At 43.5% G+C, this 107,585-nt stretch overlaps 2 protein-coding genes across 6 annotated transcripts; one reads left to right on the top strand and one right to left on the bottom strand.

Annotated features, from left to right (window-relative positions):
• Positions 1–41,787: 41,787 nt before the first annotated feature.
• On the top strand, positions 41,788–82,413 carry FAM20A (FAM20A golgi associated secretory pathway pseudokinase). Of its 2 annotated transcripts, none has more exons than XM_088802339.1 (11): positions 41,788–42,852; positions 71,975–72,159; positions 72,891–72,941; positions 74,377–74,455; positions 76,534–76,626; positions 77,189–77,304; positions 77,856–78,036; positions 79,070–79,179; positions 79,901–79,982; positions 80,481–80,540; positions 81,659–81,710. In XM_088802339.1, the coding sequence occupies exons 1-11, from the start codon at positions 42,449–42,451 to the stop codon at positions 81,693–81,695; spliced, it is 1,398 nt and encodes a 465-aa protein (XP_088658465.1). In that variant the 5' UTR covers positions 41,788–42,448; the 3' UTR covers positions 81,696–81,710. The 2 variants fall into 2 exon arrangements, with proteins under 2 accessions (XP_088658465.1, XP_019588406.3); XM_019732847.3 differs by lacking the exon at positions 81,659–81,710 and adding an exon at positions 81,778–82,413 and having other exon boundaries at positions 41,790–42,852.
• Positions 82,414–88,264: 5,851 nt separating this feature from the next.
• PRKAR1A (protein kinase cAMP-dependent type I regulatory subunit alpha) lies at positions 88,265–104,524 on the bottom strand. 4 transcript variants are annotated; one of them, XM_019732850.2, is made up of 11 exons: positions 103,924–104,524; positions 100,933–101,115; positions 95,621–95,791; positions 94,750–94,841; positions 94,484–94,545; positions 93,417–93,463; positions 92,570–92,728; positions 91,257–91,317; positions 90,040–90,161; positions 89,000–89,081; positions 88,265–88,652 (listed from the first exon to the last, which is right to left on the bottom strand). In XM_019732850.2, the coding sequence occupies exons 2-11, from the start codon at positions 101,107–101,109 to the stop codon at positions 88,480–88,482; spliced, it is 1,146 nt and encodes a 381-aa protein (XP_019588409.1). In that variant the 5' UTR covers positions 101,110–101,115; positions 103,924–104,524; the 3' UTR covers positions 88,265–88,479. The 4 variants fall into 4 exon arrangements, with proteins under 4 accessions (XP_019588409.1, XP_019588412.1, XP_019588410.1 ...); XM_019732853.2 differs by having other exon boundaries at positions 104,232–104,511; XM_019732851.2 differs by having other exon boundaries at positions 104,332–104,501.
• Positions 104,525–107,585: the final 3,061 nt, after the last annotated feature.

The following is a 107,585-nucleotide window of genomic DNA, read 5'->3' as shown; positions in this document are numbered from 1 at the left end:
TTTGTTTTTTGTGGGATTTCTTTTTTATCTTGTAGATTTTATTTTCTATACACTTTATTATTATTATTATTATTATTATTATTAGTTTCAGGTTTTTTTAATCAAAACCATACCACCCTTATCTCCTTCCCTTCTGGGCTGGCTAGTCTCTTTATTTCTTACCTTCCTCCCACCCCGCCCCAAAGTTGCAAACAGCATATACTCAGATGCTAAGTAACAGATCAGTATGTTGTGTTGGCTGAATAGGAAATAGAGCAGTTTGCCTGGGAGTGAAGGGAGGTCAGTGCGACATTGGTTTGGTCACATTTAAAAACAAAAGTAGGGAAAGATGAGTGGAGGGAATAGTCTTCTTTCATTTATCCACCTCCTGTGCTTACCACTATCCTGTCCAGAGGTTAAAATACACAGTTAAATATTTGGTTCGTCCAGACGATCCAAACAAAATCTCCTCTTGTGAGTCGTTGGCTGCTGCCTTTTGGTCCCCAAGATGCTGACCTCGCATCTAAAACCAAAGGAAGTGCTGGAGGGAAGACAATGACAAGGCAGGACTTGAACATTAACTACTGTTTCCTTAGGCCGGATGGGTCTGTCCTTAATCCTACTAATTGGTAGGTCACTGCTCTTATGGACGCCCTGGCATTTGGGCTTGGTCTGGTCTTGATTTAAGAGAAGAAAATAAGTCACAGATCCTTATGGGTAAAGATAATTGCAATGGGACATGTTTTTCCTAGCCAAAGTCTTTTCCTCATTGCCACTGGATTCAAGAGGACTCCATCTCACCAGTATCTGCCACAGTTGTCTCCCCAGAGTCGGCATCTGGGTCCTTGCCCCCTTAGCAATTAATGTTGCTGTTAACTAATGTTTGAATTTCTCTTCTTCCACTTTCCACTAGGCATTTCCTGAGGCTTCAAAGAAAAGTTTCCTTTACAGAAATAAATTTAAATTGTCCAGATAAAGGATTTTGTCTTTGTCTATCTGAAGTCTAATTTTTCAATTCATAAGTCAATGAATGAAGTGGTCTCTCATTTGTACATGTACTTGTTTTGTGAATTGGCCCAAGGGTCGTGCATAACTCTTGAGTTCTTTTGGGAGATAATGATAGTTGCTTAAAAAGTTTAGAGTGGGAAAGGTTTAGCTATTCTCTCATAACTTTCCTGCCACATTATGAGGAAAGAAAATCTCAGAGCAAATTCTTCCTATCACATGGACATTTATTCAACAAACATTTATTGGCAAGTAGACACAAAACAGTTCATGCAATCAGTTCTGAAGACTCAAATGAAGTCCCAGTTCTCTATCGTTTGGAAATTATGAATACCACCTTTATTAGAAAGGTGTTAAGGCTGGCCCAGTGGCTCAGGTGGTTGGAGCGCCTTGCTCCTGATGCCAAAGGACACCGGTTCGATTCCCACATGAGCCAGTGAGCTGTGCCCTCTACAGCTAGGATTGTGAACAACAGCTCTCCCTGGAGCTGGGCTGCCGTGTGTTGCCGTTGGGCTATTGTGTATCTCCGTGAGCGGCCGGCGGCCAGCGTGAGTGGCCAGCAGTGAGCTGCTGTGTGTGCTGCTGTGAGCAGACGACTGTCGACTAGCGACCGACTGCTTCAGCCGGGGGAGCGCAAGGCTCATAATAACAGCGTGGGCCAGGGAGCTGTGTCCTACACAACTAGACTGAGAAATAACTGCTTGAACTGGAGTGGGGGTGGGGAGGGGAGAAAGAAAGGCAGGAGGAGGGGGAGAAGAAAGGTTTTAGTCAAGACAGACACAATGTTCCAGAAGGAGGATTCAGTTACTCTCAGATTCAGGCAACCAGATATATTCCAAAGTCAGAGGCTGAACACAAGATTATTCACTGACCCAGCCTCAGACGCCCACTCTAAGAATACGGGCTACACCCTGCAAGATTTTCATACCCTGGTCATGAAAGTTAAGGGGTGTCTCCAAAACATTTGAGCCAACACACAAACCTGAATACTTTCCTTTCTTCAGTGAGAGCTCTTTTCTAACACTCATCGTGCTAGATAACAAGACGTTATTTTCACCAAGGAAAGTAATTCTAATAGCACCATATTATCTAGAAATTTCTGCTGTTTTCAACTACCCAGCCTGTAGGCATTTGTTACAGAAGACAGGAAACTAATACGACACTGAAAAGGAAACATTCAGATGGATCTGGAGCTCGGAGGACTAGGATATGAACTGCAAGTGAACCACAAATGGATGGTAGCTAAAGAGAAAGGATGAGGTCGCCTGGGAAAGGGTATGGAGCGTGAGAAAGACAGTACTGGACAGAGCGAGAAGGAAGACCAATATTCCTGGGCAGAGAAAGAGTGGCCTGCAAAAAGACGGGAGTTTGGAAAAGCAAAGAGAGATGAATGAATGTCCTGAACCTTGTCACAGTAGCTCCAGGAAGAGATCTATTTCCAGAAGCTTGCAAGGAAGAAGTGAGAAATTTGTTGAGGATTGGGGCAGCTAGATGGTTAGAGCACGAGCTTTTAATAACAGGGTTGCCAGTTCCATTCCCACATGGGCCAGTGAGCTGCACCCTCCACAACTAGATTGAAGACAACGAGCTGCCACTGAGCTTCGGGAGGGGCGGCCGATGGCTCAGTTGGTTAGAGCGCGAGCTCTCAACAACAAGGTTGCTGGTTCAATTCCTCCACGGGATGGTGGCCTGCGCCTCCTGCAACTAGTGAGATTGAAAACGGCGACTGGACTTGGAGCGGAGCTGCGCCCTCCACAACTAGATTGAAGGACAATGACTTGGAGCTGATGGGCCCTGGAGAAACACACTGTTCCCCAATATCCCCCAATTTAAAAAATTAAAATTTAAAAAAAAGAAATTTGATGAGGATGAATGTAAGGAACGTGATGAAATATAGGGAAGCTCAAGAAACCGAATGAAGCTCATGAAAACAAATGAACAGAGTAAGATCAGGAGGCCCTGGGTGCAATGGGAGGAGAGCAACAGACTGAGGGTTCAGGATGCAGAGCTGTGCGGTGGTAAGTATGGCAGGAGTGACAGTGAGAAGTAGGAGACAGGGCTGACAGTGAGACATCATCGTAGCGCTCTCCTGGGATGTATGGAATCCCACCACGCCGTATATCCACAATACAGTCACGAAGAGCAAATCAAAGCCAGTCCGGAGCATCCATATTAGGCTTTTTCTTTCTTTCTTTTTTCCCAATGCAGGCCTGAAACTCAAGGGAGGTGAATGATGCCCTAGAATTATAACTATTTATGGACTTGCCTGGAGGGGCCCCTAACGCTGATATCCCTTCACTTCCTTTGAAAATGGAATTCCTTTGAGTTGGCAGGATTTAATTCACTGGAGTCATTTGTATTAAGAAGCCCACACGGACCTGGGAGTATAGCTTTATTCTATTACAGCCTGTAAAATGCTAATAAATGCAGATCTGACAGTCTCCTAGCTACTTTAGAGAAAAATAGAAAAGAAAAATTCCGCCACAAACAATCCCCATTGAATTTTGATGGTGATCCTAAGGCTTTCCCTCCGGTACCCAAAGGTAATTACACTCCATTGGGGCGAAGAAATCTTGTTTTCTAATTACAGAACAGATGTTTTATAGAAGCAATTACCCCTATGCCACCAGGAAAAAAAATAATAATCTAAAAAACTGATCTTTGATTTACGAAACAGCTGTGTGATTCTGCCAGCAACACACACTTATTAGGAAAGAAAAAAAAAAAGAGTCCTCATTTATATAGACCAAATGCATTTCAGAGCAGCTTTTCCTGATTTCCCAGAATTCTGAGATTCCAGGAATTAAGAGCAAGTGCCTGTCGCCGCTGGTTCTGCAGAAGCAGATATGGGCAGAGGGCAGGGATGGGGAGGGAAGGGACAACACACTTGATCTTGGCAGAAGGGGAATTTCATGAATACACCTCCCACAATGTCTGGGTACACCTTCCATAATGTCTGCCCCGTAAAAGTACTGATAACTTTCGGCAGGATGGTTCTAATCAGTCACTCACTTAATTTTCCACCTCGCTGAGCACTGACAGTCTCAGGCATAGTATCACTGACTGCCCTGCTCAAAAAACTTTCAGTCATTCCCTTGTTGCCGAATAAACTAAGCGTCACTGCTTCACCCCAGAATTGGAGACCTTTCATAGGTGCCCCTAAAACCCTCTTGCATCCTCAGTTCCCTCTCTTCTGTGCTCCCACCAAGTTAGACCACGTCACCATTTCACTAGCATTCTAGCTTTCCTGCCTCTCTTCCTTCCCACCTCCCGTGGACCTTCGCAGCTAGAGCGAGTCCCATTTTACATAAGGAATGTGTTTCTTCAACTCATGTATCTTGGGACCAATTATCCTGTAACAACATATAGAAAGCCTGGAGGGTGTGTTCTCTGAACACATAAAGCTAGAAGCAATTTTGTTCTTACAGATGTGTAACGACCGGTTTTTCCATTTTCCCCATGATTGGGTCCAATGACAGAATTTTTGTGAACCTATGTTGTTCCCACTGTAAAGTGCTGTCTGTTTTGTTATTTTTCAGCGTTAGCACTCATGTTTTGCAGACAGCAATCTTCTAAATTACCATTACCGCATAGCGTACCACTGCTTAGTCTCCTTCAGAGCATTTTACCATATCTAACTTCGTTCCGAAGTTATTGATTGTTTTCAGGCACATTTTTCTGTATCAGGCTTAGCACCAGCAAATAATCACAGTTTAGATAATATCATTGCATAACATATAAATATTTTAAATTGTTAATAATGTGAAAGTTAAAATAATAGTTTAATAATGGCCACAATGGTTCATAGAATTTCCAATACCCACAATCAACAGAATGGTTTTTGGAATAATGACATGGAATCATGAGTATTTTGTTTTACCAGCAAAGAGGCATCGATATTTGTTAATAATTTAAACACAGTCTACTATTGTCTCAGCCCACCGGAAATTAATTTTATAAGGAATCGTGTTTGTGGTTGGGGGAATAAGAATAATTCCAAATGTTGTACAGTCAGTGAGATTTGAACATCTCTAGACATCATATCTTCAAATTTTAGGTAGGACGTGGGGCTTTCCAGGAAATAAATGAGGGGGTGTGATAAAAAGCAATGCATAGGTGGGAGAGGGTTGTATAAGTCAGTGTCACCTAGAGAAGCACGACGAATAGCAGAGATATATTAGGAGATTCATGGCAAGGAATTGGCTTACAGGATTGTAGGGACTGGCAAAGCAAGTACAAAATTCATAGGGCAACCAGTCAGGGAGGGCAGACTGGCGCTCTGGGCTGGGAATTGAAGCTGCTGCTCACAGCTCGGATTTCTTTCTTTTTCTTTTTTTTTTTTTTTTTTTTTACTCTTTGAAAATAATTTTTCATTTTCCAATTACAGTTAACATACAATACATACAATATCATATTATGTCAGGTGTACAACATAGTAGTTAGACATTTATATAACTTACGAAGTCACCACTCTGATAAGTCTAGTGCCCATCTGACACCATACAGAGTTGTCACAATATTGTTGACTATATTCCCTATGCTGTACTTTACATCCCCGTGACTATTTTGTAACTACCAATTTGTACTTCTGAATCCCTTCCTCTTTCCCACCTATCCTTCCACCCCCTCCCCTCTGGCAAGCATCAAAATGTTCTCTGTATCTATGTGTTTGTTTCTGTTTTGTTTGTTCATTTATTTTGTTCTTTAGAATCCACATATAAGTGAAATCATGTGGCATTTGTCTTTGTCTGCCTGACTTACTCCACTCAACACAATACCCTCTAGGTCCATCCATGTTGTTGCAGATGGCAAGATTTCCTTCTTTTTTATGTGTCTATGTACCACCTCATCTTTAGCCAATCATCCATTGATGGACACTCAGGTTGCCTCCATGTTTTGACTATTGTAAGTAATGCTGCAGTAAACATATAGATGCACACCTCCCTTCAGAGGAGTGTTTTGAGTTTCTTTGGATAAATACTCGACAGGTAGGATTCCTTTTCATGAAAGTCTCAGCTCTGCTTTTAAGCCCTTTCAACTGATTGAATCAGGCACACCCAGATTATTTAGCATAATCTCCCTGCCTTTAATTCAACTGATTATGAGCTTTAATCACATTTACAAAATACTTTCACAGCAATAGCCCAGCTTAGAGACTGCTTGCAGTAGAGACTAGTCTAGCTAAACTAACACATCAAAAAGACCAGCAGAGTGTTCTGGATGAGATGGCCCCAAAAGACTGACATTTCAGTGAAAACTAGAAGAGAGAGAGAAGACAGGCAGAAGGAGAAACAAGTACACACGCCCTAAGTACACACGCCCTATTGGAACCATCTCAGACTGCTTAAATTACTACAGGGAGGCCAATAGGCCTAGTAGGAGGAAGAAAGAGCAAAACTACATGGGGATTATCAAACTGTGTGGGCCTCTGAGGTCATAGAAAAATGTGTGGATTTTATTCTAATTAAAATAGGCAATCACTAAGAGGTTTAAGCAGCAGAGAAACAAATCTACGTAATTTTTAAAAAGACAGCCGGTTGCTATGAAGCAAGACCAGTTAGAAGGGGAGCCGGGTGAGAGTGGGTTGTGGAATGAGGGGATGCTGGTGGTGGAAATGGAGAAATAGGTTTGGGAAATATTTTGGAGGTATACCAAGGCAGACTTTGCTGCTTAACTCCAGGCGTACGTACCTCGGAGACATGGCGTTTCCGGTCCAGGCCACCGCAATAAAGCGAGTCACATTTTTTTTGGTTTCCCAGTGCCCCTGAAAGTTATGTTTCCTTTATACTGTAGTCTATTAAGTGAGGAATTGCATTGTGTCTACAAAAACAATATACATACGTACCTTAATTAAAAAACACTTTATTGCTAAAAAAAAAAAAAAAGAAACGATACCATCATCTGAGCCTTCAGCGAGTCATAATCTGTTGGGCGCCAAGAGGCTGGCTCACAATACCATTGTTGCCACAAACCTTCAATCTGTGAAAAATGCAATAGTGGTGTAGCACCATAAAGTGGCGTGCAATAAAATGAGGCATGCTTGCATCCATATTCATTCTCCCTGGTCACTGATCAACAGAGTCTTAGTTTTGTGGGAGGTAGACATACGAGGTCTGACAATTAAGTTCAAGAACTTGTTGCAACGACATTGCTAACCATTTTTTATATCAGAGGGATTATTCATTATGAATTTGTACCAACTGAACAAACAGTTCACCAAGTTTACTACTTGGAAGTGCTGAAAAGGCTGCATGAAAGTTAGACGACCTGAAATTTCCGCCAACAATTCATGGCTCTTGAATCACGACAATGCACCAGCTCACACGGCACTGTCTGTGAGGGAGTTTTTAGCCAGTAAACAAATAACTGTATTGGAACACCCTCCCTACTCACCTGATATGGCCCGCAAAGACTTCTTTCTTTACCCGAAGATAAAGGAAATATTGAAAGGAAGACATTTTGATGGCATTCAGGACATCAAGGGTAACACGATGACAGCGCTGGTGGCCATTCCAGAAAAATTGCTTTGAAGGGTGGACTAGGCACTGGCGTCAATGCATAGCTTCCCAAGGGGGAATATTTTGAAGGTGACCATAAATGATATTCAGCAATGAGGTATGTAGCACTTTTTCTAAGATGAGTTTGTGAACTGAATTGTCAGACCAGTATGCCCAATTGTAATGCTCTTTATCCCCAGCTGTCCTGCTTCTGGAGTTGACCACTGATGTGTGAGACAAAGTTGCTGGGCAGGATTCCAGGAGAGCTCTTTTGAAGGACAAGCTGGACTGGCTTTATTATTATCCTTTTGCCCTTCACCTTCTTCCTGCCTAACCTAAGTATGCAGTTTCAGGTACAGCAGCCATCTCTCAACCAGGAAGACAGAAGCTAGACACTTATGTGTGTGCATTTGTGTGTCTACCTATCCTAAGACAGGGTCCTCAGATGTATATACACTAGCATTGAGAAATGGAATCCATTATAAATGAACTAATTTGTTGAGTCTGGACTTGAGTTACCAGGAGTAAAAGTTCTAGAAATGTCTTGACAAACAGAACACACATTTGTCTTTTTTTTTTTTTTAGCAGGACCCAATTAGGCCTTGATGTAGAGATGGCAGGTTCAACTATTATGATTCCATCCATCCTGTTCATAATTCCTTTTGTGCATTTGCATCTCTAAGGAACCAGATCAGAATAAACAAACTCCTGGCATCTTCTCAAATTTTGGTGTCTGGCAGCTCTCTCTTAATAATTTCCAGAAGAGATGGTGGAAAAAGAAGCGAGTGTTCGTTCTGGGTCAGCTTCCACGGCAACTGACTGACGTTAGCTTTGAAATCTTTCTTCTGATAATATCTTTAGAAGAAAGAGAGAGAAGTGTGGGTGTGATGCATAATCCCCATTTATTTTGAAAGGATGCAAAAGCCTCAACAGATAATCTTGTGCTTTTGGATCTTCCTTCCTTCCTTTTTTGGGCTTTGCTAGTTAGTTTTGTTAGGAAGATACCTCCAGCTTGTTTCACTGAAGGTAATGTCACAGTGGCCTTTGGACTAATAGGACTTAACAGTTTATTTGTAGCATCTCTTGTTATGAAACTAGAAATAGCAACGCTGGAGAAGCATTTGCTGCACCGATGTTCTGTTCTCTCGGTTCTGGTTGCCCTGATTTTCATCTTCCTTACACATGAGAGACTAGCCTGCCGGAAGAGCAAAGGCCTACTTTTTACAAAGTGCATATTCTAGGGCTAACCCTCAAACAAACAAAGCAGAAACTTTCGGGGTGGGACCTAGGAATTTATATGTGATTTTGAGTACCTAGGATTCCTTCCCACCGTTCAGAGTCCAGGATTTTGTGATGTCTTCTGGAAGCAAACAGGAACAAGGCATAAACAGTTATCCAAAGGCCATGTCTGTTGAAATCAGCCAAGTTCAGAGCTCCCTATAAAACCTAATAGTGTTGGGAAATATGCAAGAGAAAAGCTACCAGACTTGCCACCATTTGTTGGGAAAATCCAGTCTATTCACATGGTAAAATGTTTCAGGAGTAACACAGAGCAACATGCAGCAGAAGCAAGAAAATCAGCCATAAATGCTGACAGGATGAGTGGTAGAAGAATAATCAGTGTTTTTTTGCAAGAAAATCAGTTTGATTTCTATATTGGGAAACTGCACATCTGCCTAAGTAATGTTGATTTGGTGACAATTATAGATTAGAATTAATTATTTTCAGCTCAGAAACAGAAGAATGAATATGTAGGCATATAGTATATGATGTACGCTCAAAGTGGAGGGAGAAAAATTATTTAATAATTGTGCTGAGGCTTTCCATTTTCAAAGAGGGGTTAAATCCCTTCTCATGCTATATATAATACAAAAACAAATTCCAGGTAGAATAAATATCTAAAGATAAAACACAAAACTACAAAAGCTGTAGAAAACAAACAAAAAAAAGTATAGTTTTAAGGCTAAGAAAGCCTTCCTACGCTGAGAAGGTATAAATGAAAAGATCTGACAGATTTGACAACACAAAAAATGGAAGATCTGCACTACAAAAGACACCATCAACAAAGTTCAAAACAAACCAATAACAGCCTGAAAAGAAAATATTTCCAGCAAGTATAATAGATTTAAAAAATAATGTACAGAATGTAGAATTACTGCAAATCAATAAGAAATGGGCAAACTACTCAACAGAAAACAAACAAACAAAACCAGGTAAAGGGTAAGAACAAACTCCAGGAAAAGAAACACAAATCATGAGCAAACACAAAAACATGCTAACCTTCATGTAAACTCAAAAGAGATAAAAATTATTCCAGCAAGTATTTAACAAACATTGATAATACCCACCGTTAGCAAGAAGGCAAGATCAAAGACACTCTCATACACTGCTGATATAATCGTAAACCCATAAATATTAATCAATCAATCACCTAATTGCGCCCGTATACCTGGAATCAGAAATTCCATTTCTAAGAATCTATCTTCCAAAATGCCACTGCCAGTACTACGAAGACGTGTGTGGGAAAACAAGTTCACTTCAGATTGTTCGTAATGGCAAAAAAATTAGGAACACCTTAAAGGAGAATTCTTTGGTCAAAGGTAGGAACCTTTTTAAGTTTCCTTTCTCTCTGGCCTATTTCAAAACTCTCTGTACATTCTCTACATAGAGCTCAGGACAAAAGGGATTCAACGACCCTGTAAATATTCATTCAACAGTATTACAGCTCTAAGGCTGCTCTGTAAGCTGCCCGAGGGCAGAGCCCATGCCCAGACTGTGCCTGAGAGTCATTGTGGAATGAACAATGCTTCCCAGCCTTGATCAAACACCAAGTTCTGCTGAAATAAATAGCTTCAGCTATTCAGGACAGTGCGAGATTCCAAAAGTGCCCTGCCTTGTTGAATGAACACATTAAGCTAGGAATTAGATGACTTCAGTTAAACTGCAACCATACATAACTCACGTCACCTTGAGTCATTTAACCTCACTGATCTCCAATTAACACATTTGCAAAATGAAGGGAATAATGTCTGCCCTTCTAAAGGACACTCTGAGGATTAATGAAATAAACCTAGGCAGTCGAGCTTTAGCTCCGTGCAGACCTGGAGTATTATCAAGAATGAGTATTTCCTGCAATAAAATGAAAATGGAAAGATCCTCATGGCAGCTAATTGCTTCCTTCAGGAAACAGTCCCTTCAGATTCTTAGAGACACATCATTTTATCCTCTCCCTGGCATAGACATATCCACGGAGCCAAGAGTAAGCAAAATGGGTAACTCATTCTGAGTTTTCAAGAAACAGCCCTCTGCTTCAGGAAAGGAAACAAATGCTTGTTGTTTTCAGCCTCACACACTGGGGTTTTCACATGAAGTTAATCGTCACATCACCTCCTGAGGACGTGAGACTGCATCACATCCAAATGCCAGTGCCAGTGCTACGAAGACGTGTGTGGGAAAAGAGGTTCACTTCGGAATTGTTCGTATTGGCAACAAAAATTAGGACCACCTTAAAGGAGAATTCTTTGGTCAAAGGTAGGAAACCTTTTAAGTTCCCTTTCTCTCTGGGCTATTTCAAAATTCCCTGTACATTCTCTACATAGAGCTTAGGTTCAAAGGAAGTAAACGACCTTATAAGTATTCATTCAACAGTATTACAGCTCTACCGCTGCGCTGTAAGCTGCCAAGGGCAGAGCCCACGGGTACTTTTCAGAGTGTAGGCCCAGCATCCCGTGGCCCTGCCATTGTGCCCCTCGGAAAGCCATTGCGTGTGCTGTGACCTCATCCCCTGGTCACAGATGATTGATCTAAAAAGGGGCAGCTTGCCTGAGCTGCGCTAATCGGAGTGTCTCTTCTAGGAACTTGGAAAAGTCCAGTCTGTCTAGTGACTGAAGCTGTAAATTTGAACCCTGCATAGGCATAACAACCTTCCTCTGTACAGTCATTAAAGTGGGATTTTTGCATTCCTGCAAACTTCTATTCTGTCCCAACAGGATAGAATTTATCAGTAGAGGTAAGACTAAAATCAAAACCTGTTACCTGTTTCTGGCTTAGGTCTCTCTCTCTCTTTGTCTCTGTCTCTCCTCTCTCTCTCTGTCTCTCTCTCTCCTTCCATCCCTCCCTTCCTCTCTCTGGTCAATCTTTTGTAATCATGCACATAAACAAAGGGGTAGATAAAGTCACAAAACATTAGGATGTGTCGCGAACAATTTCCCCCCACTGCTGTGCAAATTTAAAAACAAAACAAAACAACAACAACAACAAAAACACCAATATCGGCTTTCTCATCCACCACCCCTCCCCCTCTCCACCAGTTGTTGAAATGTTCTAAGCCAACTAAACAGCCTGCGGCTGGACAAAGCAGCATACAGAAGCAGACAAATCACTTCTTAAGCCAGTAGCTCACTTGGATGCTGTGGAGAATGTGGTGTGGCTTTTTCTATGCACTTGAGGCAGACTTTTTGTAGCCACTAACACACACAGCAGAAGCTAAGCTGTGTGATCTTTGGCACTTCCGTTCGATCGATATGAGAACCAATTTTACAAAAGCCCTGTGTCACCAATATGGAAAGTCCCCAAACAAGTATTTGAAAATTATGACTTTCACAGCCAAGTTTACACAGATATCCTCCCTACCGAACCGCACCCACCCTCCCCCATAAGTAGCTGAAGCCAGGTTGGAGGGTGGGGTGGGAGAAGAATGAAGAAATTGGAAAGAGAAAAGTAGAAAAGAAAGAAGAAATCATTGTTCCTGCGTTTCTGACAGCTTTCCTCCTCCTGGTCCCTTTCCTTCTTAAGTTACAGGAGGCACTCCAGCAGCCTTAAAATAAATTCTTCAGTGTTTTGCTGAAGTTGGCTTGAGTGAGGTTCTGATATTTGTAACAAAAGAAGTCTAAATCACACTGAAAGACCTTACTAGTCCCCTTTTTTCAGTGAGGAAACCGAGGGGCAATGAAGCTCAGTAACTTGCCCAAGGTCAAATGGTTCTCCTCTCAGGTTTATTTGTCTCTAAAGCCCAAGTTCTTTTCGCGGAGCTGATGAGGACAGGACGTGTCAGAGCCGATGGCAACGTGAATTATCAGGGTACACTGTCTTGTTGATTTCCTCCTTGGTTCTCAGTAAGCAGTTATCTAATGAGAGAATCTCATTCATTCGATGCTCCTAGACTCCCTTATGATTCAGTTGTCTTCCCCGTTTTTCTGGTGAGAACTAGAACCTTGTCCTAGATACAGCCCTGAAATCTCTAGATCACGGACGACAGGTCAATAAGAGAGGAATTTGGGAACGAGAGTTTTTGGTACATCTCCTCCTCTCAGACTCATGGCCGGAAAGGGTGCCTGTTGTTCACCCCTGTATTATTTGATTGCGCACTTAAAGATTAAAAAGACGTGGTGAATTTAAGTTCTCCCAGCCTGCCAAAGATCAACACACGCAATCTTTCCCCCCACTTTGTCTCACACACAAGCCATTTCTGAAATGGGGGAAGTGGGCCCTGCCATTTAACAGAATTGACATATGTGAATTTTCTTTATTTTAGTAAAAAAATAGAGGAATGAAAGTATATATCATCCCAAATCCTACCATCCTAGCACTATCAGTATTAGAAATCTGGTACTTTTTTCCATCCTCTTTGTTATGCATCTGTTCCATATAGAGTTGTTTGGAAGGTATCTAATTTTGCATTTACTTTTTTTACTTAACCTCATATCATAAGCATTTTCCCTGTTGCTGCATGTTCTTTACAATTCTAAATGTAAGGATAGGTGAATTTTAAGGGTGTGGCATAATTATGGCGGGCATTTGCAAGGGGTTTTTTTTGCTACCCTGCATTTAACCTTCTTCTCTCCAAAGGTCAACGGGCTTATTGTTAGGAGCTGAGCCAAATATTTCCTCTTCCCACTTCCCGGAAGCCAAGATATGGGAACAGTCTATGGCTTCAGCCATACAATGCGTTAAGCCTTGTGAGAGAAATGTAAAGAATTAGTGAGGATCTATCGTGTACGCGTTCTGACAGGGCTGTCATCTCAGGGAGAGGCATACATAGCTTAAAGCCAGCAGAGGTAATACAGGCTTTCTATTCTGGACTAGGGTTTATACATAGTTCAACCATTTGGAACCTCATAAGCACCTTTCCTTAACTACTGACATCCGTCTAAACTTTGCTCAACTTTAACAACAGCAGTGATCATTGGGAAGCAAACTTATTTTCTGTGAAAATTTACTCTAGAATTCCACTAGAAAGCAAGTTCCACGTGAGCAGTGTGTTTTTGGTTTTGGTTTGCTTTGTTTTAACCACGATTCCTCCTGGCATATTTCTATAGCCTCTTTCTCCCATGGTTTATATTTCTTAATATTTTTCTTATTGAATTTTGCTTTGTTAAGTCAGTTTTATATAGGCATAATTACATAAAACAATACACATTTCAATATACAGTTTCGTAAGTTTTGAAAAACATAAACACCTGTGTAGCCACCACTACAGCTAAGATATAGAACATTTTCTTCATTCCACCAAGTTCTGCCCCTCTACCCCCAGCCCCAGGCAACCACTGAACTGCTTTCTGGAACTATGGACTAGTTTCGTTTTCTCTGCTATAGAATGTCATACAAACAGACTCATATGCTATTCACTCTGCCTTCTTTCACGCATCATAACATTTCTGAAATACAGCCATGTTATTGCATGTACCAGTAGCTTTTTATTGCTGAAGAATGATTCCATTGAATAGATATGTCACAATTTGTCCATTCACTGTTTGACGGACATGTGGGTTGTTTCCACGTTTTGTTTTGTTTTGTTGTCGTTATTGTAAATAAAACTGCACAGCAAAGGTGGAAGATGAGGGGAACATGTAACAGGTGAAGGAGAGTCTGCAGATGGGAAGACGGGCTTCATGGGGATATCCCAAGAGGATTAGCTGTGTGACACAATAGCAACCAATCCAAGTAGGAACCGAGAGGTTGGTAGATGTTTGTCATTCTTAAGCTTAGGCTCCTGGGTAAAAAGGATCCCAGAAAATTGGAGAAGAGGCCCAGAAATCATGTTAAGGGCCGCAGACCAAGTTTCTTCTCATTTTTGAATGCTCCAATGGTAAAACTCAGTTTAAAGCACTGCACATTTTACCGGTCCCTGCTCATAGGCTTGTGAAAACCTGTCTAGAGCTTTGCAACTTGTGAATATCCAGCCTCAATTCATGTAAATGAGCTGTGCGTTCAGGGTGAAAACATCCTTCCCTTTGCCATCTCCAAACCACATGTCTGGCTTTTAGGCTATGAGTCCAGTTGTGATTGGGCAGGTATAGCCTATCTAATCCTCCCAAAACAAGCATTTAGGAATATTTTACAAGAAGCTGTGCCTCGAGTCTTGTCTATTAAAACCAGGGTCTTAAGTTTGCTAAATCAACAGGCTCAAAATAAAGTATGTTAGACCCAAAATTTCTATGGTGAAGGGAATGGCAGCAAACCTACATCAGAGATGTTACCTGCTTTCAGGCCTTACGTGTAGTTAAAAAAAGGTCTTTGTCCCTCTTGGGTTTTTTCCATCTCCATAAACAAGAACCAAACAAAGAATCTCCTTGAAGATAACTAAAAGGAGGAAATTTTCAGAAAACCAACCCCATTTGTGTGATTATTTTTATAAATTAACATTTACTCTGTGCTTGCCAGGGGCCAGGCAGTGCTTGTACCACAGTCTTAGCGTGCATTGTAGTATCTCATTCAAGCATTTACACAATCCTACCATACACTCCTATTATGTCTGTTTGAAAAATTGGTAGGGTTGAGTAGCTTGTCCAAGGTCAACACTATCGGAAATGCCAGAGCCAGGAATCCAATGTAGGCTTTCTCACTCCAAAGCGGATGTTTTCACCACCACCCTCCAGGACACAATGAAATGAACTTAACACCACTATGATCTCAATAATCGAATTACTTACCATCAGTTTATCTCATCTCACTAAAAACTTACACAGGATGGGCCATCACTCCCAGACACATTTTCAAAACCATGACTCAACGAGATTCTCAGGTGTGCTCTGTTCCCCTCCTTCCTTCTCCAGATCCCCCCTGCCCCCACCTCCCCTGACTCCACAGTTCTTTGGCAGAGAACAGGTAAACCTGAATAATGAACAACACATATGAGGAATAGCTTCTAGGAGAATGATAGTATCATTAAAATGTGTACCGGGTGAGAAAGAGTCTAAGCACACACGGATCTACACAAATTACATCTGGCAATTCGTCTGGGCGTTAGATTTTTGTGGAAGGTGATCAATTTCAATTATTAACCTATGTTCTCTCCTTTGTAGGCCCTTCCTTCATTTTTAACAGCAAGGTTATTTTATGCTTATTGGTTCAGGGAATGACGTAAAGAAGGAAGCAAAAGGGGAAAAAAACAATATTTTCCTGGCTCTCATGTTTTAAAAGCCTAGGATGTTAGGAGCCTGGAAAGGACTCTCAGCTTAGACAAAATATTTCTTGGAAAACGTCTTGAATTAGAGGAAGGCCATGTAGGAACCATACAAACAGGAACAAGGAAGTCTCTATGGTAACATGCTTGGGCCAATGAGGGAGGATCAAACTGGGTGGCAGACGTCCCACCCAATGCCCTCATAACCAGATTACAGTAGAGAGTCCCCCACAATTTACATATTATCCTAGAGCAGGAAGAAACTCCAAATTAACTGATTAAATTTTTACCACCCTGATGAAATGGGCCTTGAAACGGAAGGGAGACTGAATTTCAAAAATATAAGTAGTTTTTCTTATACACTCAGACTTCTGGGATAAGATTCACACCTATGACAATTTATACAATTGAATGCAAACCCGGAGAGCCTTGCTGGCAGACTCCTGTCTCAAAGAGAATCTTGACAGAGGATTGAAAGGCGGAGGTTACAGGCCACTGGTTTGGGAGATTTCTGGATAGCAAAAGGGACAGGCCATGCTTTGCTGCCAAGTTCATATAAAAGGACAACGTGGCTTTTTATAGACATCCCAGAGCAGGGCCGTCAAACAATTTCGAAACACTTCTTTTTAGGGAAAGGGCCAAAATGTTACATAAAGTGAAAAAACAGTTTGCAGCCCAAGGCCCAAGACTAATACTGAACCCTCTCCAAATGTATTAGGAACCCTGTTGCCCCGAAAAGGGGGCGGGGGTGCTACGGCTTTGTGCTGTGGCCTTGATACCATTGTTTGCTTTTCTCTTTGAGAGGAGCTGGGAATGGTCCCTTTTTAGCCAATGGATAAACAAAGGGAGAAATCTGTAGACATACGGGCTGAATCGGCTTCCCTCCAAGTGCCTAGCATGCACATGAAATAGATGGATGTCCTGGGGGCAGCCCAAGTGACAAAAGAGCAAGAGAGGTGACTCCTACCATGAGAGAAGGGTCCTGGTCTTTCTATTCCAAGTGCCATCCAAGGAGCCACATCATCTGGGGGCTTGTTAGACATGCTGGACCTAGGGCTCCCCCTAACGTGGGGTCCAGAAGATTTTTAGGGCAGTAAGAATACTCTGTATGATGTTATACTGATGGGTATATGCCATGATGCATGGGTCCAAACCCACAGAATGTACAACATCAAGAGTGAACCCTAAGGTGAACCACAGATTTGGGGTGATTGTGACATGTCCATGTAGGTTCATCAGTTGTAACACAGGTTCCATGCCAGTGAGTGAAGTTGCTAATAGGGGAGTCTAGGCCTGTGTGGAGGCAAGAGGTTATGGGGAATCTCTGTACCTTCTCCCCAATTTTGTTTTAAACCTAAAACTGCTCGAAGAAATATAAAATCTTTTTTTAAAGAAATGAGGTTCTCCAACTGCTCCAGCAGGGAGGATTCCTTGGATGGGAGGTGTGTAAAATCAGACGATGAGCATGGAGAGTACAGGCCCTGGAGTGAAAGTGCCTGAGCTCAAATCCGGCCCTCTGTAGTTCCTAGCTCTGGAACCTTAAGCAAAGTGCTCTCTGGGCCTCAGTTTCCTGATCCGTAAAATGGGGACAGTGATGACAATAATGGAATTTAGTTCCCAAGATGGTTATAAGGATTTGATGACATGACACATATAAAACATTTGGAAGAGTGCCAGACACAGTGAGCCCACCATAAATGTTAGCTTTCAGTAATTTTAAGAGCAAGCGTTTTGTGTTTTGCATACCTAACAAAGATGCTGAAACAACCTTGGAGATTCCTTCCGTGTTCTTTCCTTTCGGTTGCAGAAGACCGTGGATGATTTTAACTGACAGGTCCATGCTAAGAGGACGGTAGCCAAATCTAGGAGGGAATGGTGTAAATCATTTTCTCAAACTTTATTCATTCCAGAAATATCTTCACTTTTTTTTTAACCACTTCCATATCTAACTCATGTTTTATTTTTACTTAAATCAATTTACAAAGAATTTGTTTTTTTAAAGTCACATCCTAAGCAATAAATAACATCTATGAAATCAGTAGTTTGATGAGCTAGTTGTGTGTTTTTGTTTGTTTGTTTGTTTGTTTGTTTTTCCTAATCCACATTAAAGTGAAACCCTAACTATGGAAAGAAAAACATTCACACACACATAATATGCTACTTGGAAGTCCTGTAAGTCTCTTCGTTCCTACATTAGCATTTTATTAGCTCTCAGCTGCAGTTCTAAATGTTTTGACATTAAATCCCTTCACCCAAGTGATTCGAGCAAAACCTTTTTGGCTTTCAACTCATCCAGTTCAGCTGGGGACCAGAGTCGTCTAGTGATTTGCCCAAGATAACACAGCCTGTGCAGGACAGAAAGTTTAGATCACAGCTTTTCTGAAATACAGATGCAAGTCTGCCTCCCTGTTTGGTGACTTTTGTCTTGTTTCTGTCATTATTTACAGCCCCCCTTCCTTTCACATCAATATGATTGCTGGGTTCGTACTACAGAGCTAGAAGTAATTATTTCGAAACGTTACGGCTTTCATTTTGCAGTTTACCAACCTCAGAGGGGCCCAATATCTTTCAGAGTTATCAAGGTTTTTCTCACATAACCAAGGCGGCGGCCGATTTTCCTCCCCTCCTACTTGTCACAAAGCGTATTTCAAAGGATGAGCCTCCTGGGCCACATTCCATTTTCCTTAAACATGTGAAGCGACTACAAAAGGAATGCATGAGCAAGCTCCCATGAGAGACAGCCTCCAGCCCAATTATTTCTTACCCATGTTTTTCCTCTGTGAATTATCTAGCAATATTTTAGCGATTCTTAACAACATTAATTAATGCATGAGGAAGGAGAACAAATTAGCAGCAGTGTCTGTCTGCTCTGCTTTATGGCCAGAATGATAATGTTCTTGAACATTGTGGTATCAACATTCAGGTCAATTCAGTAAATATTTTTTAAGGATTCCGGACAAGTCACAAGTGCTAAATGCCGCAAGAGTTACAAGACTTAGATCCGGCATCTTACAGCCCTCACACAAGACGGATGTGTCTTTTCCATCGGGTCAGCCAAAGGAAAAGTTTTTAATTTGTGTTTATCTAAGTCATGCATTCTCAGTGGGGGCAATATTGCCCCTGAGGGGACAAAAAAGTGGTTCTTGAAAGTGAAAATATCTTAGATACTTCCACGCTCAATTCTACCCAACCAAATCTTATTCTAGAGGATTTAATTTTTCTCACCAGAGAGAAATGTATTAATTAATTTAAGTAATTTAATTAATTTAAGTAATTAATGTAATTTAATAATTTAGGTTAATTTTTTTCTTAGTGTGGGGGGGAAACAAGGTTGAGAAACAATGATCTAAATGAAATTATATTTCAGATGTGCTTCCCCTTTGGCCTAGCATCTGTGCTTCTAGTATCTCTCCTAGAGAAAGAGGCCCCAAAGGAGGTATGCATACAAAGTTGACCCAGATCTGTGCTTCTAGTATCTCTTCTAAAGAGGCCCCAAAGGAGGTATGCAGACAAAGTTGCTGACTGTGTCATCTTTTAAAATAGCAGAGCAACCTCAAGGTCCATCAATTGGAAATGGTTAAATAAACTGTGAGACTTCTGTAGTATGAGATACTATGTGTCAGTTAAAAGGAATGGGGTGAGTCTAGATGCAGAAAGAGAAACTGACATGGAGAAGCGTCCATATCCTATCACTGGATGGAGAAGGCTACCTGCAGAATACATATGCATGATCATATTTACATTAAAACAAACACCCACTTTACGTTTACAAAAAAAATACCATGTTTTCGTATGCACGTGTTACATGCGCAAATGCAAAAGAAAATGAAAGGAAGGATACACACCAAAGTGATAAATCCAGGTTACCTCTGGAGAGAGGAATGGAACGGTAGAGAGCTGGTTGAAGAGGTACATGGCTTTTTATTTATCTTTCTATGTGCTTTGTTTTTGCACGTCTCACAAAAATGAGTTGTGAATAACTTGTCTAAGAACAATAAATAAACGAATATTTATAAAAAATAAACCCTGCCTCAACTACCTGACTACTCCCTTGAAGAAAAGATTAGTCATTTCATTTCTAATAAAACTGGAAATCAAAAAGCCTGTGTGCGCCACTTGTATTAAAGTTTTATCTTTTTTATCAAATTATAGAAAAGTGACATACAGGAATGCCAATTCTTTGGAAAAAAAAAATAACCTACTAACATTTGAAGTAATAGAAGACATCAAAAAGTAAAGAGAGATCAATTTTACTACGTAAAAATGAACAGTGGGCAATATTTCTAGAGGGTGATTTGGCAATATGTATTAAAATGTAAATGAGCCTACCTTTTAATCAGCGGTCACAATTCTAGGAATTACACAAGAATATTTATTGCTGCATGCTTTACAATAGAGAAAAATTAGAAACCACTTAAAAGTACATGAATAGAGGATTAGATAAGCAAAATGTGGCAGATTCATACAAAGGAACACTTCACATGCATTCCCAGTGATGGTCTATTTATTGCCATGGAAAGAGATCCACAGGATGTTATTGTATTAAAAAGCAGGTCATAGAAAAACACAAAGATCTTATTTACACAAATATTTACAACCACTCTGGCTGTTGGCAAGAGGACTCAGTTCCTCAATCATACCCTCTGCTACCCTCTGCTTGAGTGGCCCCATGACATAGCAGTTGGTTTCCCCCAGAGTGAGGGGTCTGAGAGAATAAGATGGATGCAGCAAAGTTGCACCTAGCCTCAGGCGCCAACCCTACCAATCCTGCAACATCTAATGGCTGCATACGTCGGCCCTGTTTCGTGTGGAAGGAGATTGCATATGGCATGAAAATCAGGAGGCAGCAATCACTAGGGAACCTCTCGAAGGCTGGCTACCAAGGGTATATATATTTTTAAGTTCTGTAAATCTTACTGAGGCAAAAATGGGACATAAATAAAATAACAATGGCGCTGTTACTTTAGAGTTATTGTTTTTTAAATCCAATCTAAAATACCAACAACTGAAGGGCATACTGTTGTTTTCTGTACCTCTTAAAAATAAATAAAATGCTGCCAATAAAATTGTGACATGATGCCTTCTTATCACTTTGAATTTTTGTTTACTTACTGAAAGAGCAGCTTTAGACTTACATTTAGTGATAGTTTATCATACATCGCTTGTGTGTCCTCATGAGAAAGAAAATAAAAGAGAAATAAAACATTCAGAGTCTGAATGTCTTCAATCATTTTTCAAATCAGAGCCATCAATGTCCATGTTTTTTCCACACAAAAGCATCCTTCAAGCTAAAGACATTCTGCTCTGAGGTTTTTCTTTTCATACTAGAACCTATCCTGCAAGTTTTTAAAAATTTAGTTCTTTATTTTCAATTACAGTTGACATTCAATATTATTTTGTATTCGTTTCAGAGGTACAGCATAGTGGTTAGACATTTATATAATTTATGCAGTGATTCCCCCCGAATAGTCTAGTACCCATCTGACACCGTACATAGTTATTACCATATTATTGACTCTATTCCCTATGCTGTACTTTATATCCCCCTGACTATTTTGTAACTACCAATTTGTACTTCTTAATCCCTGCTTTCTTCATCTGCTACAATGAATCACAACACTTTGTTGCTTTGAAATTTCTTTCATCTAGTCTGTGGAATTTCACAGTTTCTACTGCCTTCAATTGCACTGCTTAACATGCGATTAAAAAATAAAATCCTCTTACATGTATTGCAGGAAAAATAAACAAATAACACAGCTTTATCTCCTCATGAATATCTTCCTTCAGTTCCATGAAACAATCATTGTTCTGTGAGAAAAAACAACATGGAATTGTGGTCATTTCTCCAATGATGAATATTTACTTCACAGATATCAAGTTTATATCCCACCTATATGGCAGGAATTGCAAGACGCATACCTAACTTCAGAGATGCTAAAATATACAAAATATGCATCATACAATTACCGCAATGTAGTGTCCTATTTGAACTTCCCGACAGCCTTTGAAACACCACTTACTGTTTTTACAGCTGAGGATGCTGAAATTTAATTAGATATAACAGCTTGCCCAAAGTCACACCATCAGAAAGACAGAATTGATATTCAACTCTAGGGTCCTCTGACTCTCACCATGGCCCACAACCTCTGCACTGTACTATACACGTCAATATAGCCATCCCCACCACCAGCGGCGTCCCCAACATTGTCATTACCCTCACTCTTGTCGTCCTTATAAAGATCATGGTCATGTTTCTCCGTGTCATCATTGCCATTATCACCACCACCACCATCATCATCATCATCAGGCTGGTATTTATAGAGCTTGACTTACTATGGCCTAACTCTGTGCTAAGGGCTCATTCAGTTTGCTTCGTAACTACCCTGTAGGTAGGCTTTAGCATTACCTTATTCTACACACATTGACAGGGAGGCTCAACAAAACTAAGTAACCTGTTCAAAGATATTCAATTGAGGCTTGAGTTCAAACCAGGCCACCTGACTATAGAAACTACACGGTGACCTGACACCAGAGTCAGCATGGTACTCAGTAAACTGGAAGCACTCACTACTTGTGCCTGTCCCACTGCCTGGGACGCAGAAAACAAACAGTTATTAATAACAGCAATAATAGCAGTTACTATGTGCCAGGCATTAAGCTAAACACTTCATATTTATTTTTCTTAATCCTCATATGAGCCTAATGAGGCAGGCACTATTTTTATCCCCATTTTACAGGTGAGGAAATTGAGAATTGGGGAAACTAAGAACATGCCCAAGGTTATACAACCAGTTAATGACTCAGCAATAATTCAAGTTGACGAAGTTGGATTGAAAAGCCCATGTTCTTAAGTACTACACAATATTGCCTCCTACAAGGAGTATTATGAGTGAATTTGTTTGTTTTCAGTGACTCACCCCATAAACATTTCCTGAGCACATACTATATACTGCATGTTGTGCAGGAAAGAATAAGACAAAGACGAACCTTGCTCTCATGGGAATTACAATCTGGATGAAACATCAGTAAAAATGAGAACTGTGAAGACCACTTAGACAGATGGTGATGGAACGCTCACATTTACCTCCTACCCTTCCCAAAACTCTACTAAGAAGATAATAAGATTGTGATGAAAACTAATGCTCTCATGTGTCAAACACTGATCTGAGCATTTTAGATTTAGTATAACATTTAAATCTTATAACAACTGTTTTATAGATGGAAGGGAGGGAGGAAAGGAGGAAGGGAAACAGAGAATGCAGGATATTTTTAAATGTTAAATAACATCTTTGGAGAGATATAAGAAGATAATGTATCCACAAAACAAGAATTTATTAATTAGAGAGCAAAGAGGAGTTCTTAAATAAAAAAAGAGAGAGCACCAAAATAAAAATTTCCATGGATGAAATTGAAGATAAAGTTCATCCTAGTTTCTTTCCCGGAAAGAAAACAAATAGAGATAAGGAGATGGAAAATATTGGGTGGAGGGGAGAGAGACATGAGGGAAAGAGTCGGTCCAAATGGTCTAGCAGCCAAACAATAAGGACAAGAGGTCTACTTCCAGACAGAAGACAGAGGGCAGAAAAAAATATACGCGTATGTTCAAGAGTGAAAGGAGATTCCTGTTTGAAAGAGCATACCAGGAGCTCAGCACCAGAAGTAAAAAAGAGCTACTTCAAGTCACAGCATCACAGAATTTTACAAATCAGGGGTTAAGAGCCACCAACAACACCTCCCCCAAAGCACGAGGTAAATCACATTTTGAGGTTGAGACACTGAACTTACAAATCCTCACACCTTCAAAGTCCTTGATTTTCTGCCACAGCTATTTTGCCAATTCCTGACCCTGAATAAAGTCAACCATCCATTTCCTCTGTTCCTGCTCCCAGACTGCCAAATATCGCTGAAGGAAATTCTAAAACCACGCCAACTGGTTCTGCTGCATCCAGGATTCCCAGCCTCAGCTGGGCTCGCTCTGTGGCTCCTGCCCAGTGAACAACCTTTCTCACCCCCCACGGCAGCAGGAAGATAATTGTCTACATATGTATATTTATATATATACTTGTGGGGGCAGAGCCCCAGAAAGCAGTTTCCAGGCTCTCGGCCTCACATAGACAGGTGCTGGCTCAGGTAGTAAATGGCCATCAACTGTGATTGCATGGCCATCAGCTGTGGCTAGTTGGCCATCAGCTGTAACCAGTGAGCCATTGGCCACTAATATAACTGCTGTGGCTACGCTAGCAGAAAGAGGAGAGAGAATGGGGGCTAGCAAGAAGATGGCGGCTGGGCTGGCAAGTGTGGATGGCGGTTTGCAGACAGTGTGGATCCAGCCTCCAGTGAGAGTATAGTGCCGCCAGAGAGAATATAGTGGTATGACTCCCCTACCTATGGCTCCGTGGGTATTCCTTTTTGGCCTCACCTATCCTGCATTCTTGTGTGGGGAGCGGGACGAGAGACCCCGCAGGACGCCCTCCACGACAATACTGATACATTTATACAGGTATATATAGATATAGTATATGTGATATAGATAGATAGATAGATAGATAGATAGATAGATAGATAGATAGATAGATAGATATATGTATATACATTATATATATAATCAGATAGTGATAAGTGCTCTAAAATGAAATAAGTTGTTCAAACTCACCACATATCCTTCCTGAATAAGACTTCCCCACAACGTGTTGCCCTGTTTCTAAGGTTGTTACAGGCACCCTGTTGCCTGGGCAGTTCCTTCTCATTGTTAATGTCTTGATTCAAATCTCCTTTCATCCCAGAGGCCTTCCTTGACCTCCCAACACCCAAGTATTGAGGTGCCCAAGGGAACCATGGGGACCTCACAGCGGGCACCCTGGGCTCTTTTTCAGTTTCAAGGGAAATGCAAAGATAGTTGACATCTGTTGGACATGGTGAGAATTCCTAGTTCAAGGCATTTTTTTGCAGTTTCAACATTAGGTCACTACACTCCTTTGGATGACACCAAATCTGAGCAAAGTTGGGGTTGGGGTATTAGAAGTGATAACAAAGGCAATTGCCACCATGTGAAAATCAGTGTGGAAAAGGCCATGAGGTGACCATGTTCTATCTGGTTCCAAGGTTTGAGAAGTTGTACCGTGCTCAATAGGCACACGCATTGTAGCAAGGAATCGTTTATAAGAACCAAATTACAATTCCTATTTATATGTATAAATAGAATTAGTAGGACATGAATACTAGGACATAATGGTTAGGACATGAATACCTATTAAGTGTTATGGATCTGACCACATCATGCACAGAATGCTTAGGTGTTTCTTTTGGTTGGTCTAGGGTACTGAGAATGAATTTCTAAGCCACCAAGGGCTCTGTGAACCCAGAAAGGTTGGGAATCTCTGTCCTTGACTCTTACATCCACTATCCTTTGCCTTTGTAGTGCTTTTTACCTCCCTTCATATAGCATTCATTATACTTCATTGCAATTACTTGAGTAGGAAAGTATTTTGACCTGCCTGCTGCTAGGATAGACAACACACACACACACACACACACACACACACTCACACACACAAACACAAACACACACACACACACCATTTGTCTCCTTTCAAATGCATGAGAGCTTTCTTCATGTGTAGTAGGCTTTTTAACAAGAAAATCGGGGAGGGGGGGTGAAATAAACGAAGTGAGGAACAAAGCAGGAAGGTAAACGAAACAATGTGTGTGCCCGGCTCACCTCCCTGGGTCTCTGGGAGCTCCGTGTAGAGTGAAGACACTAGAGGCAGAAACCAGGAAAGCTGGTGCAAAACTCCAGACAGAAGAAGGGATCCTTTGTAAGTGCAGGAGACGAAGTGGAACACAAATCATGGACAAAGACCTGTCCAGAGGTGTCCTCTTGCATGTGACATTGAGGTTTTTCATGAGCACAGGTTTTCTTCAGGCAATGGGAATAGAACAGATAAATGGGAGCTGGCGTAGGAGAGTATAAGCAGAACAGATGCACTTGTGACAACTGCAGGAGATCAGCTGGCTTCTGGGCCCATTCGTTTGGAGATTTCCCTACAGCTCTGGGAAATAGTTTGGATGAGGGTTGAGGGCCTGCCATTCACAGGTGAGAAGAGTTTGGATCAACTGTAATCTGGATGATATAAGGACAAGAGCTGGCATCTTTACTGCTGTGTGTCCAGTACCTAAGACAGGGATCACCACATAGTAAATGCTCATTTATTTGCTTTTGTCTATATGTGTTTCTTTGTTTATTTCTAACTCCTTGCTGGAAAAGTAGACTCTTTCCAACTTATCGCACTCAACATATCCAAAACGAAACTCACTATCTTCTCTCCATTTATTCCTCCTTTGTCTTGGAAGGTTCTTGAACTACCCCATGTTCTTTGATGCCCCATATCTAATCCTCCAGTTTCTTTCTCCGACATTTATCCTAAATACTACCTCCTACACTGAGCCTCTCCTCCGTTCTAGCCCATCCTACGCACTGCCTCCTAAGATGCAGTTGTTTGCTACTCTGCTCAGAAAATTTCCATGGCTTCTTATTTCCTGTTGAATACAGACCAAATTCCCTAATAAAGCTTGTGAAGGCCTCTACCTTCTGGCCCCTTTCCACTTTCATTTCTTCCATTTCCCTCCCCTACACTGCATACCAGCTGCCCTACCTTGCATCTCTGTATTTCTATCCATGTGTTAGGCTATTTCTTCTCTCTCATGCTAGATGTTAACTTCCTTGAACCCTGGGACCTGCCTTATTTATCTTTACATCTCCCTGTGCTTATTACAGTGTGCCTTGTTTGGGGGGGAATCCTTAATACACAGCCCAGGGGAAGGACATTCGTTGGCGTGATACTCAGGACACTCTCTTCACTGTCAATGACATTACCCCAGGGAAGGAGAAGATGACTTACCTGGTTCATGAGTTTGGCAAAAGGATCTGAATTTGCTCAACTCCCCACCCTACATTTTCTTTTTAAGGAAACAGCCACCTGTAGTTAACCTGTATTCTCATCGAACGCTCATTTCTCCTTGGCCACTCAGAAAGTTTATCGGGCAGGATCTTTCCAGCAAAGAAGGCCTCTGGTTTGAGGGAGGGCTACAAATTAGATCCTGTAAAGTACAAATAAGCTTGTTGGCCAGATTAACCCATGCCCTTCGGTATAGTGCTTTATGAGTAAGAAAGGTGATCATTTTTATCCCCATCTGTCTGATTCTTCCATCTATTTTTTTCAACTCCTGTTAATTACGGTAGATAGGGGTGGGGGGGTGTTGTATTTTAGGTGATCTCAAAACCTGGTGTCTAGTACAGATGATGTGTTCCCTATATATGTCCTTGATTTAATTGACTCAAGTTCCATCCTTGAGATTTATTTTCAGCTTTCTCATGCTGAGTAAGATTGAGCAAACAAAGCCTGACTTTATAAATAGTATAACAGTAATGTGGCATCTTTCAACTGAGGAAATTGAAACATTTGGGGTTTGAGAAACATCATTTGTTATTTCACAAACAGCAGGAGGCTGGGAAAGCCAAAAATGGATTTTCCATGTTAACTTTCTCTTCATCTGTAAATCCTTCCCTTCTCATGCAAATTTATAGGTTTCTGGCTTCTTTTCCTTTTGGTCATCAAATTTAATTTCCCAGGAGGATTCTTTTTAAGTTTGTAGTCTAAACTTGTAAAATGTTCGCAATTCTTTTTATTTTTATTTTTTGTATATATATATATATATATATATATATATATATATATATATATATAAATTTTATTGGGGAATACTGGGGAACAGTGTTTCTCCAGGGCCCATCAGCTCCAAGTCGTTGTCCTTCAATCTAGTTGTGGAGGGCGCAGCTCAGCTCCAAGTCCAGTTGCTGTTTTTTATCTTTAGTTGCAGGGGGCACAGCCCCCAATCCCATGTGGAATTGAACTAGCAACCTTGTTGCTCGCACTCTAACCAGCCATCCAGCCACCCAAATGTTCCCAATTCTTGATGGCCCAGATCTTTTCCTTTCTCTTTAATCAATCACTTCTATCCTATTCCTTCCCTCTGATTCTACTTTCTACTTTTTTTTTTTAGATAATTAATTTCCCTTTATTTATGAAATTTAATACATTTTCATGATAGTGTACAGTTACTGAGCTCTACTTCTATTCCTCAATAGATTCAGAGATGACCAGAACTCCTGCTTCCCTGGAGCTCTCAGGTGGGGGGTGGGGGAGGGCATTGTAGACAGGTAAGACAGAATTTAAGATTTACAACGTAAGGTGGCTTATTCCTGTGTGGGTTATGCTAGATATTTCACAATGGCATGTAGGTACAACACAGCATGGAAGAGACACAGCAGGAAATAGCCAAAGATAAAGCCGAAATGGGAGCAGTCACCAGACCATCAGAGTGGCCTTTCTACAGAGTTTCACCTTTATGGTGTGGATCGTATACGAGTTCAAGCTATGGAACAAAATGATTAGATTTACATTTTGCAACAATAGCTTCAGCAGCAGCATGAAGAATGGGTCAGGAGGTGCAAGCCTGAGATGAATAAAACGATATAAAAATACTCGAGCCTGAAAATAATGTGGTCATAAACCAAGATTCTGGCAGTAGCAATGGGGACATAAGGGAATATTTGAAAAATAATTAGGAGAGAATTCACAAGACCATAAGACAGATTGAATATGGAAAGTGAGAGAAAAAGAAGAATCTAAAATGAGAGGCTTTGGTTGCCCAAGTAGTTGGTGGAATAACTGTATAGAAGGAAACATAATAATTATTGTGAGTCACTATAATGGAGTTCATTCAGTTTAGTACATGTTCAAATTGAGTTGCCTTTGGGACATCCAGGTGGGAATGTCTGGTAGACAAAGGAATACATGTTTCCAAATCTCAGAAGAAAGGCATGATCTGGAAAGACAGATTTGGGAATATGAAAGATACTATGGATATAGATGCTCAACATCCATTCCAATCCTCTTATTGCATGCTTTCTGCCCTGCAGAAGCTAGAATGTTTACTTAAAAATCTATATTTCCCAGCTTCCCTTGCAGCTAGGTGTGGCCATATGACTATGTTGTGATCAAAGATTTAAATAAGAATATGTATGGGACTTCTAGAAAAACCACTTAAGCTTAGATGACTCAAATGGAAGTAAGCGCTTTCTTCTCTTCCACTCTCCCACTTTTCTTCTGCCAAGATGAAACATGTGATAGCTGGAGCTCCAATAACCATTTTGGCCTGATGTGACCTTGAATATAAAAGCCATACACTAGTATTTTAGAGTAGAATGATAAAAGCCTCCTGGATTTCTGGTGAACATGGAGCCACCATACCAGCTCTGGACTGAGAACATTCAGCTTTACATTTAAACCATCGTTATTTTAGTTTTAGTTCTATGCTCCCAAATTCGATCTTAACTAGTACATCAAATTATTGCCAACTTATAGGTAATTCCTGGCATAGAAGATAATAAGAGGCCACATTAAAGCCATGAAAGTGGAACAAATCTTTCAGAAATAGTTTATAGAATTGGGGAGAGGAATAAGCAGCGATTTCTAGGGAACCTCAATGCAAAGGATAGAGGAAAACAAGTCAGCTAATGAGATTTGAAAGGAAGACTCAGAAAATTGAAAGAATGTGTCACACCTAGAGATGTGCCACTCAGATCCCACTTCAAGAAAGGACTTGCTGTCTAGCTGCAAGTAAGTGTAGTTGGTTGACATCCTCCAGCTGTTAGCTCCATCATGGTCCACCTCAGCTTTTAAGGTCATTAACTGAGGAAGGCAATGATAGCCAAGATCACTTCTTCTTTGGACAGTCCTCTCAATGACTGAGTAAAGCATCGTACAAAGTTTCTACCAAAACAGGATTCCTGTAACAGGCCCTCTTTGCTCCAGGGCTCTCCATCAGGCTGGTAGAGACTATCAGATCTGCATTGCAGTCAGATGGCCCCCTCGGCCCCGCAAATCTTTTGCACTGCTAACTCCATTTCAACATCTGCTTCCCAAACAACCCACCAGGTGCAGAGGATATTAAGAGGCTTCGTGAGTTAACACATATTATTTGATTTGGTTACAGAAGGACTGAATAAGCATTAAAGTGAAGAGGTAGGAGGTTAGTGTTTACTCAACTAAAAGTACCAAATACAAATCCAAACTACCAAATATAGGTATTCTTATTTAAAGCAATTCACTTTCCAATTAATGGCCTCAATTCTCTCTGGTTTTTCTCTCTGTTAATCCAGAATAGAACCATATTTCATCAACAATCCCTGCAAAATAGCATCAATTTATATTGTCTCACTTTCCTCTTAAATTTTACTTTGCAATCAAATATTATGTGGGAAAAAGAAACAAGAATGAACTAATAAACCATGAGTAAAGGATTTCACTCAAGCCCTTTTGTGTATGTCATTACTGGTTATTTTCCAGATTCAGCTATACTATAGCATAAACCACAATCATTCAACACATAACTTCATATGGCAAATGCTCTGTATAATAAGATGAACTTGTAAGGCGAGTACTAAACCTGTTCCCAGAACATAATGGCCAGTGGAATTAATTGAAAAGATTCTTGTTTCTGAGAATCTAACCATTTATTTCACAAAGACAGAGATTCATTTTCTTTTACTTCCTTTTCCGCCAATGATTTAGTCCAAATTAATCTTCCAAGAAAAGCACATGTAACTGCAAATATGTTGTCATTTCTTTCTTCCAAGAAATACAACAAAACAGATAGAAATCTGATTTCCCTGATGGTAGAAAGCTAATATTGTTGGTATACTATTCCAACTTTCTGATATTTTCTTTCAGGGGCCAGCAAACTACCACCCATGAACTTCATCTGGCCCACCACCTGATTTTGTAAATAAAGTTTTATTGGAATACAGCCATGCTGCTAGTTTGTGTATTGTCTGTGGCTGCTTTACTACTATAATGGCAGAGTTGAGTCATTGCAACAGAAACCATCTGACCTACAAAGTCTAAAATATTTACTCTCTGGCCCTTAGAAAAAAATTTGCCAACTCTTAGTTTAAAAAGTATGATAGGTTCTTACATTTCTATTTATTTATTCATTATTATTCATAACATTTTAACTGACATCTCAACAGGTTAACATCACTGTTAATAAGTATCAATCTGAAATCAGCAATGATTTTTAAAGAACATAATGAATGCTCTCCTTTTCCTTTAATTAATAGGTAGTATTTATTTCTTTAATAAACCTACTTTTTAAAAAAAAAAAATTATCTCCTACCCAGAAGACAGAATCTTGAGTACAGCACTTGATATTCACCCATGTTTTAGGCTGGCTTTAAACATCAAGCTTTCAAACAAAACAAAAAAAGATCAATCTTCAAAAGAGACTAGACATAAAACATCTACAGCTTTAAAAGAAATAAAAAGGTAATTATACCCTAACTCCCATGTTTTCCTTTCTTTCCTTTTGGAAAGATTGCCTCTCTAAATAAAAGATGACAGCCTTTTAAAAGGCCTTTCATCCTCAGATCTTGATGTCACAGATTTGCCTGTTTTAGTGGAACAACATCTTCCTAAGAATTCATCAATGGATCATAGCAAGAGAACAAGAAGAAAAGGGAGGAGAAGAGGTCTGCACTGAAAGACAACAACGCAGGGAGATTCCACGCTGGTTTGCGGCTCTAGATGGTGAGGGCTAACCAGGCCACAGCCTTGCTCAACTCAGAGGCCCAGAAGGCTGAGGATGGATTTCCAGTTACCAGCTTCCCTGTGTCCAACTTCTGGGAACTCTTTAGGTTTGCTCTAGAGCATAAATGAACATAGGTCTCGTGCAATGAATTGGCCCCTCCGCCTGAGTTTTAGCTTCTCCTACTGTTTCCTTGTCTAAGTAGGTACAGTTATTTGAGATTTTGTGAACTATGGGTTTAACCATATCTTTAAGATGATTAAATCAGTATATCTCAAGGTAGTCCCTTCATTTCTCATATGCCAAGTACTTTTTTGACTGTCTTTTTATTTCAGAAGTAATACAAAGATTTCTGCATAAAAGTTATAAACATACTGGTAGGTGGAACAAAAAGAAAACAAAGCAAGAAAGCAAGAAAAAAATATTCAGAGTATCTATAAATCCTACCACGCAAGGAAGCCACTGTAACATGTTACTATGTGCTTATTCATACACGTAGTGGGCTGAATGGGGCTCACCCACCCCATCAAAACATATGTCCAATGTGATTACATTAAGGATCTCAAATGAGATCATCCTGGATTGTCTGGTAGGCCCTAAATCCAATGACGAAAGTTCTTATAAGGAGAAGAAAACCCACAGAGGAGAAGGCCATGCAAAGACGGAGGCAGAGTTTGTTTGGAGTGATGCTGCCACAAGCCAAGGAAAGCCTGGAGCCTCCAGAAGCTGAAAGGGGCAAGGGAGGATTCTCCCCCAGAACCTTTAGAGGGAGCGTGGCCCTTGAGTTCAGACTTCTGGTGTTCAGAATTGTGAGAGAATAAATTTCTGTTGTTTTACAAAAGAAGAAGACAAACAAATGAGAAACAAAATCTCATAGACCCAGACAATAGTTTAGTGGTTACCAGAGGGTAAGGGAGTTGGGGGTGGGAGATGAGGGTAAGGGGGATCAAATATATGGTGATGGAAGGAGAACTGACTCTGGGTGGTGAATACACAATGGAATTTATAGATGATGTAATACAGAACTGTACACGTGAAATCTATGTAATTTTACTAACAATTGTCACCCCAATAAATTTAAAAAAAAATTCTGTTGTTTTAAGCTACTGTGTGGCAATTTGTTACAGCAGCGTAAGAGCTAATACAATACATTTGTTGATTAAATATTTATAAAACAAGTATGAGCCAGATATTACACCAAGGAATTGATGAATAAGACACCAAATCTTTCAAAGTTGTCTTCTATGCATACATAGAACTATATGTATAAATATATTTTAATGAGTCATAATATAAGTTATTAACATAAAATTTTCACCTAATAATATAAATGTCTTTTCATGATAATAAATAAATGTGCCTTCATCTTATAGATGACCATGATATTGCTCAAGCAGTTCTTAATTTTTTGAACATTGAGCTTGTTTCCATTTTTTCTGTACTGCAAGAACCATTCTTTATCTATATCTTATGCATACCTTTAATTATCTCCTTAAATTTTTAAAAATGAAATTCTGGGAGAGGATCCAAGATGGTGGAGTAGATAAATGCTGTGCTTGCATCCTCCCATGATCACATTAAAATTACAACTAAATCATAGAACAATCAACCTGGAGAACCATCTGAAGTCTAGCTGAACAGAAGTTTTATAACTAAGGAAATAAAAAGACACGTTGACACTGAAGGAAAAAAAATGAAATAAAAATGGAATTCTGAATTCAAAGTCTATGCCAGTTATCAATTTATCATCTCTCAGTTCCAAATTGAGCCTTCTTTCCCCTGCTTGGTGAGAAAGAAGCTGCACCCTGTGACCATTTCTCCTCTACTAGTTGGTACAATCGACTTTGCCAATAGAGGGCACTGAAGGACCACCACCAAGCCGTAGTGACAGGAAGACACTGCCCTTCTGAATCCCAGTCCTCCATTTTTTTTCATGTAGCGTGGGAGCCCAGCAGCCCTCATATACCAGCTCCAATCACACTTTCCCTTCACTCTGTAGCTGTTTCCAGAGTAGCTCTGGCTATGGCCTCAGGCATCTGTCTCCCCTTCCCATGGACACAGCTACAGATTAACATGGCCTGCTATATGGAAAGTTTCTTCACCACCAATAGCTGAGTTTTCCAGTGGTGGACACATAGTCTTCAAAGACATCTAAATTTCAACCTTGGGTTGGGGATGAAGGTAACAGTCCTAGTCCTTAATTCCTTCATTGTCCACTTTTCCTCGTCCTAGATGTCATAGCTTCTTTTCTGCACATGCTACTTCTGGATCCTTTAGAGGTGTCTTACTACTTTTACTAGTTAACAATTATTTTGATTGTTAACTCTTTAGGTTTGCTCTAGAGCATAAATGGACATAGGTCTCGTGTAATGAATTGGCTCCTCCTCCTGAGTTTTAATTTCTCGTACTGTTTCCTTGTCTAAGTAGGTAGAGTTATTTAGGGTTTTCTGAACTATAGGTTCAACCATATCTTCAAGATGATTAAATCAGTACTTCTCAATGTAGTCCCTCATTTCTCATATGCCAAGTACTTTTTTACTTCAAAAGTAATACAAATGTTTCTGCATAAAAGTCAACAGCAAAAAAAAAAAAAAGCAAGAAAGAAATATTCGGAGCATCTACAAATCCTCCCATGAAGGAAGTCACTGTAAAATGTTGCTATGTGTTTATTCATACACGTAGTGGGCTGAATGGGGCTCACCCACCCCCTCAAAACATATGTCCAATGTGATTACATTAAGGATCTCAAATGAGATCATCCTGGATTGTCTGGTAGGCCCTAAATTAAATGACGTAAGTTCTTATGAGGAGAAGAAAACCCACAGACAGAGGAGAAGGCCATGCAAAGATGGAGGCAGAGTTTGGAGTGATGCTGCCACAAGCCAAGGAAAGCCTGGAGCCTCCAGAAGCTGAAAGGGGCCAGGAAGGATTCTCCCCTAGAGCCTTCAGAGGGCGTATGGCCCTTGAGTTCAGACTTCTGGTGTTCAGAATTGTAGAAGAATTTTGATTACATTTTTCTTGTTCAAATAACTGGTGCATTTTCAGTCTCCTGACTGATATAAAGTCAAATGCACTTACGTCACCAAATGAACTTTCAGAATACTTGCTTTAATTTAAAAGTCCTTTCCAAGCCCTAATCAATTTTGGGTATTTTCATCCATTTGTGACAATGACAATATGACAAGAAAGAAATTATCCCCTTTCCAATTGTTTTCATTGGTTTTTCTTTAATTACCTGTAAGATAGAGGAAAAACTATTTGACTATGCAATGTAGTGAAAGGAGTCATATCAAACCAACAGTAGTTACCTCTGGGAAAGGAAATGAAATGGAGAGAAAGAAGGATGGGGACTTCCACTTATTACTCTAAATCTTATATAGTGTCCAAATAATATGCAAAGAGAAGATATTTGTGTGCTATTTATATAATTAAATATATATGCATCATGAAAATAAGGTGCTGCTGAGCCCTCTGTGACTACACACGACGGCTGCCAGTCAGGGTTGTTGCCTTCCTTAGCAGAGCTGAGCCATCAACTTTGGAAACGACTTATCGAGACCTATAACCACAGACCCCAGTCCTGACCACTGACTCATCTTTCTGAGGCTGCATCTACAACACCAAAAGGAAATGAGCACTTAGCCGTCTGTGCCCGGTCATGGCAGCTGTAGTTCCTGTATTTTCAGGGATAAGAGAATCATGATTTTTTTTCATGCCCTTCCCCATTGTAAGAGCATGTGCAAAACTATGAGTTGGACCCTAAGTTCAGATTTTTAGTTCACAAACTACAGTCACCATACATCTTGGGAAAAACTGCGGGAGTGTGTAGAGACCATAGGGTCCGTTTGCCTTTTCCTATCGGGTGAATACAGTTGAAGCTTGTGAAATATGAGACTTAGTCTAAAATAGAGAGAAGAGGGCATGACTAGTTCAGCCCAGAGATGGGTTATAGTCATCTTGCCAAAATGATGGATCATCTTTTACACCATCCATCCTTGCTTCCAAATTGAAAAATAAAAAACAGTACGAAGAGAGTTAAGGCAATGTAATTATATTTACCACAATTGACTTTATAATTCTTTGTCTGAAATGGCTAAAATATTATGGTGCTGTATTATAAATACTTGAAATCCTCCTTTCAGAAAGAAAGGATTCTTTAATGGCCTAGCCAGCTAGTGGACCTCTGTCAGGCTGAACTATGTAGGAAATGGAGAAGGCACTGGCAACCAGCAGGAGCAGGGCCGATCGCCCTATATATGAAAGGACTAGGGGCCATGGGATAAAGAGATGAGAACGCATGGTGGGGTGGAGTTGTGGGGGTGGGACACAGAGGGGAAGAAAGGGAGAAGGTGGAACATAAAGTATGGACTTTGTGAAGAGAGAGAAGTGTATTAAGGTTGTTTAGAAAGGTATAGAGTCACCATATACCTCACTAATGTAATTCTCACTTCTCCCGCCCCTCAAAAGTTATTGAGTCAAGACCTACGTTCATTTTCAAAGCTTTCTGGAGTCATTTCTATTTATTTTAGCTGTATTGATATTCTGCGACTGAACTTTGAGCCAGTCCAAAATATTTATTTGTGTAACATTTGTTTAATGTTTGTCTCACCCCTTAGCAGTGAATTCATATAATGGATTAGGAGTTGCTAGACAACAGTTAAAAATTTTTAAGACATGACTTTCTAGAAGCCCCCAAACTCCCAACCTCTCACCTTCCTAAAATAGACATACTGCCAAGGTAGTAAAAACTGAAATAGAGAAAACACGTCTGTTGTTAGTCTGGTACACAAAGCTCATACAACACGAGCAAAGATGCTGCTTGGAAGAAATACACAGTCTGAAAGCAGCTACACCCAGGGGCGTGGACTTCCTCCACTTCAAACTATAAATAGGGCTAATTTACGTTGAGATTATTCTCACGCATATTCTTTGCCCTCTATCATGTATCTCCTTTAAAAAGGTGCAAATTTAAAATGGTGCAAATTTCTTGACTGTTGATGTTCACTAACCTGCTTAAACTTAATATCAAAGCTCAACCCTTTAGTTCAACTGTCTCTTTAAGAAGACAAAATAATGCAGGATATAAGGCCACAAGGTAAATCAAGTCAAGTTTTTAATGAAATATGGTAAGTATACAGAAAAGTATAGAGAATAATAAGACCAGCGTCTATATACTCACCACCCAACTTTGTCAAATCTTAGCATTTTGTCATATATCCTTCAGATCCTTTTTTCTAAGAAATAATTCATTACAGATACTATTGAAGACCCATGTCTAATATTCAGCAGTCCCATTTCTCTCGCTTGACTCTCATAGTCAACCACTATGCTGAATTTAGTGTTCACCAGTCTCACACATATCTTTGTAATTTTACTACATATGTATTTATCCGTAAATAGTATCAACACACACACACACATCATATATAAATATTCCTACCCTTCATTGCTGGTAATGAATCTCTTAATTTTCATTCATATTTCATCATTATTCCTGAAGAAAATTCATTCTGGAAGGGAACTGTACAATTGCCTAACTTAAGGTACTCATTTTACATATGAAAGTGAAGCCCAGAACTTTTAAATAGTTTGCCCCCATGTCACCGAGCTAGTTGATGACTCAGCCAGGACAAAAGTCCACGCTTCCTGACTCCCAGTTCAGTGGTCTTATGCTTCCTTGATTGCCAACTGCTTCACTCTTCTCAAAAAGAGCTTGATTATTATGTGCTAGTACAATAAAAAATTATAAAATTCTCATTTTTTTTCCGAACGGAAGGGTACCTTAGAGATCATTTATATCTGGGATTCATGTTTTAGATGAGGAAACTGAGGCCCAGAGAAGGTAATTCAGTTTTCCAAAGGAAATTTACTAATAAGTAGAACAATGGTTTTTTACAGCAAGATCACACCATTTGTAAAGAATGGGTACTGGGATGGTCTGTTGGTTGGGTTGTTGGTAGATTGCTTGCTTGGTTTTCCCCAGTAACAGTGATGGATTGTGCTGGGCCAAACACACATTCTCTCTCTGGCGCCATTATGACCTTATGATACAAGTTAGACAGAACTGGACAGTGGATTCTAGCTAGACAAGGTGTAATCAAATCTACGGCTGTTCTCCTTAGCACTGTACTCTTCACCAGTGATTCCCAAACTTCCGTGTATATCACAATTGGACTTCAGGGTGTGCAGAATCTCACAAGCTTGTGAGAATCAGCTTACTGAAATTGCACATTCCTGGCCCCACTTCCAAAGATTCTGATTCACTAGATCTAGGATGTGACACTGGAATTTGCATTTTTATGAACATCTCTAGTAATTCAGATCCACCAGCGACATTTTGAGAAAACGCTGGCCATATTGAGGCATTATGTTTTGGTCAAAAATAGGAAAATTCTGGACTTCCTGGCTCAGAATGAGAAAAGAGAGTGGGTATAACACCAAATCTGTATCAGGTTTCTTAATCTCACTCTGTTTTGGATCTGTCATCTAATTGCCCCCCTCCTCCCTCACTGATCGCTGAGACAGCTGGCAGCTAAAGGTAACGTTGCCCTCACACACACCGATGCAGTGACAAAAGCCCTTTGAAAGCAAGAAAAGGAAGGAAAAAGCATGGTGACGTTGTACTCATGGAGTTACAATCCAGCGTAGAAAACCCCACAAATGAAAAACAACTAGTCTTTTAAACAACATGTGAACATATATGTGAGATAAAAATAGAGTACAACCTTCACAGATTGAGGAATTCTTATGTTTAAATGTGGACTCTGTCGTTTTCATGATTTAATACCTGGAAGTAGAGAGCTTGATATTTAGCTAGACTGAAAGGAAACACAAGTGCCCTTTGCATTTCTCCTCTGAAAGCGTGCAGTGTGGCACATGTTCCCTAATCTTCTCAGTGTACTCTCTGGTACTTTTTCTGCATTGTCTTACTGGTACAGACAGATTTTGTTTCTCTAATAATCATAAAAGATGCCGGAAGGCAGGAGCCATGTTTTATGTTTCTTCTGTGTCTCCTCCAGGGTCCCAAACTATGTTATTTTATTGTAACCAATAAAGCCCTCTGTACAAAGTGTACAAAGCCCTCTGTAAGATGCTGTGGTTGCCGAGATGCCTTAGACCCCTGCCCTCTATGGTTTCCCTTCATTTATGCAGCTAAAATTTCTTGAGCATTGCCCCAAGTGATAGGCTCTGTCCTCAGAGCTCCACTTTCCCTCCATGCTGAAGAGGTCATGCGCCAGTGAGGAAGGTAGGCATGCGTACTGTATTAGATCACAAGGGCTGTGGTAACAATGTACCTACCACAAACTGGGTGGCTTAAACAACAGAAATGTACTGTCTCACAGTTCTCAAGGCCGGAAGTCTAAGACCAATGTGTCAGCAGGGTTGTCTCCCGAGGGCTCTGAGGGGCAATCTGTTGTGGGCCTCCTACCCATCTTCTGCTGAATTGCGGGCAATCTTTGGTGTTCCTTGGCTTGTAGAAGCATCAGCCTGGTTTCTGCCTTCATCCTCACATGGGGTTCTCCCTGTGTGCATTTGTCGGTGTCCAAATTCCCCCTTTTTATAAGGACACCAGTCACATTTGATCGAGGGCCCACTCTATTCCAAGATGACCTCATCTTAACTAATTACATCTACAATGACCCTATTTCCAAATAAGGTCACGTTCTGAGGTACTGAGAGCTAGGCCTTCAACATATAAATAAATTATGGGGGGACATAAATCAACCCATAATGCATACAAACAACTACACACAACATAGCCAATGTTTTAATAGGAGTACATGCAAACAGCCGTGAGAGTACGTGAGAGCACACAGCCCTGAGACTAATGGGCATGAGGACAAACATCAGAGAAAATGGGAGAAATGGGGCCACAGCTTGAGTAGCCCATGAATATTCTCCAGGTGGGGAGACAGGACAGAGCTTTTGCTTAAAGGCCTGTCTGTGAGACCATGAAACACTTGGGGAAGGAACTACATAAAGTATTATGGAGTAAAAACCGGGGGTCGTATAAACAAGAGGTGGGCGATGAGGCTGGAAAAGGAGACAGAAGCCGAACCATGAAGAGTCACATCACAAGTCACCTAATCCTGAGGCAATGAGACGTTCTGGAGGCTTTTCAACCAGGCGAACATCATGGTTGTATCTGCATGCTACAAAGCTAACTCTGGCAAGAGTTTTGATTAGATCAAAACACAAGGTGGGCCCTGACTTGGGGCCATACTGGAAACAGAGAGACCAGGAAGGAGCCTGTTTGTAAAAGTCTAAGAAAGAAATGATGAGGCCATGGGTACATTCAAGAACAGTAGAAATGGAAAGAGGGTATGGACTTGTAATGAGAGGCTTGAAACAGAACGATGGGTCCCAGTACAAAGCAGTTGGGGACAATTTGGGTGTGAATGGAGGGGATGTATATGAGGCTGGTAGGAAAGCCAGGGGTCAAGACATGAAGAGTCAGTGCAGGAGCAGAAAGGAAAGGCTCGTTTCTGGGAGGGAAACGGAGAGATTTAGACAAACCTTAAGGATAGTTGCATCTGACTGCCAATTCTGCCTCTAGGATTGCCACTCTCCCAACCCAACCTCATTCACACTTAATATGTGACTTCCACATACAGTTTTGCCCTTGACCTTTACGGGACAGGAAAATGTGTTTAGGTCATCTCCAGTAGAGTTAGGAATTTTATTCCCTGAATTGAGGCCAGACAAGAGTCCACTCAGGGGGCATGACCCCAGGGATGGCGGAGAATTGAAATTACAAGACTTGTGATGGCTTCACATCCATACCCTTTGCCAGCCCCGAAAAATGCAAACCAGTTTGCCACATAGTCATTGCATATGTAGCACCGTTCAGCGCCTGACTTCTTCACCCCACTGCCCATAACATGTCAGAAGCTGCAAAGTTTCTCAGAAACTGGAGACCAGTTAAAATTTAATTCCAGATAAAAAGAAGGAGGTTGTTCAGGAAACCTTAAAAATGCCCAACACCAAATGCAGATGAGTGAAGCAGCTGGCAACAGTACCATCTTGGACTTTCACTTGGACTGGTCATTCAGACCAGCATGAGTTCCTAACAACAGTCCCTTTCTGGTATCTTCCTTTTCCATATTTTTCTATTTTTCTCCCACTCATGAACAGCCTCTAACCTACCCCAGCATACTGCAGGAACCAAGAAGTGATCCTATTTGTAGCAAACACATATTTCACACAGTGCTGGGGGCTGTTCCAAGCAAGTTATATACTTTAACTCATGGAAGCCACACAATAACCCTATGGGGTAGGTTCTATTGTCATCTTCATGTACAGATGAGGGGCTGGCAGAGGGCACGAGAATCTCCCACTGAACCACAGGTGGGAAGAACTCTGGTCTGAACCCACAAGTCAGAGTGTGTCTGAGGTTCTTGAATCCAGCAAGGGAAGGAGGTGGTTAAAGAGTAAGATTAACATACATGGGAAGGTTTGCTGCCTCGGCAGGCAGCTCAGACAATAAAGAAAAAAAATGCTTTTTCCTGAACGTTCAGGAGGGCAGGGTGCCTCCCCAGTCAGATTTGACCTTCACTCTCCTACCAGGTCATTAAATAGAGAAGCCAGGAGTTCAAGACTGGGCTCTCCCTCCCTCTTCGTCAAAAGGAAAATGGGGTGGGGAGTATAAATTACCTCACAGGGTATCAGGAGAAAGCCTAACATGTGTCCTCCAGGGATGCATTTGGGTGGACTACTTTCACACCACGCTAAATGCAAAAGTTCAGAGTGGGGTCATCAGGAAGGCCCTCCAACCTTGGGGGCAAGAAAAACTTCCTCTTTGTAAAGCACAGGCACAGTTGGAATCAAACGCCATCCAAACAGGAAATCTCCAAGATTCTAGGTGAAACTGGTGCCTTATTTTTAAAGGTCAAACTTTTTCATTCACTAAGTGTTTCCTGAGCCCCTATTACGAGCCAGGCACATGACACATAGTTGTTATGGAACTGGTGTGTGCTCTGTGGGAAGAAACGAAGAGAGAAACGACAACACACACACACACACACATCTGGCCAATCTACAGGAGAAAGGCTTTCAGGGAGCTGTCTTTTTTCTGAAAAGCAGAAATGAAATTAAACAGGATTATGAAATTAAACAGAAATGAAATTCTCATACACACACACACCGCTCGAGTCCCCCTAAAAGTCTGGACTGAACTCTGAGCAGGGAAAGTGGGAGGCCTGGGACGAGGGGGGATGGGCGCGAGAATCGGTTGGGCGACAAGGTGGAAGGGCAGAGCCCGCAGAGGGATCGGAGTTGGCTGGCGAGCTGCGCCAGAGGCAGGTGCCAGCTGAGAGTGGGCGGAGGTGCGGGCGCCCGGCCAGGCGGGGGAGGCCGGCGCTACCTCTGCCTCTTGGAGTCGGGCGCTCAGACCAGCTCGCCGGGAGGAGCCGGGGCACGGGCGTCCCCGCCGCCCGCCGAAGGAACCGAGGGAACAGTCGCAGCAGCCGCCAGCGACAGCATCCTCTGGAGAGACGCCCCAGGCTCGGCGGCCGCCTCGCTCCTCCCAGAGGCCAGCTCCGCCGCCCGCGCCTGGCGCTCCTGCGGGGAGTCGTCCAGCGCCCCACCGCCCGTCCGCCCGCGGGGACAGCCACACCCGAGCCCCCGGCCCTTCACCTGCCACGGTCTCCCGGGCGGGCGGGCGCGGGGAGAGAACGAGCCAGAAACAGGGGCCCGGGAGCCACCGTTCCCTGGTCTCCACTCCGCGCTGAGAAGGAACGCCCGCCAACACTGCGAGCCGCTGCGATCCCTGCACCCAGTCCCCAAGTTCAAGGGTGACACCCATCCAAAGCGGAGCTCTCCGGCGCGGTGAGCATTCCGGCCTCATCGACCCCAGCCGGCGGGCGGCACTGCGGGCGGCCCTCTGCGCCTCGCGTCCGCCCGCGCGCCCGGCGGGGCCATGCTCGGGCTGCGCCGGGACCGCCTGCTGACCCTGCTGCTGCTGGGTGCGCTGCTCTCCGCCGACCTCTACTTCCACCTTTGGCCCCAGGTACAGCGGCAGCTGCGGTCCCGGGAGCGCCCGCGCGGCTGCCCGTGCGCCCGCCGCGCCTCCTTGCCGGCCCCGGACCGCGCCGCAGCCGCCTCGGACCTCCACGCGGCCGCGCACAACTTTTCCCGAGCCGGGCGGGGACCTGAGCAGGACCATAGCGGCCGCAGTGGCCCCGGCTCCAAGCTGCAGGCCCTCTTCGCCCACCCGCTGTACAACGTCCCGGAGGAGCCGCCTCTCCTCGGGCCGGAAGACTCGCTCCTGGCCAGCCAGGAGGCGCTGCGGTATTACCGGAGGAAGGTGGCCCGCTGGAACAGGTGAGGACCCCGCCGGGCAGGCGGGAGGGCGCAGGCGCCGGCCCCGGTTTCCCGCGCCCCCCCCCACCACCACCCCCACCCTGCCCCCGGCCCTGGCCTGCGCGGCTTAGCCCAGCGCTCCAGCCCTGGCCCTGAGGTCCGCGTGTGTTCCCCACCGAGACCCCACCAGCTGTTGCGGACCTCAGCGTTCAGCCCCGAGTAGATCTCAGTGCAAGAAAAAGTTTCTTCTGTTCAGCAGCACAGGCAAGAAATGCTTCCAGCCCCTCCTCTCTTGAGCTTCTTGTAGTTCACTCCTCAGCCAGACTTCTCTCCCCTGGGCCATTTCCGCCCTCTTTCTCCTTGTCCTGGTGTGGAAAGCCGCGGCTGGACTTCGGTTTTCCAGAATCAGGTTTCCAAACAGAGCAATTCCAGAGCTGGTTCGAATTCAGCACTTAGCCTCTGCTCGTGGGGCAGATCGGAGAGCCTTCCAGGAAGCAAGGCTTCTCCCTGAAAACGCAGCTCTTTCCCCTTCCTTATTCCTCGGCCCTGTCAGCGATCAGGAGAGGTCAGCTGGGGCAGAAAGTAAACCGTCAGCTCCGATAAGTCATCGCTCCGTTTTATTGAAAACGTGGCTTGTCCCTCTCTGGTCAGTGTTATAACCTGAAGTCAGCTTTACTATCCTGGTGATTTGTGTTGACTTAGATCTGTGGCTTGATGCTTTCACAGAGGAGACAAATATCTATCTGAGAGATTTTTAAACCCAAAGCAAAGTGTACGGGCGGGGAAAAAAAAAAATGCCAAGCATATTTAGGATAAAAATAAGAAGGATGTTTTTGTAAAAGAGCAAGGGCGTGGGGTGAGGGATGGGGGTTGGAGAAGATGTAATCGTCAATACTGAGATCCCCAGCTAATGGCAGAAAGCTGTCATATGAGTTAGGACTCTGGATTGAAGTACACACTTGTCCAAATATCACTCACATCCAGAGTTCACTTTTCTTAATACAAGAGGCTTCCAAATGAGATGTCATCGGGTGGTTTTATAGTCCCTCCAGAGGATGGGGAGAGCAACAAATCTGTAGAAACTCAGTGCTAGCGTTAACTGTTTGTTCATTATTCTGGAGTGCTGAGACAGACTGCTGGGGGCGGGGTGGGGTGGGGGCGAAGGTTCAGAAAGTAAAAAGAGAGGCTGAGAGTTATGGGATCACTGGTGAATTTCAATTGCCACGCTAATGATTTTACATTAGAAAAAAAAATGGTTCTCAATTCCATCGCTAATTGTGTGCAGTAAAAAGGCAGTTTGTGGTTGCTTCTCAGACACTGTCATTTTCAGTATTACCTTTATTGCATCAATAGCAACGGGAGTCCGGATCTGTTAACTTAAGAAATTTTGCCCTTAGAAAATTACCTACAGATTTAAGAATGAGGGGCTGTGGGCAAAGTCACTTGCTTTTGTCAATGTAGATCACCATTCACTGAGTCACTTTGCTGTGACCTTAAACTTCCCTATGATACTTTGGTTCTGAAGGAAGTTCCAGAGGAACAGAAAAGCAAAAATATTTCTCACCAATCTGTGCTACAATCGATTTTGAGGTTGGTTTACTACACCGCTGTGTGTCACCAAGACACATTGACTGACCAGAAATGATCTCGATCATTTAATAGGAGATCAATGGGGGCTGGTGACCTTGCTGTATTCAGAGGGAACTGAGCAGTTTTATGTGGTTAGCTGAATGTGACAGTTGTGATATTTAGTCATCACATCCTTCTAATAATACATGGGATTGCAAGTGAGATTTGTGGGCCGTAGCAAGGTGGTCAGCTGCAGGAGGGTCTAGTTGAAACTGGACCTCAGCGGCAGAGAACACCCTGCCTGCACCCAAACTGCATTGCAAACGTCAGTGCGATATTAGTAAACACATGCATCACTGCATACATCAGGGTTACAAATGGAACAGGGAAGGCTCGTTAACCAGTGAGAAGTTGAGTCATGCTGAGAGCTCTATTGTGAGAGATAGCCACTCATTACCTTAGGGGAGAGAGTGCCCTGACAAATAGGAGAACATGTAAAAGCACCGATGAAGCCCACATGCCTGCTGCCACATGCAAAGCCAGTGAAGGCTCCAGATCTCGGTGCCGACAAAGAATTAGAACAGACAGCAAAGGAAGAAATGAACAGCCTTGCTAATAGCTTATCTCTCTCACAGATAAACCCTCATTTGTAGCTACAACACAGCCAACATTTAAAAACCCGGGATTTATAGACATACGTGGATGCTACCATGCCAATAATTGCCTAGCGTTAACTGCTACCCAAAACAATCGTTATCAGAAAACCATCTGCCAGACCAGGAGACGTACAGGTAATAAAAGAAGCCACGTCAGCATTATTCACCACTTGCCCAGAAGAGACCATTAGTCTGAGTGAGTGATTTATTTTTACCATTACACTAATAAGTAATGGTATGAAGCCGGAAATCATCTTTCTATAACTTGGGCTCATTACCAATAGGAGATAGGTAATGGCCCGTCCTTTTCCCTCTGACATTCCTTTTTTATTTCACACCATGGAACGTGGAGCTTATACACTGTTTTGAATGTTTCAGGTTCTCAATCAATATTTGTTAACTGGATGTCAATATTTAGTGAAGTTGAAATGCAAAAAGCGTGTCGTGTGTAGGATGTCCTATCCGTGTGCAGACACACAAGCTTTCTGCAAACCTCCTCAACCTGCTGCTCTTCCCTCCCTTCCTCAGGTTTCCCCCCTCAAAATGTAACTAAATGTGGCACAATCCAGGTTAAAAATTTAATCAGGGAAAGTGTTTCTGTCAGGTGGTGGGCCACAATCACAGCAAGTGAGCCAGCGCCAGGCTCCATCAGACACGATGACACATTTGGCACCTGTCTTGAATCGTGAAGAGAAGAGAGCACAGGGAACAAGGGAAATGCAGTCTTCACTGTTTCAGACCGTAAACCAATAAGCCAGATGAAGCCTCTTCCTTTCAAAGTAATGATGGAAGGCAGGGCTTACCTGCAGCACAGGTAACTAACTGTTCATGTTATTGCTATCCTTGCATCTTAGAGACTGAGTTTTGGATTGCTTCCCTGCCCACAAGCTGCCCAAGCCAGACAACATGTGTCCTTTGACATGTCAAAACCGGTCAGCTTGGCCGGGCCTTTTGCCGCACATACCTTTGGTTGGTTCCTTTGGATCCCTGTGGTCTTGACAGGGAAGGTCAAATAGGGTCATGCCTCCCTCGTGTAGAAACTCCAGCAGCTACAATGCAAATATGGGTTTTCTACTGTCTGCTTTTCTTTCCAGACATCTTCCTCAGGTATCCGGAAGGTTATATTTTCCAGCAACTATAGATCCAGCATTTTTCAGAAGTGTGTGTGTGTGTGTGTGTGTGTGTGTGTGTGTGTGTGTGTGTCCCACCATTGGATACACCTACCTTCTTGCTGGCATGGAAAGAAAGTCCAACCCTGAGTCTCTCTTTGAAAATCACAGTGAAGAGACTGGGCAGCTTTTCAAAACTGACAGTTGCTCAAGGGGAATAAATTAGCCCGCGGTTTTCTGGGGGAAGCTTTGAGAAGACCCAGAAGCTGAGGCAGATATAAGAGAAGGGCGAGAAAGAGCCAAGAGAAAGGAAAAAGAACTCAGCTGGAAGTGAGAATTGTCGAGTCTGAGTTTTTGAAAGAAAAGCTTCTTCCCACGATGGCATCTGTGGAATGAAAAATACAACCTCTTTATTCTCACTCCCACTTTTTAAAATCTCTTTCCTGCTTATCTCATGCTGGCCCAGACAGTTTGGAACATTGATTTATAGGTAGCAGGCAGTTCAACCCACAGAGTGGATGAAAGTTCAAGTTCTTACTCATGGGTGGTGGCCATCTGCCTTTCCCCAGAGTCACCAGGGCCTGGCCCATTATCTGATTCTTCCGCCAATGATGCCAGGCTGAGAGAGGAAATGGCCTTGGATTTGAGATGGACCTCAACCATGACCTGTGTGTGGTTAGTGGAGGGAGTGAGAATATCCTGACTTCTATTTCCCACTTCTCCCAATTAGAGCTTTGCTTGGCTGGTTTGGGAAAAGCTATTATTTTGGTGGTTCCTACATCCCTGGATTGTCGCTGGAGGAAGCCTCTTCACTTTTCTGAAAATCAGAAGCTCTGAGCAGATGGGTTCTGAGAGGGCTAATCCAGAGGCCATTTTCAGGCCCCTTCTCCCTCATTCCAAAGCCCTATCCTCACAGCCATTACCACAGCAAAATCAGGGAGGATATCAGTGTTGTTCATCCGAGGAGGGCAGGCACTTCCTGTTTCTAAATATATCGAAATGAAACTCCTTAGTCAAGAAGTGGAGGATGTTGTTCTTCTGTTGTTCCGTTGTTCCCAACCCCGAACACTCTCCTTTCACCCCAACCAAGTTCTCACCGATCCTGGGGCCTCAACTGGCTCATTCTTTGCATCCAAATCCCTACCTGAACAAAATATGCTGAATATGTGCCAAGTACTTTACCTTCACTTGCTAGCTCCGGCCTCACAACTTCCCTAGAGGTCGGTGCATGTGGTAGACAGACTCTCAAGACAGCCCCCTAGGTTCCGAGCCTTGGCCTCCACACACCTTCTCCTGAGCAGTCAATCAAATGCTGCTCCAGGTACTGCCATAAAGGGTCGTCGATGGGATAGCGAGATTGTCCAGGTGTGCTTGACCGAGTCACATGAGCCCTTTAAAAGTGGAGCGTTTTCTCCAGCTGATTGAAGAGGAGAAAGTCAAAGATTCAAAGTACCATACGGATTTGCCGACTCGAAGATGGAGGGGGCCATGTGCCAGGCGAGGTGAGCAACCTTTAGGAGCTAAGATTGGTCCCCAGCTGACAGCCAGCGAGGAACCAAGGACCTCAGTCCTACAACCACAAGGAAATGAATTCTGCCAACAACAAGAAGAAGCTTGGGAGCAGATTTTTTCCCCAAAGCCTCCTGCCAAGAACTCAACCTCGCCGACAACTTCACTTCACCATCAGCCCTGTGCAGAGAAAGGCACACCAAACTTGACTTCTGATCTACAATGCTGGGAGCTCATAAATGGGTGTTGTTTTAAGCCACTGGTTTGTGGCAAGGTTGTCACACAGCAATGGAAAAGAAATACAGTACTGCTGCTTACTTCATTTTATAGAGGAAACCGGGGACACGGGGGTTATATAACCCGCCTTCTAAAGTCAGGCAGCAAGCAAACCACAGGCAGGCTTTGTACCAGAGGGTCTGGCTCCAGCGCTAACCAGCAGCTCCATTACCAGGCAGCCTTTGATGTCCACAGGTCCTCACTGTTCTCCTTCTGGAAAGGCTGTTCCGGCCACCTCCACCCACCATGACCCTTCCCTGGCAAGATGCACCTTCTCCATTTAATGCCGTATTACTTTTTATGACTGTGCACTGTCCAGCTTCGTGGCAGTTGTCTGGAGCCACATGTGAGAAGGAATAGCCGCTAGCTCCTGGCATGCCCATGGTCACACTAGCACCTTTGTTTCGTGGTGTCCCACAGAGCCAGAGTAAATATCTGTGGAGCAAATAATTGGGAGCAGACAACATCAGGATTTGGGTGCTGCAAGACAATAGCCTGTTATCTGCTATGAAGAAAGCCTTGAACAAAAACAATCCCAACTATAAAATCAAATCACCTCACCTCTAACTTGTCTATTCCTCCTTAAAAAAGTCTAAGGCAAAACCACCTTCCTGAAATGTGGATCGGGGGTACTCTCCCTATTGCAGTAGCCTAAACAAAATCAATTTCCGAAAAGAAAAAAAAAATGCCCTGAAGGAACATTGAGAAGGTGTCATTTGCCAAAAAGAGGGAATTTCCTCAGTTTCCTGTACTTCCTGAGAAAGAGCAGCCAAGACTTCTTTCATGGAAGAAAAGTGGGAACACAGAGACCCTGACTTAGCCAAAGCAATCTCTGCTCTGCCCGTGGGCAGGTGCTGACCTGTGTTTTTCTTGTGATTATTCATTAAGCTGGAGGCTGATGAGAGCCTGCGGATTCTGCTGAAGTAAGCTTGCAGATGGCTAAAGGCCGAGTGGGAATCCCATTCTAAAGAGCTGCAGTGTTCATGAAGGAGAAGTTACTAGGCATAAGAGCATCTGTGTACCTGTTATTATAGGCAGGCAACCACGTATAAGCCACATGAAAACCATAGGATGGAAATTTTAAACAAAAGGGCTTAGTTCTTTTTGTGGCCTGTCACTTGGCAGGATGTCCTCTGGTTGAAATGTGAAATCAGGACAGAACTGAGTTGGAGCGCTTTGGAGAGCTGGCATCCAGGACTTTCAGTCCCAGGAGCCTGACCTTGGAGGCCAAGCCCTGGCAACAGCCAACATAATTTGGCTTGAGCAAGAGGCAAAGTTTAAGGGCCTATTTTATTGGATTCACTAGTAACAAACCAAATACATTTGGGAAGCCACAGGAAATAGAAAATGGTGGATTACGGTTCCTAGGGAGCCAAGAACGTGTAATAAAATTCAGCAAACTATGGAGAGTGAAAGAGAAAGTTAAGGAGTGTTGGCACAGGGGCACATGGATTGAAAAGCTGGAGCATAAGAAAAAAGAAACAAGGTGGCCTGGGAAGAGATGGGGTTTTAGAAAACTTGGGAAAGGTTGATGGGTTAGGAAAAAGCGGTGCTGGCAGAACAAACGGAAAGCTGTTCAGCCTGGGAAGTCAAGTGCAGCTTTCCCACAGCAAATTCGCCTTCAGCTCTCACTACCCGGGTCAAGCTCTGTAGGTCGTAAGTAAATATTGTTGACCAAAAGGGAGTCTAGATTGGAGGGACAAATGGTCTCTCCTGACCAATTCATGTAACCCACAGGGTCTCAATTTCATCCGTTTCCAATGGGATTTTTGTGTTTCTCACTCTTTTTCTTCTGTGGCTGGAGGGAAGGTGTATGTAGCTGCACTCACAGCTCAGCTCATGTTTTTGCAGTCTTAATTAAAAATTATGCCCAACCAGTAGCAGCTTATTTATACATTCTATGCTCCCCTGATCATTCAGAGATACTAGAGAAAGTCAGAGTGACCAACCACAATGCCATAATCAAATCAATCCCTTTATTGTCCATCCTTTCATTGCAGGGGTATTTTTTTTTTAGAAATAGTTTTCAGTGCAGTTTTTTTGTTTGTTTGTTTGTTTTTAGATTTTTATTGGGGAAGGGAAATAGGACTTTGTTGGGGAACAGTGTGTACTTCCAGGACTTTTTTCCAAGTCAAGTTGTTGTCCTTTCAGTCTTAGTTGTGGAGGGTGCAGCTCAGCTCCAGGTCCAGTCGCCGTTGCTAGTTGTAGGGGGCGCTGCCCACCATCCCTTGCGGGAGTCGACGAGGAATTAAACTGGCAACCTTGTGGTTGAGAGCCCACTGGCCCACGTGAGAATCGAACCGCAGCCTTCGGAGTTAGGAGCATGGAGCTCTAACCGCCTGAGCCACCGGGCCAGCCCCGCAGGGGTTTTTTTAATTGGGGTCCTTAGACCCCATTGATGAGGTCTATAGTTCCCTTAAAGTTTATGCAAATTTTGCATCCTATGTATATGTTTATTTTCTTAGGAAATAGTTCATTATGTTTGCAAAGTATTGTCTACATTCACCAGGATCCTTTGGTTTCAAGCAACAGAAACCCAACTCAAACTGAAGCAAGCAGGAAAAGGAAATGCAGACTCAAGAACCATAGGACAGCTGTCTCTACTATCCTTCTCCTTGGTTCTCATACCTCTCTTAATCCCCTCCTGTGGTTTCAAATCCCAACAGCCCTGGGACCACAGCAGTTAGAGGGCTTCTCTGATTACCAAAAAGAAAGATTCTGGGCAAAGACGCTGATTGGCCAGGTCTGGGAACACAGCCTGACAGTAGAGGGCTGTGATTGGCCCAGCTTTGAGGCGGATGCCCATTTCTCAACCAATCATTGACATCAGGGAGGCAGAGTCATTGGAAACTCTCCATTCAGCTCTCCATTCAGCTCTCCATTCAGGCCATGTGGCTCAGAGTGGGGAAGGGCAGTTCCCCCAAAACCCGGCTGAGTGCCCAGACTACAAGGGTCCTAGAAGAAATGTTGTTACCAGAGTAATGCGGGGAAGTTTCTCAGCTTATGCCTGCTACAGTTTCTGACTTCTCAAGCCACTGTTCTGGAGTTTTAATAAGACATTTTAAAAGCAAATTTATTCACAACAAATTCCTAACGTGCAGATTTTTTTTATACCAACCATCGAAATCCTCCCAAGAAGATAGAAATCTTTATTTATTTGAGCTTTCCCTTAAGTCACCCTTACTCTCTTAATGGCAGCCTAAAGAAAAAGTTGATGTTGACCCAGCTCGTTCATGGGCTCCTGTCTCTTTCTCCTGAAAAGAGATTCCACTTGGAGCCAACATACCTGTATTTTAATCCTGAGAAAAGCACTTTTTCAGGACTGTTTCTCCTTTTGAAATTAAGAGGATGAGCCTGTGGTCCCTGAAGCTTCTGAAGCTGTTTTCCAAGCATTGCACACCTTCCACCAGGATTTATTCTGCAAAGTCTGTCACAGTGAAAATATGGGACATTTTCCAAGTGTGCTTCACGGGCTTCTAGGGTTCTAGGTGGCACTTCCTGGGTTCTGCAAATGATTGATTAAATTATCACCTTGGGAAAAAAATGTACTTTAAGGTCATTTTGGTGTAATAGGAAAAAACTCGCCTTCAGTTGTGTTAATGCGCATTGTAGAACGTTGAGCCTGCCATGGGGAACTTATACAGAGAGATGGCTTCTCCTCCTGTCTGTTTAATTGAGGAGTATCCTGAGATTGCAAGGTGAGCTGTTAAAGTACGTCTCCCATCCCAACTACTTACAGGATTTGTTCTACTCTGCTACCAAAAACAATATGCAGGAATTAATTGGGTACTGAAATAAGACTATTCCTGTCTCAGCAGGAACCACAAGTGCTGCCTCGTACTGAAAGCCTCAGAGCCCGGACCTCTCAGAGAACTCTCTGTTGAAATGGACTAAACTCCCTCAGTGCAACTCAAGGGCATCACAGCCCACGGGGAAAAGTTGGTGCTCCATGTTTATTATAGTCATATCATTATGTTATTATAATGGCGAGAAAATGAGACATTCGTATAACTTGCTATCAGAAAGTTAAATACACCATCAAGGATGGGTTTTATACCACAAACTGTTCTGCGTCAGTAGCCTGGACCCCTCACCAGAGAAGCCTTTATGAGCTGCACAGCATCGGCTCGGTGCCTGAGATGTCACACTTCCAGGAAGCTGGAAGTCAGGTGTTTAAGCCATCTTTCTCTTGGCATTTCCTGAGCAAGTTCTGAGAAGGAATTCCGTCACTGTATTTTTTTTTCTAGGGCTACCATAACAAATTGCCACTGTTTAGGCCACTGTTGGTGGCTTCAAACAACATACATCTATTCTTTCTCAATTCTGGAGACTGAGAGCTGAAATCTAGGTGTTGGTAGGACAGCACTCCCTCCAGAGGCACTATGGGAAAATCCGTTCTGTGCCTCTTCCAACGTTTAGCAGCCGCTAGTGTTCCTTGATTTGTGGGTGCATCACTCCAATCTCTGCTTCCTTGGTCACATCCCCTCCTCTTCTATCTGTGCGTGTCTGTCTGTGTCTTCTCTTCTGTCTGTGTGTCTCCTATAAGGACACATGTCATTGGATTTAGGGACCACCTGGATAATCCAAGACGATCTCATCTCAAGATCCTTAATTTAGTTATATCTGCACAGAACTTTTTTCCAAATCAGGTCATATTCACAGCTTCCCAGGAGTGGGTCATGGACATATCTTTTAGGAGAACACCATGCAGCCCACTACCATCACGTCCAGTTTGAATACAAAGGTCACGCCGTTACCATTTTCGTTATTTAAAAAAAAAAAAAAAAAATTAATCTTTTATATAAAAGACTATCTGCTAGATAATTTTTTAGATACATCATAAAGATAATGATGATATCTTATTATAAATAAATGTACAATGGTTGAGAAAATGGGTCAAAAGGAAAATAAGGACACACAAGGCCCATGGAGCCAAGTGGGAAGAACTCAGAACACTACTCACCTGAGGGTGAGGTCTGCTCGGGGGAACCACCAGCCATATCTGGAGGGTAAACAACCAGCCAGTGGCCCAGGAAGGGCACAGTAATTCCTGGCAATTCCATGCACGACTCCCCCCACTCCTTCTGCACCTCATAGGACAGTGTGGTGTGAGGACCCGCGGCTCCCACCTTGGAAGAGTTCCCCGTTGATGGCTGTCAGTGCCTTCCTCAGTATAAGCGGGCACCATGTCCCAGAGCAAGTCCATAACACCAGGTCCATACAGGCCCCCACACTGGCCAGTCCTGGCACTTAGATAAGCCGGCTGGTCTTATCTAAGGAGAGAATTTAAAGCATGGGGGCTCCAGAGGAATGCGCGGTGGGTACATCGTGTGGATAGTCCTCCCCCAGCCTTGCTTTCCTAGCAGAGTTTCTGCTCGGCATTGAGTGGCAGTGCATTTCGGATGAAACTCCAGGCAGCACCTGGAGGGCAGCTTGTCAGGGGTATCATTCAGCACAGAGACACAGACTTGGCAATTAGCTGAACTTAGAGGTAGGAACAAAAGGCTCTTTGTGAAGGTCGTGGACGGGAGAGTGAAATCAAAGCCACCGACCTCTGTCCAGAGGGGAGCCCGAGGTCTGAGGGCGGGCTGGGTTCTCCTCAGACAATACTTTTGAATCTCCTGTGACAGGCGAGCCAATGGTTAATCAATGATTAATCAATGGTAAGTCAAAGCCGTAAGCCATGGAATGTGGCTGCAAAATGTTGGCTGAAAAAATATTGAAATAGATTATAACCAAATGCTCACCTTAGGTATGACAAAAACCATCAATAAAACGAGCATTGAATGCCTAATTTGGGCAGTGTAACTGCTCGGGTTGAAGTCATTGCAAAATGTACATTCCAGGTAACCAAATGAGATGTCATTCTGTTCTCTTATTAGCTGTGAATCCATTCAAAGGAAGGGGAGGTCAGCCGAAAACTGTGAGCCTGGATATATAGCAATTGAATGCAGCAGCCCTTCTTTTTGGCAGGAACAGAGCTAGTGGTCTGTTTAGGCTACTTGTATCTTGTGACATTAAAACCACTTTATCTGCATATATGAAAATGCTTCTTCTTCACTCTCCTGGCAGGGGGTGCTGTGCCCAACTCATCCAAAAAATATTATTTTCTGATTAAGGTATAAATTAACAAGCGAATAGGCGAGAATGGTTGTACCCACAGAACATGGTCCGCTGGCTCTGCCTCTCCTTCATGTCTCCTTCCAAAGCTGCCCACTCAGAGAGGGCTCTCCTGTTCCCCCCAACCTAAAGGGATCCCAGACCCTTTTACCAACTCCCGCTTTATTTTTAACACGATTTAACTCCTTGTTTATAGATATGCTTAGCGTATAAGATCACTAGATTGTAAGTTTTATAAGGATTGTACTGAATTGAATGGATATAATCACATCTTAATCCCCAGAACCTGTCTTATTTGGGGGGGGGGGGAGTCTTTGCAGATATAATTAAGTTAAATATTGAGAGAACGAGATCATCCTGGATTATCTTGGGAGACCCTAAATCTGACAGGTATCCTTCTAAGAAAAAAGCAGAGAGAGATAAGGCACAGACATAAGAGGGGACGACAGTGTGACCAGGAAGACAGAGAAGGGAGCACTATGGCCACAAACCAGGGCACCTCTGCAACCACCAGAAGCTGGAAGACACAAAGAGTAGATTCTGCCCTGCAGCCCCCAGAAGGAACGCGGCCCTGCTGACGCCTTGATTTCAAACTCTTGGATTCCAGAACTATGAGAGAATATATTTCTGTAGAAAGCCACCCAGATTGTGGCGATTTGTCAGAGCACCCACAGGAAACAGAAGGGTGGAGCTTTATTTGCTTCTTTGGCTGTGTAACCCATGTCTAAGTGCTGCTTGTACATAGTAGGTGCTTAATAAGTGTGTAGGAAACGAAGGAGTTAGAGAGTACTCAAGAGGCTTTGTTGTTGGGCAGTCCTGGGTTTAAATCCTGGCTCTGTCACACAAGCCCTGGAAGACCTGAGGCTCGTTTCCTCCAGCCTCAGGTTCCTGTTCCCCAGGGGGTGTCAGGCGGGCACAGTGAGGTCACGGGTATGACGCACTGAATGCGGTGCCTGGTTCACGCAGCACTGAGTCACCAGTAGGTGAAGGAGGACCAGGTGGTCATTCTTTTATGTTCCTTATGGGTTATTTGATAGCCGTCAACATCCCATATTGATGGCTATGATCCACTGATGCTTGATGTTCGGCTCATGATAAAGAAAGAGCTTTCTGGATCGCCCGTTGCCCTTGGAAAAGTACCAGCGCTTCCAGCCTGGCCACTGTGTTGGCTTTCTTGGCCATATCTGGGGCTTCCAGAGAGAAAAAAATAACATTTATCGATCTCTCCACAGTCATTTGGTGTCAAATACCTAATGCTTGCGGACTGGGAGGAAACACAAACGGGGTCGGTTTGCAGTTTAGTCTGCCTGTCTCAGAAATTACACACACACACCCAACACATTTCTGAGTGAAAACTGGTCAGCTAACATTCCTTAATTACTTGACATTGAAATGACAGAAATTTTGCAGATTCCAGGAATGACTCCTACTCTTTTCTCCTCTTTTCATAAAGCATTTATTAAGTCAGTTAAATAGGCTGATCTCTGCTCACTGGAGACCTGCCCCTTCAAACCCCACTTCACAAATTCTCTCATTGAACCCTCACAGCAGCCCCATAAAAGAGGAACGGTGCTTAGCCCCATCTTCAGATGAAGGGGCGGCTCAGACAGAACCTGGATTTCAAAGGCAGAAACAAATCTGAAATGAGATCTGAGTGCAGGAGGCTGAGAGGGCAGCGCTCCCAGAGTGCCACCCCTTGTCATCAAGGCCCAGAGGTAGGTGGCAGAATGGCTTCCAGGTCTCTGCTATGCAAGTAGAGACGGCTGGGGCCTTGCTGGAGGGCAAGTTGCCAAGAAGCATTAAAAGCTTGAAAAGCAGCCCAACTCCATCCATCCTTCTACACCATAGACCTAATTTATTTTTACACTGAAAATATTTGCTTTTATAATCATTGTTGGTAGAAGCTCTTGTCCCCGGTGATTTCAGACTTGGGTTTAGTCACAAGCCTGCCACTTCCTAGCAGTGCGATCTTGGGCAAGTCGTCTGCGCTGCCCTTCCCTGGTTCCTAGTATCTGTAAAATGGAGGGAGTAATTGTGACCTTATCGGGAGCTTCTGTGAGGATTCAGTGAGTCAGAACTGGAAACTGTAAGACAGTGCCTGGCCCTGTGTTAGGGCTGTGTGTGGGAAAGCTACTTCCCTTGTTACTATTCAGACCTATAGGCCCATTTGGGGTCTCTGGTTCCTCTTGAATTGATGTTTGCTTGTGAGGACGTGGTTCTCATACATGGGACTGTGTGTGATAGGCCCCTTCTCATTCGGGCCCCCTCTCAGCCGGGTCCACGCCAGCTCAGAAGCCCCATCAATCGTCTAAATAAATCTTCGAAAGAGCGTCTCTTTCTCTGCAGCCTCTGTGAAAGAGCAGAGATGGCTCAGGTCAGAAAGCCTGGCTGTTGGCTCCTCCTTTCCATGTGCTATGTTGTCACTTCCACGTTGTGGACCTTAATTTCTTCCTCTGGCTCAGAGGTATGGTCTGCTCACAGGGCTTGAGGGGACTAGAATAAGACAATACATGAGAAGAGCCCAAAAAATATATTTGTAATAAGCTCTACGCAAGTGCAACTTACTAATAGCGTGACATACAAAGACACATTCGACGTTAGATAAGTACCATGAGGCTGTGGCAGAGGCACTGAAGTCCGCATGTCCCCCTCTGTGTCCCAGCCCCATTGCAGCTAGGTGGGGCCATGTGACTAGTTCTAGTTGACGTGAACTCCATCACTTCCTGGCCAAAGCGTTTACGAGCCAGGACTTTACCAGTTCCTTCCTTCACTTGCCCTGATGACTGTGATGGTGTGTCCGTCAAGCTGGGTCCCGGAGTCACTCATCAGATGCCCTACTGACCGTCATTAGCCAGGGAGCATGAGTGAGAAAGTAGCCTTGGATGTGTTAAGCCACTGAGATTTCAGGATTAGATTGTTACTCTAGTAGGACCTGATTTCATTCCACAAACTCAAGGGTGAAAGACATGTAACATTGATTTCTTTTCTCAAACGAAATCAAACGGGACTGAGCCCCTTTTCTGTTAGGTTGGTTAGAAATGTAATGTAGGTCATCACGGGAGGGAGCCCCTTTCTCCAAACCCTCTAGTGTTGGGGGAATATCCTTAGGGTCTTAGGTAACAAAACATTTGAGGGGGACCCTCTAGTCCATGCCCCATCACCTGGTCTCTGCAAGTGGGTGGCACTGTTGTTTCTGTGCCAAACTTGAGCTCAGGATTATTTGCTAAGGTAGGTGTCTGGTGCCCAAAATGCACGTTCCTAGGCACACCACACAGCCATTTCCCAGCACCTTGGCTCCCCTCCAGGAAACAGGCCAGACGCACGACTCTAAAACTACTTTCCTTTCCTAATTTTGGAGCATCTGCGTGCTTCCCCAAACATCTATGCCGCCCCACCCCCACCCCCCATCTAGCATATTCCTTTACTGAGTTTAGGTTTTCCAGAAATAAAAAAATAAAGCTAGAGAGGGAACGGGGTAACCTGTCTAAAGATCTGCTTGGTCCTGGATCAGAAACACCCTCTGAGACAAGGAAACGCAAACGCCCAGCTCCCTTCTTCGAACAGGGTGCATACAATTCCACAAGAATTTTAAAAACACATTAATATCTCACTAAATTACCCTGCCGCATGGGTGACTGCTCCTGCTGTGGAGGAAAGTGGGCCCAGCTCTGCAATCATTCAGTTTGTAAATCAGATGGGAAAATGATACCATGCAAATTAGCCCTAACTCACAGGCCACGGCCTTGAAAGAATTTAACCTGTGGGTGAGCCCCCAGGAAATTTGCCTACAAACCATGAAAATAGGTGCCCCCAGCCTAACCCTCTATTGCAACCCCCTACACTCCGGTCCCTCCCTCCTTCAAAGGCCCATGACTGTGTGATAGGCAGTAAAGCAAAGTTCAAAATCTTTTTAAAATAAATGTGTTCTGGTAAACCCTGGATTATTAGAGGAGCCAGGGTGTGGTTTTTTTTAAAGCTCCTGCGTTTTTTTAGCCCACTCTGAATACTGCCTTTAGATCACATTTTTGTTTGTTGTACTTCGGAAAATGGTAGAGGAGAGAGAGGATGTATATCCATCCAATGTCAGTGTCATTTGCGGTGTGTGTGTGTGTGTGTGTGTGTGTGTGTGTGTGTGTGTGTGGATATAACAGATATTTGTTTATTTCAGGACTGCACAGTTGGAGGATGAAAAGAACCAAAATTATGACATTTAAATGGGTCAATATTGCATCTTTTGCAAGTAACACGTGTGTTTGTATTTTATCAATATGCTTGTTAGATTGGTCTGACAACTAAATGAGTGTGACTCACATGTGTTTTTTTAAACAATTAAATAACATTTACGTTTTTTGCTGTGCTGGAGATACAGAAGGAGTGTAGGAGGCCCTGAGGAAGGCTTTTATGTTATCTATGGAAAATACCAGACTGCAGAGTCCAGAATCCACCATAGCTATTTTCAGGTCATCGTCAGAGGATTAAATGCTTTATTTGCTGGGATTCTAAGGCTCCCACCCAGGGTTTCTCAATCTCAGCACTACTGACACTTGGGTCCAGGTACTGTGTTGTGATAGGCACTCCAGTGTGACAGCAGGACGTTTACCAGCATCTCTTAGCACACGCGCGCTCACACACACACACACACACACAAACGACTATGACACGAAAATGTCTCTCAATATTGTGACCCCTGAGGGGTGATGTTGTCCCCTTGAGAACCTCTGGTCAACAGCAGGGAGGTGATCGTCCTATGAAGAAAAAGTAGTCTGCAGCTCTGGGAGCCCTGCTCTGTGAGTAATCACATCACAATTAGGCTGAGGGGCTCCTCGGTCCAGGGTTAATATTTGGTGTTTCCCAACATGTATTGTGTGCGACACAGAATCCCGTGAATGTCGACAGGTGCTATGTAAAGGAAGAGTTTAGGAAATGCTCTCTGAACAGGAGGCCTGACTGTAGGACTTCTCAGAGCCTTGACTGCCATTACATAACTGCAGCTCTCCCAGAGGGGCGACACGCTGCGTCTCTTTCCAAAGGTATTTGCGTGTGTTTGGTAGTCATTTTAGTGCTTAGCTCTGTGCCCAGGACGAGACTCGAAAGCCTGGCCCAGCTAGAGGGTATCTGCCACTTCCTTGCCTTGACTCTGGGGACCCCTTAGACCAGGGCTCATTCTGACCTTCTTCTTCAGGGTGTCCAAACTACACACATTGTCAGCGATTGATCTGGAAGTTGTTTTGGAGATAGATAAGCAGATTTCTCACTGAGGCCGTAGTCCCAGTTCCGGGAATGTCCCTTCTAGCTTTCCACAGGCATCTATCTCATGCTGTGAGAGGATCCAAAATCAGCCAAGTCTGCAAAATGGGCAAGTCTGGCCACTTTGATAAGACCATTTAAAAAAATCACGTTTTGGGTCATGAGGACCTAGATTTCCTCATTTCCTCTCAGATTTCTCTGTCACGTAAGCAAGTCACTTTATCCCCAAGTCCCCAACTACACGGAGCTATTGTCTTCTATGATACCTTCCACCAAATGTCTGAAAGATGGCCACGGTGATGCTCTCCCTGCCTGGATTGCGCCTCCTGGTTGAGTTTATGGACCTAGAGATCCCTCTCCCTGGTCTGGGAGTAGAGGGTGGAGCCTGGGAAGTCAGCGGGGAGGCTCGGCGGAGAGCTTCCGTGCGAGGAGCCAGAGGGTGGTAAATGGGCCGTGATGGGAAAGGCATATCGAGTGGTGATGAAGAGCTTGACCTCAAAAGCCAATCAGCCAGATTCAAATCAGCTCTGTGGCTGCCACTCACCAGCCAGGTGACCTTGAGCTAGCTCAAGACAGTGTCCTACTGGTGTCAGTCTCCTCATCTCTAAAAGAGGGCTGACAGGCGTGCTTACCTTCAGGGCCCACACAGATAATCCAGAATCACTCCCCATCGCCAGATCCCCAACTTAGTCACCTCTGCAAGTCCCTTTGGTCACATAAGGAAGCGTTCATGGTTCTAGAATTAGGAAAGGCCATCTCATAGGCGATGACTCAGCCTGCCGCAGGGGCCATCCTCTAGGATGCAAATTAGAGTTCTTGCTTTTACACTAGTAAGCAGAACTCAGGTAACTGGGAAATTAAACAGTAGCTGCAAATAATTCTTCACAGTGCTCCTTCCCTACCCACATGAGACATACAGACCACTATAAATATGGAATCCCAGATCATAATGATAATAACTCACGTAAACAGCTATTAAATTCACTCAGTCCTCACCAAAATCCTATCAGGTGCATTTATTATCCTTACTTTTCAGATGGAGTGAGGCACAGAGAGGTCAGATAACTTGCCCTAGGTCACACAGCCATGAGTGGCAGCACCAGGATTCAGAACGAGTGGCCTATGTCTCCCACCCTCCCCTCTCTCTGGATCTGCCAACTGATCACTAAGAGTGAATCCGATCTGTAGATACAGTCGCATTGCTACCTGTCACCTACCGCTAAAAATTGAGTGTTGGTCCACGAGCTAGCCGAAGTAAATATTCCTTTAGGACTGAAAGACAGACTCCAGAGAGTGAATGCACTTCTATCTTGGGAAGTGAAATGAGGAAACATGAAGCAATTGGGGAACTCCCTTTGGGGTCTGCCTGATGGCTGCAGCTCCCGCTCACTATTATTGTGTCACAGCTGCCATGGACTTCCCTTCAACTCGAGGGCACAGAGATAAATGGATGAGGAGGCAGACCACCAGAAAGGGACAACATGGAGATCGTGCTCTTTGAGTCCATGGGATGGAGCGGTGGGGAGACATCTGCAAGCATTCTGTGGCCTGTTTATAATGAGCCACAGGATTTTGATGGTGAGTCAATCACCCTGCTGAAGACGCATTTGAGGAAGAGCTGGTCATTCCACAAAATTCTGTAGTGAGCCCATGCAAACCGCAAGAACTCAGTGCATGGTCTCAGAAATAAAGTCCATTCGAATGGTGAACAGAAAAACCATTTCCAAAAGCCCATGTCCTCCTTGGTCTCAATCACGAGCACTGAATGCTGTTGCTCGGACGTTCTCAGGTACTGGCCAGGAGACTTGAGAAGGCCCATTAGATAGGGCCCTGACTTTCCTAAAATAATGTGCCTGAAAGCGACAGGATAAATATTCAGTAGGTATTTCTGGGTTGTGAATTGCACAGTTGCCTGTCAGAGGCAGGTTTACCATAACGGCTCAGCCCAGGTGGGTACAGAGAGCTGTAGGGTGGGCAGGGAAGTGAGCTGGTCAGGCAGCACGTTGCAATCAAGAGATATTTCTTGAAGCATGAAATCTCAGAAGAAAGATCTAAGTCTTCGAGGCACCTGTAATTTTTTGACATCTTTTCTCATTCTAAATTTTTAAAAAATCACTCTCATGTCTACTTTTGTATTGATAATTTGGCACTGGTCCGCCAAATTGTATAAGCACCAGACCTTGCTAAACCTGGGTCCTTCTTGGTCACAGGAGAAATAGGACAGTACAAAGGAGGAGTTTTCCAAGCTCATCACCACCGTGATAAAAACAACTCTGAGAAATGGTCTTTCTAAGGCTCATGTCAAGAAAAAGAATATCAAAACAGACATACGGATCAAACAGACGCACAGATTCCATTCAAAAGCCAAGTCCCACAGAACTTCAGTATAATGCTTTTTCAATTTTCTTTACAACAAAGTGCTTTTGGAAATTCTTAAAATGAGTATGGCCAACCTTATGCGTTCCATCCCAACAGAGAGAGAACTCTAGTACAATTCCCTTGTGCAAGAAGAGATTTAGTTCCCCCAAGACCTGACACTAGTGTTTCAGCGTCTGGTGGAGCTTCTGCAGCAGGAAGCTTCTACGGGCATCTCAGAATAGGTTATTTATAGAACACTCAGTTACTGTGCGCATAGAACTTCGCCAAACGCTGAGGAAGAAGCCGAAGAAATCCAAGGCAGGTCCTTGCCCTCAAGAAACTTAGGGTACGCTTGAGAAGAAAGCATGTGGCTCTGAAATCTTTCACTGTCACTCCGTCTCTCTTTCAGTGCGATGGCACCGTGGTCACTAAAGTGAGTTCCCAACAGAGAGAATTTTGACTGAGTGTGTCACAGACCCACTCCCACCTCCCTCCTGCTCTTTAGAATTCTGAGTGCAGATGGCAAGGACTCCATGAACCTCCATAGGTCCCTCCTAAGCCAGGTGATGGAGCAGGGAGTGCCCCATCATATCTCTCCACCTGGTACATACCACCTAAAATTGCTCAGGAATGAACAGCTCCAAGAAATGTAATTAGCAAATAATTAATGGACTATCACCAAGTTCCTCCCCAGGGGACCCTAGTATGAGCTTTTAAAGCAGAAAGTGTCACTTCTCATAATAGCTTCCTAACCAGTGGATTTCGCACACTATAAATTCTATGACGCACAATTTAAACAGCTAGGCTTGAGGGGGCTTGGCCTCGTTGCTTTTGGAAGGGAACTCACGTCCAGATACCAAAGGGAGACTAGTTATTTCACTGGAAAGGACACAAGTTATTTCTCAACATCAGTCCATTCTGACTCAGGAGAACTGGGAAATTTAAAAAGCAACACAGTTCAAAAGAGGGAAGGATGGCAGGTAGGATTTCTGGAGATTTGAATATTAGAGCAAACATAGGGTTTACAAAAAGCACGCACATCAGCTTCTCTCGAGTAAACCTGTGGTTCCCATTAGCTGTGTTTCCAGAAAAATACAGAGGTTAGTTCTTATAGAGTTGTGCATCTCCTATGGGTGAGAGAGGAGCACATTCATTCAGGAAACATTCAGTGACCACCTGTCACATGCCGAGTGCTAAGGACCCATTGTCAAACAAAAACAGGAAAGGACTTTTCCCTTGTAGTGCTTGGGGTGGATTAACACAAGCAAATGTGAAATTAAGGGTGAGATGTATAAAGGAGGATACATGGTGCACTGGAACACAGAAATAGAGACATGGGACCTGTCACTTCCAACGAGGTGAGGCTTGAGCTAGTGGACAGGTGAGAAGGACTTAAGTGGGCAATGAGGAGATGAAGGAGAGCCCCAGACAAAGTGTCCTGTGCCCAGCCCCTGCAGCGGGATGGATCCATCACCTCTGTGGCTGGAGAGCAGGGACGTGGGTGCAGACCGATGCTGTCCAAAAGAACTTTCCGCAATGACCACGCGGCCAGTGGTGTAAGAGCAAAACCGAGAGAGTTCCTTAAAAGTCAAAAGCCCAGACAAACATCTTCGCCGCTGCTCATGCATTTCTATGTCTGAGGACACTGGAAGTTTTTATTTTCTTCTGGAGAATAGCATTTAAAACCATCCGTCAAAAGAAATGTGTTTGGTCCAGGACTTTCTAAAAGATTTTGCATTCAATTATTTGGAAGTAAGTTTGGCCCGATGCAAATAAAAACGTAAAGAGCTGTCCCTTACACCTATGGCCAGCCTTGGTTCTCAGTGACCTTCAAACTCAGAGAGAGCTGTCCAGTCCTCGCCAACCCTTTTGCTATTTACCTCCCTGACTCGCGTGTATCATTGCCTCATTCCCATGGAATTCCCTCATGTAGAAATTTTCCTGTGTAGACCACTTGGAGTGAAATAATCAAAGACCAGATTTGTCTTGAAGTATCAACCATCAAATTCCTGAAATATTCTGTAGCCCTTCAGTACCAAAAAAATATACTCAAGCCATAGCATATGTTGGTGCTGCTTGAGAGCTTCCAACCTCTTTCAATAATAAATGTGAGTACCTTCTTTTCAAGGGGCTGGGATAGGTTTCATCAGGGGTGCCAAGATGAACAAGACATCCCCGCTGTTCTTGATTTGGGAGAAGGAATGAGAAACGTGACTAAACCTCCTACTCCTCGGCATATGGCAAGAGCCACAGGAGAAGTGGGAGTTGTATGAAAGTTGGCGGGAGTGGGAGAGAAAGATCACATCTGGGTGTGGGGTTGGAAATGCTTCCAAGAGGAAGGAAGCTGCATGGGAGTTTGGCCCTGGAGGCTGGGAAGGGTTTCAGGAGATGAAAATGTGGAAGAAGGCATTCCACGGGAAGAAGCAGCGTGAGGCGGGAAGAACGTCTGGGAGCACTGAACACTGAGCTTAAGTAGGAGGGCAATGGGTGGGGGTGGGGAGGTTACAAGATGAAAAGAGGCCATACTGGGGAATGCTAGAGTTAGCAGTTTGGAGGATTTTGCCGAAGGGAGGCGCTTGGAAGCTGTGTTTTACAGTTAATTTGGCGGTGCCCGGGGCCCGGAGTGAAGAGGGAAAACCCTGAATCGTTGTGGGGACAGAGCCCCAGAGAGTAGTTTACAGGCTCTCGGCCTCATGTGAAGGGGTGCTGGCTCGGGTGGTGAATGGCCGTCGGCTGTGGCTGATTGGCCGTCGGCTGTGGCCGGTTAGCCAATTGGCCGCTGGTATAACTGCTGCAACTACGGAGGACTGCTGAGGATTGCCGAGGAGCCGAGCAGAGCTGAAGAGAGCGGAAGAGGAGAGCCGAGAGAGAGGAACAGTCGAGAGAGTGGAGGAGAGTCGTCGGTCGGTCGGTTGGCGGAAAGGCAGACGGCAGGTCACACGTCCGGTGGGCCCAGCCTCCAGTGAGACCATAGTGGTATGACTCCCCTACCTATGGCTCCGTGGGTGTTCCTTTTCGGCCTCACCATATCCTGCGTTCTTGTGTGGGGAGCGGGAGCGGAGACCCCGCAGGCCGCCCCGCATGACAATCGTGAATATCAGTCACGAGGATATTCCAGTCTCCAGGTATGAGGTGTCCCAGGTAACAAAAAGAAAAGGAGAATTTTAGAGGTTGTGGAGGTGAAATTACAGGATTTAGAAATGATTTGGAGGGGAAAGCAGTCCAAGATGTCTGCCCTTGGGCACGAATGGTTTGCTCCTTAGTTTTGAGGAGAGCAAATGGAGGCCTCGATTTCCCCTTCCAATACTTTCTTGGCTTCTCCACTTTCGTGGCCAGTGGAGAATATCCTTGTGTGTACATTTGTGTGGTCCAGTGAGACAATTATTCCAAAAGGGCCTGACCCCAACCCACAAGAAACCTGTAAATAAAACGGAGGCATCCATCCTTGAAACCAAGTAGGGAGAGGGACTCAATCCTATTCCTTCTGTTTCCTCCAGACAAGACAGTGTAGGCACCGAGGAGGTTTCTCAGACCTGAAACCATGCGGTCAGTGACGTGGAGCACGGGGGCCTGCCCAAGCCTCTGAGAACCTTCCAGATCCTTCCTGAACCATCTGAGTCACAATTCTCCTCCCTCCTTGCTAGGCTTGCTCACAGCACCTGGCTAATTAACACTGCACCCCAGTGGCTCTGCCCTCAGGATCCCAGAAGGGACGGGGGCACGGGTGTCAGACTCCACGTGCTCTCAGCTCCCCACATCCCAGGAGGAGGATCCAGACCCCACTGAGCCCAGCAGGAGCAGCTCAGGTGCCCAGCTCCAGGCTTCCTACCCCTCTCCATGCCAGCAGACGCCCCCTCTAGGTCCCAAGGCCAAACAAGCCTGAACACTCAAAGGATGGAAAACAGCGTTTCTGTCAAAGAGAATTTGGATACTGCTGAGTGTGCACATGGAAAGACCACAGACAAGCTACAGCGGGATTCTGAGGTCCCGTGGATAATCCTGGACCTTGCAGGCATGTCAAGCCACGCCAGTGGTTGTGTCTAATGCAACAGTAAGACATAGATGTCATTCCCCTACTTGTGGGAGGTTCCAAGGGGTTTTGCTCTGGCTTGCAAAGCTGGTTGTTCCTAGTTACCTGCTACAACTGTGTTTTTTAAAACATCATCCACCTGGTCTCTAGTCTTTATAATCACTAATAGTAATAATCAGCGATAGCAAGCATTCTTGGATGCCTATTCTGTGATTGGATATTACTACACTTAATTCTTATGACACAATGATGTAGTGTCAGCGTCCCCATTTTCTGCAATAGGTAAACTGAGGCTTAGAAGCATTAAGCTACTTTTTAAAGGCCATGCCCTGTCCTCAGTCTTCTCATCTGCAAACTGGGAATAAGAATATGTATCTCGTGGGATGGCTGTAGGCTCACGAGACCCCGTGTGTATGCCAATGGTGCCGAACCTGATCCTCAAGGTCATTCTGCCACTAAGAGGAAGGACCAGGTCTTCGTGACACAAAACCCCGCATCTTTTTTTTTACTATTGCACTTCTGATTAGCTCCTGCTCAGTCTCTCCATGTGCAAATGTAGCAGTAATGTCTACGTTCTGCTCACCTCATTTCAGCAGGGGTAGAACTTTGTCATTGTCATTGTCACCCAAAACAGGCCTCGGGTTTTGCTTTTGTGCTATTTATTCTTTACTTGGGAGAGTCAAGGAAGTGTCCATGCTGGAGATGGGGACAATTGAGATGGTCCTTGTAGGTAAGGACTGCTATCACAATGGACTGAAAACATAGAAGCGTCCTAAGAAAAACATTTAGGGTCATCTAGAAAACAGAAAAAAACTAACTAATGATTCTAATTTCATCTGGAAATGAGGCAAAGGTTTAATTAGGTGCTGAGTGATGATGAAGATTATTGGAAAAGGTGCCTATCTTGTTGACTCACATATAAGATGGGATGAGGGAAGTGGTTTTGTTTGTTTATGAAAAAAAGTCCCTAATAATTGAGGACATGGGGAACAAATTTCAAAGTCCTTATTGGAACCCAGGGGCAGGTGAGATGGCCAGGTTCTACCCCATTGTGGTGTGTGTGGGCTGCATAGCGTGGGAGCTGACACCATCTCCCCAAACCATGGCATGCGTGTGACACATCAGGAGTGAGAGGCAGGACAGGGTGGGAGGCGACCATGGTACCCTCCCATCCTCCTCCCCACCCGCTCCCCAGGTTGTGACACGGGCTCTGGCGAGGGCAGAATAGCAAACCAGAGAGCCACCTGTCCCCACCTAAGAGTGTGAACTCTTAAGAGCAATTTGTCCTCATCCAAAAGTGACACTCAATTTGCCACATTTTTTTTTTAGTTTAGATGCTGTATTCCAGGCTGTCGTAGTAGCTGGAATCCATCAGTTATCAGCTCCACTTAAGAAACCTCCGCCCCCTACCCACCCCTCCTCCCAAAACCCAACTCGGTCAGACTAACAGTTTCTCTTTCTCCTAACTTATTTTCTGTGCTGTTTTAGTTCAGGGTGACGAACTTACCTCAGGACTTTGCAGTCTTTCCAGCCAGACTCCCAAGAGAGTTCAGCAGTCCCGTCACTTTAGCGTCAGAGTAGCCTTGGGAACTCGAGCCTGGCCCCACTATTTTTTCCAATAAAAAGAAATGTTAAAAAAAGTTTCTTTAAAAAGCTGGTGGGTCTTTAACACCCTGGGTCTGAAAGCAGTTTAACACGTGTCGCTTTCAATCATTATATCAGTAGTTGAAATATTCCCCCATCCCAAGTGGGAAGGCTCGCAGAGGACTTTTGCTCTCTTGGGAGAAGTGTCCCACCATCTTTCTCTCTCTCTTGCTCTTGGAGACCAATCTTAAAATAAAAGTGTTCCCTTGCTTTGCCCTGTCTCCTCTGTACACATGCTTCCCCGGAGCTAGGTGGGAGGAAGGTATCTTAACATCACCCTACTCTGGCCCATGTCACATCTGCATTTGCTTTAACAGCATAGGGCACAGAACACAAACTGGCTGCTATGTTTGTTGTTGCTTTTTTCCAGCTTAATTGAGGTGTAATTGACAAAAATTATATGTACTTAAGTATAAAGCTTAATATTTTGATATATATGTGAAATCATCACCACAATCAAGCTAACCAGTTACCAGTTACCATTTGTGTGTGTGTGTGTGTGTGTGTGTGTGTGTGTGTGTGTGTGTGTATGTGGTGAGAACACTTACGATCCGCTACCCTTTTAGCAAATTTCAAGAATATAATGCAATATTGTTAACTCTAGTCACATTGCTGTGCATAAGATCTCTGGAAGTGCTCGTCCTGCATAATGAAAGCCTGTACCCTTTGACCAACATCTCCCCACGGCTCCTCCCCCCAGCTCCTGGCAACCACCATTCTACTCTCTGCTTCTCTGAGCTTGACAATTTTAGGTTCCTCACGTAAGTGAGATCATACTTCTCAAGTTCTTGAACAATTAGGAAAATTACTATCATAAATGGAAAAGATAATGATGGACTCCTGCTTTGTTTCCATGACTTTCCTTTCCAATTTGGGAGTTACTTGTACAGGTAGAGAAAGTAGAGATAGGTGCCTCACAGATGACCCCTGGTTTCTTTGTCAACATTTCTCTGCTTTGTTTTCACCCTCCTGGCTAAAGAAGTACTCTGCCACATTGTTAAAAACAAACAAACAGCAACAATAAAAACCCTAGAAACTTTTTCTTTTAACTGGCCGAGAAGAGAAGCTCACTGTATACCAAAGCACCTTTTTAGGTAGAAATATCCTCACCTATTTCTGAAATAAGAAAAATCAATTCTGTTGAAGTCATGTTTTGCATCTTAAGTAAGTGTTCTCTACAGATGAAAGTAGTAGCATGTTAGAGTGGCGAAATAAAATCCATATTGTTGTGAACTTAATGATTGTTCCCTCCACCAAATTCATAAGTTAAAGCCCTAACCTCCAATGTGATGCTATATTTGTAGGTGGGGTCCTTGGGAGGTAATAAGACTTAGACAAGGTCATGAAGGTGTGTTCCCCATGATGGGATTAGTATCTTTATAAGAAGAGGACGAGACACCAGAGTTTCCTCTCTTTCCATGTAAGGACGTAGTAAGAAGGTGGTCGTCTGTGAGCCATTAAGAATTGATCTTGGACTTCCAGCCTCTAGAACTGTGAGAAATAAATGTCTATTGTTTAAGCCCCCAAGCCTGTAGTATTTTACATGGCAGCCAGAGCAGACTAATACACATATCCTGCTGGCAAATACTTATCTTAGCGCCCACACAAGCGGATCCAGGAAAAAGTGAAAGAATGTAGGCCTGCCTGGCTGAGACAAGTCTAACAAAATTGTGTAGATGGGAGGAAATGTGCCCAGAGAGGAAGTTCCAGCTGTGTACAGTTTCCTTTCAATCCCACCACCTCCCTCTCCTAACTCCCTGACCTGTTAGATGAAAGTTCTGGGGTGGACCTCACTGGTGATTAGCGGCAGATTGTGGGTGAACAAGTGTTAAGGACTGAATTGTGTCCCCCCCAAGAGTGATATATTGAAGCCCTAACTCCTATGGTGACAGCATTTGGAGATAGAGCCTTTAAGGTGGTAATTAAGATTAAATGAGGTGACAGGGTGGGGCCCTACGCCAATAGGACTGGTGTCCTTACAAGAAGAGAAAGGGGCCCCAGGGATGCACTCACACAGAGAAAAGACCATGTACAGAAACAACTAGACAGACAGGAGACATCTACAAGCCAAGGAGAGAAGCCACAGGAGAAACCAAACCTGCCGGCACCTTGATCTTGAACTCCCAGCTTCCAGAACTGTGAGAAAATAAATTTCTGTTGTTTAAGCCACTCAGTCTGTGATTTTTTTTTCAGGCAGCCTGAGCGTACTAAGACAGCTGATCAGGGTCCTTTATCCATTAAACTGTGGACACAGTACCTAGAATACACAGAAGCTTTTAAAACACTCCAAGACCTGAACGAAGACAATGTATTGGCTCAAAAATGAGAATTCCAAAATCAAAATGAATTAATATAGAATTAAATGTTTACAAAACAATGAGTCAATGTTGATGCGGTTCTATTACTAGATGCTTTACTCATAACAGAATTCAAAATGATTAAAAAAAAAGAAACTTTCAAAAATTAGCGCAAAAAAAAATTGAAGGCAGGGTGGGTTTTAATATGTTTGATATGATATGAGGTGAAGGTCTCCAAAAGTAGGGGTGCCCTGGAATGGGTACCAAGAAGGCCAGGACCAAAAGCTGCCAGAGAACCATTCCTTCACATCGGTTTATAAAACTGTGCTTCTTCCTCAAGACAAATGACTTTCACCCAGGACAGAAAACCTCAAAGAAGGTGTGGGGTCAGAGCCCCAGAGAGTAGTTTACATGCTCTCGGCCTCACGTGGAAGGGTGCTGGCTCGGCTGGTGGATGGCCGGCGGCTGTGGCTGGTTAGCCGATTGGCCCTTGGTATAACTGCTGCGGCTACGAAGGAGCCGAGCAGAGCCGAAGAGAGCGGAAGAGGAGAGTCAAGGAGAGTGGAGGAGAGTTGTCGGTCAGTTGGTTGGCGGAAAGGCGGACGGCAGGTCACGCGTCTGGTGGGCCCAGCCTCCAGTGAGACCATAGTGGTATGACTCCCCTACCTATGGCTCCGTGGGTGTTCCTTTTTGGCCTCACCATATCCTGCGTTCTTATGTGGGGAGCGGGAGCAGAGACCCCACAGGCCGCCCCGCCCGACAAATGGTGGAGTGAGCAGGGTCTCTAGCACGACAGAAGGACAGCCATGTTATTTTACTTTATTCACACAAGGGTGAGGTGAGTGACAGTTCACTTCCCCCTTGGGCCAGAACTCAATGAGGCAAGTTGGTATCCAGCACTTCCCAAACTCTTCCACTAGGGGGCAGTGCAGAACAAAAACAGCCTCTACTCCTGAGGGTCTGGCATCTTGGAGGTATATAGTCTGAGGTGACCATGTGAAATGTTCTTTGAAAAGTAGGGTTTTATCTTAAAACGCGATCATGTATTTTTGCTTTCTTCCCCATACCGTGTCTGTATTTACTTTAATATAAAGGCAAATTGAAAAACTATTTACCAATTAGAAAATGTGACACTCAAAGAAGACTGGCCATGTTTGTTTTGTTATTCACTCCATCACAGACCTCAGAGGTGAGGCAGCACAGTTTGGATGAAATAGAGATGCAAAGAACAGCCAAATCCTGACCCCACAGTTCCACCTACTCCCCACAATCAGCTTTACGTAGCCAGATGACCTCGTGCTAATTTCCCTTGCTTTCCGATCCGAAGGCCTCCATCTTTTTCTTCAACCGTCCATGGATTCAACCTTCCTCTCTAATCCTCAGATATTACCTGTCCCTCGCCTGCCTCTCACAGACTCATATTGTCCCAAATCCAGGCGCGCCCTCCACGTCTCTCCTTCAATCCAAACACCACCCCCTTGAATCCAGCCGAAGTCCACTTTCTTCTCCTGTGGTCTTCCTCTGACTGGTTCATCATCTAATCATCTCTCCCTTCTCCCAAATGTTAAGGTGTTTTAGTCCAAACCACACGTCTAGCAGTTGATTTACAACTGCCTTCTCTTTCGCTCTGATAATTTCGCGGACACACAACTTGTCTCCCAAATGAGACTCCACACCTCTGAATGACAGTGACATTGCTTTTTACTTTTTTCTTTTTACCCTGGCAGAAAAGAGTCCTGAGCAGAACAAACAGTAAATGGCTCATTAATTCTTCTTTTCCTCTATGATGGGTTGATTAATCTAACTCAGCTTCCAGCTCTACTTACAGACCCTCAACCTCCATTCTTTTCATTCTCGCCGATTACCTTCTCTGCCCTATCTCCTGACTCCTTAGGTCAGAAAATATTGAGAAACACAAGGTATAGACTTTCTAATGGGAAAGTGCCCACACAGGCTCCGGATCACTCCCTGGGATCTCAGATTATATGAGGTCCCTGATTTTACTCTTAACTAGGTATTTGCCCTTTTCCGTCACAGGATGTGTCACAGTTTGTAGTAGGTATTTGTGTATTGTGTGTGCTATTGTGTTAACTGCCTGTTTCGCTCACTAGATTCTAAGCTCTCTGAGGGCACGGAAGGGCCATGCGGCTGTTTGGCCCTCATGGTATGCTAGTACAACATAAAGCCTGGTACATATTAGGTGCTCAGTGTCCTTGTTAAATGAATGAAAGACTGGAGGATGGAGAGTCCAGACAAGGTGTTTCAGCAAGACTTGGCATTCTTGTTCCTCCAATTAAAAAACATAATGAAACCCTTCGGCTCTTTCAGGCGACACAAGATATACAAAGAGCAGCTGAACCTCACTTCCCTGGACGCCCCACTGCAGCTCCAACTGGAGGCCAGCTGGGTCCAGTTCCACCTGGGCATCAACCGTCATGGGCTGTACCCCCGGTCCAGTCCTGTCGTCAGCAAACTCCTCCACGACATGAGGCACTTTCCCACCATCAGTGCTGGTGAGGCTCACAGCGCCATGCAGGATGGACTGACTGTCTCCCCGAGAGGCTGAGTAAACCATCTCTGGCCCCCCAGATACAATATTAAAGGTTGACTCTAACTCCTGATACAGAGAAAAACAAGAAGAAAAACAACCCATAGACACCCACCTTTTCTCTTTGAAAGAGATCTTACAACCACAATCTTATCACGACCCACTAAGGGAGGCTAAGGAGCTATTCTGTCCATGTAAAGAAAGGCGGTCACTACTATTGAGCAAGGGCTTCTTTTCAACCTTGCAACTCTCTCCTACGCAGTTATCTCAGGACGTGGGCATGGTCATTGCCATTTTACTGATGGGAACCCTGAGACTTAGAAAGGTTCAGCCCCCTGGCCAAGGAATGAGGTAGGGCTGGGATTCAAACATGGGCTGCTATCTCCAGGTCTGTGCTGTCAAGCACTATGACAGTCTAAGTGACATAGCAGGTGCTTAGCAGAGACCAAACCAGCATCGGTTTCCCAGCCAGGTGCTGCTAGAGTGTCCATGGAAGGGCTAGAAATGTGGGGCCTGGGAGAGAGCAGGGTGGGAGACTACAGCCAACCCGGCTCTGGGACATCCCCTATTGAATGGCTAAGAGCCCCAGGCTGCCTCAGTCACCCCCTCCGGTGTCAGAACCCGAGTCACAGCCCTCATGTCGATGGCTCTCCGAGAAGCACAGCTGACCGTTCTCACTGCCCTTCTCCTTCACAGATTACAGTCAGGACGAGAAAGCCTTGCTCGGGGCATGCGACTGCACCCAGAGTAAGTGACCTGGCCCTGCCCCCGTCCAGCCCTCCACTGTCACACCTTTGTCAACCCCAGAACCTGGCAACAACATGAAGGCCCCACCGGCCACTCCATGGGGGTCCTGGTTGGGAGTTGAAGGAGCATGACTCTCTGCCCAACTGACCTCTGAGAACTCAACACGTCTCCCCAGCCACCCACACAACAGGAAAGACCCTTAAGAGGAGCTCTCGTCTCATGCAGGACCCTGCTGGTCAGCGTGTGGTCTAGGGACCAGCATCATCGCGTCATCAAGGAGCTCGTTAGAAATGCAGAATCTCAGTCCCCTCTGATTTTCTGAACCAGAATCTGGATTTTACCACAATCCTCAAGGGATTGGAATACATTCTCAGATTTAAGAAGCAATTGTACAGGACAGTGGTTCTTTACCCAGCAACATAGCAGAGTCACCTGGGGAGTTTTACAAAGTGCTGAGGCGTGGCCCCCACCCCAGGAGGTTTCAATGCAGTTGCATAGGATGAGGCCCGAGCATGAGCATTTTAATTAAAAACAATTCTAATGCAGCCCAGGTGGAGACCCACTAGGGTCAATGATTAATAGAACCAAAAAGACAGGCGTGAGATACAGCACGGTTCCCTCTCAAGGGCACTGTGAATTGGATACAGTTGGGCCTGGACACTGCACAGCTCTCGAGGGGCCAAGTCACGCCTGGACACCAAAGCCCCCAAGCCAGTCATCTCAGCCATGTGTAGTCTCATCCATTTACCTCCCTATACCAAATACACATCAGAAAGTTCTATGTGTGTTGTAACGTGTTAAAGGTTTGAAAAACAGGTTTGTAGGGCCCGGGGCTACCCTTTTCTTTAACACCTGCCATTTGCCATTTTATAGAACATAAAGGTGAGTGAGACCTACATTGTCCCAACCCTCAGAGGGCTGGGCAGGGACAGGGTGTGGCACGTGAGGTGCCCAGGATACAGCAGGTCAGGAGGCAGCACTCAGTGTCAGGGTCATTCGAATACCTTAGGTGCCTTGTTCCCCCAGCCCTGTCCCAGCCCAGGTGTACTGTCTTAATTAGGAAGAGATAGAGATAAACTAGTCTAATAACGCAAACTAACAGATGGCATAATCGGATTCTCTAAGGGTGCCAATGAAGCACCACGAGGAAGAGGTCAGTTCTTAGGGAAACATTCTTTGGCATTTTCAGTGAGTGTCTACCTGGGAGAACCTGTATTGTTTGCCCTCATCCCCTAACAGCAGGAAAGGTATTGTCCTGAGCTCCTAGATACACTCTCCATGGCCTGACACGATAGAATTTACCCCGCGAGCTTTGAAGAGCAAACCCTAGTCTGTAGGGTCTTGTGACATAAGAGACAAGAGAAGAAATTGGCTGGGTTTATTGAGGGTCTCGTCCCTGAGTTTCATGGTTAAGTCGCCTTTCTCCCCCTCGCAGTTGTGAAACCCAGTGGGGTCCACCTCAAGCTGGTTCTGAGGTTCTCGGACTTCGGCAAGGCCATGTTCAAACCCATGAGGTAAGTGACCACCTTCCTTACCTCCAGGCCCAGCTGTGGCAGCCCTGGGGGAGTTTGGACCCCAAATTAGTAAAAGTGGTCTAAAATCTTCAAGCCAGTCATTTGCAGACTCTCTTTAAGGCAATCTGCCCCAGCATGTAACTGTTTTGGGTGATAATAATTAAAAATAGTAAGAGCTAGTCCTCATCAAGTCTTTGCTAATATCTATGCTACGTGCTTTATAGGATGGTGTCTTTGGGTTATCAAAGAGGTGCTATTAAAATGGCCACTTTACAGATGACAACACTGAGGCTTGGAGAAGCCAGTTCACCCCAACCCCCGAGCTGCAGGCAGTGGAGCCAGGATTCAAACCCAGGCAGCTGGGTTGCTAAATTCACACTCTATAATTGGTTCCCACGTTTTTCCAGGACTAGGACCCTCAAAAAGTTTATAGAAATTGACCTAATCATAATACTTGTTTTGGTTGAAAAAGTAGACAATGAAAAGGGCTACTATGAAGGCAATTGTACTTTTAAATTAATTTCTATTTGATTCATAACAACAGCAAATACCTGCCTTTCGGATATCGGTGCCTCAGTCACCCCCTCTGGGGTGACAAACAAAATACAAAGATTGTACAAATTAACCAGTTTCCTTCCTGATATAATGCAAAACTTCCCAGCATTAGGACATAAAAGCCATTTTCGCTATTCTTGTGTTGTACACAAAATTTATTCTGTATTTCTATAAAATTTAGCTCAAAGAGAAACATAGTATCTTTTTAAAATGTATTTCTTGAAAAATCATACATTTTTTCCTATAAGGAACTTAAAGTAAACACCACTTGTCCCTTGTTAAAAGGGAAAGTGAACATTTATCTTTGGATAATATAAATCATGACCACAATTAAAGGTTATATTTTGAAGGTAGTAGATATAACATGTACCATGAGGACATACTTTTGAGAAGCACTGACGTAAAGTTAAAATGATTTTCAAATTTAAAATCGCTTCTGTCATATGGCATACAAAAATGAGGAAATGATGGTTTAGAAAATTCTAAAGGGCATCAGAGAGATTGTATGTTCTATGGATGGAATTCAGGACTTAAAACGAGATTAGGATGCATGGAGAAGCCGGTCGGGCCTGGACTGGACTTTAAATGTGGCTGCACTTTTTAAAACAGAAGCCCTGCCTTGGGCAGCCCCTCAATTTGGTCTCCAGGACTCATCAGTGTTTTTTGGCAAAGTGCACGTCACTGTTTCCATGGCTCGTGCTGTTTATTTATTTACCGCTTTCCACAACATTATGTTTCTTTACATGTAAACTGCTTTTGCAGCCATTGTGCATTCCAAGATCGTCGTTCCTCCCTATTTATTAGCGTCGAGGCCAGAAGCCACGATGTCATTAATGACTGGAAGGGACCTTTCGGAACATACACAGCTAGCTGTCCACCACTCAGGCAGGCTGCAGCTTTTCAGGAATCCATCAGAGATTCTTAAAGTACATAAATCAATATCCTCCACACCAGCCTCCCTCAGCCTCTGGCTGGGCCCACTCTCATGACCCGGCAGAGGTGCGCTTATTTCTCCCGATCACAACCAAGATCCAGAACTTTCTGTCCTTCGAACATCAGTCATGTCCACTGCATCCCTAGGGCACTCTTCCTTTTATAAAGTCCTGTCTTACACCCCACCTCTCTTAATCTTTGGTATCTGTGTCTTTGCTCCTCTGGTTCTGCCAGCCAGTGCCCGTGCTTCTGTTTATGTCTGCATTTCTTTCCTCTCAACTACTGGGCTTTTGTTTTGTTTTTCAAAGAATCAGCCAAGTCACCAAAGCTGCCTCAGTAGGAGACTTAGCACTGAGGGGTACCTACAAGACAATGGCTTGCAGGAAGCTTGGCTCCTTTTACTGCGCAAGTCTTCTCCTAGCCTTCACGGGCCATTCTTGATTTGTCATTCCATCAACTATCGTGCATTAAAAGCCTAACCCCGCGTTTTCCTTTCCCTCTGGTCATGCTTCGCAGCTGTCTTCTCAGCCGTCGTCTCAGGCTCCCAGGTGCAGTCTGAGTCCAGGGCATGATTCCTTCCTTCTTTCCAGACAGCAGCGAGATGAAGAGACGCCCGTGGACTTTTTCTACTTCATTGACTTTCAGAGACACAACGCTGAGATTGCAGCTTTCCATCTGGACAGGTAGGATGTGGCCCCACAGACATAGCATTGACTGCAAGGGCCAATCCCGAGAGGGGGTGCTGGGCAGAACCTCAGGTGGGGGCTCCCTGGAATGTCTTTTCTGGCTCTTTGTCTTCACGGACCTCAGTGATGCCTTCAAACCCAACGCATCCCACCCAACCCCATGGATTGAAAAACGCAGACTTTTAAGGTAATGAAAATAACTTAGAAAGGACACAACCCTGCCAGGCGGCTCACACTGCCATCTTGGGCATGACACTGCCCTTTGCTCTAGTGCCCAGATCTAGAAAATGGGGAGAATGCATATTGAAGTACGAGAAGCTCTGACCTAGAACACAGCTTGGATGGTGGAAGTTTTTCCCAGGAGGCTTGATGGAATAAGGATTCCTGTTCCACCCCTTCCCCATCCCTTTCAATGTAGGTTTGCCCTGGGTACTGTCAGCTCAGCACTGCAGAGATCCCTGCAGCTGGGTATGGTCAGAAACACCAGTCCATTTCTAGAGGGCGACCATCGAACTCCCTGACCAGCCCTCAGATCTGAACAGGGCTCCCTCTCTTTCAGGATTCTGGACTTCCGACGGGTGCCACCAACAGTGGGGAGGCTAGTCAATGTCACCAAGGAGATCCTAGAGGTCACCAAGAACGAAATCCTGCAGAGCGTTTTCTTTGTCTCTCCAGGTAGAGTACAGGCCAAAGCAATATTTTGGGTCTAAGAATGCGGCAGGCCAACATGGCCACTTACGATCACTTACAACACGGCCTCCTGCCGGTAGCACCTTTCACTCCGGGGATGGGTGTGTGCTGCCATCAGACACTCCCACCTGGCCCACCTGATCATCACACAAGGTGAACTGGGGATGAAAAAGGATCATACATGAGATGCTAACTAGCCTGGGTGGGCACTTAACTCTACCGCCAGCCTCCCTGGAAATCTTTAGTTATCCATTCAAACAAAGGACACTCTCATCAGGTGGATAGGATGCAGGGAGGCTGGGTCCCACCCTTTCTCTGCTCTGAGACATTTGAAAATTGGTACTCGGGGTGCTCAGTTCGATAGCATCCACGAGCCCCTACATCTGGAAAAGGCAATGTTTTCTTCTGCTTCTGTCTTTCCCCAAGCTGTGAGTCCGGGGTCTCCCTTCCTTCCTAGTGGATTTCTTGGGGCAGGAAGATGGTCCACCTCTGAGCCCTTCTCTCACCTCCCCTCTTTTCTCTCCCCGACCCTCCAGCCAGCAATGTGTGCTTTTTTGCCAAGTGCCCGTACATGTGCAAAACTGAATATGCGGTCTGCGGCAACCCACACCTGCTGGAGGGCTCCTTGTCTGCATTCCTGCCGTCTCTCAACCTGGCCCCCAGGCTGTCCGTGCCCAACCCCTGGATCCGCTCCTACTCGCTGGCAGGAAAAGAGGAGTGAGTTGCCTCCCCAGCCACAAGGCCATGGCCGCGGTCCCATGGTCCAGCCCAAGAGGGACCACATGCCTATACCCAGGACTTGTGGCTAGCCTGGCTTTTGGACCCCCAAATCTGCCTCCGTCCCCCTTTGCCTCATCTCACATTGATCCTGGGACCAGCTGGCCTGTGCCTGTTCTCTCCCTTTAGTTCATTTATTCAGTTATGAAGAGCCTACTGTGGACCCAACACTAGGTACTGAGGGATACAGAAATGAGACACAGGCTCCCCCCTCAAGAAGCTCCAGGGTCTAGCTGCGTGGTCAGAGAAATAGCCCGATTATGAAAACACAGTGCAACACCTGCTGATACAGAGAAGCCCACGAGCAGCCCGTAGGAGGGACACCTGGTTCCCCTGAGTAACCCAGTGATGCCAAGGGCCCCACTGTTGTATCCCCAGGGCTTAGCATGCTCCCTGGTGCTTAGTAGGTACTCAGTTCATGTTAGTTGACTGAATAAACAGGTTCACAATCCAGCCACCCCAATCGTGGTGGGAAGAGAAATAAACCCGGGCAGAATTTCTGCAGGATGTGACAGATCCTAAGGGACTTATGAAGGCTAAGAACCCACCAGATAAAAAGGGACACGAGGGCATTCTAGGCGAGGAGTATGTGTGAGTGAGAAGTAACAGAATGGCTTGTCAGGGACTATGAATGGCTCAGGAGAACAGCAGGGCCCGAGAGACTCGGTGAGAGGCGCTGCAGAGAAGCAGGTGAGGGACACTAGCCAGCCTTTCCCGTTGCCCGGTCACCTCCTCGGGCAGGTGGTATCCCAGCTATCAGGACAGCACCCAGCAGAGCAGATGCTCAGGAAAGGTGTGGAAGGACCCAGAACCTTCTCACCCTGTGCAACCTCCGGCCTCCCCAGGTCCTCCTGTGTGCCGAGGAGCGGCCAGCAGCCCAGGGCAGTATTTGGGGGGCGGGGGAGGTGTGAGGGGGCCCCCAACACCTTGCCATGTTGGCTTTTCCGGCCCCAGGACGTCTTCCCCCCCTCAGGTGGGAGGTCAATCCACGTTACTGTGACACGGTGAGGCAGGTGTACCCGTACAACAGCAGCAACCGGCTGCTCAACATCATCGACATGGCCGTCTTCGACTTCCTCATTGGTAAGCCCCACGCTCAGGGCTCCTGGCGGGAGGGGCTCTGCTGCCGGCTGCCACCCCCGTAACGTTGGGCCCCAGTTGCAGGCTGGACCATGAGGACTGAATAACCCTGCCCTGCCCACAGCAGCGGTGGCGGGAGGCCCAGAGGACAGAAGTTAACACGCTCCCCCACTCCCGGGACGACATCACTCAGCAGGCAGGCGTACGACCCTGCGCCAGGCCTGAGCGGGCCTCCGTTTGGAAGCGATCGGTTCCCTTGACCGAATAAGTGGAAAGCAGCGAGGAAATGGGGAGCAGTGGGAAGGCCTCCAGAAGGGGCTGTTCCTCCACCGTCAAGTCCCTCGGGGACCCAGGAAGCCTCGGGCGATAGTTATGAAGATGGCCAACACACACATGCTCAGATCTAAGTCCTAGCACCCGCCCCAGCTCACTCGCAGGCCCTCTGGGCAGTTAGGCTGCGTCTCCTCACCGTAAGGGGCCTCAGTTGAGGAGCACGGGTGGTGAAAGCTTAGATTTGAACACAGTCCACAGTAGACTTTGCTTGTCTAGCTTCCTTCTCCCTCGGCAGCTTCCCTAATAACCCTGGGAGATGACTTGTGGCCCGGGGTTCAGACATGTGTCTGAACTGCTAACAGGCCTCTATCCCCTGGAGAGAACACCGAGGTCGGGAGCACCTGCCCTCTGGCCTTGGGCCCCAGCTCCAATGCCTCCCCCTCCTTTCCAGGAAATATGGACCGTCACCATTATGAGATGTTCACCAAATTTGGGGATGATGGGTTCCTGATTCACCTGGATAACGCCAGAGGGTAAGTGTGCCAACACAGCCCTAGCCCAGCTGGACCCCCTGTACAGCTGCTCAGGGGAAAGCAGAGCCCGAGAATGAGGGCTCTGTTGTCACGTTCCCAGTCTCCTCACCCTACTTGTGTCGTTCCTTTTCTCTGTTGATCTTCGCTAAGCACCCCTTGATTCTCCTCTACCACAAAAGCACCAGTAAAATACACGGGAGTTTTCCACAACTGTTTCACTGGAGGGTTCACTCCTGGGGGCAGGGCACACATGGCTCATCCTGTGTTGTTCACCCCCTGCAGTTGAACAAATGAATGGATGAATGATTGCTTGGTTTTAACATCTTTGGACAGAGGCTTTTTGTGAGCTGGTGGAGGGGCTGGAGAAGCAGCTGCCATGATCCCTGGTATTTCACCCCAAGCTGTCTTTCAAAAAAGGGCTGAGGTACAGGAGAGAGAAAGAAAACACTGAGGAGGCAACGCTGCTTGCCACCGGTGAAAGCATGCTTCTCCTCCTAGGTTTGGACGACACTCCCATGACGAAATGTCCATCCTCTCTCCACTCTCCCAGTGCTGCAGGTAAGCTTGCAGTTCAAGGGCAGGTCACAACTGTGACACGTCATCCTGCTTGCAACCAAGCTCTGACAGACTGAATCAGTTTTCATTGGTCTTAAGATATGGGTGGACAGAATGACAGAAGTACCAACCACAGAATTTTCCCCCAACGACTTCTCAGATTCTTTCATCTTTCAGCATGGGATGAATTAGGATCTACTTTTTTTTAAACCTTTCAATCACCAACTTTAATCTTTAGCCCGCTCGGATAATAACCACCCCCTTTGGCAGAGCCTGTCTTTGAAGTGCCTCATCAGACCTCTGCTTCGCCCAGCGCTCATATAAGCTTATAAATATTACTACGTGCTCACCATCTATGAGTACATCAAATCCTGTTTAAAGTTCCATAAACCCATGTCAGATTGAAAGAAGTACTGAGACCTTTGCCTGGCTACCATTTCTCTAGAATTTCAAATCTACTTCCGTACCTCCCTGGTCTCAGCCAAGCTTGTGAAATTGCCCAGCTGCCCAGAGACAATATCCAGAGCTGGTTAGGAGTACGTGTCGCACCTAACCAAACCATCGCATGCGTTTTCAGCTGGAACACTCAGAACAGAGCCTGAATTTTCTTTACCCACCTCTTGGTTGGGTAATCGACGAGCTTCCCTCGTTGCCTCCCTTTCCTCTCCTCCTGGGTAGGATAGGCAGCAGTTGTCTGACAAAAGTCAGAAAATGAAACTGCTTACATCTGAGTCCAAGTCCAATTTCTGCACCAAAATAATCAAAATCTTCAAAGTCAAGATGGGTCCCACCCCAATTTCATCCCTCTGATTTGGGAATCTGACACACTTGGAGACTAGCAGTACCTAGGGCTTTTCAGATGGCGAACTTCATCGTTTCACCTACGAGAAACTTCTCTTGTAGCTTTAACTCTCCTTGAAAAGTCATTACTTCCGTTTTGATTCCCTCGGCCACGTAAGATGCATATGGTCCAGCATCACTTTATGACATTACAATTATCAACACTATCGATGGCTCGGGAGGCCTTTGACCCAAAGGCAACCGGGGAAGGACTGCAGAATATTGGGTCATCTTTTAATCATTCCTTTTTTACCTGGTTTTCATTCAAATGTGCTGGGAAGACACTGGGGAAAGAGGCTCCCAGAACAACAGCTATAACAGCTTCTCGTGGGGAAAGGAGTTCAGGCAAGTTATTTTCTTTACATTTACTTACTGGGTTCCTATGACTTTGTCCTTCCAGGATAAAAAAGAAAACACTTTTGCACCTGCAGCTGCTGGCCCACGCTGACTACAGACTCAGCGACATGATGAGGGAGTCACTGCTCGAGGACCAGCTCACCCCCATCCTCACAGAGCCCCACCTCCTTGCCCTGGATCGGAGACTCCAAATCATCCTAAGGACAGTAGAGGGGTGCATAGAGGCCCACGGGGAGCAGAGTGTTGTAGCCAATGGCCCAGCAGGACAGTCAGCCCCCGACTCTGGCCAGGCTAACTGGACAAGTTAGGGGCAGGACGAGGCCAACTTCAGAAATTACACCTGGAGCCGGCAGTGTGGACACTTGAGTGGGGACCAATGCTTCCGGACGTGCCTGTCACTGCTGGAGGTCCTGGCTTGTGAGCTCAGGAATCAGGGAGGGCATTGGGATAACACTGAAAGAGCCAAAGTGGGATCCACGAACTTTCTTCCTTGGTGCACTGCTTCTCCAGTGAGCTGCCATGGCTCCCTCTTGCCCAGAAAGTACTGCTTCACCAAGGGCACAGACCATCTCCTGAGCCCTGTGGGAAATTGGGATACCGGTCAGGCTTGAAAGGTTTGGAAGCCTTGTTCCCGAGAATATTAACTGTTACAAATAAAAGGACATCAGGTGGACACCTACCTGACCTCCAGGTCCTTATTGTATCTACAAGGATAATTCCCAATCCAGATAAAACATCTGACGTTATCACAAACAGACAAGAAAGTCTAAAACTGGTAATTCTCCAAGTTGGGCAAAGCAGACTTCACACTTTCTACTCATATTCCAGGCACTGAGGCCCAATCTGAAGACAATAATCACTACAGACCAGTCCCCTAAAGTTACTTTCTAAGAGACGTTATTAAAGGAGGTAAAAATAACTTAGGGATTTGCTCAGAATATCCAGAAAAGGGGTGTTCCAATCTGAAGAGTATCTAAATACCAACTGAAATAACATGAAATATGTCAAAATTAGCATCCAGGTACAAGGAGTTTTAATGAAGGGAAACAAGGGTGGTCTTGAAGGTGGGACAGGACAGGAATGGGCCTCGCAGGAACGGGCCTGGACTAAGGGAGGGGAAAAGCCAGGGCCTCGCACAGCTCGCCAACCACAGTCCTTTCCCGTAGGTCCAGGAGCTGTCCCCCACCTGCCCCCAAGAGGAGCAGGGGGCCACCTGGAAGTCCGGCACTCTAGATGCCCCTTCCCCCCAGCTGCTTGCTCAAAAAGAACCACATCAAGTTTACTTTCCCTCACTAATGGATGTATCGGGGACTCGCTGTCTCCCCAACCTTTTCCCTACTGACTTGCTGACACTGGAAACTCAATAGGCGGCTTTGTTTCTTATTCCACAACTCATGACTGAAAACACAAATGACAGGAAAGGATTCATTCTATAGAGTAATCAGTCGACAAGTAAAAATTCCTGATTTTATTAGATCAACTTTTCTCATACAGGCCAGAGGCTCAAAGTGTGAGGGGGTAGAAAGAAGCTGTCACTAGAGGGTACAAGGTCAAGAACTGTATCTGTCACCCGACTTCCGCAGTGTGTCTGTCTGAAGGCAGCCCTGACAAGACAAACGGGTGTTTCTGACCCACCCTGGCACCCCACATCACTGGTACACTGCCCGTGAACCCTATGTCTCCATGACATCACTACCTTTCACGGAGCTCTCACCACATGTGAGAACCAACACACAGGTTTCCAACGCTCCCAGACAGACAGAATCCCCTACTCCGATGTACACAGAAGAGAATGCTGATGAACGAAAAACACCCAACTTAATGACTTAAACGTATTCCAAAGTGTTCTTTCCGCTGTAACACTGACACCCAACAGTACATTTGAAGTTATCTTTGTTTGCTTAAAAAAACAAAAGCGACCCTTTAAGAGAGGAACCTTAATCGCAGAGACACCCAGTCCTGAGGTGACACTACTGCAGCTCAGGCTTCCCCTTCGTGAACTGTTTCTGCTACTTCCAGCCAGTATTTCCCTTTGCAGGGGGGACCGGGTAATCACACACAGAAGAGAGGAAAATAGTCAGCCCAAGACATTCACAGACTAGCACAGTGTCTGGGACTTCCAAATCACAGAGCATCAGAAAGGTAAGCGACAGCTCCATCTCAGACTGAGCCTTTTCGATGACAACAGACTGGCTTTCCAATGGCCTATCATCCAAGTTTTGGTGTACTTTACAAACTAAGAGAAATAGAATTGAGTCTGACCATAATACGTACAGTACCTAGATACCTAATTATTCACTTACCTTAAGCATTCCATTATTTTTTTCACTAACAAAATTAAGACTATTGTCGAAAACAGCAGAAAGCAAGACTCTAAAAATTAGCAAGTTCATTTTGAACCATTGTTCAACTTCCCTTGACATAAAGACTTTCCTGTCTCTATGTAAAAAATGTTCATGTTACTACTGACAGCAAACTAAAAACTGGAAAGGAATTCTAGCGCACGTGACCTGGTGGAGACAGGGGTTCGAAGGAATTCATCAGAGCCTTCCCGAAAGTCAGGAGTTTGAAGACTATAAAAAATAGTTGATTCTCTTTTCCATGGTAGTTTTACGGTCTATCAAATCACCACACTCAATTAGTGGATACCGAACCATTTGCTCCTCGAGGAAATACAGGGTTTAGGTGCCTGGGAGCCGCTGCTTACATTCTGTCAACCAACCAATATATAATCTTGTCTTATGTGTGTTAAGATGTGTTGAAGGCACCTTGTTTAATATATACTGCTGATTCATTGACACAGAACTCGTGGCCAACAGCACCGTAAGTCTTGCCTGAAAGAAGCTTGTTTAATACACATATTTTCTCCAAAAGGCGCGTCACAGCCTTCTTGCCCTTAGAACGCTGGCCAGCACTTCAGCACGACACTTGGGGGCCGTTTCAAATAGCGAAACCATCAACAGAGCACACACAACTCTGAAACAGTGGCCCTAAATAGATGGTGAAAAGGACATCTGATTACAGTGTGAGCTGAGACAAAAGGCAGAGCGCCGCCTTGTCTGACCTGAGCTGGCACACGCAGCTCCCGAGACCCAAATCCATCACCATTCCTCTCCTGTCCGGGAATGACTGTGAAAGGCCTGCGAGGACTGACTTTGGGGTTACAAATAAATTTTAGCAAGGGGGCAAATTCGCAAATACAGTATCCGTGAACAATGAGACTCAACTGTAATTCATTTTCAGATCAACAAAGATGAGAAAAAAGCTCTCCATCTAGTGGTGACTTTTAATATCACAAAGCTACTCAAGGTACATTGGCAGAACTTACACAAAATGAAAATACTACTCTCGTTAGTGGTTTTGGTTGACTCACAGCAGAATACAAGTGGAATCAGGATGAAGTCATAGCTCTGAACTTAGGTCAATAGACAAGTTCTAGCTTTTTGTATGTACACAAATACTGATTTCTATATGAAAGTCACCTAGGGTAAGAAGAGAGATTCAAGATTCCCCTTTTCAATTCCCCTATCTCCTATTGTGATAGCTATCTTGGGGAAACGTATTAAATGCTTCGCAAGGTTGTTTTACCAATCTAGAAAGAAATACACTGCCAGGGCCTCATGAAAATAAAAAAGGGTTCAGTTATTAATTTGTACTTGGAGAAAACACAGGATTAAGAAAACTGACATCATGCTACTTCAATTTTGAACCGTCAATATTTACTTGTAAGTCATTAAAAAACAATTCTATATGAGCCAATGTATTAGAGGGAGGATTAAACTGTAACCAGTACAATCCACCTAGGAAAATTTTCTTGTTATATTCTGTTGTAACTCTAATGGTTCCCACTCCAGTGAGTTGAGGGAATGGATTACTAAATCATTAACACGGTGCATGTGTTACAAAGCAATACAAATTAAAGGATGTTCTAGAATATAACGTACCTCCAACTTCACTGGATGTCAAGAAATTAATACCAATATATTAATGAGTATAACTTAATCATCTCACTTCTCTGAAATCTGAGGAATAATATCAGAAATAACATTTTATACAAGCAAAATATATAGGCACACCTAAATATCTAAGTAAATATATCAAATTTAAACCAAAAAGTTTACTGATTCAGAAATGTTTCCCCATTAAGTCTGGGAAAGTTCCAAGGCCAGACAACCAATCTGTCTTCAATAAAAAGGAAATCTTCAGCTTCTGATTTAATCTTTTCCTTCTATAACTTGGTAAACAGATCTGCTGTATCTCCATTATCCTTTTAAGCAAGATGCATTCTTTGACAAACTGACTTGGAAACCATTGAAAACAAACACATGACTCTTTTCAAAACACCAATCCCATAACTGGCTTGATTTTCATTCTTGCCCACCAGATTAGGAGATTCTGGGGGAGGGGGAGAAGAAAAAGAGAAAGGGAAGAAAAACTGATTCATTTAAGAATTTAAATTATTTCATCTTTTTTATTACTTGACCTACTATTAAGACAATCTATAACAAAAAGAATAGAGTATATTAGCACACACGGTATAATCAGACTAGTAACCAGGACATAATACAAACAAAATGGTCCTTTGGCCATCTCTACTTTCTAGAGCAGTAGACCGCAGAGAATCACTTACCACACCCAGAAATCACAACTTCTAAAGCCCTGAATATTAACTAAGACAAATTAAGCCAATCATGATTTCTCACATATATTCAGATTGCACAAAGATAAAGCTTTAGATGTGATCATTTTTAAATTTAGACTCAAAATTTCTTAGATTAAAAACTACAAAGGGGAGTAAACAGCAAGCCAAATTATTTAAGAGCAAAACTCATTTCAAAAGCATTACATGTATCTAAATATACATGAACATGATTATACATGTATGAAACTGTGCAAATTTATGGCATTCTAGATAATTCACTGAAGTACAGTTTTGGCATTTAAACAAAGATCAAATCAAGCTTTACGCTAATAACAATTTTTATTTTTAATTTTTTAAATATAAAAAGGTAGCTAAACACAAAGTATAGATCAGAAAACCCTCATTTAATATAGATTATTTGGGAAAATAAAAAATTTGTAATAGGGTAGCTTTCTATCCCACACTAGAATGTAAAACGTCTTTCCCAGATTTATACTCCAAACTTAGTAACAACCTAAAAATTGTTCAAATCTATGAAAAAAAAAAATCTACCATGATCAATTTAAATTACCTGGGAAAGGGTAGAAGAGGAGATTAATAATCAGAGTCAGTTGCATACAGATGGAAAAATGCTTGCAATCACTCCCAAACATAACCCTACATTATATATAAATCACAATGAAAACAAAAGTGCCTAAGTTGTGGAACTGTGAAACTTTGTTTTAAAAAACAACAATAAAAATGAACCGTTAGGTACCATTGGTGCACATGGAAAAATGTAACATAAAGTTGATAAGGCTGGAAAATACTGAAATACAGTTAAGACTCAAAACACAAGTTTTCTTAAAAAAAAAAAAAAAAGTTTGTCAGAGAAATAAATGCTAAATAGGAAAGCAGAACTGTTCAGCAGGATGGCCTTTTAGACCAATTTGAAACAACACAGACACATCCGACCCCACCCCAACCCCCCCATAAATTCTAGCAGATGTAAAAAGGAGGGAAAAGGTCAAACCAAAGTAAAAAACATCTCCCCAAATCTCTTGCCCCAGTGAAGTGAGTGGGGCAAAGTTCCCAACACTGCACCCTGTCCACCTGGCCTTTATTTATCCCTTTTGTAACATCACCTCCATAGGACATTTGTTCCATCTATTCTATCTATTCTCATCAAATCCAATCTTCTGGAATCAGCATTTAATGAGCACAGAAGATTATCCTGGAGTCAACTGAAAGATGTATATCAACCAAAAGCTCTAAGAACCGCGAATGGAGACCTCAAATTCTTATTCTCAATTCAGCATCTGATGATCATTTGGCACGAGCTGAGCTGGATAAAGGTCTAATCAGGATCTGTGAGCTGAGGCAGATGTAGTTAAATCATAACCCAATATATGCAGCCTATGATTTAGTTTCAAACTCAAAAGGCAGGTGTGGCTAGCCACACCTAAACATATTTCAGAACTAGAGAAAAAAAACATCAAACGATACCAGGCAAATTAGCCTGACAAACAAAAATTCTGGTTAAAAAGAAACAAAAAACAAAAAAAATGGAACAGATCATATCTATCTGATAATTAGCAAAAATGGGCATTTTCCCACCCTTAATCTAGTTTAAATACAGGCAGATATCTTTCTAAGACTCTTTTATATCCATTTTTCCTAATTCTTAGAGCTTAATGAGAAATCATTTATTCTATAAAGAAACACAGCATATATGGCCAGTCTAAAATATGCTTATAACTAGAAAATTACATCACTTAAAAAAAAATCTTGCACTGTTACATCGTTACTCTGGTAATTCATCTGGTGCAGGGGTCTGCCCGCCCCAGAAGGCGTGGCAGGACTGCCCACGCTGAGTACTAACTGCACAAAGAGAAGCATAACAGCAAAGTCTCCGTAAAACTCCTTCTATTTATTTCACTGTGTGTGAGCATTCAGTTAATGCTCCAAATTAAAAACGGTGCAATAAAAGCAACTTTTAATATAAACAGACAAGAAGCTGCGATGCCAGTGGCCACGTGGCGCTGCAAATAGGGGAAACAAAGCATCTGCGAGAGTGAAGCATGGGCTGCGGGGAGAGGAAAAGGGAGGCACAGGAGGCAGATTTCAGACGGACAGTGACACAAAACTGTTGTACTGCTGGATGTTTCGTTTGAGGATATCTGAGCATGGGCCAAGGACACGTTCAAATCTAGGTCGGTCCAGCTTAACGCACTTCAAAGGGCCACGAGCCACCACCGTGGCAGCACGAGGACGATTCATCAGCAGTGCTATTTCACCTGGAGGGGGAAAACAAGAAGGATAAGAGGCGGCTAACTTCTATGGGGAACATTTCCTTCGAGGCGCACTTCTGAGAAAGTGAGAAAACAAGTATGTGTTTCTCCCAATGACTGAGTACAGGCCACACCACGTCTGCACTTTAACAAAACTGATGGGTATGAGACAATCGATAACTTAATTAGTACCCGAGTTAAGGTCAAAATCTCATACCACTTCTCTGAGAGGCAAAAAAGACCACAATTAAAAAATTACATTCAGGAGAAGAAAAGACAAATTATGAAAGATGGTATCACACTGAAAGGTGACTTAAAGAAACTATGTATGTACTGTGAGGAAATCTACGTACCAAAATAATCAGAAGGCCCCAATCTTCCCACTTCAACAAACTCTTCGTTTTCTGACCTACGTTGCAGCACAGCAGCTGAGCCCTATAATAAAATCACCAAAAAGCAAAACAAATACTTTGAAATCCAGGGTGTCATTTTAAATATCCTAAGCAATTTTAACGGCTTTGCCAAAAACAAAAAAGGATTCTGTGGTTATTTCAAATTCTGTGTTCATCTAAAAGCTGACTTAAGAGTCACTGCATGAGCTTTGATTCCTATTTACCCAGCAGCCCCTGCGAGGGGCCATCTCATCAGGCAAAGGTACTTGAAGAGTTCAGACTCAGGTTAGTGACTGCAGCTGGGAGCACAGATCCCAAGCCTGATACCTGACACCTGTTTTTAAACGTAAATTTTGCAGGAACACCAAGCCCAATTCATTTACATAGTGTCTACAGCTGCTTTTGCACTATGACAACAAAGGTGAGTCTTCACAACAGAAACCTCAGGCTCACAAAGCCTAAAATACTTCCCATTGGGCTCTTTACAGACAGTCCCTCAACCTCAGGTTAAATAAAACACATTACCATCTACTGAGCCACATTCATAGAAAATTGTTTTGGATCTAACTGGGCCGTCAAAAGCATCTGCTATATATTTCCATGGATTGTGAAAATATGAAACATAGTAACTTTTAGAATTTGAATACTGGCCTTTGATCCTTGGGTGCCAAATAGCCCAAACATGATTTTAAGAAAGATGGTGCAGAATTATCAGTTTGCTATGCTAAATGGTTTGCTTAGTTTGCATGAGGATTAATTTTGAGTGGGTCAGAATCTGGCTATTACTTTATGAAAACCCAACCCTTCCACAATTCTGATTCCAACTCATTTAAAATGTGGTGATCTGAAGGGAAACCAAACAACAGCATTTCAAAGTGAAACGCAATTTTTAAATAAAACTGTCAGACATTTTTTAAATCTAAGGTGTGAATCAGAGGTAACCCCTTTTTTCTCTCATAGAGCGTACAACTTCTTAACGTATCAAGTGCAGAGTTCCTTACCTCTAAAATAATGAAGAACTCGTCCCCTGGCTCTCCTTGCACCACAATCTTCTGCCCATCTTCAAACTGGACCGGTTCCAAGGCATCAGCTACCGTCAGACGTTCCCACTTGTCCAGAGACTCTGAAAAGCAAGAATCAAAAGAATTCCTCTGCATTATTTGGTATTGCTAAAAATTTCCAAGCAAAAAGTAGAAAGAGACTCAACCAAATAGCCATGCCTATTCAATACTCTAGTCGTGTCTCAGATTAAACATGGCACCTGTCTTCAATTACCTCTAGTCTCAGCAAGATCCCCCTATTACTTACAGATAACCCTTAGATCTTTACTTCAGCATCCCCAGTGACCAAGTTAATTTATACTAACTGCACCCAATGGTAAAGAGATTTAAAAATGTAATCATTAAGTATTCCTAAAGACTGACATCAATGCAAATCGAACCTGTAATTACAGGAGCCAAAAGTAATAGTGTCATCACCCATATTATTCCAGAGGTTCACAGAAATTATCTATTTAAATCCTCAGTTGAATTAATTTATGAAACCAACAAGAATTAGAAAATAACTTTAGTTCCCAAAGGCCAAACTAGCACCCAAGACACTAAGAAAATGTAACCATTTCAAAGGAAGGACAAAAAAGGGGGGGTAGGGAATCAATTCACTGTAACAAAACAATGGCAGAAGGCATTTTACCTTATAAAAATCACCATCTCTCATCTCAATGAAGAACAGGTTGTAAAAATACATTTACCTCCAAAATCTCAACAAAACTTCTAGCAGTTTTTCAGAGAAAGCCAATAAATGACACCTAGTCTTTCTACAGAGGAAATGCATTCTTGGAAATACTCACTTTCCTCAGCCAATAAACTCACTGATGGAGCAACAGAGACAGAAGCCCCAGGAGGAATGAATACCTGTGGAAGTCCACTGTCCTAAGGGGAACACTTTTAGCCTTTTTGTCTCTCCAGGAGAAATGAGGAGCATGTAATTCCAGAAGGCTTTTCCCTGGTCCAATCATTTCTAATTAAGAGGTTAGTGACATAGTAGCAAATTAAACACACTTCAAAATTACTTCTTAGTCCAACTTCAACTCTGTACTCCATGTGTTTGCATTACTATTAGCAAAAACAGAACTGATAACTAGAAATACAACAGGTTCTGCTTAAATATCGCTAACACTTCAACTTAATAATTCTCCATGCAATCTTCCAAAACTCACCTAAAATGGAAACTTTACTAAGAAACTCCTCATACATCTTCCGCTTTCTCAGAGTGCTTCCCTATAAATAAAAAAAGTAACAAACGTCATGTGAAAATATGTAACTATCATATAATGCTGTGGAATAATAAAGTTTCAAGTAAATTAAAAAAAGAGAAGTCACAGTTTGCTGCTGCTGCTGCTGCTGCTTCTTAATACACGAGTATTTTTCTTCATGTTGAAGAGGGAAAGGCCCTCTGTTTAGCTCAATGAAAAGCTCTTAATCACTTGCTCCTAAAAGGAACGTCAGATGTATGGCCAAAGATAGTTCCGAGTACTACCAATTAGTGAAAGGCCAAAAAAGCAAATGATTAAGTTCTCCAAAAAAACCACCAAGTAATATACATGTATGTCACTATAGCTAAATATATTTCCAGCCCAGGCTCCTTCCTCACAGCCCCAATCTTCCATGGGAAGTAAGGAAATAAAACTGTTACCACTTATAGCCCACACCCCCACCCCCAAAAAAGTGCCACATCCCCAAACTTAACCAAGTTGTCTTATCTGCAAAGTTTGTTAAATATATCTGGGAGGAAAAGGGAGAAACACACCTCTATAATAAACATTCCTTACACAGTAAATTGCCTTGGCAATTTATGTACTTATATACTTATAAGTATGTATATATGTGTACGTATCTCCATTCATCCCCCAAATACAGAAAATTTTCAAAGTGCATCCAACTGCATATTGTCAAATAGCCAAACAAGCAGTGTACAAATTTAGAAAACCATTCAAGATGACAAATGTCATTAGCTGGGACTTAAACACCCAAAGCTGCTCTAAAATTTGTCACCAAGTTCTCAAAAAGTCTGACTGTATCAGCAGAGAGTTCCAGTGGTTTAATTATTTTATTTATTCGTTTGGAGAGAGGGGACGTGACATTTGCATTACTGATAACCCACTTCCTGTTAGGGAAGCTGGTAACTTACGAATGGCCTTACATCATTTCATGCGCTTAGCAGCAGCATCTACAGACTATCTGTGATGCGGAAAGATTCAGTCAGTGAAGATGCATCTATCGGCAAATGGAGAGTTCCAAACATGAGCTGACCATTCCATATACACATTTGTTTCCCATGTTACTTCTAGCCCAACTTTTGTTCTAAAAGATCACTGTTTCAAATGGTACAATAAAGGATGCTAAATTGGGCTCAATGCAAAGCATTCATTTTCATTTTCATTTGGTGTTATCATTCAATTATTCACTGTAAACATTAGTTATAATCTTAGCGGGACTTCTACATCACACCCCCGAAACCTTGGTGTCTTACCATGAGGATTCTTCTATAGCTGTCTCGGTCAATGCCCCACAACTTCACATTTGTCTTGGCTTTGACAGTGGCCGCTCTAGGTGTTCCATAAATCAAAGCAAGTTCTCCAAAACTCCCTCCTTCCCCAACACTGGTCGCCCATTCATTGTTGACATAGACCTAAAGTGCAAATGACAAAGAACTGTTTTGTCTACATACACAAACACCTCAGTATTAAAACCCTGCAAACCTCCTTCAGGAGTCAGAAACCTGAACTTTGTTTTAAAATAGAATATATTATGTTTTCAGTACACAGCAGAGCAAAATAGTTGACTTCTGACAATGAGTTCAGTAAGTTCAGAGTGTCTGTGATTTCCCTGGTTTAATTACCTGGTAAGACAAAGGTACTGTGTGGGGACGATCACAGCAAGATGGTGAGCTAAGCACGGATGACAACCATACATGTAAAAGTGCTGGGCTGAACACTCCCGCGCTAATAAGCAGTTTACTTGCATGAGGCACTGACCAGTCCAGTAATCCGGGGAGCAACACTGTTATTATCCCCATTTCATCTGTTAACCAAACCTATAGAATCAAGAAACTTGTACCAAGTCTCAGAGCTGACGACTGGCTCCAGACTCCCCCTTACATCCATCTTACTCAACAGCATGCATGCAAAAGTTCTGAACTGCATGTCAAGCTAAAGAAATTACCTTTAAAAACTTTGTCATTAAAATATTTTTCACAGCGTACTGATAGAATTTGACATACAAGGGCTGTACTAGCCCTTCAGAAACTCTTAGAAGCAGTAAATATCAATACATGGACTTAAAATTGTCAACATATTTTTGCTCCTGTTAAAACTTACATCCATCTCTCCTTGATCAATCACATAGAAGTTATCCCCTTCGTCACCTAAAGGAGAGTAAGAAAATTAAAAGCATTTTACATATTAAAGAAATACAAATAGAAACTATCAAGTTAATGTAAAATAACACATATTTTATAGTGGTGCTATAAAAGTGTGTTATAAATTTACACAATCTTTCAGGGAAAAAAGTCCAGCAAGACATTTCAAGTCATAAAATTGATCAAATTTTCAGTCATCTCATAGAGTATCTCTGAAAAATAACTAAAAAGGGCTATATATGTGTACAAAAATATTAAATGCCTATGATTTATAACAACAAAAACCCAAATAATAACTAACAAAATCTCACATTGTCACAAATAAGAAAATAAATATATGGATTATCAAGACCCATGAAAATATAAGATTAAGAAGAAAGGAAAAAAACGCAGGGGATACCAAAAAGATTAGATCCATGTTAGTACCATGTTTCCCTGAAAATAAAACGTAACTGGAAAATAAGCCCTAGCGTGATTTTTCAGGATGACATTCCCTGAACATAAGCCCCAATGCATCTTTTGGAAAACTGAATATAAGACCCAGTCTTACTTTCAGGAGAAACTCGGTATAGGTGGGCAAAAAGGTAAGAATCATTAGAAGGCATAAAACCTCACAAATGGATGAGCTACATGATGAAGAATGCAAGTGTTTTGCTTATTTCCTACTTTATTGTATGAGTAGGTAACAATCAATATAAAGGGTATATGAGATATATACAGTTCTGAAATTCCACACAACATTCAATATAAAAATGTAGGAATTTCCTTTAACAGTTACTATCAACAAAATTGTATCAGATACTAGGGAAATACTAGTCCCTTAGGGAAAGTGTGCATTTTAGCTCAGTGTTAATTTAAAAAACAAATAGTATAAAATCCAGTAGTACAAAAGAAGCATAAAAGAAGTGGTATAAAAGAAAGAAAAGGGTAGACTGAAAAAGGAAAACAAACTTCAATTTTGAAAAATCCTAGTTTCATTATGTCTCCTAGAATAATACCACAGGTCATGAAGGCAGCAGCTCTTACCTTGCTGAATAACAGTTTCTCCAGCAATAAAGGAAACTGGAAACATGGCATCAAAAATATCACTGCAAGGGATAAAAGGCCTCATGTTAAATTTCATGTGCCTCTTCTGTGGATTTCAAACATTAACCTTAAAATTAAAGCTCCCAGATATTCAGCCCATATTGCCATCAAGTGAACAGTTAAGCCTTGAAACGTGCAACACTGATGAGACTAGTTTGGGACCACAGCCAAACTGGGAAACAGTGTAACAAAGAACCTGTACCTACCTTCTCTCATTATCATCAAGATGTGAAAACAGCACATTCTTTTCAATGGCCTTGGCTAAAGCAGCCATTGTCTTATAATCTTTTGGTATAACCTAGAAAAGAATAGAAGGTCAAATGACGATTCCATAAACCAAAAACATTTCATGCTTGTAACCTGCATTTCATTTAAATGTCAAGCTACATTATGGTATTTAAACAAGACTGCTTTGAGTTAAATATTTTCAACATAACACACTTGTACTACCTTTGATCCAGAAAGTACAAAACAAATATTGACTAATTAATCCCCTTTCCTACAGCCAGACTGGTATTTAAAAGCTGGTATTTGTTCCCAGATAACAACGGAAAAAACAAACCAAAAACACCTTGACCAAGGTCATTATTCTAAGGGAAAAGTAAACATTTTATGGTAATTAGTCATTTTTTAAACTGTAATCATATACTAATTAGTTTTACCAGCCAGGACAATTCTCTTCCCCCTTCAGGTTAACAGCATAACTCGAACTAACAGGCAGGTTCTAAGGAAGAGGCGATTAGGATGAATGAAGCTTCTAAGATAAAAGGTTAAATAAGCCACAACATGAATTACAGGATGTCAAAAAATTGACACCATGATTCAAGAGAAAAAGGAGTACTGCCTGCTTCTACAGCAAAACAATGACGTGGAAAAGAAAGTCCCTAAATACAATCAGTCACTGCTTTATAATCACTGTTAGTACTGTTCCCCAGTACCCAAGACCCATACAGGATGGAGTATGATCCATCCTGTTTGTGTTTTACTACTCAGAACCGTGCGTGCATTCATCAAAAGAACCTAGGCCTTCCAGTGGGTCCCGAGAGCATGGGCCCTGTGTGTACACATCAAAATTACCTTTCTAACATAGGATGCGGCGTCTTCCTCCGTGTAGACTTCAGCGCTGATGGCTCCGCGTCGCCTCCGGCCTTTCACCACGGGGTTGGGTGGAGGAGGAGAGATTTCATCCTCCCTCGAATCTCCACGAGTGCTTACTTTCTGCAGATTCTGAATCTGTTTTGCCTCTTCCTGAAAATAATTATAAGTTTATAAAATGAGATCATTCCGAATGTAAAGTTGGTATTCTCATATTCCAATGAGAGTCCATCCACCTCAATCACTTCAAATCTCTTCCTCTATTACCAATGTGAAAGTTAAGGGGAAAGGCCAATTTTAATTGGGAAAAAATGGACTAGAGCTTGACAAGAAATACTCTGAAAGGACTATACTGTTTCTCAAATGATAAGAGATGCTATACTTATTAATGAACAAAAAAGCCTTTAATTATTACAAGGACATGTAACATGCAAGTAAAAAATTAGATACTCATTATAGTAATACGTTGGTAACAATGATTTGTAATACACACAAGAGCAATGAATGGCTAAACAAAATCTTGAGGAATGAGGGTTTTTGTGCTGCTGCAGATAACATGAAACCCCCTGCCCCCAAAAGGAATGTTATCTAAGCACAGCAGTGATCCAAGGACGTCTACATTACTGGGTTATTTCATTAATTCAATAAGCATTCTCTTGACCTGCGTGTCAAGTCTACGTTAGGCAAGGAAAATATAAAAACCAGTAAGAGGATCCTGTGCCCATGGAATTCATTTCTAGCTGGAGTCTCAGAAACAAACAATGAAACAATGTGTTGGTAAACCAAGAATTTTAGTAAGATCAGATACTAAATACTTAACAATACTTCTCCCAGCAGAGCTAGAAGCATTCTTTATTATCAGCATTTACACTTGATGTTGAGCCAAAAAAAAAGTTTACCTTCTTTTAAAAACTTCTTGTTAAACCAATTTATATAAAAACTGAGATGAACTATTTAACATTCTTATTTTTCAAATCTAGGGCCTTTAAAAAGAAATTCTTCTCAGGTCTGCAGTAAAGAACGAGTTACTACGCCTGACATAAAATAATAATATAAAAACAAGAATGTGTTATCCACTACTTTCTTGACTCATTCTCCATTATTTTTCTAAACCATCTTTGAAATTCAAAATTAACTTATTAGCATTTATTTCAGAAAATTTTTTGATAAAAATGAAACTAAGGAGATGCCTTCTTTTTTCTCTCTCGCATGGTACTCAACACTGCTTTTGGCATCAAGACAAATAAAAGAACTACATACATGCAGCAAAAAAGGTCCAGAACAATTACCGTCATGGTAGTAATAGTGTTAATTTCTATTAGTAGAATCATGCTTGAATTTCATTTTATTTTATTTTGGAGGGAGGGGTTTGCTTTTTCTCATTTCTCTGGATTTTATAATTTTCAATGGGAAAAACATGTAATAAAAATAGCTTTAGAATATTTGTATATTTGATTACAGATGCATTTACTTCTTAACCAAATAATCCAGTAATTCCACGTCTAGAAATTTATTCTAAGATATGCATATAAGATATATATACAAAGTTAGTCATTGTATCATAGGTTTTAATAGAACACTGGAAACAACCAAATTGGTCATCAATGGAGTATTTAATTAATTATACTACACCCATACAATGGAATGTCAAACACATGTTGGAAAAGACTGGAAAGCTATTTTATATATGAATTTGTCTATAAATACCCATATACTACCTATGGAACGCTGGATGCATTCAAGGAACACAACCGAGTGGGACGGAGACATTTTATTGTTACACTCATTTGTACCTGCAAAATTTTGACAGTATGTGAATATGTAACAAATTTTTTAGAAAACTCATTTTCATTCTGGTAATCGCAATAACCAGTAAGGTTTTCCCAATTCCCTGTTAACACAGAACTATAAAACTCAAGTCTCCTCCAAAGTTTCAAGTTTAAGAGTATAAATTCTCTTAAAACACAAAATTCTCAGAAAACACAAATTCTATCCCCAAAATGGAGTTTCACAAAAAAGTCATTAAAAATTTCACAAATAACATCTCATTTGGAACTGTATGCTAACTGAATTTTTAAGATAATTTTGGAGTACCAAAAGCATTTTGATTTTAAGAATGTTTCATGGATTCTTGAACAGCAATCAGATATCACTTCATCTTAATGACTCAGAGCCACTGATTGATTTCTAACATGTATTATGATATATTTTTATATCCTTTTTCTTAGTCTTATCATTCTGTCAGTCTCGTCCCTCTTCACTTCTTTCATATATTAAAACAATCACCCCCCCATTCCCCCCAAAAAAATAAACCTCCCCAAGCTACCTACTGGTGAATAACATTATGTTCTAATGTGGTTTTTTTTTAACTGGGGTGACTTTGGTTAATCAAATTACATGGGTTTCAAGTGTACAATTCTATACACCTCATCAGTACATTTATTGCATTATGTGTTCACCACCCAAATCCTATCTCCTTCCATCACTATCATGTATTTGAATGTTCTAATGTTTTAAGTTCCAATTTGGTCCCCACCACTAAATATGCTTTCACAATTATCTGTTCCCTCCCAGCCCTTCCCATTCCTTCCTTCCCTGTGGGTGAAGTACACTTCCCACCGACTGACGTGGGGCTTGGCCGTGGAATGTGAGTGGAGGTACACAACACATGTGGTTTGTATGGTTTGGCGCTGCCCTCTGGAGCTTGTCCCCTCTCTGCCTCGACAACAGCATGCTCTCTATAGTGGCTGCTCCTTCTACTAAGCCCAGAACACGACACTGTGCAGTTAAGAAAACAAGATGGGCTGAGCCCAGAAGAGCTGCATACGACTAGGAACTAAGGAAGGTCTTTTGTAGTAAGCCACTGAAGTTCAAGGGCTGTGTGCTGCCGCAACAAAAGCTAACTATTACACTGCGTGACCACAGACAGCCAAGTTACTTCATTTCTTAGCTGTATCCGCTACCTCTGTAAAACGGTGACAATCACGACCTCACATGTCTGAAATAATGACCATGCATGTATGTAAAGTGCTCCACACAGTACCTGGCACGAAGGCGACACTCAGTGGTTGTAGCTATTAAAAGTCCTCTCATCTAGCAGACAGGCAAGGTTCTAATAAACATACACATAAAAGAGGACTCAAATTCCAGATGATGGCCTGAAGTAAAAGACTTCAATAGACCAACTGTGAGCGTTTCTGACGCACTGAGTAGCTGAGGATGCCAGAAATATGACCCCTGGTCAACACAAGGAAGGAAAAGACAAGAATGTGACTGTATTTTCAAACATATAAACCTACCCTAATGCACAGACTAAATACCTGTCTAAAAGCTGAAAATTTAGCTACTTAAAAGTTCCCATATCTATATTCAACCCTGGCTAAAGGAATGCATGCAAGTGAACAAAGACCCTTGTACTATACGAAAAGCTGTGACTTTTATTAAAAGAAGCCAACACGTATTAAATCTAACAATTCCATCTGCAAAGAAACTAATGATTTCTTGCTTTCCCCCTTGGGGAGTGCTTAAACAATGCAATGGCAAGCACAGGCTTTGAAACTAGCACCACACACTCAACACTCCCTATAAAAAGACACATGCTTAGAGGCAGCTGGATGGCTCAGTTGTTTAGAGCATGAGCACTGAACAACAGGGTTGCCAGTTCGATTCCCATGTGAGACAGTGAGCTGCGCCCTCCACAACTAAATTGAAGACAATGAGCTGCTGCTGAGCTTCTGGAGGGGTGGCCGGATGGCTCAGCTGGTTAGAGCACGAGCCCTCAACAACAAGGTTGTGGGTTCAATTCCCACATGGGATGGTGGGCTGCACCCCTTGCAACTAAAGATTGAAAACAGCAACTGGAATTGGAGCTGAGCTGCGCCCTCCACAACTAGATTGAAGGACGACTTGGAGCTGATGGGCCCTGGAGAAACACATATTCCCCAATAAAATAAAAAATTTAAAAAAAGACACATGCTTAATGTCTCACCAACTTCATCCCTTCATTTAATGGTTTCTATTGACATCCAAAGAAGAGAGATCACCTTACAATGACCCATTTCAGAACTAGATCTCCAGGAACATACTTTATCTCAAAACAAAAACGTCCCTAGCAGCCTGGCTCTAACGTATTTCACTATTTGGAAATTGCTTAAAAAAGAGAAAACCAGACTTCCTACTACAATTCCGAGACAGCATGGTTATATTTACAGAGCTGGTCGTTGTTATTGTTAAGATGCCTGATCACTGAGCTACCCAAATATTTTAAAATCTTAGTATAAACAGATTATTTTACTAATAAGCTATGCTGATTAAGAAACTGTCCAAACCAATGGGATATATTACAAATATTCCCACTATGCAATTAGATAATGATCATATACCTAAGGAATGCTTAATTGGTTCATAATCATTATGAACCACGTCAAAACTTCAATATGCATAAGAAAACCTGTGAATTCATTTCAGTGATTTACAGAAACAAATCAAACTACTCAAAACATTTAGCGATCCAGACTTTCTCATTCATCATTTGTTGAGGGAATAGAATTAAAGCATTGTCCTTGATGCAAAATTATCATTTTGCTTAGAAAAACGTATACCATATGTCACACTGACATACACACAATGAGGATGAACAAAAGAATAAAAACTGGAAAAACAAAGAATAAAAACTGGATTAACTTTCTTCAAAAAGAAACAAATCCTGACCAAAATTGTAAATACAATTTTAACAACCATCAACCTTGATCTCTGCTCTATAGTCAATTCATCTGAGATATTTTCTACAATAAAATAGACTTCACTCATTCAGAGTTTCTGATACATCAGTCACAAGCTAGACTAAAATGTTTCACTACCTTGGTTTCAAAAGGCTGGGGTAAGTGTCAAGTTTAGGTGCTTTGCTGAAGAAGAGAAAAGCATTAACTGCTTTCAAGTACTACAGAATTTCCCATTTCACACAAATGCTGTTACTACTACTGCTCAATTGTATCTGATCAATTGTAATCAGTTTATTTTAGCTAGTTTTATGTATCAATCAAAACAGTTACAAGTTTGGAAACCTTTTGTTGGTCAAGTAAACTTTGCACACAGGTTTATTTTCTGATAAACTGTGATTACAAAGTTAAAAATCACTACAAATGTCTTATCTGTATTCCTTTTTTCAAACTCTATTTTAGACTTATTTGGTCAGAATTCCTTTTCTTCCAAAAGCTACAAATTAGTGACATTCTACAGCATTACACGGAACAGTTGTCAGGGTCATCTCGTCATCTCCCCACACTTATTTTTACCTTCTCCAGCCTCTCAAAGTATTCCCTGAGGAATGCCATGGGTCTCTCGGGCCGGGCGGTGCACAACTGCACAATAGAATCTTTCAGCAGGGCCTGAATGTTGTGCTTCTGCACGTACAGCTCACATTCCCGGAGGCTGCGCTCCTCCTCGCTGGCGGCAGTGCTGCCAGACGCCATGGTTCTCTACAAGGAAAAAACATATGCTTATGTAAACTATTTATAAAGAGCAAATGCCAATTTGGCCTTTGACTTAACAAATTCATTAGGACTGATTCACAAGGATTTTTTTTCTTAAGTAGATGTTTTTTAAAGGGAGGTGGGGGCTAGGGACTAAGACGTACAGAACTAGCATCCTTCCAAGGAAGTGTTTCATTCAGTTGCTGCGGCAGGATCTAGACTCTGTAGGCAGCAACAATAAGAGGCCAACAACCTCAGCTCCAGGGAGGAAGTATGAGCTACTATCCCTGCAGAGGGAGGCTGCCGAGGGGTCAGGCCCTTAGGGAATTTCATTCTGTTCTCCCTCTGTAAAAGAAACCATGATGACGTGGGAAGTGTGTAAATGGTAAACAGGACAGAGAATTACACAGGCACAGGAGTAGGCCCTAAGTGAAAGCAAGTAAGCACAATGAAGAACATCTGACATTCCCTATAGGCAACTCCTATCCCAGGGGATGTCCTAATGTCACCAGCAAAACCAGTGGCGCAAGGGATCTGATTAGCCAACTACTAGCGTAATTAAAAATTTTTAAAGCACAAAAGGAACCTCAGATGAATCTTAAAAGCAACCTTTTATTCCAGACTCTTTTAGCAGATTCCAGCCCTTAATTATAACCTTTACTCATTGGGAAGAGGGAAAATCCTTAATAGAAGGAAAAAAAAGCTTACCAAGTAAATTATAAAAGATTTGGACAGGAAAATGTCAAAACATTTTTTTTCATCTGGACAGGAAAGTATTAAAATATGTTAAGTTTTAAGCTTACATGAAGATTCAATAACAAATTACATTTAATGAATTTTAAAGGGTTCGAACTACCTTGATGTGAAGTAAAACAGAGAGATAACAATGTGCAGCTAAACTTACACTGGAATAAAACCTTAGTAATTTAACAATAATCATAAACTGTTTTCCTTCTAACTCCTAATTACTAAACAATTAAGATTAAAAGTAAAAAAACGAGGTCCCCTCCACTCTGCAACTGAAAGTAATACTGATCAGACTTTTCCAAATATAATGCACACAAACCACAGAAATGAAACTGTAAATGTAAAAGAAATGCCAGAATAAAGAGTTAAAGTGCTATACTGTTACTCATGTTGTTTTGACAACTTTCATAAGGGTCAATAAAGACTGGATTAACAGATCATGAGAAAGTGTGCAGCTACCTGACAACATACATTAGAGGACACAGAAAAAGAATCGTGCTGCTACTTCAGAAATACACACTAAAAAAAAAAGTCATTCGCTTGAGAATGGATTTATACCAGCCACTTTTCCATGTCAATCATAAGAACTAAGAATCTCCTTCAGTAAAACTTTCTACATCTCAAATAATACTGAAAACTACCAAGAACAATGATAAATCATATCTTGCATGCTTCAAAACACGCGGATATATTTCAGGAATATCAATACATATATTCAACTGACCAGAGAAATCATTCAAAGGTCAGCCCCTGGTTGGTAGAAATGAGAGAACGGGGCCTAAGATGCGAAACTATTTTTTGTTTGAAACAAAGTAATGTATTAAAAAAGACCAAAAAGATGACACTGGTAGATGCCCCCAAGATAATGCAGTCACCGTGCAGAACCCCTGAATATCCGAATTTCATGGCCTTAAGATTTTTCAATCGAATATACCTAGATTGACTCTGTACTTAGTCTTAAGAGCCCAACAATTTAGCTGCTCCTCCTCCAAATTATTTAATACTTTAAATTTTTCAAAGAATTGTCTCCACTCTTAAGAAATCACAGATTCTTTCTTTTGGAAATTCAGTTGTGATAAAATTGTTTCAAATGGCTTACATGCCAGGAAATATTTAAAAACACTGAGAAACTCTTGCTGATTCAGACTGCACCCAGGAAGCCCAGCCAGGAACCCCTCCTTGGGGTCATCGGGAGGAAGTGTTCGCTTTCTTTCCTCTGCAAAGACCAATCCTTTGGGACTCTCTCAGGTAGTTAAGTCGCTGGACATCACACGTGCACTGAGCTGGCGGGGTTAATAGTTACCGTCTATTTTCGAGAGGAAGGACGGGAGAGTGCCCTCCACTTACGCCCGAGTGACGGCCACAAAACGAAGAAGGGAGGCAGATCCCTCATCCCACTCTAGTCGGAAGGCCACAGTGGTGGCGAGCAGGCCTCAGGGAAAAAAATCGGGAAAGGCAGGGCGGTGAAAACGGACAAAAGGAAATACAGGAGTCAGGCTAAAAGCCTTGGGGGTGGGGGGAGCCCCGGGAAGGAGGAAACGCGATGGCTGGAGATGGCGAGGAGACGGGAGAGAGGAAAACAAGAACCGCTGGGTCTCAAGACCAGCCACAAACGCCGACAGCAACCACGGCCGATTCCGGTAAAATCGAGCTGCTGTCCTTCAGAAAACGAGAGCGAGCGAGAAGGCCGCGGCGCGCGGGGACGGAGGCGGCGGGGGCGTGTTGGCCGCGGAGGCCGGTGAAGGCCGCCGAGGGCCGGGGGCCTGAGCAACGCGAAGTGGGGGGGAGCGCGTGGGAGTGGGGGGCGGGGCGGCCGGGGAACCCCGCACTGGCGCGGACGTCCCCGCGGCCTGGGGGCCTTGGAGGTGCAGGATTGGGGTCGGGGGCGCGGCCCCAGGCGTGAGCCGTGCGGAGAGGCGCCGGCTGGGGCCGGGGAGGGGTAGGGGGTGCGGCCGTCCCCCTGCAGGTCGCTCCCCGTGACGCCATCTTGGATCGGTCCAGCTCCCCCAAACGGGCGGCGAGGCGGCGAAGCTCGCCGCGCCGGGGCCCCTCGTCGACCCCACTTACCTGGGGACGGGCGGCGAAGGGCGCGGGACTGCGAGTGCGAGTCTGCGGCTTGCTGAGCTCCCTCAGCACTTCCCTCCCAGCCCTGCTCCACTCTGCGATAGCGGCTCCGCGGCGGCTCCACCGGAAACAACCCGGCCGCAGCCAATCAGCGCTCGGCTGCTGACGTCAATGTGCCTCGCTCTGGCCAGAGCCGTTGCCTAAGCAACCTTAAAGGCGCAGCGGCCCCAGGTTCTCCCTGGCCCCTCCTTGAAGGACCCCCAGTCCCTTCACTCTCGAATCTTTCTCCTTCAGCTCTACTCTCATCTTACCTCCGTCCTTATCCGCAGGCCCTTCCTCGCTCCTGCCTCTTCTCCTTTCTTCGCTCTCTTTAGCTCAGCACTTGCCTTCTGTTTACCTGTCCCTTCTTACCTGTTCCTCTCTGGATGCCTTCGATCCACTTTATTCTTCCTTCGACTCTTCGCTCCCTCTGTGCGCAGCTTTCGAGAGCTGCCTTCTTTCCTCCTCCCCTTTCCTCCCCTCTTCTCTCCTCCCCACTCTCAGTCAGCCTCCCTCGCCGCCTCTGCCTTTTCTCTCCCCTTCAACCCCCGCCCCCCACCCCAGCTGGCCCACGTGGGGCGTCTCAGATGACAGGTGGGCGACTCCGCCCCGTGGCCCCTGCAGGGGGAGGACTTGAGGCCCGGACCGGGATTCCTGCCGTTTCCAGGCACCCGGGAGGCGGCGGCCCGGGCGGATCTGCGGCAGCTGCGCCGGGGGCCGAGCGCAGGCGGATGCCCGGGATGCGCACGCCGGGCCGCGCATCCTGTGCCCCGCCAGAGTTGCGCGGACCTCCGGGCTAGGGCCCGCCATCCGGTCCAGGAAATCTGAGCCCTGCCAAGTGTCTGCTTGGCCTTTCGAGCTACTCTCCTCTCCGGGGGTGCTGTCGTCCGTCCGTGGAGGCCACACCGTCCCCATGGGCACAAGACACTGGAAAGGACTTTGTCAGGGTCCAAAAGAGGCCTGAGTCCTTCTGGAACCTGAAATGCCCCCCATCATCACGCCTGACCCCACACGATGAGAAGCATAAATCTTGCAGATTAGCACAAACACCCCGTGACCATACAAGAAATCCCAACTGCCCGCAAAAACTGCACTAATCGAGGATGATTGGTGAGGGAGCGACTTGACTCCTTCAGCCATTTTTTTCCATCAGAGTATCTTCCTGTGGAGGAAGAAAGGGGGAGGAGGGGACAATTTTAGACATATATGTCGCTAAATGAATACAGAAGGCCCTTGGACGACAGGTCTCGTTGTGTCTGACTGGTACCTGTTGTACTCACGTGGTACAACAGGGTTGTATGTGTAAACAATAGATTTAAAACTTAATGCAAAAAATACATTAAAATATCTCAATAATTTTTATAGATTCCATGTTGAAATGGTAATATTTTGGATATATTAGGTTAAATATTGATAAGATTAATTTCACCTTTTAAATTTTTTTTAAATATATAATAGCTATTAGAAAAATTTGAATTATATATATGGCTGTTATATTTCTGTTGCATAGTACTGCCCTAAGAGGCCAACTGCTCCCCCTAAATCCATCGGGCTATAATAAGTGTCTTGCTCATCAGAACATTTTATTTAGTTATGGTTATCCCATTTTCTGATAGAGGAAGGGTAGGAACTGTCAGAAAAACCATTATGCCGGGTGTGGGTGGAAATGTAGGAGGGATATTTCTCCTCTCACGACCCCTCACCCCCATATGTTGACCATTGGTCTTTTGCCAGGGATGGATGGAATGAGGGATTAAAGACAGAGCCTCAGTCATATAGGATTTCACCCTCGTCAGTACAAAGAAGAGCTAATAAACTGAACCCTAAGCTGGCAAGCAGGAGAGGGAATTCGATAGCATTGAGCAGGCCCGGTCCTGTACTGAGAAGAAAACAGTGCAGTCAAATAAATCTGAGTTTGGTGTCAGGCTCTGCCATCTCCGGTAATTGACTTAATCTCCATGAGCCTCAGTTTCCTCAATCATAAAAGAATGAGCAGGACTGTGTTAAAATTAACTAGTAAAGATAACACCAAACATGTACGTAGCACTTACTATGCCTGGCACTGTTCTAAGTGCTTTACACAACACTTAATTTAAACCTCATAATAACTCTGTGGCATAGGAATTATTATCACTGTTCTTGTTACAGAAGAGAAAGGAGGCATGGAGCACTTATGTGACATGCCCAAGGCCACAAAGGCAGTGGTCTTAATTGCTCTCCTTTGCAGTATTTATGTAAATACAATGCCCAGCACAGTGTGGAATACAGTAAATGTTAGTTTGCCTCCCACTTCTCCTCCCCCTTTCTAAAGAACTACCCAAACTACAAGGTTAAAAATGAGTTGTACTGTGTCCCACCATTAGTGTTACCTTTCTAAGACACTTAGAATATGGAAACAAGCAAGCTGCTGACATTGAACTGAGTGCTTTGAGTGACAGCTGTTTCCTAGCTAAGGCCTGGGTGTATGTGTTCCCGCCCCCCCCCCCCGCCCCCCCATTCAGTAGCATTCAGGCGCCAGTCCAGCAACGGGCCATTTCCTGTGTCAGTTGTGCTCAAGCTTGTTCTAGCTGCCAAACTCTCATATGCTGGGGCTTTAAAAGACAAAATGGGAATTGGGCAGTAGATAGTTGAGCCTGGGGAGAGTTCACAGCCTGGACAGCTGTTCCGAAAAACAGTCCCAGTGGTTTCCAAATGGTGTGAATGCTCTTTCAGTGCCCCTGTGCCATTGCAAGAATAACACCTTGTAAATTACATTTCAGAAATGACAATGGTTCCACTAGTTTCCATGGTTTCCTCTTCTCCAGAGGCCGTCTGCCCTTGATTCGAAGGGCTGTGGGCCTTTCCTTTGGCCCATGTCATTGGAAAATTCAACAAAGTAAGTTTCTAAGAGTAGTGGGGTTGTAAGTAAAATTTTCTCTTTATAACAGAATTCCTAATTGCCATTACAATGTTTGTGAAACAACAGCAAGCAACTTTAAAAACAAAATAAGCATCAGCAGTGCATTTAGTAAGCAGAAGTAGAACTAAGAACCAAAACATTAAAGGAAGGAATACTTTGGTGGCCCGTTGCTTAGTGTTTCCTGTGCTCAAAGCTTCCGTTGGCTAAGGACCGAGCCACATATTTCAGATTTCCAAGGAGAACTTTTCAGACTCCCACCACCAATTGGTGGTGTGCAGTGGAGCTGAGCATTTTTGCTTCCTGTGGAACTCAAGTTGTGGTTTCAAATTCAAACTTAACCCAATTCCAGCGAGTATTCAAATGTCAGACGTCTTCCTACTTTTTTCACAGGCAAATGCTTATCTAAACTGAGAAGGGGTGTTTATCTTGAGCATTAATTGAAATTATCAACCACGAAACCAGAAGAGTGGCAAACTTGGGTCTAATACTAAAGAGAATTTCAAGCAAAAATATCTTCATCCAAAACAGGTCTTCATCCAATATCGCATACTTAAATCCACGATGTTCAACAAGAGAGACAGAGTACTATTAGTCAGGCTCTCTAGAGACACATGACCAATAGAATGTGGAGAGAGGGAGAGCGAGATTTTAAGGCATTGGTTTATGCAATCGGGATGCTGGCAAGGCTGAAATCCGCAGGGCATGTATGTAGACTAGAATCCCAGGG

This window comes from Rhinolophus sinicus, chromosome 12, assembly GCF_057876585.1.
Source record: "Rhinolophus sinicus isolate RSI-liver-muscle chromosome 12, RSI-T2T, whole genome shotgun sequence".
NCBI lineage: Eukaryota > Metazoa > Chordata > Mammalia > Chiroptera > Rhinolophidae > Rhinolophus > Rhinolophus sinicus.
This window is presented reverse-complemented; position numbering and strand designations above follow the sequence as displayed.

Bases quoted from the DNA above. Each gene is read 5' to 3' on its own strand.
- FAM20A (XM_019732847.3), top strand. From the start codon at position 42,449: ATGCTCGGGCTGCGCCGGGACCGCCTGCTGACCCTGCTGCTGCTGGGT. The intron at 79,180-79,900 runs GTAAGCCCCACG...CCTCCTTTCCAG, and splicing joins CGTCTTCGACTTCCTCATTG to GAAATATGGACCGTCACCAT. The intron at 79,983-80,480 runs GTAAGTGTGCCA...TTCTCCTCCTAG, and splicing joins CACCTGGATAACGCCAGAGG to GTTTGGACGACACTCCCATG.
- PRKAR1A (XM_019732850.2), bottom strand. From the start codon at position 101,109: ATGGCGTCTGGCAGCACTGCCGCCAGCGAGGAGGAGCGCAGCCTCCGG. The intron at 91,318-92,569 runs GTAAGACACCAA...TTTTATTTATAG, and splicing joins GCTATAGAAGAATCCTCATG to GGAAGCACTCTGAGAAAGCG. The intron at 88,653-88,999 runs GTACGTAGATTT...TTCCCCCTCCAG, and splicing joins GGGGCCTTCTGATTATTTTG to GTGAAATAGCACTGCTGATG.